Source organism: Spermophilus citellus, assembly GCF_964194105.1.
Source record: "Spermophilus citellus genome assembly, chromosome: 1".
Taxonomy (NCBI): domain Eukaryota; kingdom Metazoa; phylum Chordata; class Mammalia; order Rodentia; family Sciuridae; genus Spermophilus; species Spermophilus citellus.
In genome coordinates this window covers 274,065,093-274,209,271 of record NC_138182.1, presented here as the reverse complement: position 1 = coordinate 274,209,271, position 144,179 = coordinate 274,065,093, and positions in this window count along the sequence as shown.

The window sequence follows — 144,179 nt, the reverse complement described above, 5'->3', positions numbered from 1 at the left end:
GACATCAGCTCTAGGTCAGACATGTCCAGACAGTGACAGAATTCTGCCCTGGTGGGCTATGTCCACTGTAAGAGACTTCATAGATTTTCCTTCAAGATCCACCAAAACTGAAGGCTTCTGGGTGGGGTCACATGCCTAATGTCAGTTTGCTCAGGTGGCTTTAGCAAAGTATCATCAGCAGGGTGTCATGATGTACCAGGAGTCCAAGCTACACAGGAGGCTCAGACAGGAGCATTGCTTGAGCTCAGGACTTTGATGTCACCGTGGGCAACAGAACAAGATCCCATCTCAAAAAATAAAAAGGTAAATTACTATACACTGGGCTGAGCTTGAAGGCATGTAATGCCTTCATTAGCGTGGACATGGACTTTTAAACTTTCCTGTTCCTGAAACCCAGTAGGTTTTAGCTTGAAGGGATTTGTATTTAGAGGGCCTCAGGTGCTACGTCTTACTGAACAGTGGGATCAGACCTGTTTGCCTTGTTTTTCTCATCAGCTAAATTGAGTGTCAATGGTCCATGGCGTGGAATGGGAAAAGAGGTCAAGGAGGAGTTGGAGTGTTTTTGTGGTTCAGATATACAGACAGGATTCCAATGGGATCATTCTTTCTTCTAAAATCCTGAAGTCTAAATCAGCCTTTCTTCCTGTCCCTCCCTCATGGATTTTCTTGAACCTTAGGGACAACTAGAGGATTAGCCTCCACAATAAAGAAAGGAAGCTAGGTGCAGTGACTCAGGTCTGCAATCCCAGGGATTTGGAGTCTGAAGCAGGAGGAAAACAAGTTCAAGGCCCGAGACGGTAAATAAAAAGTCCTTCTCTCTCTCTCTCTCTCTCTCTCTCTCTCTCTCTCTCTCTCTCTCTCACACACACACACACACACACACACACACACACTGGAGATGTAGTTGAGTATAGAGATGTATGAAGCTCTTGGTTCAATCACCTGCACCACTAATGGGAAAAACACCCCCAAAGTGTCATGACCACATATGTCACTATGCAAAGATTCCAGACCTTGTGAAATGTTATATTTTACAAATGTACTAGTACAAAAGGACATCTTTTCATTTTTGAGAACCTTTCATTGCTTTTCACACACACACACACACACACCATGCCTACCAAAATAATAGGCATTATAATAATGTTATTTCCTTTGGTTACATTTACATAAAACAAAATCAGAACTCTCTGAAAATGTTTATACAACGTATGCTTTCAACTATTGAAAGTGATGGGATGAAATACATAGCATAGCACATGATAATTTTTTTTTAGTTACACATGACAGTACAATGATCTTGACATATCATACATTTGAATCAGATGGGATATAATTTCTCATTTTTCTGAGTGTACACATTGCAGAATTAAAATTTTAATATGGGAAAAAATAACTAATACAAAAAAACCCCTGACATTTAAATGTTTTTCCCCCCTCTTTGGAAATTGGGATTGAACCTGGGGCACTTTAACACTAAGCTACATCTCCTGCTGTTTTTATATTTAAAGAGAGAGAGAGTCTCACTAAGTTGCTTGGGTGCTTGTGATCCTCTTGCCTCAGCCTCCTGAGTAGCTGGAATTACAGAAAGCTTAGGGGATGATAATGGGCAATCGCATAGAGGTAGTACACATTGCTGTTCGACTTTCTCAATCACAAACTCTATTTCAAAGTATTACATTTAGATGAATGGTGATTTAAAAAAATATATAGGGCATGACACCCCTTAGAGATTATGTTTACATTTTTTTCTATATGGTATTATTTTTCTGAAATACAATCAAAGTCTCATGATCTTGAATTAAAACTGATCCATGAAGAAATCTCTGAGGGATATGTTTGAGAGAAAAAAGTCACAGTTTGTTTTTCACTGTCACAATGATCCAAGGAGAAGTCATTTTTATCATTATAATTCTAAGAACATACACAAAACTATAGACTCCTGCACAAACTTGCATCTTAACAATGCATTTGGGCCAAGTGAACTCTGCTTTGGAGGGGTTTATAATTTGGCCCCTCTAGAGACAGAGCCACAGCTGCTGCTAACACAAATCACTAGGATAGCAGGCAGGGCTCACCCATCCACTAGGCAAAGTGTCTAGGGCCTTGAAATACTCTAGGGTCCTACAAAATTATTTTAATTTCTTTTGAAACTGAAAGAAAAATAATTATCATGCATAATATAACATCTGATTTATGATATCAACATATTTTCATAAAACCATAGTGTTAGACAATAATTTTTAATTTAATGTATTGATGGAGGGTTCAGTTCAGGAATGAGTACCTTAAGCAAAAGTATGCCAAGGGTCAGGATGGGTCTCTGCAAGGGCCAGAGGGCCACAGTATGTGTTCCAATTCCCCAGGCTCAGGAAGGCTCAGCCTTGACAAGTAGCACAGAGGGAGGCCAAGTGCTTTGGTCTAAGCTGGTGAATGCACCAAGAAGAGAAGGAGGGATCTCCTGACTTGACCTCCACTTAACTTTACTATGACATGTTTACTTGTCTTAAATAATGTTTATTTTATTTAAAAGTTTGTGGTTAAATAATCTTTAGAAACTTTTTCATCCATTCATAATTTAATAAAGCTCTTATATAATTATTTTGATATCATTTGCATCCATTTTGCAAACTAAAATCTAACAATATTTTTGTAGTTCTTGTTACTCTTAGTAAATATATTGCTACAATATTCCTTACTTAAATTTCATTTCACTAGAATAATTTACAGGAGGACAAAAAAGAGAATGAAACTGGAAGATGTGAGATTAGAGAATTCATTTTATCAAATATTTTTTTTAATTAAAGGAGGGTGTGTGCCTAGGAGTGCTCTGTGGTTTGTACACAAAATGTATAAAATTGTGTAGCATTTTAATGTCAGATTCATGGGACCCCAATAGACCTCCAGGAGCCAAATCCGATGCAATCACACAAGAGTCTTTATTGCAAGCTTGAGCCTGACTCACAACCATTCCTAACACAGTGGTCCCAGGGAATGAGTCCCAGTCCTTTGTTCAGTGAGATTTTATAGGTTTGGGGGGGATACTCTATGCATCACAACATCACACAGCAAATCATTCCATACCTCGGGAAAATCAAACAACAACTCTTAACATTGATTAGCACATTCACAGGTGGGAACAAGTTGGATGAGGGTGATCTGTTAGTACAAGATGGGGTGTACGTGCTAAACTACATGGTTTCCCAACATATTATCGACCTCCATAAACTACTGGGGGCAGGGGTCTTTTGGTATCCCAGGTATTTTCCCTGTCTCATGATGATTGGTGGTTGCTAGGGGGTTGCTAAGGGTCTTCACCTAGCCTAACTGACTCAGGGACACCTGGCGCCCCAGATCTTACCTGTTATTTGTAGACAAACAACTCAGCAGGGTAGGTATATGTCTAGGAGTGCTCTGCAGGTTTTTCTAAGGACAAGGGTCAGGCTCCCTTCCTTAGAACAGCTCTTGAGGTAGAAGCTGCTATTATTTATTTATTTTCAAAAATGGAGTCACATCAGTTTCTCAGCATCATTATCTTTGTTTAGAGATTTAAAATCCATATGATTCCACGTCAACAGGAGGCATGTTTTAAATACTATAAAAATTTACATGTATATAAAATTCCTTAATGCTCTCTACCTCTTGGAATTACAAGGGCATTTAATATGTCCTAGAACCTCTATGCTATCTATTCCCTCCTGGATTCTAAGGGTTGCCTTATTTCTAACTAAGTGGATCATTTTTATCTTGAACTATGAAAGAACACTATTTTTTCCTAATAGACTTTCTTGTTTTTGCGAATGAATCTGTGGAATAAATTCCTAAAAATGGAATTCCTATATCAAAACAGTGTATTTAAAATTGTTAAAACACATGCCTAGGTTGCATGTTCAAGGAGCCTACCAAATTCATTCAAACAACAGTATTGAGGAATGTCTTTCTGCCAACATTATTTAAAAATATTTTCTTAGTTGTACATAGACACAATATCTTTATTTTGTTTATTTGTTTTATGTGCTGCTGAGGATCGAACCCTGTGCTTCACATGTGCAAGGCAAATGCTCTAACACTGAGCCACAACCCAGTCCTCTGCCAATATTTTAAAACATGGGTTATAAGGAAAATTCCTTCTTCTTTTTCATATATCAAGAATAAAATCCAAGGTCTCAGGCATGCTAGGTGAGTGCTCCACCACTGACCTACATCCCTGGACCCTGTATTGAAAGTCTTCAAGTCTTTCTATTATGCTATTGAAAAGTGTATTTGTTTTAATTTCCTGGTGTCTAATATCAGTGAGGCTAGGCTCATCTTTGCTACTGAAGAAGCTAGTCGTGTTATGTATTTGTGGAAATTTGAGAAGAGTTCCATAATTTTCATTACTATTCTAATTGATTTGGGGTGAATGACATTAATAGTATCTAATTATCAATAATTAGTACTTACAAAAGCTTAAAGCATTGCATCACATACTTTATGTCTTCTCTGCCTCATTCACATCCAATTTTTTTTGGTCCCTAATACTCATCTCAATTTGTTCTCTTGCTGAATCTTCAATTATGATTTCAAATAATTCACCTCAAAACATCTCTTTATGGCTCCACTTCGCACCATAACAGTCAAGAACTCGGAGTACCCAGTGTCATCTGAACTCTCCTCTCCAGATTCCAGGTCCACACTGCCCCCAATAGCATTACTTTTCTGCTCCAGGAGAAACATTCATGTAGTTTTAGGCAAGAAGATGTCAGCAGTCAGAACTGGGTGAAAGTTGGTGGAAGGACATCACTGAACATAGCTCTAGATTGCCAGAAGAAAAGGTAGCAGAAGAAGATTCAGGAAGAAGAAACTAACTGGATGTCCAGGAAGAAGCAAGTGCCTGGAGCTGCATTGGCAATAGAAGTCACAGCAGTCATCCTAGCCTTGCAGTGAGCTCAGTGAGCTTGGGATCTATCAAAGTTGTGTGCAGTATCTGAAAAACAGAGAGGGGGTTGGGAGAAAGAAGAAAGAAAGAGAGGGTGGAGGAAGGGGAAAGGAAAGAGAAGGAGGCAGAAAGGAAACCTTTTGGTCTGAAGCAAGAATGCTCAACTGAGATTGCATGCAAAAAACTCAGGGTGAAATTTCAACTGAGGAGGCCAATACCAAGAACAAAGACAAACAGAACTGTCAATCCAAAGGACTGGACCTTCTATACTTGGACTTAAAAACCAAGGGAACTGCCATCTCCCGTGTTCACTCAAAACCAAACTGCTTCATTCTCCTATACACTACAGGGTGTAAAGTTTCTGATGCAATTTGAAGTCATCCCTCACTTTCCTTCTTAGTCAAATAGATGCTATAAAGCACAGTTTTTTGAATCCACTTTCTCCCCCGAATTACATATTAGAAGACCTTAGCACATTCGAGCATAACAGAATTATTTGCTATATATTCATAAAAATTAATTTATCTACTGTTTTTTTCCTCAGCTATTTCACTGGAACAAAAATTTAGCTACATTTTGACATTTTGTATAATATCAATGAGAAACAGTTTTCTAGCTCCCTGAATAATAAATTGATTGTAAAGATAAATTCTGCCATGTGGGTCAGGAGAGTACAGGCTTGTAATCTCAGTGACCTAGAAGGCTGACACAAGAGGACTGCAAATTCAAAACCAGGTATGCAGGTTGGCACACACCTGTAATCCCAGGGGCTGTGGAGGCTGAGAAAGGATTGTGAGGTCTAAGCCAGCCACAGCAAAGATGAAGTGCTACACAACTCAGTGAGACCCTGTCTGTAAATAAAATACAAAATAGGGCTGGGTATGTAGCTCAGTGGTTGAGTACCCCTAAGTTCAATTCTGACATGAAAAAAAATTCAAGAGATTGTTCAGCAACTTTATTAGATCATATCTCAAAACAAGAACTAAAAATTACTGGAGATACACCTTGTAAGGTTGTCAAAAACCAAAGTCCCATGATTTCAAGTTCAGAATTTAATAACACTAGGAAAAGTAAGGTCCAAGAAGGCCATCCTTAGTAGAGTTCCTTGGAGGCCCCCTGGCAGCAGGACCCTCTGGGTGGAGTATTCTGGAGGATCTATGCTAATGGGTGAATACCAAGGTCCATAGTTTGGAGGTCTAGATGCTGAGGTCCATTGAAAGGCCAAGCAGTGAGCGTAGTCAAGGGTTTAGAGGCAGCTGTGATCCACATTGGGCTGATGGCCTGTCCTGCCCTGGCTGGACTTTATCTTCTGTTCTGGCTTCTTAACCTCTTTGAATCTTGAATGCCTGGGCAGATTCTGAGCCCCAAGAAGCAGAAGATTGTAGGTTAGTTTGAAAGGAAGATAGACAGAGGTGGCAGTGAGTCAACTGCCGGGAGTCAGGGCACCCCTGAAATACTCTTGGGGATACTAGATAGCATGGTAACACAGGAAGATCATTTCTCATCTGGGTTCTCCAGGCTGCTGTGTATCTGCTTGGAGATGCGGTGCATGTAGAACACACAATAGGCCAGTGGCCTGCTACCCACCTCTACCCAGAAGATGCTGCTGATAAGCAGAGAAAGAACAATGAGGGAGGGTCCCCTTAGATTCAGAATTGACCCTCTTAGATCTGGATATGGTCTCTCACCACCCAGTGGTCTAAGCCTCCTCTTTCCCCAACATCCACAAGAGGAGTACACTACAACCAAGAATTTTACATTGACACAATTTTATTGAGAAAACAGAAGAAAAATGCACAGGAGCTCTGAAGCCTCCATGGTGGACTAGCAAACACAGCTTTACTTCTAGGTGATCCCTTCTAAAACACTCCTCCAAACATGGTTGCAGGGGAAATCTCAGTGCTCCTGGGTCCCAAAGGTTGCAGACTCAAGCAGCCTCAGGGAGTCTTGCGCAGAAGGGTGCGGATCCACTCCCAGCAGCCTTGGCTGCTCTCCTGGCCACTGGTGGGGCCAGAGGGAAGAGGATTCTTACAAGGGTCACCACCACCAGAGGTCTTGGGTTCTACATCTCTGGCACCAGAGCACATGGAACACAAGGGAGCCCCAGCAGGTGGCGGATGATGGAGCACCTTGGAGACCCCTGACTTTCCTGGGGGTGCCTGGGGCTTCTTCTGTGTTGCTGAAGCTGAGTCCACAACAGGAGGTTCTCTGTCGCGGCGCAAGGTACTGTGTGCTCTGGGAAAGTCACCTTTCCATGACCAATGCCAAAAACCACTTCCTTGGGTTGAGGAATGCAGGTCAATGTGGAAGTCTTGGAGGTCATAGAAAATATCTGGCTGTTGCATAGAGAAGGGCACCTGCAAGGGCCCAGGATATATGGAGCTCAGGGTTGGAGGCCTCTGGAGCCCTGGTGCCTGGTCTGCAGAATGCCAACCCTGTGGCACAACGCAGGGAAAGTGCTGCTCCATGATGTTGTGGGCCTCACACCAGGTACCACCAAGCATGTGGGACTCAGCAGGCAGCAGGTTTGGTGTTCTCACACTCCTCTGGCCTCCAGTGAGTTTCCAACCACAGACTGGGAGCCTGGGTGGAGCTTGTTTCAATCCTGAAAGGAAATCCCATTGCAAAGCTCAGTTAATGAGATGAACAACAACAACAATTATCTGGTAATCTCTGTAATAGGAAGTCCTACTCCATACAAGACACTGAAAACTAGACTTTTTTCTTCTGGCTTTAGCAGGGTTGTAATTCTTTTGCTTCCTGAACTCTGCCTATGTGGTAGAATACTTGTGACTAGGAGTACTTCCAAAAAGCAATTTAAAAATGGGAAATGAGTCTTGGGTTTCAGATCTGATTGTAAAATCTGATTGATCTATCACCTCATCCCTCAGTTTATCAAATTCATAAGTTGAGAAATGAATCCCCAATATGATAATAGGAGGACTTGGGGCTCTTTGGAATGAATCAGGCCATAATCCCTCATGAAATGTATTTATGGCTCATACTGGAGATTTTTTTTAAAAATATTTTACATATAACTGTCAGTTTAGAAGAAACTTCACCAACAGGATGAAGCTAGAAATCCATAATTAAAAAGAGAAGTGAAAATTCACAAATTTGTGGAAAGCAAAAAAACATTTAAAATAATATTCTGATCAAGGAAAAGAGCACAAGGGATAGAAAAAAAATACATAGATAACTAATAAAAACGGGAACTCACTATACCAAAGTTTAGAGTATGAAGAAGAAACAGTGACCAGGAAGGTGTATTAGTCAGGGTTCTGGAGAGGAACAGAATCAACAGTAAATGATTATAAACAGGGGATTGGTTAGACTGACTTACTTGACCAGAAGCTGGGTAGTCCCCAGTGGCCGTCTGCAGGCTGTAGAGCTGGAGGAACCAGTAGCTGCACAAGTGGCTGAAGCCCCCGAAACAAGAGAGATCAGCAGAGCTCCCCTAGTCTGAACAGAAGGCTTCCAGAAACTCCCTGGACAATCCCTGGCAGAGTTCACTTTGGAGGAGTGAAGAACAAGAGTCAGATATCCTCAAGTGATGGCAGCAGCAATCAAGAACCTGTTCTAGGAGAATCAAGCTTGCATCTGCTGCTGCTTCCTTGTCCTCCCACCTTTTATTCCATCCAAGCCTCCATCCTATTGGATGGTGCTGACCCACTTTAGGGAGGGTCTCCACTTCAGTTGTTATCCCACATGCCAGTCACTCCTAGACACACCCTTATTGATACACCCAAAAGTCCTTATTCATTGGCATGCCTTCATCCTATCAAGTTGAATGAATGCTTACATTAACAAAGACTCCCAAGACTGAATCTACAGGAACACCAGAACAATTCTACAACTATGACAGGGGTTAAATCAGTCATCAAACACAAGGCGAGGCTGAGGATGTATCTCATTGGTACAGACAACTTGCAGGAGGTCCTCCCTGGGTTCAGTGTCCACCACTGCAGGGAAAAAAAATCCCAGTAAGTGAAAGCTGTGGACATAATAGTTTCATCAGTGAATTTCATGAAAGATTTAGAGAAGCAGTTAGAGAAACATTGCCAACTACTCTCAGTCTCATTCAAAAAATTGAAGAGCAAAGGGAAAAAAAAAATTTAGAACTCTACTCCTAATTCTACCTGTGATTTATCCAAGTGGGTTCATAGAAAACTGTCAGTGTGAATTCAAAGAATATTTCAATTGTACTAATATTTCATATTTCTGTCAATAATGTATTTTATAATTGATGATAAAAATGTTGAGCATGAAATAAAGTATTAAATTCGAGACTGCCCTTCATTTCTGATTCTTCCTGATTGCATGTTCACTATTCAACTCTAAAAAATACAAATAAAAAGGAAAGCAGAAAACTGAAGTACTTCCTGAAGGGTGCATCAACATCTCTAACACTTATCTGGATTAGCAGTTTCTCTGTGAAAATCCTTTGCTTACCATGTTTTGCCTTTCCTGGAAAACTCTTTTTGAATCTGACAAAGTAAAATATCTGCCTGTGGTCTATCAAAGGTTTAAAAGTAAGACCTCTGGAATTCACTCTAGGAAATGGAGGGAAGGGTCCAAAAGTTCAGAGAACTCTGGGATTAATCTGGGTGGATGTTTGTCCCAGAACAATTACAGAAGTGAAATAAGTTTAAGAATACTTGTAATTAGCTTTGACCATACATTTATACCTGGCAGGATTAGCAGGCAAGTGAGAAACTGTCCAAAGGGGGCCCAGGACCAGTTCAATATCCATCAAAGAAACCCAGGCAGGACCCATACTGGCATCCAGGAAACCCGGCCTTCCTTTCTATATCTCCAAAACAAACACACAGTGAAAAACATTTTTTTCGATAATTTGATTATACCAGGAACAGAAATTTTCATGAAAATCCAAGAAAGCATAAATTTCTCACATGAGTACTAAATTGAGAAACTTTTAAATATATAGTTTTTTTTGTTGTAGTTAGAATACCTTTATTGTATCTATTCATATGTGCTTCTGAGGATCTAACACAGGGCCCCTGAGTGTGCCAGAGGGGTGCTCTACTGCTGATCCCTAACTCAACCCTGAGAAACATTTTTTTTTAACACCATTTCTTCCCAGAGGATCTTCCATTACAGCATGTTGGCAGAGACCTCATGGCTCTCAACCCAAAGGCGGGCAGTGAGGAATCCAGAGCCCCCATTATTCTAAAGTCACTGAGCATGGTTGGGAACCTCAGGCAGCATCCTGCAGACCTGGGGTGGTATCTCTTGGCACTCACAGAGGGAGACTCTGGAAAGATCATGGGCAGTCTCAGGATTCCTTGGTCCATGGGCCCAACCTGGACGCAGGTCAGCCAGGTTGCTCAGAGACATCCTTCTCTCCTAGGGCTACTTGGGGCTACTGCTGGGTCTCATGTCTGTCATGGACAGGCAGGTGGCTGTGTGCCTCTTCTCAAGGAGCTGTGCAATCTGGGTCTAAGGAAGTATTAGGGCCAGCTGACAAATCCACAATGTCTAAAAAATATTACACAGTTGAAATCCTGAGGATCCCAAGAAAGGAAGCCCAGCCTGGGATAGAAAAGCAGAGGCCAGGGCCCAGAATCTGCTTCCTTTAGGGCTTGATAGTGCCTGGGCCCTGGAGCCTCATCTCCACAACCCAAGGCCTCCCAAACAGGAGGGAAATGTTTGTCCAGAGGAGGAAAAGTCTTCAGGGACCCCTTGCCTGATCATTTCTACTCTTCTGGGCTCCTCTTGATTGGGACCATAGGATGTAAATTTGAGTGGAGATAGGATCTGGGGGAGGGGGATACTCCTTCAGAAGGCAGGCTCTCCTAATCCTAAAGGCACATCCAATCATCTGGGATGACAGTGTTCATTTGAATAGATTTTGTTGATTGATAGGTTTAAAACAATTTTTGAAAATCCCAGGATCCCCACCTGCTGATGGTGATGGCCAAGCCTGACTACCCAGGTCTCCAAGGAGAGAAAGAGCGGGTAGAGGATGAGAGAGAGTGAATGAGTTAGCCTGGGAATGTTGTAGGGACAGAGAAGCAGGGCAAAAAAGATAGCAGGAAACAGTTCTATTTGGCTGTAGCCAGGTTCAGAGGGTACAGATTTCACTGTAATCACTTAAGTTCCTGAACCCTGAGTTCAGGTAGTTTCAGAACTTTATACCCAATTTGTGTAAGGGGAGGGGCTCAGAAGTTCACAGACTGCAGAAGTTTACATAAAAGCAGCTTTTTCTTTCACTGTTTTTGGCAACTTAATCCTTCAAAGATAAGGCATGAGGTAGGGGGTGATTCTGTGGTGACACAGCCTCAGTTGGAGGCAAAGCCTAAGGGTCAGAGGTCAGGGGTCAGAGGCTGCTCAACAACTTCACCCACAGCTTTAGCCCCAATCACATTTCCATCCCCAGGCTCCCCGCTGGGCCCCTCCCTGCCACCAGAGCTTGGCTTTTGGGGGTAGTAGTCCATAGCTGAGAAGAGCAGGTCCATGGCTAGTTCACTATTATCTAAAGACAAGAAATAGAGTGTTTTATTTTTTGAATATATTTTAATTATACATGGACAAAATAGTTTGGTTATTGATTTATATGTGGTGCTGAGGATTGAATGCAGTGCCTCGGATGTGAGGGACAAGCACTCTGTCACTAAAACACAACCCCAGTCCAAGAAATAGAGTGGTTTAAATAATGGAAAGGCAGAGAGATTATTTTTACATTTCACAAATCTAGTAGCAGCCTGAAGGAAGAACTCTATGTGTGGTGTTATTCCATTTTATCCTAGAAGTTAGCACAGTGCGGTTATATGACTTGTTAGTGCGTGTGAATCATTGGATATAGATGATCCTGATAAGAGAACTGAAAAGCTAACTTTTGACCCTCAGCTATTTGAAAAGTACATGGTAGCCTGGCCATGCTGACCATTTTGGTTTTTCTTGTTTGTGTCATAAGATTGCTGATACAAAAAAGAGTCAGAGATGTTCCTTAGAATGAAGGGAAAATATATAGATGTGATTTATGTAAAAGAAATTGATACAGATGGGTACAGTGGCACACCAGCTTGTTATTTTAGCTGTTGGAAAGAATGAGGCAGAATCATGGCAAGTTCTAGGTCAGCCTAGGAAACTTAGAACATGCCTCAAAATTAAAAGAGGCAGCAGCTAGATGTGTGGCTCAGTGGTAGAGCACAGCTGAGTCCAATTCCCAGGACCACAAATACATATAAAGGACAAGTGGTCCAGTGTTGGGGTTATGGCTCAGCAGTAGAGCGCTTGCCTAGCATGTGTGAGACCCTGGGTTCAATTCTCAGCACCACATAAAAATAAATAAATAAAATAAAGGTATTGTGTCCAAATACAAGTAAAAAATCAATATATTAAAAAAATAAACAGGACAATTGGTCGCATAGCAATTTTTCATAACAAAAAGGTGACTACTGTCACTTGAAAAAGAAGAAACAAGACAGATGGGTATAGAAGGAAGAGGGTCCCCTATGGAAACTCCAGTGGGCTGCAGAGCCTCAAAGTTGGAAGGAAGCCAGCCTTGAGTTCATAGTCAGCCAATTTGGGATAATGAATTAAGCCTTTGAAAGAGCAGAGATACATGACATAAAGAAGTCCTATGAACATGGGATATCACATATGTAAAGGAAGCAGAGAGACTGGCATTTCATGATAAGTAAGCTATTGTTGAATATTTTAACCATAATCTAATTAATAACTGATAACAATTGGCTTTATTATAATTGCACCCAGCCCAATCAAGGAAGGTGTGAATCTGCAGGGCTCCTGTGTGGGGCTGGCAGCACAGGGCAGTGGATCTAAAACAGGAATGGGTTTCAGAGACCAAGAAAGAAGGAACAGGCTGTGGGAACACCCCTGGGGGACACATGGGGCCTCCAGCAGGCTCTTCTTCCCTTCTGTACTTTTGCATGCAATGATCTCCTGGGACTAGGACCTCATCTGCAGTAGCTTGGGGCTGCCAAGACCTGATAGGCCTTATACAGAAGTCTCCAATCCTATCTATAAAGGAAGTCATTTCTGTGACCTTAAGGATGCTGCTCAACAAACCTCAGGTAAGTGGATTGGTTCCTGCCTGCTCCAGGCTTTCCCAAGTTGGGAAATTTCCCCCCATACCATGGTCTCTTTCCAGGTGAAACTGTAGGACTGCAGAATTCTGCACCTGCTCCCACAGGAGAGAAAAAAAAAATTAGTTGTATTTATCTTTGGGTTTTTTTGTAGTGCTTTTAAAATTCATTTATTGACACATATTTACAACAAACATTGAATGGGGTTCATGTTATATCCTCGTTCATACAGAGTGCATTGGTCACTTCCAACAACTCATCTTCCAACCTCTCCTCACCCCTTCCTAGACTCTAATAATCCCTAATCTACATTGATAAACTTTGTGGTTATAAAATTCCACATTTCAGAGAGAACATGCCATACTTGTAGCTCTTTTCATAACAACTGGCTGAGGTAAGCACTCTGGATATGCTTAAGTGAATAATAATGCAGAGTTGATGTCATTGAAGGTAAAAGGACCATTAAACAGAGAGGACTGTGTTCCTATAAGATATAAATATATGTATGCTTCTGACAATTTTTTTAATAACCAATTTTTGATAACCAGGTAACAGTGTCATCACACCCATTCAGGAGCCTGAGGTGGGAGGATTTCAAGTTTTAGAAAGCCTGGGAAATTTAGGAAGACCCTGTCTCAAAAACAAAATTCAAATAAGGTGGCTCTGGTAGAAGAATGTAAAAACTTCTTTTACATTAGGGATATTTTTAAAGGGCTATATTTATACATTTGTCCTTCATTGGGGTTATGCTTCTTGGGTAATTGTATGATCATGTAAGAATAAATATACCTTTACAAAGGTTATTTGATGTACTATGTCTCAGGAACTGTTCTTACTGTTGTTCATATTTTCTTTTTTCTTCTTCAGTACTGGGAATTGAAGCCAGGTCACTAGAACAAAGCTATATCCCCAGGCTTTTTTATCACTTTGAGACAGGGTCTCCTTCAGTTACTCAGCCTCAACTCAGACTTTCACACCTGCCTCAGCCTCCTCATTGCTGGGATTCCAGGTGTGTGTGACAATTGTGCCTGACTGACACATGCATACTTAAAATCCTGAAACCTACTTTTTAAAATTAGCAATTTTGTTCTCACTTCACAGATTGAACAATGACTACCAGCTGTGGCTTAGAAAATTTAAATGACACTTCAATCTATTAAAGGTTGACATAAGAATTTCAATCTGGGGCTGGGGATGTGGCTCAAGCGATAGTGGGCTCATCTGGCATACGTGCAGCCCCGGGTTCAATCCTCAGCACCACATAAAAATAAAGATGTTGTGTCCGCCGAAAACTAAAAAATAAATATTCAAATTCTCTCTCTCTCTCTTTCTTTAAAAAAAGAATTTAAATCTGAACCATATTTGTTTATTTCATATTTAAACTCTATATTTTCCCATCCCTCTTCCCCCACCCCAACCTCTCTCTTCCCCTTAGTCCTTATAATTTAGGAATTCATCAGTAGAGAAACAAAACAGTTAGCTGGGAATTCCAGTCAAGCCTGGAGAATTGATCTCCATCTTCTCTTTAAACAGTCCTCTCTATGGAGAACTCAGCTGCAGCTTTACCTATGGTTTGATTTGGGATAATGAATTAAGCCTTTGTAGAAGCAGAGGTACATGCCCTGAAGAAGAGCTGTGAACATGGGATATCACATATACAAAGGAAACAGAGAGTCTGGCATTTCATAATATGTAAGCCATTGTGAAATATTTTTACCTTAATCTAATTTATAAATGATAACAATTAGATTTATTATCATTGCATCCAAGATGATCGTTTTTCTTTTTTTCATTTGTACTTCCTAGATATATAGGACAGTAGAGTGAAGATGCTTGTGTTTCAACTGCAGTTCATCAGACCCAACCATCTGAAGCAATTTGCATCCAGGAATACCATCATCACCCAACAAATGAACTCTACTTTGAGATTGTGCAAGAGCACCATCAGTATACACCAAATGCTGAGCAGCCACTCAATCCTTTGCCCCCTCTCTCAGCCCTGTCACTGCTTCTTCTGACCTAGAGGTCAAAGTCATGGACGCTTCACTGCTGTGTGAAGTAGGCTCTGGAATCTACAGAGATGACACTAATATCCCAGTTGCCTTTGGCACTGATATTAGAAGATTATGGACCAAGGGTACTCCCTTTCTGTCCTCAGCTGGGAGAACCCTGGTGGGAAAGCCTACCTTTTCACTGGGAACTGCTCTCTAGGCCATGGGGACTGCTATATTGGGCCTGCCCTCCACACAGACACTTGCCTAGAGCCCACACACCATAGTTTTTCCTGCTTGCCTTCCAGGAACCCTATGCCCATGACAGAGAAGAAATCAAATTCAGCCTCAGGAGAGAAGCATGCTGCACAACAACCAGTCAATTGCCTGCCCTGGCAGCTTGTCTTGGTCAAATCCATGTAGTCCAGTTGACAGGCTCCCCAGAGACAGGCAGACTTTTAACCCTGAACCCTGACCACTGAGTCCTAGGAGTACTGAGTGTTCAGATTGGTAAATTTTATTTCTACTTCTGTACCAGAAAAATGTTAAGAATAAAGTCTCCTTGTTTACCTACTAATAGGCAATTGATGTTGTTTTATAGGCCCTCATAATATTTGGATCCCTTGCTCAACAGGATACAGAATGAAGAGAGAAGAGAAGATGGAGGAGTTCTGCAAGGGGTGGGAGACAGGGCTCTGATTCTGAGCTGTGCTGTGGACTGGACGTCAGAGCCTTAGAGAAGCTCTCCTTTGGTAGGCAAAGTGTGGAAGGTATCTAGGGAGAGCAATGCAAAGGTGCCCCAAATCTTGGCCTCAAACAAATGTATCCAAGTTTAGGAAAGAACATATGGGATGGGAGGAGTTCCTTACATGGGAAGTGTGTCTCCTTGGACAGTATTTTCATTCTGCATCTACCTAAGAATGGGCCTGGAGTCTCCAGGTTCTAAGACTCCAAACAGCTGTCCCTGTCCAGCACAGCCTCTCCCAGACACTGGCCTCTCTCAGACTAGTGCCACTCAGATCCAGTTTAATACCCACAGGGAGAGGAGGTCCTGGAAGGCAGATTGCCTGCCTCTGTCACAGGATCCCCATGGTAATGCAATTAACATATATAGAAAATGTACAAATGTCTCTATTTAAACAATTTGTTTCTTGGTGGAAAGGCTTATACAAAAGAAAAACTTTAAAATATCAAGATAAAATTTTGAAAGACATGTTTTCTTTTACCTGTATTTTTGCTCAAATAAAACTTACGTGAAACTAACCTGATAAAGACATCCTAAAAGCAAAAGGATTTTAAATAGTTTTTTATGGAGAATATGTATTTTTAAATATATATTTTTCAGTTGTAGTAGACACAACACCTTTATTTATTTCTCTGTATGTGGTGCTGAGGACCAAACCCAGAGCCCCACACATCCTAGGTAAGCATTGCACCAATGAGCCACAACCCCATCCCAAGAGGAAATTTATTATTTATGGATAAAACCTAAGTCCATTCTTTTGGGGGTTGTTAAAATAAATGACTATAATAAGCTCAAGGCAAGAAGTAAAATGTAAAGGCACTATTGTTTTCCTTCTGTCTTTAGGGACACTGAACACACACAGTTTAAACACAAGGAATAAAGATAACTAGCAATCTGATCAAAAAGCAAAAGCAGATTTCAGACTGAACATCAGAGAATGTCTCTCAAAAGCAGATAACAGCTGGCCCATAGAGAGAGACTTTCAGGAATTAGAAAAGACTGGAGCAGGCAGCCATCAGCACCAGAGCAAACCTCTACAGAGCCACAAAGCCCCTGGCAAATGTCAGAATACTGGGTCATTCCAAGTGTTTGTGGGGAATGTATGCAGCAGTTAGTACTACACACCACTATTATTGGAAAGTAAATGCTGTATTCACCCTAAAGAACAATCTGGCAATGCTCAGTAAAACTCAGGTTATACTCTTTTGAAGGAACAATTATATTTATGTGTACCTGCCCTAGAGAAATTCTCCCACAGGTTCATAAGGACAATTATGTATGGTGATCGGGAAGTAGCAACATGAATGTCCACTGCAGGACAATGGAGAGTTGGGGTGTGCTAAGGTACATCAGAGGCTACTATGTCAGAGTTTGAAGAAGCAGATGAAATGTACATAAAAAGATCTTAGTAACTTGCAAATGGAGTCTTTGAGTGCAGGTTAGTGTAGAGTGCTTGTCTGGCATGCATGAGGTCAATCCCCCAATGCTACCCAAATAAATAACAAATAAACAAACAAATAAATAAATAAATAAAATGAAACAATAATAACAAGAAAAAAACAGGAAATGTTAAAATTCCTTCTAAATAAAATTAGGTATGTCCCCTGAAACTTTTTACATCAATTGAAAATACAATCACCTGAAGAATCAATCACTCCTCTTCCTATACTTTGTCCAAGGTGATCTGTGAAAATGGTTTAGGATTGTCTGGATACACAAAACCCCACACAATCTCACAAATCAAAAGGTTCAAATATTTGTGTTCACTTTTAAAACACAGAGAAACTGTCAAGGCCATCAAGGGTATGCATATCCAAAGGGCCACCAAGTATCTGAAAGATGTCACATTAGAGAGCCAATGTGGCTGGGCTTGTAATTGGTTCTTGCTTGTAATCCCAGAAGCTCCAGAGACTGAGACAGGAGGATCCCCAAATCTAGTCATCATAAGTAATTTGTGAGGCCTTATTCAACATTGTGAGAGCCTGTCTCGAAATAGAAAATTAAAAAGGACCTGGGGATGGACTCAGTAGTAAGTACTCCTGGATACACAGTCATCAGTAATCAACCACTGTTAAAATGTGGGAATTGGTAGGTATGTCTTGGCCAAACCCATGTGAGTCCATAGACCAAAAAAGTGCTGAATTTTGGCAGACATGCTTAAATATGACGAAAATAATGCTGAACTTGAGGGTTTAGATGAGGATTTTCTGATCATTGAATGTTTCCAGATGAACAAGATACACTGCCACTGCCACACTTACAGAGCTCATGGCCAGGGTAACCCATACATGAAGACCCCCTGCCACATTGAGATATGAGCATTAATTAATAGGAACATTTTTTTTCTTCCCAAACCAAAAGAAGAAAATGCACTCATGCATGCTTTGTGCTTGCCCTCGCTGAGGCTGGTTTTGAACTCAAGATCATCCCACTTCAGTCTCCCAAGCCACTGGGATTATAAGGGTGCACTACCAAGCTTAGCTAACTTGTTTATGTTTATCTGAAATGGGGAAAGAACTTTTACAATGAATTGAAACTAACAAGAACTAGAGCCTCCCTTCTATACCCCCCCATCCACCCACCCTTTCCTTAATTCATTCAAAACCAAGGAATTTCAGTAATGTCTTCAGCATTGGTCCATTTGCATCTTAATCCTATCAGGGTCTTCAGTCAATTTATGATACAAATGAAGGTCCCTCCCACATACTTGGTGTGGCTTCTGAGGTCAGCTATAAGATGGCACACTATGAAATAGTGCAGTCCATACCAGACTGAGTCATTTGCTTCTTTTCCTAGACCAGGTACACACCTTCATCTGGTAGGGACGCTGAAGTTATGGCAGTCTGTCTGTCAGACAGACACCCAGGAGGGCATATCCAGAGGCCCCATGCCACCAGCCCTGAACCAGGCCTGGGCACTGGATAATTTTCCTGCACTGAGTCACCACTCCTGCCAGTGCCTCCAGAACTGCAGAGATGTGAATTTTCCAGTAAGACAACTGCTCACTGGGCTTACACAGAGCAGGGAGCTCTCTTGGGGGAACTGAGGTAGTATACTAACAGAATGTTTTTACACAGGAGCAAGGAGTTGATATGAACCAGCACTGAGTTCAAGACCATCCAGCAGCCAATGGCTGAAACCTCTCAGGAGCTCCAGTCACCTCAAGAAGATGCAAGCACTATGGTCATTGGCCCAAAGGCCCTGAACCTCCCAGGAGGTGCCAGGGCCTGGGTAATTGGACAGACATCACTCAGGCTGTCTCCTGGAGTCCAGGATGTCCTCAGAAGCTGCTGAAAACTGAGGCTTTCATCCCAGAGGAACCCAGAAAGGAAAGAAATCTCTTCTTGAGGTTGCCTTGCAGTACAATGCCCTTCAGCCAAAGCCCTAGAAGGAGCCTGAAATACACCACTGATGTCCCTGTGAACTCATGCACTGGGACTGTGCCCTGCATGCCTAGGCACCTTGAAGTCTTGGCTGTGCTAATCATCCTTGTTTTGTTCTTTCTCCCTGGAATGGTTTAAAGGTTCTTGAAAAAAAAAAACTCTTTGTGTAGTTAATTTGTTAAGGAACTCTTCTTTTAGATGGACTGAGAATTCTCATAGTTTTGAATCTGATTGAATTTTTCATGATGATTAAAGCCATTTCTTTATCCACTGTTTGTCTATTGATCATGAGGGATGAGTAGAGGGTCAGGATGGGAACTGTATAGGTAGGTCTGTGGCAGAAAGGAGACTATTACCCAGGTCAGAGCTATGGGCTGAACCCAATGCCATCTCTGGAGATATGAGGGTAGTGTGCTAACAGAATGTGTATTTGGTTGGCCACTTGTTTCTTCAAAACAGAATGTGACCTTCAGAGGAAGGGAGAGAATTAGCATCTAACAGTATCCTTTAAATGGTCTACAGTTACTTTCTTATTAACTAAGAAAGGACACCAAAATGAAATCTCTAGTCTTGGGCCTTCTGAGTTGACAACCATGGGATCCAGGATATCAGTAGAGGTCAGACATGTTCAGGTTGTTACAAAATCCTGCACAGGTGGGCTGTGTCCAGCGTAAGAGATTTCAGAGATTGTAGTTGAAGATCCCCCAAAAGTGAAGGCTTGTGGGTGTGGTCACATGGCAAATGTCAGTTTGTTCAGGTTGTTTTAGCAAACTATCATCAGCAGGGTGCCATGATGTACCAGTAGTCCAAGCTACACAGGAGGCTCAGACAGGAGCATTGCTTGAGCTCGGGACTTTGAAGTCACCCTGGGAAACAGAGCAAGATCTTGTCTCAAAAAATAAAAAGATAAATTACTATACACTCGGCTGAACTTGAAGGGATGTAATACCTTCATTAGCATAGACATGGGCGTTTAAACTTTTCTGTTCTTTGAAATCCAGTAGGTTTTAAATTGAAGGGATTTGGATTTAGAGGGGCTTAGGTGCTAGGTCTTATTGAACTGTGAGATCAGACCTGTTTGTCTTGTTTTTCTAGTCAGTTTAATTCCATGCCATGGAATGGGAGTAGAGGGTTAAAGGGGAATTGGAGTGTTTTTGTGGTTCAGATATACAGACAGGATTCCAATGGGATCATCCTTTCTTCTAAAAACCTAAAGTCTTTTCTTAGCAATAAATGAGAATAAAATCATGGCATTTGCAGGCATATGGTTGGAGTTAGAGAAGATAATGCTAAGTGAAGTTAGCCAATCCCAAAAAAACAAATGCCAAATGTTTTCTTTGATATAAGAAGGCTGATTCGTAGTGGGATAGGACGAATAGAAGAACTCTAGATAGGGCACAGAGGTTGGAGGGAAAGAAAGGGGGCATGGGGTTAGAAATTATGGTGGAACGTGATGATCATTATTATCCAAAGTACATATATGAAAATATGAATTGGTATGAATATACATTGTATACAAGCAGAGATATGAAAATTTGTGTTCTATGTAATTTGTTTAAAGTTTTTTAAAATCGAAAGAAAAAATTAATCCTTGTGTATAATATAACATCTGATATATAATATCAACATATTGTGCTAAAACCATAGTGAGAGACTATAATTTTTAAATTTAATGTATTGATTGAGTTTTCAGTTCAGGAAAATGTGCCAGGGGCCAAGGGGCAGGGTGGGTTTCTGCAAGGGGAAGAGAGTCACAGGTTGTGTTCCAGTTCCCAAGCCTCAGGAAAGCTCAGCCTTTGACAAGTAGCACAGGAAGAGGCCCTTTGGTCCACGCTGGTGAAAGCACCAGGAAGAGAATTACCTATCTCTTGACTTAACTTCCACTTAACTTTACTATGATATCTTTACTTGTCTTAACTAATCTTTGTATTATTATTATTATTATTATCTTTATTTTTATTTATTTATTTTTATGTGGTGCTGAGGCTTGAACCCAGGGCTTCATTCATGAGAGGTAAGCACTCTACCACTGAGCCACAACCCCAGCCTATCTTTGTATTATTTAAAAATTTGTCATTTAATAATCTTTAGTAACTTTTGTATCTATTCATAATTTAATAAAGTTCTTATATAATTATCTTTGATATCATTTGCACCCATTGTGCAAACTAAAATCTCGCTATATTTTTGTAGTTTTTGTGACTCTTATTAAATACCTAACTAAAAAATTCATTTCTTCAATTGCATTTCACGAGAATAATTTCTAGGAAGACAGAAAAGAGAGTGAAAGTGGAAGATATGAGATTAGAGAATTGATTGTATCAAATGTTTTTCTAATTAAATGTCCTACACAAAATCTACAAGTGTGTAACATCATTATCTTTGTTTAGACACATAAAATCTACATGATTCCAGTTCAACAGGGAGCCTTGTTTCATACATAGGAGTAAAATCCTTACTGCTCACTACCTCTTGGAAATACAAGGAATTTTAACATGTCTTAGAATCTCCATACAATTTAATGCTTTTGGGATTATAAGCATTGCCTTAGTTCTAACTAAGTGGATGATTTTTATCTTGTACTATGAAAGAACACTATATTTTGCTGAATAGAGTTTCTTGCTTCTGTGAATGAATCTGTGGAATAAATTCATAAAAGTGGAATTCCTATATCAAAATAGTATATTTAAAATTGTTAAAACATGTGGCTATGTTTCATGTTGCAGGAGCCTACCAAATTCATTCAAACAACAGTATTGAGAAAGGTCTTTCTACCAACAATTTTTAAAATTTTTTTCTTAGTTATACATGGACACAATATCTTTGTTTTGTTTGTTTTTATGTGGTGCTGAGGATCGAACCCCATGCTTCACATGTGCAAGGCAAGCGGTCTGACACTGAGACACAACCCAGTCCTTAGACAACACTTTAATAATATGGGTTATAATGAAAATTCCTTCTTCTTTTATTATAGCAGGAATCAAATCCAGGGACTCAGGCATGCTAGGCAAGTGCTCCACCACTGACGTACATCCCTGGACCTTGTAAGAAAGGTTTTTAACACTTTCTAATATGCCATTTAAATGTGCATTTCTTTTAATTTCTTGGTGTCTAACATTAGCGAGGCCATGCTTATCTTTCCTACTGAAGTAACTGGTAGTGTTATGAATTTGTGGGAATTTGAAAAGAGTTCCATAATTTTCATCACTTTTCTAATTGATTTTGGGTGAAGGACATTGATATTATCAATAATTAGTATAGAAGGATCCCGACTTATGAACTCTGTATCCTCTTTGCCTCATTCACATCTAATTGTTTTCTCCCTACTACCCATCCTATTCTGTTAAATTGCTGAATCTTCAATTATGATTTCAAATCTTTGACCTCAGAACATCTCTTTATGGCTCCACTTGCACCATAACAGTCAAGGACTCTGGGTACCCAGTGTCATCTGAACTCTCCTTTCCAGATTCCAGGTCCACACTGCCCCCAATAGCATTACTTTTCTGCTGCAGGAGGAACATTCATGTAGTTTTAGGCAAGAAGACTGCTGGCTCGGATTCCCCCTGGCCCCCGGGGCTTGGTACCGGCCCTGGTTTCTTGTGTGCACGCCAAAGAGGCCAGCTCCCAAGGCCTTGAAGGATTTGTGGTGTCTGTTTTCATATTATTCAGCCTATAACAGTCATGTGGGAACGTCCTGACCTGCTTGGGTCTGATAAGGTTCCTGGTTGAAGGCTTAGTATGAGTCGACAAGGACCACCTGCCCCCCTCCGTCCTTGCTTCCGCCTACCAGTAACTTTCCATTCTGTCTGAAAGAAATATATAAGTATGAGCTGAGATAATAAAGACAGAGATTCCCCCTGGATGAAGGACCTCGGACTCCTGTGTCTTTGTTAATCCCGACGTCTCCCGCCGGACTCGGTCCATTTTGCCGGACGCGGCAAAGACATAAGCAGTCAGAATTGGGTGAAAGTTGGTGGGAAGGACATCACTGAATAGAGCTATATATTGCCAAAAGAAAAGGTAGTAGAAGAAGATTCAGGAAGAAGAAACTACCTAGATGTCCAGGAAGAAGCAAGTGCCTGGAGTTGCATTGGCAATAGAAGTCACAGCAGTCATCCTGGAGCTTGGGATCTATCAAAGTTGTGTGCAGTATCTGAAAAACGAGAGAGAGAGAGAGAGAGAGAGAGAGAGAGAGAGAGAGAGAGAGAGGGAGAGGGAGGAAGGCGGGAGGGGAAAGGAAAGAGAAGGAGGCAGAAAGGAAGGTCTTTGATCTGAAACAAGAATGCCAAACTGAGACTGCATGCAAAAAACTCAGGGTGAAATTTCAACCCAGGAGACCAATACCAAGAACAAAGACAAACCTAACTGTCAATCCAAAGGATTGACCTTTTATACTTGGACTTAAAACCTAGGGAACTGCCATCTCACGTGTTCACTCAAAACCAAACTTCTTCATTCTCCTATACACTACGGGGTGTAAGTTTCTGATGCAATTTGAAGTCATCCCTCACTTTCCTTCTTAGTCAAATAGATGCTATTAATATAACACTTATTGAATCCACTTTCTTCCCAGAGTTATATACTAGAAGACCTTAGCACATTCTAGCATAATAGAATTATTTGGTGTATGTTCATTACAATTAATTTATGTACTATTTCTTTTTTTTCAGCTATTTCACTGAAGCAAAAATTTAGCTACATTTTGGTGTTTTGTATAATATCACTGAGAAACAGTTCTCTGGCTCCTTGAATACAAAGTTAATTGTAAAAATAAATCTTTCCATGTAGGTCAGGACAGTATAGGCTTGTAATCTCAGTGACCTAGAAGGCTGACACAAGGGGACTGCAAATTCAAGACAAGGCAGACAGGGTGGCACACACCTGTAATTCCAATGGCTGGGAAGGCTGAGAAAGGAGGACTATGAATCCTAAGTCAGCCTCAGCAAAGGTGAGGTGCTACACAACTCAGTGAGACCCTGTCTGTAAATAAAATACAAAATAGGGCTGGATATATGGCTCAGTGGTTGAGTACCCCTAACTTCAATCCTGATATGAAAAAAAAAACATTCAAGAGACCCTTAGCAACATCATCATATCATGAAAACAAGAACTAAAAAGTACTGGAGATATATCTTGTAAGGTTGTGAAAAACCAAAGTTCCATGATTTCAAGTTCAAATTTTAAAAATGCTAGGAAAATCAGGGTCCAAGAAGGCCATCTTTAGTAGAGTTCCTTGGAGGTTCCCTGGCAGCAGGACCCTCTGGGTGGAGTCTTCTGGGGGATCTCTGCCAATGGGTGAATATGAAGGAGCAGAGTTTGGAGGTGTAGCTGCTAGAGTCTTTTAAAAGGCCTCATAGTGCAGTCACATGTGTAGTGGCAGCTGTGACTCACACTGGGAGGCTTGCCTGCCTTCCCCTGGCTGGACTTTCACTTTGCCTTCTTGACTCCTTTGAATTCTAACTGCTTGAGCAGGTTTTGAGTTCCCAAAAGCAGAAGGTTGTAGGATGTTTGAAACGAAGACAGGTGGAGGTTTCAGTCAACCACAAGGTGTCAGGGCACCCATGAAATATCCTTGGGGGGAATATAGGGTTTCAAAATAATTTCTAATTGTCTTCTGTATTTCTGTAGCATCTGTTGTGATATTGCCTTTTTCATCCCGTATGTTAGTAATTTGAGATGCCCTTCAATAGATGAATGGATTAAAAAATGTGGCATTTATACACAATGGAGTATTACTCTGCACTAAAAAATGACAAAATCATGGAATTTGCAGGGAAATGGATGGCACTAGAGCAGATTATGCTAAGTGAAGCTAGCCAATCCCTAAAAAACAAATGCCAAATGTCATCTTTGATATAAGGAGAGCAACTAAGAACAGAATAGGGAGGAAGAGCATGAGAAGAAGATCACCATTAAACAGGGTCAAGAGAGGGGAGGGAAAGAGAGAAAGAAGGGAAACTGCATGGTAAATGAAGGAGACCCTCATTTTTATACAAAATTACATATAAGTGGAAGTGAGGGGAAAGGGGAAAAAAACAAGAGAGAGAAATGAATTACAGTAGATCGGAGAGGAGGGGAAGGGGGATGGTAGAGGATAGGAAGGGCAGCAGAATACAACAGACACTAGTATGGCAATATGTAAAAAAGTGGATGTGGAACCGATGTGAATCTGCAAAATGTATACGGGGTAAAAATGGGAGTTCATAATCTGCTTGAATCAAATGTATGAAATATGATGTCAAGAGCTTTGTAATATTTTGAACAACTAATAATAAAAAAAAGAATCCAAAAAAAAGAAATATCCTTGGGGGAACTAGAAGGCAGGGTAACACAGGAAAATCATTTCTCATCTGAGCTCTCCAGGCTGCTGTGTATCTGCTTGGAGATGCAGTGCTTCTAGAACACAGAATACACCAGTGGCCTGGCTACCCACCTCTACCCAGAAGATGCTGCTGATAAGCAGAAAAAGAACAATGAGAGAGGGTCCCCTTAGGTTCAGAATTGACCACCTTAGACCTGGACATGGTCTCTCACCACCCAGTGGTTTGAGCCTCCTCTTTCCCCAACATCCCCAAGAGGAGTACACTGCAACCAAGAATTTTGCATTGACACAATTTTATTGAGAAAACAGAAGAAAAATGCACAGAATCTCTGAAGCCTCCATGGTGGACTAGCAAACAGAGCTTTACTTCTAGAGGATCCCTTCCAAAACACTCCTCCAAACATGGTTGCAGGGGAAATCTCAGTGCTCCTGGGTCCCAAAGTTTGCAGACTTAAGCAGCCTCAGGGAGTCTTGCGCAGAAGGGCCCGGATCCACTCCCAGCAGCCTTGGCTGCTCTCATGGCCGCTGGTGTGGCCAGAGGGAAGAGGACCCTTACAAGGGTCACCACCACCAGAGGTCTTGGGCTCTACACTTCTGGCACCCGAGCACCTAGAACACAAGGGAGCCCCAGCTGGTGGCGTATGATGGAGCACCTTGGAGACCCCTGACTTTCCTGTGGGTGCCTGGGGCTTCTTCTGTGTTGCTGAAGCTGAGTCCAGGACAGGAGGCTCAGTGTCATGGTGCAAGGCGCTGTGTGCTCTGGGAAAGTCATCTTTCCATGACCAATGCCAGAGACCACTTCCTTGGGGTGTGGGATGCAGGTCAAAGTGGAAGTCTTGGCAGTCATAGGAAATATCTGGCAGTTGGATATAGAAGGACACTGGCAAGGGCCCAGGATATATTGAGCTCAGGGTTGGAGGCCTCTGGAGAACTGGTGCCTGGTCTGCAGAATGCCAACCCTGTGGCACACCGCAGGGAAAGTGCTGCTCCATGGTGTTGTGGGCCTCACACCAGGTACCACCAAGCATGTGGGACTCAGCAGGCACAGGTTTGGTGTTCTCACACTCCTCTGGCCTCCAGTGAGTTTCCACCCACAGACTGGGAGCCTGGGTGGTGCTTGCTTCAATCCTGAAAGGAAATCCCATTGCAAAGCACAGTTAATGAGATTAACAACTACAACAATTATCTGGTAGTCTCTGTAATAGGAAGTCTCGCTCCATAGAAGACACTGAAAAGTAGACATTTTTCTTCTGGCTTTAGCAGGGTTGTGCACACAATACCTAGACTATCACAACATGGTTTGCTTGTAACCTTTTTCCTTCCTGAACTCGGCCTATGGGGTAGAATGCTTGTGACTAGGAGTACTTCCAAAAAGCAATTTAAAAATGGGAAATGAGTCTTGGGTTTCAGATCTGGTGCTAAAATCTGATTGATCTATCACCTCATCCCTCACGCCATCCAATTCATAACTTGAGAAATGAATCCCCAGTATGATAATAGGAGGATTTGGGGCTCTTTGGAATGAATTAGGCCATAATCCCTCATGGAATATATTTATGGCTTATACTGGAGATTTTTAAAAAATATTTTGCATATATCTGTAAGTTTCTTCTAAATACCCAGTAGGATGAAGCTAGAAGTCCATAATTTAAAAGGGAAGTGAAAATCCACAAATTTGTGGAAAGCAAAACAACATTTAAAATAATATTCCAATCAAGGAAAAGAGCAGGAGGAATAGAAGAAAATACATAGATAACTAATAACAACGGGAATACACTAGACCAAAATTTATGGGATGAAGCAGAAACAGTGACCAGGAAGGTGTATTAGTCAGGGTTCTGGAGAGGAACAAATCAACAGGAAGTATGATTATAAACAGGGGATTGGTTAGACTGACTTACTTGACCAGAAGCTGGATACTCCCCTGTGGCCGTCTGCAGGCTGTAGAGCTGGAGGAACCAGTAGCTGCACAAGTGGCTGAAGCCTCGAAACAAGAGAGACCAGCAGAGCTCCCCTAGTCTGAACAGAAGGCTTCCAGAAACTCCCTGGACAATCCCTGGCAGAGTTCACTTTGGAGGAGTGAAGAACAAGAGTCAGATATCCCCAAGTGATGGCAGCAGCAATCAAGAACCTGTTCTAGGAGAATCAAGCTTGCATCTGCTGCTGCTTCCTTGTCCTCCCACCTTTTATTCCATCCAAGCCTCCATCCTATTGGATGGTGCTGACCCACTTTAGGGAGGGTCTCCACTTCAGTTGTTATCCCACATGACAATTATCACTAAACACACCGTCATTGACACACCCAAAAGTCTCTTAATCATTGGCAAGTCTTGATCCCATCAAGTTGAAGGAATACTAACATTCACAAAGACTACCAAGACTGAATCTACAGGAACACCAGAACAATTCTACAAATATGACTGGGATTATATCAGTCATCAAACACAAGGTGAGGCTGGGGATGTAGCTCATTCTACAAAGCACTTGCAGAAGGCCTTCCCTGGGTTCAGTGTCCACCACTGCAGGGAAAAAAATATCCCAGTAAGTGAAAAGTTCTGGATATAATGGCTTCATCAGTAAATTCTATGAAAGTTTTAGAGAAGCAGTTAGAGAAACATTGCTAATTACTCTCAGTCTCATTCAAAAAATTGAAGAACAAGGTGGAAAAGAATTGTAGAACTCTACTCCTAATTCTACCTGTGATTATTTGCAAGTGAGTTCATACAGAAGTGACAGTGTGTGCATTCAAGCAATATTGTAATTGTACCAATATTTCATATTTCTGTCATTAATGTATATTGCAATTGATGATGAAAATGTTGAGCATGAAATAACGTATTAAATTAAAGTCTGCCCTTCATTTCTGGTTCTTCCTGATTGCATTTTCCCTATCAACTCTAAAAAATAAAAATACAAATAAAAAGGATAGCAGAAAATTGAAGTACTTCCTGAAGGGTGCATCAACATCTCTAATACATATCTGGATTAGCTGTTTCTCTGGGAATACCCTTTGCTTACCATGTTTTCCCTTTCCTGGAAAACTCTTTTGGAATCTGACAAAGTAAAATATCTCCCTGTGGTCTATCAAAGGGTTAAAAGTATGACTTCTGGAATTCACTCTATGAAATTGAGGGAAGGGTCCAAAAGTTCAGAGAACTCTGGGATTAATCTGTGTGGCTGTTTGTCCCTAGAACAATTACAGAAGTGAAATGAGTTTAAGAATACTTGTAATTAACATTGACTATACATTTATACCTGGCAGGATTAACAGGCAAGCAAGGACCTTGTCTGCCCTCTGTGCAAAGGGGATCCAGGACCCGTCCCATATCCATCAAAGACACCCAGGCCGTACCCATACTGGCATCCAGGAAACCTGCCCTCCCTTTCTCCATCTCCAAAAGAAACACACAAGTGAAAAACTATTTTTTCTATAATTTTATTATATATTGGACAGAAAATTTCATGAAAATCCAAGAAAGCATAAATTTCTCACATGATTACTTGTCATGCTTGAATTCAATTCGGGACCCCCCAAAACCACCAGAGACCAAGTTTGATGTGAGCAGCAAAGAGGTGTTTATTGTGAGGTAGCTCAGTCCTCCATGTACACACACAGCAACTGGTTATGCTGAGAGGCCCTGAACCCAGGGTTTTCAGCAGTTTTATAAACTCTTTGGGGTAGGCAGGGACTTCACATACATCATAGCATCTCTTGGCAAATCATCACACACCACAGGAAAATCATAAAGCAACTCTAAAACATGATTAGTACATTCACTGGAAGGAACAAGTTGGGTACCCGTGATTGGTTAATACAAGAGGGGGATTCATTTGAACTGATTGGTTTAAACAACAAGGGGTGTACATGCTGAACTACATGGTCTCCCAACAAGTTATCAACCACCATAAACTACCGGGAGGTCATCTGGCATCCCAGGTATTTTCCCTGTCTCATGCTGCTTGGTGGTTGTTAGGGGGTTGCTATGGGTCCTCACCTAGCTTAACTGAGTCAGGGACACCTGGCTCAGCAGATCTCTCCTGTTATTTGTAGATAAACAACTCAGCAGTGTGGGTATGTGCCTAGGAGTGCTCTGTGAGTCTTTCCAAAGACAAGGATCATGCCCCGTTCCTTGGACAGGCTTTGCTCTGAGGTAGAGGTTGTTTTTTCATACTAAACTGAGAAAATTTTTTAAAAATATTTATTTCTTTATTTTTTTTTATTTATAGTTAGACAAAATACCTTTATTGTATCTATTCATATGTGCTTCTGAGGATTTAACCTAGGGCCCCAGAGTGTGCTAGAGGGGTGCTCTACTGCTGAGCCATGACCCCAGCCCTGAGGAATGATTTTTAAAACCATTTCTTCACAGAGGATCTTCCATTGCACCATGTTCACATAGTCCTCATGGCTCTCAACCCAAAGGCGGGCAGTGAGGAATCCAGAGCCCCCATTATTCTAAAGTCACTGAGCATGGTTGGGAACCTCAGGAAGCATCCTGCAGAGCTGGGGTGGTGTGTCTTGGCACTCACAGAGGGAGACTCTGGAAAGATCATGGGCAACCTTGGGATTCCTCCATCCATGGGGGCAGGCCGAACACTGGTCAGCCAGGTATCTCAGAGGCATCCTCCTCTCCTGGGTTACATGGGGCTACTGCTGGGTCTCACACCATCCTGGACAGGCAGGTGGCTATGTGCCCCTTCTCAAGGTGCTGTGTGATCTGGGTCCATGGAAGGGTCAGGGCCAGCTGAGAAACCCACAAGGTGTAAAATGTATTACTCAGTTGAAGTCCTGGGGATCCCAAGAAAGGAAGCCCAGCCTGGGATAGAAGAGCAGAGGCCAGGGCCCAGAATCTGCTTCCTTTAGGGCTTGGCAGTGCCTGGACCCTGGAGCCTCATCTCCACAACCTCAGGCCTCCCATACAGGAGGGAAAAAGTTTATCCAGAGGAGGAAAAGTCTTCAGGGACCCCTTGCCTGATCATTTCTACTCCTCTGGGCCCCTCTTGATTGGAACCACAGGGTGTAAAGTTGAGTGGAGATAGGATCTGTGGTGGGGGGGAATATTCCTTCAGAAGACAGGATCTCCTAATCCTAAAGGCAGATCCAATCATCTGGGATGACAGTGTTCATTTGAATAGATTTTGTTGATTGATAGGTTTAAAACAATTTTTGAAAATCCCAGTGAAGTGGCACCCCCTTTCCCCACAGATAAGCCCTCTTCACCATGGCTGATTTTAGGACTGTGAGCAAAAGTGTCTCTGCAAAAGAGTCCAATGTAAATAAACTTCCTTTTTTTGTCACCCTGTTTTACTTGGTCACTGGCCGGGACGATACCAGCACTCCAGGTGCTGGACACCCCCTTACTAGTTTTTCACAAACATATTCAGTATAGTACTTTGTAGAACAGTGCAAACAAGGCCTCTGGCCTTGAGCTGGGCTTCACAGAGATGTCTACTTTTTTAAGATAAGTTACAAATGGGCTCCATGGTAACAGTTGGCAGGGGGAGAAAAGAAAGGGGAGAAGAAGCTCTCCCCTTCTCAGGTGTTGTCCTTGAAGAGTTAACTTGCCCAGAACAGTGAAAGAAAAAGCTATTTTTATGTGAATTTCTGCAGACTGTGAACTTCTGAGCCCTCCCCTTACACGCTGGGTGTGAATCTCTGAAAACCCTGAACTCAAGGTTCAGGGGATTAATTGATTACAGCAGAACTGTACTCTCTGAACCTGGCTGCTGTCAAATAAAACTGTTTCCTGCTATCTTTGATGCTTTGCCTTGTTTGTCCCTACTACACCAGGATCCCCCCTGCTGATTGTGATGGCCCATGACCCTGGTCTCCAAGGAGAGAAAGAGAGGGTAGAGGATGAGAGAGAGGATGAGAGAGTGAATCAGTTATCCTGGGAGTGTTGTAGGACAGATAAACAGGGCACTAAAGATAGCAGGAAACAGTTTTATTTGGCTGTAGCCAGGATCAGAGGGTTCAAATTTCACTGTAATCAATTAATTCCCTGAACCCTGATTCAGGTAGTTTCAGAACTTTATACCCAGTGTGTAAGAGGAGGGGCTCAGAAGTTCCCAGTCTGCAGAAGCTCACATAAAAGCAGCTTTTTCTTTCACTGTTTTGGGCCAGTTAACCCTTCAAGGACAAGGCATGGGTTGGGGGCTGACTCTGTAATGACACTGCCTCAGTGGGAGGCAAAGCCTAAAGGTCAGAGGTCAGGGGTTAGAGGTTGCCCAACAACTTCACCCACAGCTCTAGAAATACTATTTGCAGCCCCAGGCTTCCTGCTGGGCCCCTCCTTGCCTCCAAGCCCTGGCTTTCCCAGGTAGTAGCCCACAGCTGAGAGGAGCAGGTCCCTGGCACAGCTAACTGTTAACTGAAGACTAGAAATAGAGTGGTTTAAAAAATGGAAAGGCAGAGAGATTATTTTTACATTTCAGAGATTGTCACCATAAGTTATGTGAAATCAGTATAGATGGTTTGTATAACAAAATAAGTTACTCCCTCCTTTAATTCACAAAAAGTAATTTCCAATCCATCTTTAGGGAAGAATGTGGTACAAAAACATGCACACTTGTTTAAAAAAAAAGTTTAAAAATTATTTGTTAACAAAATAACAAACTTATTTCATGAGCACGGAATAGGGCTTTCCCTGGTCAGGAACAAGGGCAGCTTTAGTGATGAGGCAAGTCTTCTCTGGGAACCTAACCTGAGATCATCCCAGTGTTGAGACTTTGCTTTCCAGTGTTTGTATAAGTAGGGCTTGCCTATTGTTTCCCAATATTTCTAAACAATCAATTTTTGTACCAGGATTGGACCCAGGGGAGATTAACCACTGAGACAAAAAATCGAGCTGCCGCGTCCAGCCTCAGGAACCGAGTCTGGCGAGGAAAGTCGAGGTTAAAAAATAAAAAAAAAAAAAAAAATACACGGACACCAAGGTTCTTCATCCAGGAGGATGCATGTGTGCACTTTATTATCAAAGTTTGTTCCCTTATATACTTTCTATAACTGCAGTGGAAATTTAGCCAAAACAGGGGAGGAATAACACCTGCTACTTTTGGTTTACCGTGACCGTCCCTTATCAGGAAGCTCTGAGAAGGCCAAGATGTTCCCAAAAAGGCACATATGTCTGAGGCAGATAAACATGAAACCGCAAGCCTGCGTCACGACCCTGTGAGCTGGCCACTTTGACATGCAGAACAAGGAATTCGGGGCTGGGCCCCAGGGGCCAGGGAAGGCCTGCTACCAGCAAGTCCCCATCTTTTGTTTTTTTGCATGCCAAAGGGAATCAAGTAGCCCCTGTCTTAGGTCGTCCACTGCCCTTACAGTGCTTACCCGTCTCTGGGGAGGCCCCATTCCCCTGGCTTAGGTTGCAGTGCAAGCGTGGAAGTTGCCCGTCATTGGGTACTACAAGATCAGCTCTTGTCCTACGAAAACGGACACTTTTCAGTTAGAATGTCATGGCCAGCAGGACACAACTGCGGATCCCAGTCACCATCTTTGCCAGTGGGATAGCTATGACCAGGGAGCTTTCTGAACGTAAGTGTCTGGGATGACGGCACCAAGTCAGCAGGGTAATTAGGGACCTGGGCAAAAGCAGGCACATAGGAGGGCTCCGGTATTGGCTCCTGTCCAGTTACATCTCATCTCTGGATGGGTCGTAAGTACACTTCGTGGGCGGAGTCATCCATCTTCAGGCATTGGTAGTAAACCTGTATTGGCTTGGAGGTTAAAATGTTAATCTGGTCCTTAATGAATTGAGTTATCCTATTTGCAACACAAGGTCCCAAGGTTGCAATCAAAAGAAGACTCCGTAAGGGCCCCAGGAGGGGAAGAAGGTAGGGCAGGAACCCATTCATCCCAGTCCAAAGAGGGTTCTCGAATAATTCTTTACTCCTTTTCTCTAGGTCTTCTTGAAGCTCCTTGATTTTAGTGCGAACTATGCCCGATTTATTGGCATAGAAGCAGCACCTTTCTCCTAAAGCTAAGCAAATCCCTTCCTGATTGGCAGTCAGCAGATCTAGGCCTCGCCTATTCTGAAGGACTACTTCTGCCAAAGAGTCAATTTGGTCTTGTAGGTCCCCAATAGTGCCAGATAGGGTCTGCACATCATCTATAAGCTGCTGAGATAGACGGCGATAAGAATGTATCGCTGTGCCCAGTCCAGCTGTGCCTGTGCCCACAGCAACCGTTATCCCCAGTGTGGCGAGTACTGGTAAAGCCTGTATAGCTCGCCTGTGCCTTTTTACTAGGGTGTCTAGGCTGGGAATAGGTAAGGGCTCATCCCCAGGGACAATGGTTATTTCAGGGATGAGCAGGGTGAGAACACAGACACCTGTCCAATTTGCAGGGAGTCAAGGGAAGGCAGAATTTTCCCCACACATAAAAACAGTGCCATTAGGGGGACAGAGGGCTGGAGTGGGTGAGGAATAGTTCTTGGTTATTGAGATTGACCAGTTTCTAAAGGAAGTCACTCCAACATCAACATCATAGGTGTTGTTTTGCATCATACCCAGGAGACATTCTGTAAAAGTGCCCATAGGTTGGACCTTGAAAGGCAGCCCAGGCTGGCAGGTCTCATCATCAGATATGGTAGCATTGATAGGTCATGCGCCACGGGCATGACCACCCCTGTTGTTATGCAGAGCCAGCAGTCACTAGCAAGCATGGGATCAGAGTTGTTAAGTAAGAAAAAGGTGGTTTTTAAGATATCCCACGTATTGGCATCCAGATCTGGGAGCTGAGACTTAGGCAGCACCAAGGGGTGGTATATGAGTTCAGGGACCTGTGGTTTCAAGAGCCTGATGAATTGAAGATGTTTAACAGAATCCGTGCCCCCCCCATCAGAGATCCCTGTGGGGGCTTCAGTGGGCCAACAGGAGGGCTTGCCGACTTGACCCTGGCACCCAGCCGACCGAAGTTTAGATTCAACTCCCCCTTGGCCGAAAAGAAATGGAGTGAAGTGAAAAGTCACTCCCACCCCCTCCCCCGACCGGGTCTCAGTCAATCTGGCCTCAAAATACTGTCGTCCCTTGTGTACACAAATCAAGGCCGTCTCATAGCAAGAGACATGAACTGCTGAAGTATAAGTGCAAGTTGTGGAGCAGTTACTGAGGGTTTTTTTCGGGACCAGGGTGGTTAATCTTTGGTTTGTTCACGCATACCCACTTAGGGTGGTGAAATCCCCCAATTTGTTGATGAACTTCAGCCCGGAGGTAGGCTACCTTGGTTACACAATCGGCAGTCTGAATCTAGCTACTGGGGGCCTGATTCCAAATCCCTCCCCTGCACTCGCAGGGGGTCCCAAAAAGATGCTGGTAGATATTACGTGGTGGGGGACCCATTCCTGCGTCCACAGGCCTGCATACCAGGACTGTTATAAGGAAGATCCAACCCGCAAAACTCATCCTGTCACTCCTTTGGAGAAGCAAAAATAGCCGAACCTGAAGTCCCAGGGTCGTTGCTCTTTCCTGAGTCTGCGTCCACCAGTCTCATGCAGCATTCTGGGACCCAAATGGGTTTTTCTGTCCCTGGAGGGAAGACACATACAGCTCCTCTCACTCTAGCCAAGAGTGGAGCAGGGGGTTGCCACTTTCCTGTAGATAAATCCTTCCACCTTATCTGCGCCTTTTGCATGGTGGGAGAGGGGAAGTGACGCTGCGTGGCCTTCAGCGTCTATGAGCAAAAAATTTAAAGTGAACAGAGTTATATTTAACAGTGCATGTGGTCCCTGACAACTCTGGTATATCTCCCCCTCTTTTGTTTTTTGCAAAATAGGTTTTAAGATGTTGATGGGCCCGTTCTACAATGGCCTGTCCTTGGGGGTTATACGGGATTCTTGTCTTGTGTATAATATCCCACTGTGAGCAAAATTTTTCGAAGGTTTGACTAGTATAAGCTGGGCCATTATCTGTTTTTATGCATCGAGGGGTTCCCATGAAGGAAAAGGTTTTTACATAGTGCTGTATCACATCCTTAGCCTTCTCTCCTGAATGTAAAGTAGCGGAGATAAAACCAGAGAACGTGTCTATACTGACATGCACAAAGGACAGTTTTCCAAAACTAGGAATATGAGTTACATCAGTTTGCCAGATGTCATTTGGCTGAAGGCCCCTTGGGTTGACTCCCAGAGAAGGGGAATGGATAAAAGGTGCACAAGTGCCGCAGTCTTGGCTGGGCACAGAATCACGAGCCACCACAGCTTTGTAGATTCAAACAGCAATTCTTTATTCCTGAACTCACACCGGCCTCCACACATGCTCTGGGGCAATCCCCGTTCTGCTGCCGCCCAATTCACCTACTCCATGAGGCTTTTTTCCAAATACTTTCTGAATCTCACGAGAACTCAACGGCAACTCAGGCAGCAGGAATGCCCTATTCCCAGCAGCAATAATCTTCAACCTCAAACTTCCCTAAAACCCCTATTGTCTTAAACCGGGAACGCCTTAAACTCAAGGAGCGGGATACTTCCTCAAACCTGATCAGCTCTAAACCCGGATCCGCCCTGGTCCTTGAGCAAGGTCACCTTTCTCAAACACACATGCAAGGTCACAGCAAATTTCCAAGGCAAGTCCATTTAACATGGGGTACGCTGGCAAGGAAATATCGATGTGTCATTCCTACTTGGCAATGGCCCTCAGCACACAAGTAGGGCATAGGGAGACAATTTTTAAAGCTTGATCCCGGGAACATCCTGGGCAGAAGCGCAAAGTTTGTGTGTTTAGGTGAAATTTATTATGAAGCTGGAGGGCCTTATCATACTCAGTTATTGTATATACAAGGTTAGTGGCATGTGTGGCAGCATCTGCCATGGTGTTGCCCGCCACCAGAGGACCTGGAAGTCCGGAATGACTTCTAATGTGACCTATGAAGAGGGGATCTACCCTAGCCCATATAAGAAGCTGTACTGTCTGTAGTTGGTCCATGATAGTGGATTGTTTTCCAATATAAGGTGCCTTCTCAATCTCGGAGGCGAGCCTGGTGATATAGAGACTGTCTGTGAAAACATTAAGGGGCACCGAGCTATAGGTCTGTAAGGCCAATGTTAAGGCTGCAACCTCCGCTTTTTGGGCCGAACAATTGGCCACTCTCTTGCGGATGACCTGGGTCCCATCTGAAACGACAGCAAACCCATTTTTGGCCCCATCAATGAAGATGGTTTGTGCCCCCGGGAGAAGATCCTTTTTTAGGATCTTTGGGAAAATTATTGGACATGTTTTTAGACTTTCAAGGAGCCTGCTTTTAGGGTAGTGATTGTCAACCTGTCCCATGAAACTACAGGAGACACCAGAGATCATGTTCCTGTCTTAATTTAGAAAGAATGTTGTGATTATATTGTAATATGAGAACATCAAAGGTTTTTCCAAACAAGGCATCTCCTAGATATTTTGCTTTCCAAACTAATTGTATTACCAGATCATGGAAAGGTATCAAGACCCGGGAGGGGGATGCAGGTAAGTGAACCCAATAAATAGGACCAGTCTGCCAAAAGACTCCAGTCGGGGTGAGTTTTAATGGCAGAACAATGAATAACAAGGACTGGGAGTAGTCCACCTGCATTACCTCATCTCTTGTAAGGCTGTTTCTATTAACCTGAGTGCCTTCAAGGCTTCTGGAGTAGGTTTTCGCAGGGAGGTGGGTGAGGGGCCTCCTCTCAAAAGGTCATACGGGGGTTTAAGTTAGTAGTTCAATATACTTAATGTTTAATCAACAATGTGAATTTATTTACCAAAATTAATCTTTATCTTAAACAGTAAGAATTATTAGGCAATAAGGATCTTTCTTTAAAGAAATAAACTTACATTTTAATAGGTGTTTATCATGTCAAAATATGGACAAAATTTTAGCTCACATTAGTATAGTTAAATTAGGAAAATAACCTGAAATACCCTTAAATTAATATTAGTCAGTTTAGTATATATAAATCTCTTTTTTAATTGTTCTAACTTTTTACATCATCTGTTTTAGATAACAATATAAAAATCTTTTTTACTTAGGAAAATGAATATAAAGACCTTGTTTTACCCAAAGATGATTTCTTTCTTCTTTTTAGGATCCATGTGTGCTTTTTCTTTGTTGAAGCATCTTTTTCTTTCTTTTTTTTTTTATACTTTGGAACAATTTCTGAAAACCTTAGAATCTATAAACAAATTATTATACTTTAATAAGAAATATCAATGAAAATATAGTTAAAACCCTTAGATATTTTGTAAAAATAATTATAATAATTTATCATTTTATGAGTTTAAACAGTAACCTTGAGAATTAGAAACTACTTGATTGTATTTTCACTTAAAAGCAAATTTATAGTAAACACATTTATAGTAAACACATTTATAGTAAACACATTTATCTCAAATATCTGTAACTGAAAAGGCGGAGTATCTGATAAATGTAAATATAAAATATGAATTATGGGTTTCCTGTTGAAGAAAAGCAATTAGGCAAATATATATTAACTAATCAATTAGGCATGTGCTAATTAATTTATAGATTAACAAATATAGGTTATCTAAATATCTAAAAAAATGTATATTAAGAATAAGAACTTAACTTATAATTGTATTAACTTTATGTAACCACGTGGTCTTAAAATATTTGGATCCATTTTAATTTATTTTTAACCAGGAGTGCACTCTTCTATGTGACGTCACTTGATGTAACTGAAATAAGATCCTTGAGTATACATTTTTATTTTTATAGTTAGCAATGAGAATAAGGATTTTTTGGTCATCACAGGAACTTTGCCGGCTTGTTCCTGTGGTGAGCAAATGCATCCTCATAACCTCCAAAATTAAAAGTAAAATATAAAGAAGCATATTTGATATCTCTCATCAATAGAACATTATTTAGTAACACAACTATAAAGAAAAAGTCAGGTTATTTAACTTAGAACTAGCCTAAATTAAGGACTGTAACATAGAAACCTGTGGAATTAAATTTTGTCTGAAAAAGATATCTTTCGTTTGCATTTACAGGTAGGCATTTTTTTTTTTTTTAAATACATGCTCTGAGCAGCTCTGGTAGAAATCTGAAACACAGCAGTACAGGTTAGTGGCTGGAAGGCGGGACTAGAAGTCCTGTCTGAGTAACTGTGGAAGAACCAATTGGTAGCCCGCAAAAGTGTGGGAGGTGGGACCAGGAAGCCGCTCTTCTGGCCAGGCACCCCATGGTTACCATGGTGATGCAAACAACATGGAGTCCGATGCCCATTTTGGGGGCAAAAGTTCTCCAAGTTTTCCTAGCCGATTGCATTTTGTTTGATTTTGTCTGCATTTTTCCCCGCCTGGCCAAGATCTTACTGCGGTAGCAGCTTGTTCTGTCTCTGGACCGCCCAGTACACTCTGGCTTCCGGGCCCCGGGGCAGGCCCCTGTTCCCATTTCCCCGCTACAGTGGGCGTCCCTGAGCATCAAACTTGGAACGACACTGGACACTCGCTGCTCCAATGATTTCCCTTGCCACATCAGGGACAGGGGCCAGGCGTGCCTTCCCGACCCCGTCTATCCCCCTCAGGACAATTTCGTTTAATATGTCCCTCTTTCCCACATCGGAAGCAGCCTTTGGGTCGGGCCCCTTTACCATTAAACCCTGACAATCCCGTTTTGAGGGCAGCGGCCAAAACCTATCCGGTAATATGAGCTCCATCAATATCCTTACAAGCTCGAATCATGTCATCAACACTCTTTGCTCTGGTAGATTTAATGGCATTTTGGCAATAGGAATTTGCATTTTCAAGAGCCAATTGCTTAATGACCGGCATGGCTTGTTGCAAGTTAGGGAATATTTTTCCTGCTATCTGCATCAATCGGGCTATGAAGTCAGAATAAGGCTCAGAGGGTCCTTGAGCAATTTTTGAAATTTTTGTTTCGGCATTTGAAATAGGTAGAGCCTTCCAAGCCTGAACGGCTGCTGTAGCTATCTGAGCATAGACCCCAGGATCATAATTAATTTGCTGATTTATGATAGCATATTGTCCCGAGCCTGTTAACATTTCAAGGTTACGCCCTAGGAAGCCCGCGTCCTGATTGACTCGGGCTAGCTCGCGACACCTCTCTTGATTTTCACTTTTCCACAACAAAAAATCCCCTCCGGACAACACAGCCCTGCAAAGCTGTTGCCAGTCACTAGGTGTCAGCTGATTGGCAGAGAAAGACTCGAAGAGAGTCAATGTAAAGAGGCATGGGGCCCGTAATTAGTAACTGCCTCCTTTAGTTGTTTAATATCCTTAAAGGCTAAAGGAACATACACTCTGGCCGGCTGTCCATCGGCATCCAGGTTTTCAATTACTGGAAAAGTTTGGGCTATCTTAGGCTGCCACTGAACACCCCCCCCCCGCCGCCTTCTGGGGTTGTCCTTGTCCCAATCGGGGTTATAAGGAGGGAGCACAACAGGGATCCGGGCCGTAGGTGCTTTAAATCTTGACTTCTTCATTTGACCCTCCAGTTCCTCTATCTCCCTTTCCAGTTCCTCCTCCTGCCAGCTTTACCATGGAGCCCAGTTAGTAACTCCCTTATCTTAGAAATGTAGTCAGCACCTTGAAGTCCAGCTCAAGGCCAGAGGCCTTGTTTACATATCTTGTGAAAAACTAGTAAGGGAGTGTCCAGCACCTGGAGTGCTGATTTTTTCAGACAGTGGCCAAGTAAAACAGGGCAACATGAAAATAGGAAGTTTATCTACATTGAACTTTTTTGTAGAGATTCTTTTGCTGAAAGTCCTAAAATCAGCCATGGTGAATATTCTGGAGAAGGTCAGTTAAGACTTTTCTGTGGGCCTGGTAGGGAGGGGGAAGATGAGAAGGCGGGGTTGAGAGCAGCTAGAGTGGATCTAAGAATGAAGAAGGAGATGTGAAAGAATAATGGGAAAGGGGTAAGAACTCTGCCATTTGCTCTTCCTGGACTTGATTAAGGGCCTGTTCGCATTCAGCAAGCTGCTCCTTAATCTTCACTTTATCAGTTAAAAGAGCATCCTTTACCAATCTCCATAGAGAGAAAGTAGCAATCGGGACTCTATCCGGACCCTGGTCCCTCAACAACTTTTGGGGATCCTGCTTTACCAAATCCCAATCACTGTTATTAAGAAAGCCTCCTGTCAGAAACCAAGGACAAGCCTGGGCTATAGCTTCAAAGAATTCGGTTGCTGTCTTGGTTTTTATTCCTGTTCCTTGTTTGCTTAACAGTTCTTTAACTTCGTTGGCCAGACGAAGTTTCACTGTTGAGTTACCCATGGTACGTACCCTGTTTCTTTAAATTATCTTTAAACCAATCCTCCCCCTTCTCCCTTAGAAGGTGAGCCTCATCAGCTTACTCCTGCTTTCTGGATCCCGGTGAGGACCTCCAGATGCCGCGTCCGGCCTCAGGAACCGAGTCCGGCGAGGGACGTCGAGGTTAAAAAAAAAAAAAAAATACACAGGACACCAAGGTTCTTCATCCAGGAGGATGCATGTGTGCACTTTATTATCAAAGTTTGTTCCCTTATATACTTTCTATAACTGCAGTGGAAATTTAGCCAAAACAGGGGAGGAATAACACCTGCTACTCTTGGGTTACCGTGACCGTCCCTTATCAGGAAGCTCTGAGAAGGCCAAGATGTTCCCAAAAAGGCACATATGTCTGAGGCAGATAAACATGAAACCGCAAGCCTGCGTCACGACCCTGTGAGCTGGCCACTTTGACATGCAGAACAAGGAATTCGGGGCTGGGCCCCAGAGGCCAGGGAAGGCCTGCTACCAGCATCGAGCCTATTTATTTATTCATTTATGTAAATTGGGAACTGAACCTGGGTGCTTAACCACTGAGACACATATCAGCCCTTTTCAGATTTTATTTTGAGAAAGAGTTTCATTAAGTTATTAAGGGTTTAGCTAAATTGCTGAGGCTGGCTTTGAACTCACCATCCTCCTGCCTTAGCTCCTAAGGCACTGGCATTAGAGCCATGTGCCACCTTGCCCAGCCCTTTTCTTTTTTATTCTCAGACAAGGTCTTAAGTTGTTTCGGAACTCCCTAAGTTATTGAGGCTGGTCTTAAACTTGCCATTTATCTTCCTCAGCATCCCAAATCCCTGGGATCACAGGTGTGGGCCACCTAGCCCAGCTGTTTTTTGTTTGTTTTTGTTGTGTGTTGTTTTTGTAGTTGGACACAATACCTTTATTTGTGTAGTGCTGAAGATTAAACCCAGCGCCTCACAAGTGCTAGGCAAGGGCTCCACCACTGAGCCACAACCCCAGCACCTATCCCAGATGTTATTGCTCTACTTTTTGCTTTAAGAACTAGGCCAGAAAGAAGTCAGGCACTCTGAGGGGTAAAATCATTGGTGTCCCAAGCTCTAGACACTAGAAGTGATAACTGTGAGTCTACCTCCCTTTAAAGCATAATTTTCCCCCAAAAGTGGAATTTCTATTTTAAAAGCACTCACACTTACATACATAAAGTATCCACAGTGAAATGATTAATCTGTGTTTCCTTATTGGGTTTCTCCTCTACTCTCTCCCCTCAGCTTTCAACATCTTCTGTTTTGTGGCTCTGGGGATCAGAGCCTGCAGCCCACCAGGAAAATGCTCAACCTCTGAGCTGGACCCTCAGCTCCCATATTTACTTTCAAATGATCTTATCATATGTATTTCTACCAACTGTTGGAGAGTCACTAAGATATAAACATACCTACCTACCTACTTTGGAGAGAAGGCAGATGTTTAGTATGCGACAGGATACTAATGAACAGTTTACCTCACTTTGGAAATTTGAATTTCTATGATGCTAATGATCTCACACTTCCCTGTGCTCTTCCTCAGCCTCAGGTCCAACCCTAGTATTTCCTCTCTTGACTTCAATACCACACAAAATTGGAATTCCAAAGGTGAAGGGAAAGGCTTTAATCATGTTGTAAATTTTAATAAGAGAATAATCACAATTTTGAGTATATCAAAAGGAACACAGAATAGGATAATTTTAAAAAAGAGGTTTATCTTACTGAAAGGTGTTCAGTCATTCATGAGAGGAAGAGAAAGGAAGGAGTGGTGGGCACTGAAGAGATCTCAGGCCCCAAATGTTCAGGTGCTGGGAAAGAGAACGAAATGTTGGGGCTTCATAATTTTACAAAGAAAGTGACAAAAAGTACCAATATCCACTTACCATTAGGGAAAAATAGAATCAGGAGAAAGTTGTGAGGTGAGACCATCCTAAGCTCTCCATTCTCACTCTCTCCCCTTCTAGTTTCTGTGTCTTCCTATATTTTAAGAGACCTGCACTTTGAGGTATGTGAGGCCTCTCTGTGGCACAGCATGCTAAGTAGAGAAGAGATACTGCACCCCCTGTTCACTAGACCAAAGAAGTACACAGCCTCATCTGGGGTCCTAGCAAGTTCTTCCCAAGAATTATTTTCTAGGGAGTAAATGGAGCCCATCTTTTGCCACAGAGTCCCCATCCTATATAATCAATGAGTTTATACATTTGTTCCTATAATAATGTCTTAGCACTCTGTTAATGTTCCACCCTGGAGACATGGAAGAATCTTACACAAAATAGACTTGTGTTGAAATGAGATCCCTGGCTTTTCCTGTTAGCCAAGTACAATGTTGTTTATTAGACACAGGATATGAAAGTGATATGAAAGCAATTTTCCACGAAGGGCTGAAACAGGTATCAGGATCTTTAAGGTACAATCAAGACCTCAGGACTGCCAAGCTGGATGTGGCTCTAGACTTGGAGGTGAGTCAGAGAAGGTCTCAGAGTTTAGGTCCTTCTAGTTCCTTCTTTCTCTTTCCCCTCTCCCAGCACCTGTTTGACACTCTTATCTTTTGAAATTCAAGGTACCCTTCTGATACTCACCAGTCCAGTGAGATGTATATCCAGATTTGTGGAGGGAAAAGCTCTTGTAATTGGAGGAGGGCTAGTGAAATCTCTTTAAGGAAGACTGAAAAACCTCAAGTATCCAAGTTACATGACTAGGAACCTTCACAGAATCTCGGAGGGTACATTAGCTTTATGAGATTAGTTTATTTTATAGTGAACTTTCTCCTACTACATTCTCTAAATGTTAAACTATCTGAATGTTCATTTCTCATTCATGGTCAGAGCCCTAGTCTTTTTTAAGACTAGGGGTGAGATCGTGGTGCCTTGTGGAGGGCTTGGACAACATCCCTGGTGTGAGGGTGGCAGAAAATGCCAAACAGATATAAGAAACACTCTTGCACTTGGGGAGGAAAGGAACTGATGGAGATGACAAAGGCAACTATTTTAAGACCCATCAGAAGTTTGTTTCAGTTGGAAACTGCCATCAGGCTACTCCATATGGACCCTACTTAGCAAAGCCTCATTCCCTGGGAGCTTCATCCACCTCACACTGCCTCTGGCCTCGCTGTGCTCAAATCTCGAGCCCACTAGGTGGTGCCAGAAGGTCGCAAACCCCTGGATTTCTTTTCGTAAAAAGCACTAAGGATGCCTAAAGGACTGCTTCCTCTTTTTTCCTTAGCTACTGAAGGGTGCTGCTGAAGCCTCCTTGGGCCCCTGTAGAAAGAAACCCCGGTTGCACCAGGCATCAGAGTGGTGGACGGGTAAACTGGGGCCAGAGAAACTGGAGAACACAGCTCCAAGAGCTGCGCTTACAAAGGCGGCAGGGTCAGGGATAAAGCCCTCTCTGCTGCCCAGGTTCACACCTGAAGACAGACCGCGGGCCACTGGGCTGTCAGCACAGGCGCCCACCCTGAATATAGTCCCTTCACCTCCTGGGGCCTCTGTCTAGGAAAGGCGGGATTCAGCTTCTCTGGGGTGATTCTCCTGTCAGTGTGGTCAGGCTCCCCACTCACCTGGAGGTCTTCTGCTCCTTTACTAGGACCTCCCACCTGTTTACCCAACACCTGAACTGCTAGCCACATGTCCAGGAGCAGCCTCTCCCTCCTGGTCAGGGCAGGCAGGAGTGAAGTACTCCTCTGGGTTCCCAGATGCCAATTGCAGTCTCTCAGCTGAACCTGCCTAGAACTCATGAAATCTGTGGAAGTCATTGGATTCACTATTCTGAAGCTGGGGAGAGAAAGCATCACCTGAAAACAAGGTGACAGCATTGTCATCACTGAGGGTAAGAAGTAGATGCCAGGGTTGCCCTCTATCTTCTCTTCAACTTATGCTGGAATGTGGCAGGAAGGAGCTGAGGGGAGGTAGCCACTGGTAAATGAGCCAGTGTTAAACCTGTTTAACAGCACAACCCTGTAGCAAGTGTTGGACCCAGGCTGTGTGCTAGCATAGGAAAAACAGAGTCATAACTGATTTTGAGAGCCTCCTTGCATGTGCTATCATTTAATTCTCATTGGGAATAAGGCTGTTATCCTTAGTGTATCAAGTCAGAAAATGTGCTCACAGAAGTTAATTAAAATTTACCAAAAATACTACAACATACAGCCCCAGAAATGTCTTAATCTTTCAACTTGGTTTCTGGGGCTTCTTTTGTGTGTGTGTGTAGGCAGGGAATGGGGAGAGATTTCTCCCCATATGATTCTGTTGCTGGGAAAGGCTGAGAACACCACTCCAGGAAAATAGAGTGAGTTCTGAGTCTCTTTACTCCCACCATGTTTCCCAACTTTTTGCTTTTCTACCATTGTTACCTATGTTCCTTTTCCTAGAAGTTCCCACAACTCTCCTACAAGGTTAGCTTCTCTTCCTATGTTCTCAAACCATCCAGGTTGGAGACAGGCCTGCAGCTAAGACAACACCAGTCCCTGACTGCCTCCCACTCCAGCCCTACCCATCCTCAGAAGGCTTAATTAGGACCCCCCCCCCCCCCCACACACACATACAGACACCTGTCAGGATGACCAAAGACTGGGAGCACAGGGCTGATCTCAGCTCCCAACTTGCTTTTGCATCCCAGCTTACTCCCCTATCTGTTCCTTGGTAAAGAATAAAAAGCTGCAGCAGCTGAGTTCTGATCACTAGAACCACAGCCCTAATGACCTCATTTAAATCCAGGGCCTCACCTCATTCCCAGGTTCTTTCCTTCCTTGGATTTGTGTTAGGAATAAGATAATGACTGGGGAGCCAGGTAGTGGAATATACAACAAGAATCCTTGGAATAACATCCAGTGCTTCCAATGGCGCCACTAGAGACAAAGACTCTGAAAGGGCATCCTGATCCCTTCCAGGAAATTAATGATATTTCAAGGGATGATGGTGGTGAGGGAGTAGCAGCCTGAAGGAAGAACTCTATGTGTGGTGTTACTCCATTTTATCCTAGAAGTTAGCACAGTGCGGTTATATGACTTGTTAATGTGTGTGAACCAATGGATATAGACAATCCTGATAAGAGAACTGAAGAGCTAACTTTTGACCCTCAGCTATTTGAAAAGCACATGGTAGACTGGCCATGCTGACCATTTTGGCTTTTCTTGTCGTGTCATAAGATTGCTGATACAAAAAAGAGTCAGAGATGTTCCTTAGAATGAAGGGAAAATATATAGATGTGATTTATGTAAAAGAAATTGATGTAGATGGGTTCAGTGGCACACCAGCTTGTTACTTTAGCTGTTGGAAAGAATGAGGAAGAATCATGGCAAGTTCCAGGTCAGCCTGGGAAACTTAGAACTTGCCTCAAAATTAAAAGAGGCAGCAGCTAGATGTGTGGCTCAGTGGTAGAGCACAGCTGAGTCCAATTCCCAGGACCACAAATACATATAAAGGACAAGTAGTCCAGGGTTGGGGTTATGGCTCAGCAGTAGAGCTCTTGCCTAGCATGTGTGAGGCCCTGGGTTCAATTCTCAGAACCACATAAAAATAAATAAAATAAAGGTATTGTGTCCAAATACAACTAAGAAATCAATATACTTAAAAAAAATAAACAGAACAATTGGACTGTCACTGGAAAAAGAAGAAACAAGACACATGGGTTTAGAAGGAAGAGGGTCCCCTATGGAAACTCCAGTGGGCTGCAGAGCCTCAAAGTTGGAAGGAAGCCAGACTTGAGTTCATAGTCAGCCAATTTGGGATAATGAATTAAGTCTTTGAAAGAGCAGAGATACATGACATAAAGAAGTGCTATGAACATGGGATATCACATATGTAAAGGAAGCAGAGAAACTGGCATTTCATGATAAGTAAGCTATTGTTGAATATTTTAACCATAATCTAATTAATAACTGATAGCAATTTAATTTATTATAATTGCACCCAGCCCCATCAAAGAAGGTGAAAATCTGCAGGGCTCCTGTGTGGGGCTGGCAGCACAGGGCAGTGGATCTAAAACAGGAATGGGTTTCAGAGACCAAGAAAGCAGGAGCAGGCAGGAGCAGCAGGTAGGGAAGCTGAAGCTATGGCAGTCTGTCTGTCAACCTCAGGATCACAGACTCCCAGGAGGGCATGTCCAGAGCCCCACATGCCACCAGGCCTGAACCCAGGCCTGGGCACTGGATAATTTTCCTGCACTGAGTCACCACTCCTGCCAGTGCCTCCAGAGCTGCAGAGATGTGAATTTCCCAGTAAGCCAACTGCTCACTGGGCTTACACAGAGCAGGGAGCTGTCTTTGGGGAACTGAGGTAGTATACTAACAGAATATGTTTTCACACAGGAACAAGGAGTTGATATGAACAAGCACTGAGTTCAAGACCATCCAGCAGCCAATGGCTGAAACCTCTCAGGAGCTCCAGTCACCTCAAGAAGATGCAAGCACTATGGTCAGTGGGCCCAAAGGCCCTGAAACTCCCAGGAGATGCCAGGGCCTGGGTAATTGGACAGACATCACTCAGGCTGTCTCCTGGAGCCCAGGATGTCCCTAGAAGCTGCTGAAAACTGAGGCTTTCATCCCAGAGGAACCCAGAAAGGAAAGGAACCCCATCTTGAGGATGCCTTGCAGTACAATGCCCTTCAGCCAAAGCCCTAGAAGGAGCCTGAAATACACCACTGGGGACCCTCGACTGTCCCTGTGGACTCATGCACTGAGACTGTGCCCTGCATGCCTAGGCACCTTGAAGTCTTGGCTGTGCTGATCATCCCTTGTTTTGTTCTTTCTCTCTGGAATGATTTAAAGGTTCTTGAATTAAAAAAAAAAAAAAACTCTTTGTGTAGTTGATTTGTTAAGGAACTCTTCTTTTAGATGGACTGAGAATTCTCATAGTTTCAAATCTGATTGATTTTTTTCATGATGATTAAAGCCATTCCTTTATCCACTGTTTGTCTATTGATTATGAGGGGTTGAGTAGAGAGTCAGGATGGGAAGCTGTATAGGTAGGTTTGGGGCAGGAAGGAGACAATTACCCAGGTCAGAGCTGTGGACTGATCCCAAGGGAATCTCTGAGATACGAGGGTAGTGTGCTAACAGAATGTGTATTTGGGTGGCCACTTGCTGGTGTTTCTTCAAAACTGAATGTGACCTTTATAGGAGGGGAGAGAATTAGCATCCAACAGTATCCTTTAAATAGTCTACAGTTACTTTCTTATTAACTAAGAAAGGACACCAAAATGAAATCTCTAGTCTTGGGCCTTCTGAGTTGACAACCATGGGATCCAGGATATCAGTAGAGGTCAGACATGTTCAGGTTGTTACAAAATCCTGCACAGGTGGGCTGTGTCCAGCGTAAGAGATTTCAGAGATTGTAGTTGAAGATCCCCCAAAAGTGAAGGCTTGTGGGTGTGGTCACATGGCAAATGTCAGTTTGTTCAGGTTGTTTTAGCAAACTATCATCAGCAGGGTGCCATGATGTACCAGTAGTCCAAGCTACACAGGAGGCTCAGACAGGAGCATTGCTTGAGCTCGGGACTTTGAAGTCACCCTGGGCAACAGAGCAAGATCTTGTCTCAAAAAATAAAAAGATAAATTACTATACACTCGGCTGAACTTGAAGGGATGTAATGCCTTCATTAGCATAGACATGGACTTTTAAACTTTTCTGTTCTTTGAAATCCAGTAGGTTTTAAATTGAAGGGATTTGGATTTAGAGGGGCTTAGATGCTAGGTCTTATTGAACTGTGAGATCAGACCTGTTTGCCTTGTTTTCTTCATCAGTTTAATTCCATGGCATGGAATGGGAGTAGAGGGTCAAAAGGGAGTTGGAGTGTTTTTATGGTTCAGGTATACAGATAGGATTCCAATGTGATCATCCTTTCTTCTAAAACCTAAAGTCTTTTCTTATGCAGCAATAAATGAAAATAAAATTATGGCATTTGCTGGCATTTGGATAGAGTTAGAGAAGATAATGCTAAGTGAAGTTAGCCAATCCCCAAAAACCAAATGCCAAATGTTTTCTTTGTTGTAAGAAGGCTGATTCATAGTAGGATAGGAGGAATAGAAGAACTCTAGATAGGGCACAGGGGTTGGAGGGAAAGGGAGGGGGCATGGGGTTAGAAATTATGGTGGAACGTGATGATCATTATTATCCAAAGTACATGTATGAAGACGTGAATTGGTTTGAATATACATTGTATACATGCAGAGATATGAAAATTTGTGCTCTATGTATGTAATTTGTTTAATTTATTTGAAAATTGAAAGAAAAATTAATTCTCATGCATAATATAACATCTGATATATAATATCAACATATTTCGTGGTAAAACCATAGTGAGAGATAATAATTTTTAAATTTAATGTATTGGTTGAGTTTTTAGTTCAGAAAAGTGTGCCAGGGGCCAAGGGTCAGGGTGGGTCTCTGCAAGGGGAAGAGGGCCACAGGTTGTGTTCCAATTCCCAAGCCTCAGGAAGGTCAGCCTTTGACAAGTGGCGCAGGAAGAGGCCAAGAGCTTTGGTCCTCGCTGGTGAAAGCACCAGGAAGAGAGTTATCTCCTGACTTAATTTCCACTTAACTTTAGTCTGACATCTTTACCTGTCTTAACTAATCTTTGTATTATTATTATTATTATTATTATTATTATTATTATTATTAATATCTTTATTTTTATTTATTTTTATGTGGTGCTGAGGCTTGAACCCAGGGCTTCATGCATGAGAGGTAAGCGCTCTATCACTGAGCCATAACCCCAGCCTATTTTTGTATTATTTAAAAGTTTGTCATTTAATAATCTTTAGTAACTTTTGCATCTATTCATAATTTAATAAAGTTCTTATGTAATTATCTTTGATATCATTTGCACCCATTATGCAAACTTAAATCTCACTATAGTTTTGTAGTTTTTGTGACCCTTATTAAATATCTAAAAAAATCATTACTTAAATTGCATTTCACTAAATAATTTCTAGGAAGACAGAAAAGAGTCGAAGTGGAATATGTGAGAATACAGAATTGATTTTACCAAATATTTTTCTGATTAAAAGTCCTACAAAAAATCTACAAAATTGCATAACATCCTTATCTTTGTTTAGACATTTAAAACCTACATGATTCCAGTTCAGCAGGGAGCCTTGTTTTCACTACTATGAAAACGTACATACATGTAAAATCCTTACTGCTCACTACCTCTTGGAATTATGAGGACATTTATTATGTCCTAGAAGCTCCATACAATTTATTGCTTTTGGGATTCTAAGGGTTGCCTTAGTTCTAACGAACTAGAGGATTTTTATCTTGAACTATGAAAGCACACTATATTTTCCTTAATTGAGTTTCTTGTTTCTGCGAATGAATCTGTGGAATATATGCCTAAAAGTGGAATTCTATATTAAAATAGTATATTTAAATCTGTTAAAACACGTGGCTACGATGCATGTTGCAGGAGCCTACCAAATTCATATAATAACAGTATTGAGAAAGTGAGAAAGGTCTTTCTACCAACAATTTTCAAAAATTTTTTCTTAGTTATACATGGACACAATATCTTTATTTTGTTTATTTGTTTTTATGTGGTGCTGAGGATGGAACCCCATGCTTCACATGTGCAAGGCAAGCGCTCTGACACTGAGCCACAACCCAGTCCTTAGACAACATTTTAATAATATGTGTTATAATGAAAATTCATTCTTCTTTTTATATAGCAGGAATCAAATCCAGGGACTCAGACATGCTAGGCAAGTGCTCCACCGACCTACACTCCTGGACCTTGTAAGAAAGTTGTTTTTTTTTTTTAATATTTATTTATTTATTTATTAGTTTTTGGCGGACACAACATCTTTGTATGTGGTGCTGAGGTTCGAACCCGGGCCACACTCATGCCAGGTAAGCGCAATACTACTTGAGCCACATCCCCAGCCCATAAGAAAGGTTTTTAACACTTTCTAATATTCCGTTTAAATGAGCATTTCTTTTAATTTCTTGGTGTCTACCATTAGTGAGGCCATGCTTATCTTTCCTACTGAAGTAACTGGTAGTGTTATGAATTTGTGGGAATTGGAAAAGAGTTCCATAATTTTCATCACTTTTCTAATTGATTTTGGTTGAAGGACATTGATATTATCAATAATTAGTATAGAAGGATCCCGACTTATGAACTCTGTATCCTCTTTGCCTCATTCACATCTAATTGTTTTCTCCCTACTACCCATCCTATTCTGTTAAATTGCTGAATCTTCAATTATGACTTCAAATCTTTGACCTCAGAACATCCCTTTATGGCTCCACTTCACACCGTAACAGTCAAGGACTCTATGTACCCAGTGTCATCTGAACTCTCCTTTCTAGATTCCAGGTCCACACTGCCCCCAATAGCATTACTTTTCCGCTGCAGGAGAAAAATTCATGTAGTTTTAGGCAAGAAGATGTCAGCAGTCAGAATTGGGTGAAAGTTGGTGGGAAGAACATCACTGAATATAGTTCTAGATTGTCAAAAGAAAAGGTAGCAGAAGGAGATTCAGGAAGAAGAAACTACCTGGATGTCCAGGAAGAAGCAAGTGCCTGGAGCTGCATTGTCAATAGAAGTCACAGCAGTCATCCTGGAGCTTGGGATCTATCAAAGTTGTGTGCAGTATCTGAAAAACAGAGAGAGAGAGAGAGAGAGAGAGAGAGAGAGAGAGAGAGAGAGAGAAGAAAAAAAGAGAGGAAGGGGAAAGGAAAGAGAAGGAGGCAGAAAGGAAGGTCTTTGTTCTGTAACAAGAATGCCCAACTAAGACTGCATGCAAAAAACTCAGGGTGAAATTTCAACCCAGGACACCAATACCCAGAACAAAGACAAACAGAACTATCAATCCAAAGGGTTGACCTTTTATACTTGGACTTAAAAATATAGGGAATGACCATCTCATGAGTTCACTCAAAACCAAACTGCTTCATTCTCCTATACACTATGGAGTGTAAAGTTTCTGATGCAATTTGAAGTCATCCCTCACTTTCAGACTATGAACTTCTGAGCCCCTCCCCTTACACACTGGGTATAAAGTTCTAAAACTACCTGAACTCAGGATTCAGGGAATTAAGTGATTACAGAGAAATTTTTACCCTCTGACCCTGGCTACAGCCAAATAGAAGTGTTTCCTGCTATCCATAGTGCCCTGTTTGTCTGTCCCTAGAACACTGCCAAGATGACTCATTCACTGTCTCTCTCATCCTCTACTCTCTCTTTCTCTCCTTGGAGACCAGGGTAGTCAGGCTTGGCCATCACCATCGACAGGGGCAGATCCTGGGATTTTCAAAAATTGTTTTAAACCTATCAATCAACAAAATCTATTCAAATGAACACTGTCATCCCAGATGATTGGATGTGCCTTTAGGATTAGGAGATCCTGCCTTCTGAAGGAATATTCCACCCCCCTGAGATCCTATCTCCACTAAACTTTACACCCTGTGGTTCCAATCAAGAGGAGGCCAGAAGAGTAGAAATGATCAGGCAAGGGGTCCCTGAAGACTTTTCCTCCTCTGAGAGGCTGCAGCTGTGGACAAACATTTTCCTTCCTGTATGGGAGGCCTGGAATTGTGAAGATGAGGCTCCAGGGCCCAGGCTCGGCCAAGCCCTAAAGGAAGCAGATTCTGGGCCCTGGCCTCTGTTTTTCTATCTCAGGCTGGGCTTCCTTTCTTGGGATCCCCAGGACTTCAACTGGGTAATATATTTTAGACATTGTGGATTTGTCTGCTGGCCCTGACCCTTCCTTGGACCCAGATTGCACATCACCTTGAGAAGAGGCACTGTCCAGGACAGATGTGTGAGACTCAGCACTAGATCCAAGTACCCAGAAAAGGAGTGTTAGTTGCAGGACAGGCTGAATAAGCTAACAAAGTTAGCTGCAGGATGACCTTGCCACTCAAACCCTCTGTTTGGTTCTTTATCAGCTATTTGCTTCAACCCCAAAGGCCCAAGCCCCCGCTCAAGGCTGAGCACTTTGCCCCCTGCTCAAGGCTGAACACTCAACCCCCTGCTCAAGGTGGAACACTTAATCCCCCTTGTGCCAACAAGGCAGCTTCAGACCCAGAGACCTCATTAGATTTGGGCTATAAAAACTCCCTCCTGCCGGCCCCCCTCTCTCTTGCTCTCTCTCTTGCTCTCTCTGTCTCTCTTGCTATCTCTCTTGTTTTCTCTCTCTCTCTCTCTCTATCTCTCTCTCTTTTCTCCTTTGTTGCACTGCTGCAATAAAAATCTCTTGGTTGCTCCAAGTTTTGTGGTCACTTTTCTTTCAAGGAGGATGTCTCTGAGAAACCCGGCTGACCAGTGTCCAGCCTGCACCCATGGACCAAGGAATTCTGAGATTGTCCATGGTCTTTCCAGAGTCTCCCTCTGTGAGTGCCAAGAGATACCACCCCAGGTCTGCAGGATGCTGCCTGAGGTTCCCAACCATGCTCAGTGACTTTAGAATAATGGGGGCTCTGGATTCCTCATTGCTCGCCTTTGGGAGCCATGCGGTCTCTACCAACACGCTGCAATGGAAGATCCTCTGGGAAAAAATGATATTAAAAAAACGTTCCTCAGGGCTTGGGTTGTGGCTCAGCAGTAGAGCACCCATCCAGCATGTGCCAGGCCCTGGGTTAGATTGTCAGCACCATATATGAATAGAACAAATAAAGGTATTCCGTCTAACTACAACTAAAAAAAATAAATATTTTGTAAGAAGTTTCTCAGTTTAGTAATCATGTGAGTAATTTATGCTCTTTTGGATTTTCATGAAATTTTCTGTCCCATGTATAATAAAATTATAGAAAAAAATTGTTTTTCACTTGGATGTTTGTTTTGGAGATTGAGAAAGCGAGGGCGGGTTTCCTGGATGCCAGTATGGGTCCTGCCTGGGTGTCTTTGCTGGATATGGGATGGGTCCTGGGTCCCCTTTGCACAGAGGGCAGACAAGGTCCTCACTTGCCAGTTAATCCTGCCAGGTATAAATGTATAGTCAATGTTAATTACAATTTTTTTTTAGAGAGAGAGAGAGAGAGAGAGAGAGCGAGAGAGAGAGAGAGAGAATTTATTTATTTTTCAGTTTTTGGTGGACACAGCATCTTTATTTTATCTTTTATGCGGTGCTGAGGATGGAACCAAGCACCCTGTGCAAGGTAGGCAAGAATGTTACAGCTTGAGCCACATTCCCAGCCCACAAGTATTCTTAAACTCATTTCACTTGTGTAATTGTGCTTGGGCCAAACAGCCACGCAGATTAATCCCAGAATTCTCTGAAAGTTTGGACCCTTCCCTCCATTTCCTAGAGTCAATTCCGGAAGTCTTACTTTTAAACCTTTGATAGACCACAGAGAGATATTTTACTTTGTCAGACTCAAAAAGAGTTTTCCAGGAAAGGCAAAACATGGTAAGCAAAGGGTATTCCCACAGAAACTGCTAATCCAGATATGTGTTAGAGATGTTGATGCACCCTTCAGGAAATACTTCAATTTTCTGCTTTTCTTTTTATTTGTATTTTTATTTTTTAGAGTTGACAGGGAAAATGCAATCAGGAAGAACCAGAAATGATGGGAAGCCCCAATTTAGTACTTTATTTCATGTTCAACATTTTCACCATCAATTGCAAAATAAATTATTGACAGAAATATGAAATATTGGTACAATTGCAATATTCCTTGAATTCACACAATGATAGTTCTCTATGAACCCACTTGCAAATAATCACATTTAGAATTAGGAGTAGAGTTCTACAATTCTGTTCCCCCTTGCTCTTCAATTTTTTGAATGAGACTGAGAGTAATTGGCAATGTTTCTCTAACTGCTTCTCTAAATCTTTCATAGAATTCACTGATGAAGCCATTTTGTCCACTGCATTCACTTACTGGGATTTTTTTTTCTTGGCAGTGATGGACACTGAACCCAGGGAGGTCCTCCAGCAAGTTCTCTGTAGCAATGAGTGACATCCTCAGCCTCACCTCATGTTTGATTAGAGATTTAATCCCAGTCATAGTTGTAGAATTGTTCTGGTGTTCCTGTAGATTCAGTCTTGATAGTCTTTCTGAATGGTAGCATTCCTTCAACTTGATGGGATTAAGGCTTGACAATGATTAAAAGAATTTTGTGTGTATCAATGAGGGTGTGTTTAGTGATAATTGTCATGTGGGATACAACTGAAATGGAGACCCTCCCTAAAGTGGGTCAGCAGCATCCAATAGGATGGAAGCTTGGTTGGAATAAAAGGTGGGAGGACAAGGAAGCAGCAGCAGATGCAAGCTTGATTCTCCTAGAACAGGTTCTTGATTGCTGCTGCCATCACTTGAGGATATCTGACTCTTGCTTCTTCACTCCTCCAAAGTAGACTCTGCCAGGGATTGTCCAGGAAGTTTCTGGAAGCCTTCTGTTCAGATTAGGGGAGCTCTGCTGACCTCTCTTATTTCGGGGGCTTCAGCCAGTTGTGCAGCTACTGGTTCCTCCAGCTCTACAGCCTGCAGACGGCTACTGGGGACTATTCAGCTTCTGGTCAAGTAAGTCAATCTAACCAATCCCCTGTTTATAACCATTTACTGTTGATTCTGTTCCTCTCCAAAACCCTGACTAATACACCATCTTGGTCACTGTTTCTGCTTCATCCCATAAATTTTGGTCTAGTGTGTTCCCGTTGTTATTAGTTATCTATGTATTTTCTTCTATCCCCTGTGCTCTTTTCCTCGATCAGAATATTATTTTAAAATTTTTTTGCTTTCCACACATTTATGAATTTTCACTTCCTTTTTAATTATGGATTTCTAGCTTCATCCTACTGCGTGTTCAGAAGAATCTGACAGAAATATGCAAAATATTTTTTTAAAAAATCTCCAGTATGAGCCATAAATGCACTTCATGCGGGATTATGGCCTAATTGATTGCAAAGAGCCCCAAGTCCTCCTATTATCATATTGAGGAGTCATTTCTCAAGTTATGAATTGGATGAAGTGAGGGATGAGGTGATAGATCAATCAGATTTTAGTACCAGATCATAAACCAAGACTCATTTGCCATTTTTAAATTGCTTGTTGGAAGTACTCCTAGTCACATGCATTCTACCACATAGGCAGAGTTCAGGAAGGAAAAGGGTTACAACCAAGCCATATTGTGATAGTATAGGGATTGTGCTGACAACCCTGCTAAAGCTAGAAGAAAAATGTCTACTTTTCAGTGTCTTGTATGGAACAAGACTTCCTATTACAGAGACTAACTTAAAATTGTTGTTGTTGTTAATCTCATTAACTGAGCTTTGCAATGGGATTTCCTTTCAGTATTGAAGCAAGCACCACCCAGGCTCCCACTCTGTGGTTAGAAACTCACAGGAGGCCAGAAGTGTTTCAGAACTGCAAACATGCTTGGTGGTACCTGGTTTGAGGCCCACAACACCATGGAGCAGCACTTTCCCATCTGTGTGCCACAGGGTTGGCATTCTACAGACCAGGCGCCACGGCTCCAGAGGCCTCCAACCCTGAGCTCAATATATCCTGGGCCTTTGCAGGTGCTCTTCTATATCCAACCACCAGATATTTCCTATGACTGCCAAGACTTCCACTTTGACCTGCACCCCACACCCCAAGGGCATCCTCTCTGGCATTGGTCATGGAGAGATGATTTTCACAGAGCACACAGCACCTTCCACCAGGACACAGAGCCTCCTGTCCTGGACTCAGCTTCTGCAACTCACTTGAAGCCCCAGGCACCCACAGGAAAGTCAGGGGTCTCCAAGGTGCCCCAGCATCAGCCACCGGCGGGGGCTCCCTTGTGTTCCAGGTGCTCAGGTGCCAGAGGTGTAGAGCCCCAGACCTCTGGTGGTGGTGGTGGTGACCCTTGTAAGAGTCCTCTTCCCTCTGGCCCCACCAGCGGCTAGGAGACCAGCCCAGGTTGTTGGGAGTGGATCCGGGCCCTTCTGCACAAGACTCCCTGAGGCAGCTTGAATCTGCAACCTTTGAAACCCAGGATTGCTGAGATTTCCCCTGCAACCATGTTTGGAGGAGAATTTTGGAAGGGATCATCTACAAGTAAAGCTTGTGTTTGCTAGTCCACCATGGTGGCTTCAGAGCTCCTGTTCATTTTTCTTCTGTTTTCTCAATAAAATTGTGCCAAAATGCGAAATTCTTGGTTGCAGTGTACTCATATTGGGGATGTTGGGGAAAGAGGAGGCTCAGACCACAGGGTGGTGAGAGACCATGTCCAGATCTAAGAGGGTCAATTCTGTACCTAAGGGGACCCTCCCTCATTGTTCTTTCTCTGCTTATCAGCAGTATCTTCTGGGTAGAGCTGGGTAGCCAGGCCACTGGCCTATTGTGTGTTCTACATGCACTGCATCTCCAAGCAGATACACAGCAGCCTGGAGAATCCAGATGAGAAATGATCTTCCTGTGTTACCCTGCCATCTAGTTCCCCCAAGGCTATTTCAGGGGTGCCCTGACACCTTGCAGTTGACTGTCACCTCTGTCTATCTTCCTTTCAAACCAACCCCAAATCTACTGCTTGTTGGGACTCAGAGTCTGCCCAGGCAGTCAGGATTCAAAGAAGTCGAAAAACCAGAGAAGAAGATCAAGTCCAGCCAGGGAAGGGCACGAAATCTGCCCAGTGTGGGTCATAGCTGCCACTTACCTTGACTGCGCTCACTGAGAGGCCTTTCAATGGACCTCAGCAGCTAGACCTCCAAACTCTGGGCCTTGGTATTCACCCATTTGCAAAGATCCTCCAGAAGACTTTACCCAAAGGGTCCTCCTGCCAGGGGGGCTCCTAGGAACTCTACTAAAGATGGCTTTCTTGGATCTTCCTTTTCCTAGTTTTTTTTTTTTTTTAATTTTGAACTTGAAATTATGGGACTTTGGTTTTTGACAACCTTACAAGGTGTATCTCCAGTAATTTTTCATTCTTTTTTTTGAGATATGATCTAATAAAATTGCTGAACAGTCTATTGAATTTTTTTCTATGCCAGAATTGAACTTAGGGGTACTCAACAACTGAGCCATATATACACAGCCCTATTTTGTATTTTATTTACAGATAGGATCTCACTGAGTTCTGTAGCACCTCATCTTTGCTGTAGCTGGGTTAAACCTCACAATCCTCCTTTCTCAGCCTCCCAGGTCACTGGGATTACAGGTGTGTGCCACCTTGCATGCCTGGTCTTGAATTTGCAGTCCTCCTGTGTCAGCCTTCTAGGTCACTGAGATTACAAGTCTGTACTCTCCTGACCCACATGGCAGAATTTATCTTTACAATCAATTTATTATTCAGGGAGTTAGAGAACTGTTTCTCAGTGATATTATACAAAACATCAATATGTAGCTAAATTTTAGCTCCAGTGAAATATCTGAGAAAATAAACAGTACACAAATTAATTTTTATGAATATATACCAAATTGCCGCAGTCTGGCTCGGCAAAATAACCTGGGGGTGACAAGCAATTTGTGAAGGTTGAAACAGCGGGAGCCCCTCTTTTACCAGACAGTAGAGGTACATATATCCAAATAATTACACACAGCTTAACTTAATTAACATTATCTACAGACAGCAGTCAGTCATTAAGGAATTATCATCATCTTAATGTCTCGCTGGCATTACTTCAAAAACCACTCCTCCTGGCAAAGTGCCAGGCGCCATCTTAACTTGGTTGTGGCCCTCAACAGCAAATAATTCTGTTATGATCGAATGTACTAAGGTCTTCTAATATATAGTTCTGGGGAGAAAGTGGATTCAATAAGTTGTGTTTTATAGAATCTATTTGACTAAGAGGAAAGAGAGGGATGACTTCAAATTGCACCAGAAACTTTACACCCCGTAGTGTATAGGAGAATGAAGCAGTTTGGTTTTGAGTGAATAGGTTAGATGGCAGTTCCCTAGGTTTTAAGTCCAAGTATAAAAGGTTAATCCTTTGGATTGACAGTTATGTTTGTATTTGTTCTTGGTATTGGTGTCCTGGGTTTAAATTTCACCCTGAGTTTTTTGCATGCAGTCTAGTTTGGCATTCTTGTTTTAGGCCCAAGGCCTTCCTTTCTCCCTCTTTCTCTTTCCTTTCCCCTCCCTCCTTCCTCTCTTTCTTTCTTTTCTCTCTCTCTCTCTCTCTCTCTCTCTCTCTCTCTCTCTCTCTCTCTCTCTTTCTCTCCCTGTTTTTCAGATACTGCACACAACTTTGATAGATCCCAAGCTCCAGGATGTCTCCTGTGACTTCTATTACCAATGCAGCTCCAGGCACTTGAACTCTGTAGTTTCTTCCTCCTGAATCTCCTTCTGCTACCTTTTCTTCTGGCAATCTAGAGCTATATTCAGTGATGTCCTCCCACCAACATACACCCAGTTCTGACTGCAGACATCTTCTTGCCTAAAACTACATAAGTGTTTCTCCTGCAGCAGAAAGTAATGCAGCTTGGGGGCAGTGTGGACCTGGAATCTGGAAAGGAGAGTTCAGATGACACTGGGTACCCAGAGTCCTTGACTGTTATGGTGTGAAGTGGAGCCATAAAGACATGTTCTGAGGTCAAAGATTTGAAATCATAATTGAAGATTCAGCAAGAGAATAAATTGGGATGAGTATTAGGAACAAAAATTTGGATGTGAATGAGGCAGAGAGTAAATAAAGTACATAAGATGGGATGCTTTAAGCTTTTCAATGTACTGTTTATTGATAATTAGATATTATTAATGTCATTCACTCCAAACCAATTAGAAAAGTGATGAGAATTATGAAACTCTTCTCAAATTTCCACAGACAAATACATAACACTACTAACTTCTTCAGTAGCAAAGATGAACCTAGCCTCTCTAATATTAGACACCTGGAAATTAAAACAAATACATTTTAAATAGCATATTAGAAAGAGTTGAAAACTTTCATTACAGGGTCCAGGGATGTAGGTCAGTGGTGGAGCACTCGCCTAGCATGCATGAGTCCCTGGATTGGATTCCTGCTATATAAAGAAAAGAAGGAATTTTCCTTATAACCCATATTGTTAAAATGTTGGCAAAGGACTGAGTTGTGGCTCAGAGTCAGACCGTTTGCCTTACACATGTGAAGCACAGGGTTCGATCCTCAGCACCACATAAAAACAAATTAAGAAAATAAAGATATTTTGCCCATGTACAACTAAGAAAAAATTTTTAAATAATGTTGGCAAAAAAGATATTCCTGAATACTGTTGTTTGAATGAATTTGGAAGACTTCTTGAACATGCAACCTAGGCATGTGTTTTAACAATTTTACATATACTGTTTTGATATAGAAAACCCACTTTTAGGAATTTATTACACAGATTCATTCACAGAAACAAGAAATTCTATTTAAAAAATTAATGTTCTTTCATAGTACAAGATAAAAATGATCCACTTATGCCGTGGTCCTTCTTGAAGTTTAGTAATTTGAGCTTTCAATGTTTGATGAGCTCTCTCAACTATAGCTTGTCCTTGAGGATTATAAGGAATTCCTGTAGAATGAGAAATTTTAAACATATCACAAAATTTTTTAAAAGCATTTGAAGTGTAAGCTGGTGCATTATCTGTTTTTAATGCTTTAGGCATTCCCAAATATGAGAAACAAATAAACAAGTGTTGCACTACGTCTTTATATGCTTCCCCAGTTCTTGCTGAGGCAATAATCTCATGAGAAAAAGTATCAACAACAACATGAACATAACTTAATTTTCCAAATGAAGGAATATGAGTAACATCCATTTGCCATAAATCATTAGGTCTTAAACCACGAGGATTAACTCCCATGGGTAAAATTGGCAATAATGATGGACAGGTTTGACAATTTCTGACAATAGTTCTAGCTGATTCCCTAGGGATATGAAATTGCTGTTGAAGGGCAGAAGCATTTTGATGATGTAAAGCATGACTAGCTGTAGCTTCCTGAACAGTAAGAATTTGGGGTCTGGTTAATGAATCTGCCAATGCATTGTCTTGTGACAATTCTCCTGGTAAGTTAGAATGTCCTCGAATATACCCTATAAAATAAGGATGTTGTCTATCTAAAATTAACTTCTGTAAAGAATTTAAATGATGAAAAATTGTAGTCTTATGCTGAGGAAGAGAAACTGTCTCTATATGAGGAAAAATTTTCACAATATACTGAGAATCAGTATATAAGTTAAACATTTGATCTTTTAATTGGGTAAAAGCCATAATTACAGCTATTATTTCTGCCCTCTGAGCAGAGGTTTCTTCTGTCTGTTGAACATAGGTTTTATCATTAATAACTAAAGATGCTCGTCCATTTGAGGAGCCATCAGTGAAAACTAAAGCTGCTGGTTGAGGTAAAGGTTCAGAAGAAAACAATTTTGGAAAAATAACAGGGTTATTCTTAACTAAATATAACAAAGGGTGAGATGGCAAATGAAATTTAATATGACCACAATATCCCTGTAAAGCTATTTGCCAATCTTCAGAATGTTCCATAAGTGTATTTAATTGATCTCTGGAATAAGGAATCACCAAATTATGCATTTCTTTCCCAAATAACTCTTTACTTCTATGTCTTCCTTTTATTATTAATAAAGCAATCACAGTAGGGTATGAGCAAATAATCTTTTTAGAAGTAACCGGCATATGAATCCATTCTAAAGGACCTGACTGCTCAGGTGACTGCTGCTTCTTCTAAATTATCTTTATTTTCTAAACAAGACTGATCCTTCTCCTCATCGTTTTTTAGGACATAAGTTTCACTTCTAGAGTCCTTCCTTAGGGGAGTTTCTTCAGTAGGGACAGTTAAGTTAACCCTATTTAAGATTTCAGCTTCTTGAGCTGGATATAACATATCTTTTAAAAGATTCCATAATGCTATAGCATCTGCAGGCATATTTTCTGGTCCATAATTAGAGTAAAATGCTCTTAAAGCTTCTCCTATTTTTACCCATGTTTTTAGATCTAAGGTTCCCTCTTCTGGGAACCAAGGACAACATTCCTGAATAAAATGAAAAAACCTCTGTAATTGTGAAGTGGAAACCTGAATTCCTTTTTTTCTGAGCATATGTTTAACAATATCAATGAATAATCCTCGTTCCTTAGATTCTGTATTTCCCATTTTTCCTTTACCTAATTACCCACTCTTACCTGTTCTGCCAACAGGGGGCTCGCGAAACCCACGGGTAACGGCCTATCCACTCCGAAAACAAGGGGGCAAATGCCGAGGGGGCTTACCTTCAGTTACCTGGTTCGGGCGCCAATTGCCGGGGTCCAGCCCCAGTAGGGTCCAGGGAGTCCTGAAGGATGAGTGGCGTCGGCGAAAAGATGAGACAGGAGTCATTCTGTTCGAGCAATCTCCAGAGAGAGAGCTAAAGCAGCTTTCTCTGGGTCCCCTTTTATTACAATTTTTTCTCATCATTATAGATTCACAATACGTCATTAATTATATAATTTAAAACTTTGCCAAGACATGACATCTCCTTAACCATGATTGAGGGCACACCAATCTACATCCTTCCAGGATATGACCCCCAGCCATACAATCATCAAAAGTACAGAATCATCAATAACACATGTCACCAATTTACACCCTTCAGATTTTCCCAAGATTTACTATTTTTCCCAAGATATGTTATTATTAACTAATGCCAAACTACGTAACCAGACTCTAAGTCTCCTAACCAATCATTAACCTAAAGTACACTTGTACTTTATTTTTAATCTAAAATTCCCATCTAAAAAAGTCCCTTTAAATCTTATATTTAAATATCCTAAAGTTTATGAATCATCCTTAAAACATATCAGAAACCTATACAACTAAAGACTTAAGAATTTCTAAACTTAAGAATCTAAATAAAATAATATTTCTAACATTATTCTAAAACTGTGTCTTATAAAGCTATTTTAATTAATTCCTAAATTTATTCTCATAAAACTGGTTGAGCTGCTTTCTCAAAGAGTTTCTTTGTTTTTCAGTCAAGGTGCACTAGTTCTCAAAGAGTTTGTTTCTCAGTCAAGGTACACTAGTTCTCAAAGAGTTTGTTTCTCAGTCAAGGTGCACTAGTTCTCATGTCCTTTCAGAGGATGATTGTTGTCCGTTATTAGGTTTATCCACAATGTACTAAGATAGAAGAATAGCCTTTTACTTTGTCCTAGATATGCTGAGGGGTAGTAGAACAGCCTCCAAGGCATGAACTACCTGTTATGTTCTAGCCATCTGAAATTTAATTTGTTTGGCATTTAACATACTCATGCCGCCTGTGAGAAACAAGCATGAAAATGCAAAGTCCCAATTACATAAAAAAGGGTCTCATGGTTTCGGTTACCCACCAACCAGAGTGGCTTTGCCAGCATTCATCCTCACTGTGACCCTGTCAAGACAGTGGGAGAGCGGCTTTGCCAACACTTTATCTCACTGTGACCCTGTCAAGACAGTGAGTGGGGGATCGCCTTCACCACACTTAGTTAAAAATAAGGCAGCCCTTAGAATCCCAGAGGGAATAGATACCATAGAGGCTCTAGAAGATATTAAATGCCCTTGTAATTCCAAGAGGTAGAGAGCATTAATGAATTTTATATATATTAAATTTTTATACTATTGAAAACATGGCTCCCTGTTGACATGGAATCATATAGATTTTAAATCTCTAAACAAAGATAATGATGCTGAGAAACTGAAGTGACTCTATTTTTGAAAAAATAAAAAAATAACAGCAGCTTCTACCTCAAAACTTGTTCTAAGGAAGGGGGCCTGACCCTTGTCCTTGGAAAAACCCACAGAGCACTCCTAGGCACATACCCACCCTGCTGAGTTGTTTGTTTACAAATAACAGGAGAGATCTGTGGCACCAGATGTCCCTGACTCAGTTAGGCTAGGAGAGGACCCTTAGCTGGGATCAGCCCTGTTCTCCCTGTCCTTGGTCATCCTGACAGGTGTGTGTTTTTTGGGGGGAGGAACCTAATTAAGCTTACTGAGGATGGGTAGGTCTGGGGTGGGGGAGGCAGAGACTGGTGTTGTCTTGGCTCCAGCCTGTCTCCAGTCTGGATGTGTTTGAGAAGATGAGATAACCTAGTAGGAGAGTTGTGGGAGCTTCTAGGAAAAGGAACATAGGTAACAATGGTAGAAATCTAGAAGTTTGGGAAACATCGTGGGAGTAAGGAGACTCAAAACTACTACATTTTCCTGCAGTTTGTGTTCAGTCCTTCCTAGCATAGGAATCATGTGGGGAGCTTAAAACAAACCAACCAACATGAAGCCCCAGAAAGTTCAGAACCTAAGACATTGGTTGGGGTGATTGTTGTAGCATTTAGGGTAAATTTTAATTAACTTTTCTGAGCACATTTTCTCACATGGTACACTAGGATAACAGATTTCTTCCCAGTGAGGATTAAATGATAGCACATGGAAGGATGTTCCACATTCAGTTATGAATCAGTTTTTCCTATGCTAACACACAGCCTGAGTGCAACACTTACTACAGGGGTGTGTTGTTATATAGGGTAGAACTGGCTCCTGTACCAGCGAGTACCTCCTGGGAGCTCACGCTCTGCCACATTCCTGCATAAGCCCCAGAGAAGCAGGACCTGGACCCTACCCTCAGTGGTGATGACGCTGTCACCTTGTTTTCCAGTGATGCCTTCTCCCCATGTCTTCCTCCAATTCCATGAGTTCTAGGCGGGTTCAATGGAGAGACTGTGATTGGCATCTGGGAACCTGGTGGAGTTCACTCCCTCTGGCCAGCTTACTGCCACCAGGTGGGAGAGGCTGCTCCTGGACATGCTGGCAGCGCAGGTGCTGGATAAGCAGGTGGGTAGCCCTAGTAAAGGGGACAGGGGTGAGTATTGAGCCATACAATACCCACAGGTGTGCCATGCCAGAGAAGCTGAAGCCCTCCTTTGGGATACAGCGGCCCCAGGAGGTGAAGGGACTATGCTCAGGGTGGGCGCCTGTGCATAGCCCAGGGGCCCTGGTCTTCGGGTGTAAGCCTGGGCAGCAGCGCAGGTTTGGCCCTGCGACCTGACTTCGTCCTAAGCACAGCTCTTTACACTGTGTTCTCCAGTTTCTCTTGCCTGCAGCAGCACCCTTCAGTAGCTAAAGGAAAAGGGAAAGGACTTCTCTAGGCGTGGTTAGCGCTTCTCCCAAAAGCCTTCTGGTGCCACCTAGTGGGCAGCGGGCGTCAGAACACCCGGGGCCAGAGGCTGTATGAAGTTGGTGAAGCCCTCAGGGAAAGAGGCTTTTCTCAGTGGGGTCCTTGTATCTCCTCCTGATGGCAGTTTCCAACTGAAACAAAGTTCTGAGGGGTCTTAAAACAGTTGCCTTCTTCGTCTCCATGATTTCCTTTATTTCCCCAGCGCAAGCGAGTTTCTCTGTCCCCACAGCTTGGTACTTTCTGCAAGCCTTACTCTAGGGATGTGGTCCAAGCCCTCCTCAAGGTCACCAGGAACTCACTTCTAGTCTTTAAAAAGACTAGGGCTCTGACCATGGATGCGAAATGAACATTCAGAGAATGCAGGAGGGAGGTTCACTATAAAATTAAGGAGTCTAATAAATGAACCAACCCTAAGAGCTTCTGAGAAAGCCCTAGCCATGTGCTCTTGTACCTTGCATACTAAAGGGATTTCAGTCTTCCTTAAATACATCTCCCTAACCCTCCCCCAATTACATGAGCTTCCCCCTCTTCAAAATTTGGATACACTCCTAGCTGGACTGGTGGGTATCACAAGTGTACCTGGGAATTTCAAAGGATATGGCTGTCAAGAGGTGCTAGGGGAGGGGAAGAGAAAGAAGGAACTAGAAGGATCTGATGGGGAAAGGAGGGGGGCTGGGTTGACTTGGGCTCAAACTCACAGCTTAGTAAGACCCGAGAACTTGCCCTGTCCCCAGTCTTTCCTTCCTCTCTCCTCCTGCTTCCATACTTGCCAACTAGATTTCTTTGTGCCCACCCCCATCCACAAAGATGGTTCCCTTACAGGAATGTTGAGTTCTAAAAGATTTGGCTGGTGGCCCAGAGTAGTAATCCTGATGAAAAGGTATTGTTTCATTTCTTATGTTTTGACTTAAAATATTTCTTATAAATATTTAGTAACCTTTAATAAATTAAACTCAACAAAGTTGAAATCTTTTTTCTTAAATTTAGAAACTTTAGAACTTTAACACTATATGTATCCTTTATTATGTTTCCTGTAGGTTTGACTTTTGTTACTATGCTTTCACCAAGCGTGATGCCAGTTTTAATGTATTTCTTTTATTTGATCAACAGATGTTGACAGTTTAATAAGGTTAAATATATCAATTTTTCATTGACATCTGCTTTATTATATCTGATTTCTATATTTTGTTTAAGACTTTTTTCTGATTGCAATGTCATAGATATTCTATATTTTCTTATAGTGAAGTTGAAATTTTCATACTTAGGTCCTTATTTATGGCTTATATTACCTTTGGGTATGAGGTAGAGATTTTCCCAATTTCCTCTCTATATAAAAATCAGAAATCCCAGTATCATCTTTTTTGTAATGATATGAAATATCTCCATGTTACACAAAACTCATATTTATACTTGTGTTTGTTTCATGAGCTTCCCCCTCCACAAAATCTGGATACACCCCTAACTGGACTAGAGAGTATCAGAAGTGTACCTGGGAATATTTCTGCTAATTAACTGTCTCTAAAAATTGAGTTGAAATACTGAGAAATGGAAATGGACTCCAGGTGCTCATATTTGCTACTCAGTCTTCTGGAGTGGGTGCATCATATATAAGGTGTCATTTCTGATGTCATAGTTTGTCTCCACACCGGCCTCCCTGGCCTGAAAAAGGGCAGGGATGTCCTTCATCTCCACGTTGACAGCAACTGGCAAAATGCCTAGAGCATCAGCACTGTGCACAGTTTGTTAAACAACATAGCAGTTGGCATGGTGACAGTGGAGATGACTCCTCAGGTGATGTCTAATGATCCCCAATGGAGCTGGACAGTGACTACCACTGTGTTCTTCTCCTCTGCCTCTCCAGCATCAGCTTTTGTGATTTTTAAGTCCAAACTCTAAGACCTTCCCGACTCAGGTCCAGGTCTAGACCCAAACCCAGCTTGGCAGTCCTGAGGTCTTGAGTTGGCTTAAAACCTTGCCATCTTCCTGCTTCAGCCTCCTGAACTGCTGGGATCACAGGCATGCACCACCATGCCTGATGGGACTCTGTTTTTAATGACATTCATTGTTTTAACAATTCTTTCCATATCAATAGTTGAAAAATAATTGTAGTTAAATGGACAGAAATGAAATTTCAGAGACAACATGAATAAAAAACATTGTATTTAATTTGGAAAGTTTGAAAAAATAACCTCAATTTATTCTAGACAAATCATTCCCAACCTCAGTCTAAGAATCCAGAATTCTGGACCCATGCAGCATCTTTAGGGAAGAGATCAGGAGAGAGAATTTTCTCCACAAGTGTCAGGGTTTAGTTCTCATCTTTATTAGTGAGTCTTGAGCTATAATACCTTGGTGGGCAGTAGAACAGCCCTCAAAGATGTCCATATCTTAATTCTCATATCTTACAATATGTGATATGTCCATATCTTAAAATATGTGATATAGCAAAAGGAAGTTATAGGTATTTTAAAATTAAAAATCTTGAGAATAAGAGACTATCTTGGGTTATCCAGCAGGCCCAATGTAATCACAAGAGTCCTAAAGAGACACTTACAGAGAGAGAGAGATTTGAAGCTGTGACACTCTTGTCTTTAAAGATGGAGGAGGGGTCATAAGCTGAGAGTGCAGACTGTCTCTAGAAGCTCAAAATACAAGAAAATGGGTTCTCCTCCAAAGTCTACAGGAGAAATTAGAAATGCAGCCCATCTGACATCTAAGGTTAAGACTTCTGAGCTCTAGAACTGTAAGATAGCAAAATTGTGTTGTTTTACCCAATGAGTTTGTGGCAATTTGTCACCAAAGGGAAAAAAAAAAAACACTAACATGTCCCAGTCACTTTCTTGAGCCTTTGCTCAGGACCATATATTCAGTCAAACCCTGGTCCATTTTTAAAGCTCTAATAATAACTTGAACCCTACATACTTTTACTTTCAAACACCCCACTCTCTGACCATTTCCTCTGACTCTTCTCCTCAAATGTCCAAACTCCTACAGTTTGTTTGTTTATTGTTTGTTTTGGGGGTATACCCAGGATTGAACTCAGGGCACTCAACCACTGAGCCACATCCCCAGCCCTACTTGTTATTTTATTTAGAGACAGGGTCTCACTGATTTGCTTAGCACCTCACTTTTGCCGAGACTGGCTTTGAACTTGGGATCCTCCTACCTCGACCTCCCCTGCCTCTGGGATTACAAGAATGGGCCACTCTGCCCAGCTGAACTCCTAAAGTTTTGATCCCACATAGACCTTTGATTCTTTGATCTTACACTTTTTTATTCTCCTTCACCTTCCTCACATCATGCCTTCTCTTTGTTCAACTTAAACTCCATGTTTATTATGTCCACACTCTTATATAGACCCCAGGATCCTTGCGCTTTCCTTTGTTGTTGTTGCACTTGGTAAAATCACAGTTCTCTTTATGTTCCTCTCTCGAAGCATTGCCTGCATCTGCACCCCTGAAAATCACCCTACATGGATTAAACCAACTGTAGACTAAAAATTTTAGGAAGAAAAGTGCACATATGTTCAACATGTACAGATTTGCAGGGCTGACTCTAGTTTGCTATTGCTGAATCTATATATTTATATATGTGTACATAAAAAGCTTATTACCTTGATCAGTTGATGTTTTACTCTTTTTACTGATATTGTAATGCCAGATTCGTGGGACCCCAAAAGATCTCCAGGAGCTGAATTCAGTGCAAGCACACAAGAATCTTATTGCAAGCTTAAGCCTGGACTCACATCCGTTCCCGAAGCAGTGGTTCCAGGGAGTGAGTCCCGGCCCTTTGGTCAGTGAGATTTTATAGGTTTTGGGGGGATACTCTATGCATCACAACATCACACAGCACATCATTACGTACTTTGGGAAAATCAAACAACAACTCCCAACATTGATTAGTACATTCACTGGCAGGAACAAGTTGGCTAGGAATGATTGGTTAGTATAAGAGGGGGATTCCTTTGATCTGATTGGTTTAGGCCACGAGGGGTGTACGTGCTAAACTACATGGTTTCCCAACATGTTATCAACCACCATAAATTACTTGGGGGTCATCTGGCATCTCCGGTATTTTCCCTGTCTCATGCAGATTGGTTGTTGCTAGGGGGGTTGCTATGGGTTCTCACCCAGCCTAACTGAGTCTGGGACATCTGGCACTGCACATCTCTCCTGTTATTTACAGACAACCAACTCAGCAGGTTGGGTATGCGCTTAGGAGTGCTCTGTGGGTTTTTCCAAGGACATGGGTCACGTCCCCTTTCTTAGGACAGGCCTTGAGGTAGAAGCTGCTGTTTTTTTATTTATTTCCAAAAATGGAGTCACATCAGTTTCTTTTTCCCCCCTTTGTCTGGAAACTTGGGGATCAATCAAGGTTCCCTCAGCTAGGGGTCTATTTGGGCAGGACCTACATCTTGGTGGGATTCTCCTTCTGGGTCTAGGGCTTGATAGTGAGTACGCAGAACCATCATCTGAACTGTGTCTACTCTGTCCTAGACAAAAGCCACTAGCTTGTTAAGAATACATGGGCCAAAAGTCAAGACTAGAATAATATCACAAATGGCCCTACTAAGGTGGACACTAGGGTTGTCAACCAGGGGGTCCTGTTGTACAGTGACTCAAAACATCCCTGAGATTCTTCTCTTTCTGGCTTCCTCTTAGCTAATCCTTCTCGAACTTTTGTTAGGGAATCTGTAACCACTCCTGAATGATCAACAGAAAAGCAAGATTCCTCTTTTAAGGCAGCACATAGTCCCCCTTGGTGCATAAACACCAGGTTCAACTCTTTCTGATTTTGGAGTACATCTTATGATAGGCAAGTTAGGGACTCTTGCAAATGGGCCACGGACTTTTCCAGTTCTTGGATGTCTAAGTCCACCACTTCACCTAAACTGTGGTAGGACTGAGAGATTATCATGGAAGCTACTCCTGTCCCTACTCTGGCTAGACCCAACAGTGTTCCAATTGTAGTTGGAACTATAGTTATTGGCTCCCTGAGTGTTCTGTGAAGTCCTTCCTCGTAGGCTAGCAGAACTTCATCATTAGAATGAAGAGTTATCTTAGGTACTACATACACTGTACGCAAAAAGACTTAGTTTGGCTCAGGACTTGGGTATGGATGCAAGGAGTGAGTCCCGTGGAGCAAGCTCACCACGTTTTCAGGTGGAACCAAGTATTGGGGCGATGAAACGTGGGCTCCCAAAAGGGTATAATTACACAGTGGGGAAGGGATTGGCTCTTCCTTCCCAGTAACACAAGTGCCTTGACCCGTTATCTGTTGAAGTGTTAGGCAGGAGGTGGAGGGAGTCCACCTATGCGCTGAAACCTTGTTACTCTTGGTATAGTTCCCAGTGGCTGCTATCCCCTCCTAAAAGGGAGGTCTAGCAGTATAACAAAACCAGCAGTCAGTGGTCATTTTAGGCTTGGTCTCATTAAGTGGGTGGACTGACCTTTCAAGGAGTTCAAAAAGGGTGTGTCCCTGCATTTCATGGGGAGCTGGGGAGCTGAGCCACTGATGGCCTGGAAGTAAGAGCCGAGTTGGTAATGTCTGAGGCTCTCGGTGTTACAGACTGAATGTCTGGGTTCAGTAGGTTTCAAGGGTGCTAGCACTGTGTCGGACTCATGGGGTTTCACATCTGTGGATGTGACAAGCAATTTTAAAGTAAACAGTAATCCTTGATCATATCCCAATTGGTAGAACCTTAATCCCCAAGTGCGCCCAGCCTCCCACTGACTGAAATCTTTTCCAGCCTCTGTAAACTGGACAGAAACCGGGTTGCATAAAAATGAGGCACAGACCCCAAACGAAGAGTGTGAACATTTTCGGTTGTGTACACCCAGTTTGACTGAGATAAGATCATCCGTTACAGGTGGGGGCCAGTCTATTGATCCCGTACTTTCACATCCCCATGCCTGGCACTAAAACTGGTCTATTCCCCCACATTTACGAACTTGTGAGCTACTCCTTCCACCTCCGGGGCACACATAAAAGGGCATGCCCTGTAAGTCTGCCCTATTCATTACATGCCCACATCCAGGGCCTCTTGACTTGACTGGGGGCAGGGTGCATCCTCCCCTCATGCGACTGCATTCTGGTTTGCCTTTAAAGCGTAAGCTCCAATCTCTAATGTCCCAGCCACCTATGGCCAATCAGCATAGATCAAACTGTAAAGCTGGCCAGTCTTGACCTCTAGGACTTACAAGGGAGGTGGAGTTGATAACATCCCCAGTTCCCATGTTAATTATTAGCCAAGTTAAGTTACAGGGCTGATGTGGGTTCTGATTCTGTGCTAAAGTCCCACCAAAATACATTTCTCCTATAAAAAAACATGACCATCATTTTTTAAAATTATTTATTTTTAGTTGTAGTTGGACACAATACCTTTGTTCTTATTTATTTATTTTCATGTGGGGCTGAGGATCGAACCCAGGGCCTTGGACATGCTAGGTGAGCGCTACACCTCTGAGCCATAACCCCAGCCCCGTGACCATCATTTTTAAAAAGAATAACATGGTGTCAAAAACCTACAGCTAACAGCAACTACTGGAAATAAAGCAGTTAAAATATTCCACTCTGGCTGATCTGGAATGGGGGTCCGCAGGCCTGGCGTGGGTGTAATGGATCCAAGTGGTGATCCCGTCGACCTTGAAGGCAGTGGGAGTAGTCATCACCACTGCGTAGGGTCTTGTCCAGAGTGGTTCCAGGTTTCCTTGATAATGCCTCTTGATGGACACCCAGCCTCCTGGCCTGAAGCGGTGAGGTTCCAGAGGTGGTCCTATCTCATAGAGGGCCTTCAGTTGTGGCCAAACATCTTGGTGGGCCCACTGTTTAGGGCCCTGAGGGATTGTAAGGCTGGTACTCATCAAATTCAGTTAGCAAGTCAGACTGTAAATTAGGAATCAAAGGAGATGCTATTCCAAACTTAATTTCAAAAGGGGTAAGTCCTATTCCATATGGAGAGTCCTTACTCTATACAGGGCATAGGGAAGGAGAGCCACCCAGTCACCGCCAGTCTCCATGGACAATTTAGTTAGGGTCTCTTTAAGGGTTTTATTCATCCTCTCTACCTGTCCTGAACTTTGGGGTCTATATGTGCAATGTAGTTTCCAATTGGTCCCCAAAACATTAGCCAAGCTGTGAATTACCTTGGAAACAAAAGCTGGTCCATTGTGTAACCATTACTGGGAGGCCATAGCTGGGCAGGATGTCTTCCAGCAGCTTCTTCACCACCATTAGTGCTGTCTCATGCTTGATGGGAGATGCTTCAAGCCATCCTGAAAAATTATCTATAAAAAACTAACAAATATTTATAACCATGTTTTCCTGGTTTTACCTCAGTGAAATCCACTTCCCAATAGGCTCCAGGCTTATTACCTCTCTGTCACGATCCTAGGTTTTCCTTACACCAGGTTGCATTTGTCAGCTGGCAAGCTTTGCAACTAGCTTCAATCTGATCAATCTTAGAATTTGCATCTTTCATCTTTATTTTGGTGTCTTACCAGATCTTGCATTTTTTTTAGTGCCCATGTGAGTGCTCCAGTGCATTCTTACTAACAGCTGTTCTCCCCTTCTTTCAGGCAGTATGATTGTCTTCTGCTGCCTGGTACCATCCCTGCCCCAAAGGGCAGTGGGACATGGGCAATTTATGAATCCAGTCCAGGTCTTCTTTAGTATATTGGGGATGGTCTGGTAGCTGTCTGGGTCCTGGGTCTGGAAGGTTGGTTACTAAGACAGGATCCTTGCGAAGGGCAACATCCTGGGCCATATTGTCAGCCAGGTTATTATCTCTGGCTACGGGCTCTTTGGACTTCTGATGCCCTGGACAGTGGACAATGGCTAGTTTCTTTGGCAGCCACAGGGCAGCAATTAGGGCTAATATTTCTTCTTTGTTTTTAATAGCCTTCTCTTCTGTGGTCAGGAGCCCCCTTTCCTTATAGATGGCTCCATGTATGTGGGCTGTGGCAAATGCAGAGCAGCTGTCAGTATACACGGGTCAGTTTCCTGTCTTTACCCAGTGTTAATGCTTGGGTAGGTGCCATTAACTCAGCTCTCTGGGCGGAAGTCCCAGCTGGCAGGGGCTCAGCCCACATCACCTGTCTCAGTTACTACCACCGCACCACATACTTGTGACCATTTCAGATAAAGCAGCTTCCATCCATGAACCACAAGAGGTCAGCATCAGGCAAAGTCTGATCCATAAGGTCCTCAAATGCCATAAGCCTGAGCTAAAATTCCTCCAGGTCGGGGTCTGCTTGCAGGGTCGAGGGGTTGTGTGCTAAGGGTGTCTGGAAATTGATTCTGAACAGGTTAAATAGCAAAGCCTGGTAGTAAGTCTGACATGGCTGAGCCAATGATCCTGTGATTGCCTCAAGCACCCCTTGAACTGCGTGGGGTGTGGTGATGTACAGTTCTTGTCCCATGATTAGCTTATCTGCCTCTTTCACTATCTGGGCAGTGACTGCAATCATCCTCAGACAAGGTGGCCATCCAGCTGCCACAGGATCTAGTCTCTTCAACAGATACTCCACTGGCCTCTTCCATGGGCCAAGATACTGAGTCAGGACTCCCTTGGCAACTCCCTTGTGTTCATCAGTGTACAGGTGAAAAGGTTTAGTAATATCAGGGAGTCCAAGGCAGGGGCTGACAGCAAGGCAGTCTTAATTTGGTTAAAAGACTGATTCGTTTTCACAGTCCACCAATACTGTTGTCCTTCCTTAGCGGCTTCATAGAGGGGCTTGGCAAGCTCAGTGAAGCTAGGGATCCACAATGTACAGAAACCTGCCGATCCCAGACATCCCCTCACCTGACGCGAGGTCTGGGGCTTTGGAATTCTTAGCACAGTCTCTTTTCTAGCTTATGTGAGCCACTGTTGTCCCTCCTTTAGCAAGTAGCCCAGGTAAGTTACCTCTGGCTTACAGATTTTAGCTGAAGTACAATACCCCATGCCTCCCAGGGCTCTGAGTAAGGCCTTAGTTCCCTGCATGCATTCTGTTCTAGTCCTGGTGGCAATCAGCAAGTCATCAACATACTGCAAAAGGGTTAAGTTAGGGTGCTCTGTTCTGAACTCACCAAGTCCTCATGTAGCGCCTCATTGAAGATGGTTGGAGAGTTCTTGAATCCTTGGGGGAGTCTGGTCCAGGTTAGTTGTCCACTGATGCCTCTCTAAACATCTGCCACTCAAAGGCAAACAAATTCTGGCTTTTGTGTGCTAGGGCAAGCTAAAGAAAGCATCCTTCAAGTCCAGGATGGTATACCACTGCCAGTCTGGTGGTAGTGCACTCAGGAGGGTGTGTGGGTTGGGGACAGTTGGGTGGATGGCCATCACCCTCTTGTTACTTCCCTCAGGTCTTGTACTGGCTGATAGTCATCTGACTGGGGCTTGCCGACTGGGAGCAAAGGAGTGTTCCAGGCCGACTGGCAGGGCCTCAGCACCCCCAATTCCAACAGACGTTAGATGTGGGGTGTTATCCCCACTCTGGCTTCCATGGATATGGGGTACTGTCGAACCCTGACTGGGTCTACCCCAGGTTTTAACTCAATAAAAATTGCAGGCCTGTGCTCTGCCAGTCCCATCCCTGGGGTCTCTGCCCAAGCCTCAGGGTAGGATTGCAGCCAGTAATCTATGTTCTCATCAATGGGTGCCGACTGCTGATGAAGCTGGTATTCATCCTCCAGGGCAAGAGTTAATACCTGGATGGCTCATCCTCTGGAGTCTGATACTGAGATGCCCTCAGGTCGGAAGTGAATCTGAGCCCCAATTTTGGTAAGCAAGTTTCTTCCCAATAAGGGGTAAGGGCATTCTGGAATCACCATGAATGAGTGGGATACCTGGCCCACCTAGGTCCACCGTCCTTCAAGTAGTCCATGAATATTAGCTCATTCCAGTAGCTCCCTGTACCCAGGATGACTTTCCTGGTAACTTTCCCTGAGGGTTCAGTAGGACTGAATGCTGAGCTCCAGTATCCACCAGAAAGTCTATGGGAGTCCCCTCCACCTTAAGAGTTACCCTGGGTTTAGGATGGGAGTCAAACCCCACCCCCCCCATCACTATCTGGGTTGTTCATAGTTAGGACTGGGCGAGGGTGTCTCCCTTCTTTTTGATCCCTAGACTTTTTGGGACAGTCCCTGAGCCAGTGCCCTATTTCCTTGCAATAGGCACACTGGTGCTTTTGCACTGGTTCTAGGAGGGCTCCTCTTACCCTCTGGGGGTCTTCTGGTGGTGGTGTGGGGGGTGTTGCTGCCACTTATTGCTGTTACCAGGACTCGGGTCATCTCCTTACTCGCCTTCACTTGTCTGTCTTCTAGTGAGTGCCGATTGTTCTACACTTTCTGGGCTATGGCTACCAAGTCCTGCAAGTTTTTCCCTTCCAAATCGTCCACCTTCTGTAACTTTCTTCTAATGTCTGGTGCTGACTGGTTTACAAAGGCCATTACTACTGTTGCTTGGTTTTCTTCCATTTCTGGATTGAGGAGGGTGTTCCTCCTCCATGCTGCTCTGCAGAATTGGGTAAAGGGGTTCTGGGGCAGAAGGACAGGACAGGGGCGCTGGCCGCCACAGCACGTTGTCTCCTTAAGCGCCAGCCCTTGAAGAATTTCTTTGTAAAGGAGCAAGCAGGGGGAGGGTTCCAAACAAAGTCCTGCCAGACCAGGATCTAGGGCACCTGGTCCAGGTGTCCAGAGCTACCTGGGAGAAAAACTTGGGTTTTAACAAGTATAGTTTCTGAGTCAAAAGTGCCACTAGGTGGCCATCCAACACCAAAAGTAGGCCATTCAGAAGTACAAAGAGTCTGACGTTTTCTTTTCTTTACCACAACACTCTAATTTCCCACTCTTTCCTTAACCTCATCAAAATGAGACACCAGCAAAGAAAGGGGGGTTAGTCTGAGTCTGTCCCATTTCATCTGGCATCAGTCCAATGTCCAAGGTAAAACAATGTCCTCACACTTAACAAAAACACAGACAAAATGCCAAAACACAGATTCCCTTTTCAGATTGCAGACAAAAATGGATGTAGGACACTGGCCACAGCCAAATGGCTAGAGCAACTGGCCTTCCCCTAAAATCAGACGAACAGATTGGGGGAGTATCCCCCTCTGATTGAGTCAGATGACTCTCTGATGGGGTCTGGGACATCTCCCAGGAGCCTCAGCTGGCGACCCTCCAGCACATGTCCGGAGGCCAATTGCCAGCCCAGAATACAGATTCTACAGGCCATAGTCAGAACAAAGATAGACAACAGAAATGACAAGACTCATGGTGTTAGACTCTCCAGTTCAGGGGTCTTGGGGCCTGGGGGATCCTGGACCAGTCCCCAGATATAATGCCAGATTCATGGGACCCCAATAGACCTCCAGGAGCTGAGTCCGATGCAATCACACAAGAGTCTTTATTGCAAGCTCGAGCCTGGACTCACAACCTGATGCAGTGGTTCCAAGGAGTGAGTCCCAGTCCTTTGTTCAGTGAGATTTTATAGGTTTTGGGGGGATACTCTATGCATCACAACATCACACAGCAAATCATTCCACACCACGGGAAGAACAAACAACAACTCTTAGCATTGATGAGCACATTCACTAGTGGGAACAAATTAGTTAGGGATGATTGGTTAGTACAAGAGGGGGATTCTCTGAACTGATTGGTTTAAACCATGAGGGGTGTACGTGCTAAACTACATGATTCCCAACATGTTATCAACCACCATAAACTAGTAGGGGGTCATCTGGACTCCCAAGCGTTTTGCCTGTCTCATGCTGATTAGCGGTTGCTAGGGGGTTGCTAAGGGTCCTCATCTAGCCTGAGTCGGGGACACCTGGCACCAAAGATCTCTCCTGTTATTTGCACACAAACAACTCAGCAGGATGGGTAGGTACCTAGGAGCTCTCTGTGGATTTTTCCAAGGACAAGGGTCATACCCCCTTCCTTTGGACAGGCGTTGAGATAGAAGCTGCTGTTATTTATTTTATTTTTTCAGAAAAAATAAAAATAAATAAAGTCACATCAGTTTCTCACCTCTAATGTGTAAAAAATTTTAAAAAATGTTTTTAGCCCAGTGCTGACAGTCTGAGCGCTGCTTCTCAGCCTGGCCCCTGGCAGCTGCACATCATTCTGCTGTGGGTCAAGGACGTCAGTCCTGGGGATGTTGTAGTTATCAGGGACGAGTTCTGCTGCCTCAAATGTTTGAACATTAGAGAAGCGCCAAGCGTAATAAGCAGTTTTTATTATAAAAATAGTAACATAGGTGCTGGGGTTGTGGCTCAGTGGAAGAGCGCTCACCTCACACATGCAAGACCCGGAGTTTGATCCTCAGCACCACATAAATATAAATAAATAAATAAATAAATAAAGTTATAAAAAAATAGTAACACAGGGCTGGGATTGTGACTAAGTGGCAGAGCACTTGCCTAGTGTGTATGGACGTACTGGATTCAATCCTCAGCACTAAACAGAAATAAACAATAAATAAATGAAGGTATTATGTCCATCTACAGCTAATAAATAGATAAACCTTGGGTAGGGGCAGCATGCAAGACAAGAGGGCAGGGGAGGGAAGGGAGAGGATCACTCAGGGCTGGGTTGGAGCAAGTCCCATGTTACCTGCCAGGCCTCAAGTTTCAGGCTGCTAAGGGGACTCAGGTGAGTGGCAGGGCAGTGTTCCCCATAGGGGGCATTTAGGGTGCAGAGGCCAGCCAATTGCGCTCCTGTGCCCCAGGTGAGTATGCTCAGAGAGGGACCTGGGGGCCCCTTTGTGGGGCCCACCAGCAGGCTCCCCTAGGAGCCCCTTGAACATCCCTTTGTCTCCTGGTCTTCACACAGAGGCTCCCTCCCCTTTCCCTCCCACTTTCCCCTGGCTCACGCAGGTCTCCTGCTCCTTGGGTCCCTCATCACCATCAGTCTGGTAGGTCCCTTGTATGGGCACCTGTCTTGAGTCCTGGCTGTTGCCCCTCCGTGGATCCACCCAATGCCCCGCTGTGCCCTCCCATCTCCCTCCTTCTGGGCCCCTTCCCTTGCCAGGCCTCCTTTGACAGGTCCCTGGCCCTGGATTCTCATCAGAGCCAGGGCACCTTATGGGAAACAGCCTGCCCCTCGCCTGGGCCCCTTGCTCTCCCTGGGTGCTTGGTCCTGCACCAGGAACCCTGAAACCTGGAGATGGACCTTGCCTGGAGCCTGACTGCCCCCTACTGAATCCCCTGACTTCCCTCCCAAGTCTTGTCCACTCTCCTGGGCTCCCTGCCCAAGCCCTGGCCCTTGGTTCTCTGTTCCCTGGTCTGTCCCCTCACTTGAGCCTCTGGTGTCACTTCTTGCTCCATGATTTTCTGGGCTTTGTCTGAGGAACCCTCCCTGGGGCTGCTTGCCTGCTCCCTTGGCTTCCCTGGACTGCAGTACCCTAGTGCAGCCCCGCCTTCCCAGCCCCGCCCTTCCCTGCTCTCCCCAGGACAGGGCCATCTTTTAGATCCCCTATATGGGCTCTTTGCTGGGGGCTTGGCCCCCACCCCACCCACACTCATGCTTCAGGCTGTGCCCTCCTTTAGCCCTCCTCTGGGCTCCCTTAGGAAAAGGTAGCCCTGCCCCTTGCCTGGGCCCTTTGGCCTCTCTCAGCCTGCACCCCAACCCTGACACCCTGCAGTGGACCTGGGCTTTCAGCCCTCCTCCCCTTGTGCCACCTGCTCCCCTTTCTCCCCTCCCACCCCTCCCCATCCATGTTTCTTTTCATTCGCCCAGGCCCAGAGGCTAGCACTTGGCTCTCCATAACTGGGCCCGATTCCTTGCTTGAGTCCCTGGTCACCCTTCTCAAGGACCCTATTCCTGTCCCTTGGTTTCAGGCCCCTTTTTCTGGCCCTGTCCTGTGTCTCCCCTCTGTTCACCTCATGCTCTGTTTCCCTGGACTACCACATGATTGGATTTGACTTCTGAGGTCAGCTACAGGACAGAACACAATGAAAAGCTGCAGTCCATACCAGACTGAATGAGTTGCTACTTTTCCTAAGCCAGGGACACACCTTGGCATGGTAGAGAAGCTGAAGCTATGGCAGTCTGTCTGTCAACCTGGGGATCATTGACTCTTCGGAGATCTTGTCCAGAGCCCCACATTCCCACAGGCCTGAACCCAGATAATTTTCCATCACTGAGCTGCCACTCCTGCCAGTGCCTCCAGAGCTGCAGAGATGTGAATTTTCCAGTAAGCCAACTGCTCACTGGGCTTACACAGAGCAGGGAGCTGTCTTTGGGGAACTGAAGTAGTGCACTAACAGAATGTGTTGTTACACAGGAGCAGGGAGTTAAGATGGACCAGCACTGAGTTCAAGATGCTAGCATCCTGCAGCCAATGGCTAAAACCTCTCATGAGCTCTAGTCACCTCAAGAAGATGCAAGCACTATCATAAGTGGGGCACAATGAGCCCTGAACCTCCCAGGAGGTGCCAGAGCCTGGGCAATTGGACAGACATCATTCAGCTGTTTCCTGAGCCCAGGATCCCCAGAAGCTGCTAAAAACGGAGGCTTTCATAAAGAGAAACCCAGGAAGGAAAGGAACCCCATCTTGAGGATGCCTTGCAGTACAATGCCCTTCAGCCAAAGCCCTAGAAGGAACCTGAAACACACCACTGGGGACCCTCATACTGTCCCTGTGGACTCATGCACTGGGACTGTGCCCTGCATGCCTAGGCACCTTGAAGTCTTGGCTGTGCTGATCATCCCTTGTTTTGTTCTTTCTCTCTGGAATGATTTAAAGGTTCTTGAATTTAAAAAAAAAAAGTGTAATTAATTTGTTAAGGAACTCCTCTTTTAAATAGACTGAAAATTCTCATAGTTTTGAATCTGGTTGAATTTTTCATGATGATTAAAGCCATTTCTTTATCCACTATTTGTTTATTGATTTTGAGGGGGTGAGTAGAGGGTCAGGATGGGAAGCTGTATAGGTAGGTCTGGGGCAGGAAGGAGACAATTACCCAGGTCAGAGCTGTGGGCTGAACCCAATGCCATCTTTGGAGACATGAGAGTAGTGTGCTAACAGAATGTGTATTTAGGTGGCCACTTGCTGGTGTTTCCTCAAAACTGTATGTGACCCTCCAGAAGAGGAGAGAGAATCAGCATCAATAAACATCCTTTAAATGGTCTACAGTTAATTTCTTATTAACTAAGAAGGACATCAAAATGTCTTGGGCCTTCTGAGTTGATAATCATAGGATCCAAAACATCAGGTCTAGGTCAGACATGTTCAAGCAGTGACAGAATCCTGCCCTGGTGGGCTGTGTCCACTGTAAGAGACTTCATAGATTTTCCTTCAAGATCCACCAAGACTGAAGGCTTCTGGGTGGGGTCACATGCCTAATGTCAGTTTGCTTAGGTAGCTTTTGCAAACTATCATCAGCATGGTGCCATGATGTACCAGTAGTCCAAGCTACACAGGAGGCTCAGACAGGAGCATTGCTTGAGCTCAGGACTTTGAAGTCACCCTGGGCAACAGAGGAAGATCCTGTCTCAAAAAAATAAATAAATAAATAAATTACTATACACTGGGCTAAGCTTGAAGGCATGTAATGCCTTCATTAGCGTGGACATGGACTTTTAAACTTTCCTGTTCTCTGAAACCCAGTAGGTTTTAGATTAAGGGGATTTGTATTAAGAGGGGTTTAGGTGCTAGGTCCTATTGAACAGTGGGATCAGACCTGTTTGCCTTGTTTTTCTCATCAGCTAAATTGAGTGTCAATGGTCCATGGCATGGAATGGGAGTAGAGGTCAAGGAGGAGTTGGTGTGTTTTTGTGGTTCAGACATACAGACAGGATTCCAATTAGATCATTCTTTCTTCTAAAATCCTGAAGTCTAAATCAGCCTTTCTTCCTCTCCCTCTCCTCATGGATTTTCTTGAACCTTGGGGACAACTAGAGGATTAGCCTCCACAATAAAGGAAGGAAGCCAGGTGCAGTGGCCCAGGCCTGCAATCCCAGGGATTTGGAGTCTGAAGCAGGAGGAAAACAAGTTCAATGCCAGAGACAGTCAAATAAAATTCCTTCTCTCTCTCTCTTTCTCTCTCTCTCTCTCTCTCTCACACACACACACACACACACACACACACACACACACACACAATGGAGGTATAGTTGAGTATAGAGATGTATGAAGCTCTTGGTTCAATCACCTGTACCACCAAAGGGAAAAAAAACACCCCCAAAGTGTCATGACCACATATGTCACTGTGCAAAGATTCCAGACCTCGTGAAATGTTATATTTTACAAATGTAGTAGCACAAAAGACACCTTTTCATTTTTGAGAAACATTAATTTCTATTACACACACACACACACACACACACACACACACACACTCCATGCCTACCAAAATATTGAGCATTGTAATAATGTATTTTCCTTTTGTTAAATTTATACAAAACAAAATTAGAACTCTCTAAAAATGTTAATACAACTTATGCTTTCAGTATTGAAAATGATGGGAAGAAATACATAGCACATGATAATTTTTTTAGTTACAAATGACAGTACAATGACCTTGACATATCATAATTTTGAATCAGATGGGATATAATTTCTCTATTTCTGAGTGTACAGATTACAGAATCAAAATTTTAGTATGGGTAAAATAATAGAAAAATAAGAAAATAAAGAAAAACCGGACATTTAAAAGTTTGGGTTTTTTTTTTCCCCTCTTTGGAACTTGGGATTAAACCTGGGGCACTTTAACACTAAGCTACATCTCCTGGTGTTTTTATATTTAAAGAGAGAGAGAGTCTCACTAAGTTGCTTGTGTACTTGTGATCCTCTTGCCTCAGCCTCCTGAGTAGCTGGAATTACAGACATTTTAGGGGCTGATAATGGGCAATCGCATAGAGGTAGTACACAAAGCTGGCCGACTTTCTTAATCATGAACTCTATTTCAAAGTATTACATTTAGATGAATGGTGATATTTCTTTTAATTTAGGACAAGACACTCCTCAGAGATTATGTTTTATATTTATTTTCTATATGATATTATTTTTCTGAAATACAACCAAAGTCTCATGATCTTGAATTAAAACTGATCCATGAAGAAATCTCTGAGGGATATGTTTGAGAGAGAAAAGTCACATTGTGGTTTTTACTGTCACAATTTTTGTCACAATGATCCAAGGAAAAGTCATTTTTATCATTAGGAGTCTAAGAACATACACAAAACTGTAGGCTCCTTCACAAAATTGCATCTTATCAATGCATTTGGGCCAAGCGAACTCTGCTTTGGAGGGGTTTATAATTTGGCCCCACTAGAGACAGAGCCACAGCTGCTGCTAACACAAATCAGTAGGATTCCAGGCAGGGCTCACCCATCCACTAGGCAAAGTGTCTAGTGCCTTAAAATACTTTAGGGTCCTACAAAATTATTTTAATTTCTTTTGATACTGAAAGAAAAAATAATTATCTTGCACAATATAACATCTGATATAGATATCAATATATTGTCATAAAACCATAGTGTTAGACAATAATTTTTAATTTAATATATTGATGGAGTTGTCAGTTCAGGAATGAGTACCTTAAGGCAAAAGTATGCCAAGGGTCAGGGTGGGTCTCTGCAAGGGGCAGAGGGCCACAGTATGTGTTCCAATTCCCCAGGCTCAGGAAGGCTCAGCCTTTGACAAGTAGCACAGAGGAAGGCCAATGTTTTGGTCTAAGCTGGTGAATGCACCAAGAAGGGAAGGAGGGATCTCCTGACTTGACCCCCAGTTAACTGTACTATGACACCTTTACTTGTCTTAAATAATGTTTGTATTATTTAAAAGTTTGTCGTTTAACAATCTTTAGTAACTTTTGCATCCATTCATAATTTAATAAAGTTCATATATAATTATCCTTAATATCATTTGCATCCATTTTGCAAACTAAAATCTAACTATATTTTTGTAGTTTTGTGAATCTTAATAAATATATTACTAAAATATTCCTTACTTAAATTTCATTTCATAGAAAAATTTCAAGGAGGACAGAAAAGAGAATGAAATTGGAAGATATGAGATTAGAGAATTGATTTTATCAAACCTTTTTTATTAAAATTCCTACACAAAAATGTAAATAATGTGTAGCACCATTATCTTTGTTTTGAGATTTAAAATCTATATGATTCCATGTCAATAGGGAGCCATATTTTCAATACTACAAACATTTACATATATATAAAATTCCTTAATGCTCTCTACCTCTTGGAACTATAAGGGGCATTTAATATGTTCTAGAACCTCTATGCTATCTATTCCCTCTGGGATTCTAAGGGTTGCCTCATTTCTAACTAAGCGGATCATTTTTATCTTGTACTATGAAAGAACACTATTTTTTCCTTAATAGAGTTTCTTGTTTCTGTGAATAAATCTGTGCAATAAATTCGTAAAAGTGGAATTCCTATATCAAAACAGTATATTTAAAATCGTTAAAACACATGGCTATGTTGCATGTTCAAGGATCCTACCAACTTCATTCAAACAACAGTATTGAGAAACATCTTTCTGCCAACATTATTTGAAAATAGTTTATTAGTTGTACATGGAAACAATATCTTTATTTTGTTTATTTATTTTTATGTGCTGCTGAGGATCGAACCCTGTGCTTCACATGTGCAAGGCAAGCACTCTAAAACTAAACCACAACCCAGTCCTTTGCCAACATTTTTACAACATGGGTTATAATGAAAATCTTCTTTTTTATATTGTAGAAATCAAATCCAGGGACTCATGCGTGCTAGGTGAGTGCTCCACCACTGACCTACATCCCTGGACCCTGTAATGAAAGTTTCAACTCTTTCTATTATGCTATTGAAAAGTGAATTTGTTTTAATTTCCTGGTGTCTAATATCAGTGAGCCTAGGCTCATCTTTGGTACTGAAGAAGCTAGTAGTGTTATGTATTTGTGGAAATTTGAGATGAGTTCCATAATTTTCATCCCTATTCTAATTGATTTGGGGTGAATGACATTAATAATCTAATTATAAATAATTAGTACTTTCAAAAGCTAAAGCAATCCATCTTATGTACTTTATTTCCTCTCTGCCTCATTCACATCCAATTTTTTTCTCCCTAATACTCATCCCAATTTGTTCTCTTGCTGAATCTTCAATTATGATTTCAAATCTTTGACCTCAGAACATCTCTTTATGGCTCCACTTCGCACAATAACTGTCAAGGACTCTGGGTACACAGTGTCATCTGAACTCTGCTTTCCAGATTCCAGGTCCACACTGCCCCCAATAGCATTACTTTTCTGCTCCAGGAGAAACACTCATGTAGTTTTAGGCAAGAAGATGTCAGCAGTCAGAACTGGGTGAATGTTGGCGGGAGGACATCACTGAATATAGCTCTAGATTGCGCAAAGAAAGGGTAACAGAAGAAGATTCAGGAAGAAGAAACTACAGAGTTCAAGTGCTTGGAGCTTCATTGGTAATAGACTCACAGTAGTCATCCTGGAACTTGGGATAAATCAAAGTTGTGTGCAGTATCTGAAAAAGAGAGAGAGAGAGAGAGAGAGAGAGAGAGAGAGAGAGAGAGAGAGAGAGAGAGAGAAGAAGAAGAAGAAGAAGAAGAAGAAGAAGAAGAAGAAGAAGAAGAAGAAGAAGAAGAAGAAGAAGAAAAAAGAGAGAGAGGAGGGAGGGGAAAGAAATAGAAAGAGGGAGAAAGGAAGCCCTTGGGTCTGAAACAAGAATGACAAAGGGAGACTGCATGCAAAAAACTCAGGGTGAAATTTCAACCCAGGACACCAATACCAAGAACAAAGACAAACAGAACTGTCATTCCAAAGGACTGACCTTTTATACTTGGACTTAAAAACCTACGGAACTGCCATCTCATGAGTTCACTCAAAACCAAACTGCTTCATTCTCCTATACACTATGGTGTGTAAAGATTCTGATGCAAATTGAAGTCATCCTTTACTTTCCTTCTTAGTCAAATAGATGCTATAAAACACACCTTTTTGAATCCACTTTCTCCCCAGAATTATACATTAGAAGACGTTAGCACATTTGAGCATAACAGAATTATTTGCTATATATTCATTAAAATTAATTTATGTAATTTTTTTTCCTCAGCTATTTTACTGGAGCAAAAATTTAGCAATATTTTGATATTTTGCATAATATCACTGAGAAACAGTTCTCTATCTCCCTGAATAATCAATTGATTGTAAATATAAATTCTGCCATGTGGGTCAGGACAGTACAGACTTGTAATCTCAGTGACCTAGAAGGCTTACACAAAAGGACTGGAAATTCAAGAGGAGGCAAGCAGGGTGGCACACACCTCTAATCCCAGTGGCTGTGGAGGCTGAGAAAGGAGGATTGTGAGGTTTAACCCAGCCACAGCAAAGATGAGGTACTACACAACTCAGTGAGATCCTGTCTGTAAATAAAATACAAAATAGGGCTGGGTATGTGGTTCAGTGGTTGATACCCCTAAGTTCAATTCTGACATAAAAAAAAAGAAATGCAAGAGACTTTTCAGCAACTTTATTAGATCATATCTCAAAATGAGAACTAAAAATTACTGGAGATACACCTTGTAAGGTTGTGAAAAACTAAAGTCACATGATGTCAAATTCAAAGTTTAAAAATGCTAGGAAAAGTAGGGTTCAAGAAGGCCATCTTTAGTAGAGTTCCTTGGAGGCCCCCTGGCATTAGGACCCTCTGGGTAAAGTCTTCTGGAGGATCTATGTCAACAGGTGAATACCAAGGTCCAGAGTTTGGAGGTCTAGCTGCTGAGGTCCATTGAAAGGCCTCTCAGTGAGCGCAGTCAAGGGTTTAGTGGCTGCTGGGACCCACACTGGGCAGATTGCGGGCCCATCGCTGGCTGGACTTGATCTTCTTCTCTGGCTTTTCAACTCCTTTGAATCTTGACTGCCTAGGCAGACTCTGAGTCCCAACAAGCAGTAGATTTTGGGTTGGTTTGAAAGGAAGACAGGCATAGGTGACAGACAACTGCAAGGTGTTAGGGCACCCCTGAAATAGCCTTGGGGAAAATAGATGGCAGGGTAACACAGGAAGATCATTTCTCATCTGGATTCTCCAGGCTGCTGTATATCTGCTTGGAGATGCGGTGCGTGTAGAACACACAATAGACCAGTGGCTGGATACCTGGAGACACCACTAATTCATGCTGCCAATAAGCAGAGAAAGAACAATGAGGGAGGGCCCCGTTAAGTTCTGAATTGACCCCTTAGATATTGACATGATCTCTCACCACCCAGTGGTCTGAGCCTCCTCTTTCCCCAATATCCCCAAGAGGAGTACACCTCAACCAAGAATTTCCATTTTGGCACAATTTTATTGAGAAAACAGAAGAAAAATGCACAGGAGCTATGAAGCCGCCATGGTGGACTAGGAAACACAAGCTTTAATTCTAGGTGATCCCTTCCAAAATGCTCCTCTAAACATGGGTGCAGGGGAAATCTCAGTTCTCCTGGGTCCCAAAGGTTGCAGATTCAAGCCGCCTCAGGGAGTCTTGTGCAGAAGGGCCCGGATCCACTCCCAACAACCTTGGCGGTTCTCCTGGGTGCTGGTGGGGCCAGAGGGAGGAGGACTCTTACAAGGGTCACCACCACCACCACCAGAGGTCTGGGGCTCTACACCTCTGGCACCCGAGCACCTGGAACACAAGGGAGCCCCCGCCGGTGGCTGATGCTGGGGCACCTTGGAGACCCCTGACTTTCCTGTGGGTGCCTGGGGCTTCTTCTGGGTTGCAGAAGCTGAGTCCAGGACAGGAGGCTCTGTGTCCTGGTGCAAGGCGCTGTGTGCTCGGTGAAAATCATCTCTCCATGACCAATGCCAGAGAGGATGCCCTTGGGGTGTGGGGTGCAGGTCAAAGTGGAAGTCTTGGCAGTCATAGGAAATATCTGGTGGTTGGATATAGAATGGCACCTGAAAGGGCCCAGGATATATTAAGCTCAGGGTTGGAGGCCTCTGGAGAACTGGCACCTGGTCTGCAGAATGCCAACCCTGTGGCACACCGCAGGGAAAGTGCTGCTCCATGGTGTTGTGGGCCTCACACCAGGTACCACCAAGCATGTGGGACTCAGCAGGCAGCAGGATTGGTGTTCTCAAACTCCTCTGGCCTCCAGTGAGTTTCCACCCACAGACTGGGAGCCTGGGTGGTGCTTGCTTCAATCCTGAAAGGAAATCCCATTGCAAAGCTCAGTTAATGAGATGAACAACAACAGCAATTATCTGGTAGTCTCTATAATAGGAAGTCTTGCTCCATACAAGACACTGAAAACTAGACATTTTTCTTCTGGCTTTAACAGGGTTGTCCGCACAATACCTAGACTATCATAACATGGTTTGATTGTAACCCTTTTCCTGACTGAACTGTGCCTATGTGGTAGAATGCTTGTGACTAGGAGCACTTCCAAAAAGCAATTTAAAAATGGGAAATGAATCTGGATTTCAGATCTGGTGCTAAAATCTGATTGATCTATCAACCCATCCCTCACTTCATCCAATTCATAACTTGAGAAATGACTCCCCAATATGATAATGGGAGGACTGGGGGCTCTTTGTAATGAATTAGGCCATAATCCCTCACGAAATGTATTTATGGCTCATACTGGAGATTTTTAAAAAAATATTTTACATATATCTGTCAGTTTCTTTTAAACACACATTAGGATGAAGCTAGAAGTCCATAATTAAAAAGGGAAGTAAAAAATTCACAAATTTGTGGAAAGCAAAAGAAAAACATGTAAAATAATATTCCGATCAAGGAAAAGAGCACAAAGAATACAAGCAAATACATAGATAACTAATAACAATGGGAACACACTAGACCAAAATTTATGGGATGAAGCAGAAACAGAGACCAGGAAGGTGTATTAGTCAGGGTTCTGGAGAGGAACAGAATCAACAGTAAATGATTATAAACAGGGGATTGGTTAGACTGACTTACTTGACCAGAAGCTGGGTAGTCCCCAGTGGCTGTCTGCAGGCTGTAGAGCTGGAGAAACCAGTGGCTGCACAAGTGGCTGAAGCCCCCGAAACAAGAGAGATCAGCAGAGCTCCCCTAGTCTGAACAGAAGGCTTCTGAAACTCCCTGGACAATCCCTGGCACAATCCACTTTGGAAAAGTGAAGAAGCAAGAGTCAGATATCCTCAAGTGATGGCAGCAGCAATCAAGAACCTGTTCTAGGAGAATCAAGCTTGCATCTGCTGTTGCTTCCTTGTCCTCCCACCTTTTATTCCATCCAAGCTTCCATCCTATTGGATGCTGCTGACCCAATTTAGGGAGGGTCTCCACTTCAGTTGTTATCCCACATGACAATTATCACTAAACACACCCTCATTGACACACCCAAAATTCTTTTAATCATTGGCATGCCTTAATCCCATCAAGTTGAAGGAATGCTAACATTAACCAAGACTACCAAGACTGAATCTACAGGAACACCAGAACAATTCTACAACTGTGACAGGGGTTAAATCAGTCATCAAACACAAGGTGAAGCTGGGGGGATGTAGTTCATTTGTACATAGCACTTGCAGGAGGCCCTCCCTGGGTTCAGTGTCTACCACTGTAGGGAAAAAAATATCACAATGAGGGAAAAGTTCTGGACATAATTGCTTCATCTGTTAATTCCATGAAAGATTAAGAGAAGTAGTTAGAGAAACATTGCCAATTACTCCCAGTCTCACTCAAAAAAATTGAAGATCAAGGGGAGGGGGAAAAAATTATAGAACTCTACTCCTAGTTCTACCTGTGATTATTTGCAAGTGGGTTCATAGAGTACTGTCAGTGTGTAAATTCAAGGAATATTTCAATTGTACCAATATTTCATATTTTTGTCAATAATGTATTTTGCAATTGATGGTGAAAATGTGGACCATGGAACAAAGTGTTAAATTAGGGGCTGCCCTTCATCTCTGGTTCTTCCTGATTGCATTTTCACTATTCAACTCTAAAAGATAAAAATACAAATAAAAAGGAAGCAGAAAATTGAAGTACTTCCTGAAGGATGCATCAATATATCTAACACATATCTGGATTATTAGTTTCTTTGGGAATACCCATTGCTTACCATGTTTTGCCTTTCCTGGAAAACTCTTTTTGAATCTGACAAAGTAAAATATCTCCCTGTGGTCTATCAAAGGTTTAAAAGTAAGACTTCTGGAATTCACTCTAGGAAATGGAGGGAAGGGTCCAAACTTTCAGAGAGTTCTGGAATTAATCTGCATGGGTATTTGTCCCCAGAACAATTACAGAAGTGAAATGAGTTTAAGAATACTTGTAATTAACATTGACCAGAATTTATACCTGGCAGGATTAACTGGCAAGTGAGGACCTTGTCTGCCCTCTGTGCAAAGGGGACCCAGGACCCATCCCATATCCAGCAAAGACACCCAGGCAGGACCCATACTGGCATCCAGGAAACCTGTCCTCCCTTTCTCAATCTCCAAAACAAACACACAAGTGAAAAACAATTTTTTCTATAATTTTATTATACATGGGACAGAAAATTTCATGAAAATCCAAAAGAACATAAATTTCTCACAGGATTACTAAACTGAGAAATTTTTAAAAATATATTTATTTTTTTTAGTTGTATTTAGACAGAATACCTTTATTATATCTATTCATATATGGTACTGAGGATCTAACCCAGGGCCCCTGAGTGTGCTAGAGTGGCAGTCTACTGCTGAGCCACAACCCCAGGCCTGAGGAATGTTTTTTTTAATACTGTTTCTTCCCAGAGGGTCTTCCATTGCACCATGTTCACAGAGTCCTCATGGCTCTCAACCCAAAGGCAGGCAGTGAGCAGTACAGAGCCCCCATTATTCTAAAGTCACTGAGCATGGTTGGGAACATCAGGCAGCATCCTGCAGACCTGGAGTGGTATCTCTTGGCACTCACAGAGGGAGACTCTGGAAAGACCATGGGCAATCTCGGGATTCCTCGGTCCATGGGGGCAGGCTGGACACTGGTCAGCTGGGTTTCTCAGAGACATCCCCCTCTCCTAGGGGGACTTGGGACTACTGCTGGGTCTCACACATCTGTCCTGGAGAGGCAGGCTGCTGTGTAACTCTTCTCAAGGAGCTGGGCAATCTGGGTCCATGGAAGGGTCAGGGCCAGCTGACAAATCCACAATGTCTAAAATATATTACACAGTTGAAGTCCTGGGGATCCCAAGAAAGGAAGCCCAGCCTGAGATAGAAAAGCAGAGGCCAGGGCCCAGAATCTGCTTCCTTTAGGGCTTGGCAGAACCTGTTCCCTGGAGCCTCATCTTCACAATCCCAGGCCTCCCACAGAAAGTCCATTGTTTGTCCATAGCTGCAGCCTCTCAGAGGAGGAAAAGTCTTCAGGGACCCCTTGCCTGATCATTTCTACTCTTCTGGGCTCCTCTTGATTGGAACCACAGGGTGTAAAGTTGAGTGGAGATAGGATCTCAGGGGGGTGGAATATTCCTTCAGAAGGCAGGATCTCCTAATCCTAAAGGCAGATCCAATCATCTGGGATGACAGTGTTCATTTGAATAGATTTTGTTGAGTGATAAATTTAAAACAAATTTGAAAATCCCAGGATCCCCCCCTGCTGATGGTGATGGCCAAGCCTGAGGACCTGGTCTCCAAGGAGAGAAAGAGAGGGTAGAGGATGAGAGAGAGTGAATGAGTTATCCTGGGAGTGTTGTAAGACAGACAAACAGGGCACTAAAGATAGCAGGAAACAGTTATATTTGGCTGTAGCCAGGTTCAGAAGGTAGAATTTTCACTGTAATCAATTCCCTGAACCCTGAGTTCAGGTATTTCAGAACTTTATTCCTAGTGTGTAAGGGGAGGGGCTCAGAAGTTCACAGTCTGCAGAAGTTCACATAAAAGCAGCTTCTTCTTTCATGGTTTTGGGCAACTTAATCCTTCAAGGACAAGGCATGAGTTGGGGGTTGATTTTCTGGTGACATAGCCTCAGTGGGAAGCAAAGCATAAGGATCAAAGGTCAGAGGTCAGAGGCTGCTGAATAACTTCACTGAGAGCTCTAGCCCTGAACACATTTCCAGCCGCAGACTCCCTGCTAGGCCCCACTTTCATACCTTCTTCAGAGAATTAGTTTAATATCACTTTCATATCCTGTGTCTAATATACAGCATTGTACTTGGCTGACAGGAAAAGCCAGGGATCTCATTTCAACACAAGTCTATTTTGTGTAAGATTCTTCCATGTCTTCAGGGTGGACACATTAACACAGTACTAAGACATTATTATAGGAAAACTTGTATAAACCCATTGATTTTATAGGATGGGGACTCAGTGGCAAAAAATGGTCTCCATTTACGCTCTAGAAAATAATTCTTGGGAAGAACTTGCTAGGACCCCAGATGAGGCTGTGTACTTCTTTGGTCTAGTGAACAGGGGGTGCAGGATCTCTTCTCTACTTATCATGCTGCAGAGCAGAGAGGCCTCACACACCTCAAAGTGCAGATCTCTTAAAATATGGGAAGACACAGGAACTAGAAGGGGAGAGAGTGAGAGTGGAGAGCTTAGGGTGGTCTCACCTCACAACTTTCTCCTGGTTCTGTTTTCCCTAATGGAAAGTGGATATTGGTACTTTTTGTCACTGTCTTTGTAAAATTATGATGCCCCAACATTTCATTCTCTTTCCCAACACCTGGACATTTGGGGCCTGAGGTCTCTTCAGTGCCCACCACTCTTTCCTTTCTCTTCCTTCCATAAATGACTGAACACCTTCAGTGAGATAAACCTCTTTCTTAAATTTATCCTATTCTGTGTTCCTTTTGATATACTCAGAATTGTGGTTTTTCTCTTATTAAAATTTACAACATGATTAAAGCCTTTCCCTTCACCTTTGGAATTCCAATTTTGTGTGGTATTGAAGTCGAGAGAGGAAATACTAGGGTTGGACCTGAGGCTGAGGAAGAGCACAGGGAAGTGTGAGATCATTAGCATCATAGAAATTCAAATTTCCAAAGTGAGGTAAACTGTTCATCAGTGTCCTGTCACATGCTAAACATCTGCCTTCCCTGCAATGTAGGTATGTAGGGTAGGTAGTTATATCTCAGTGACTCTCCAACAGTTGGTAGAAATACATAAGATAGGGCTGGGGATGTGGCTGAAGCGGTAGCTCGCTGGCTTGGCATGCGTGAGGCCCGGGTTCTATCCTCAGCACCACATACAAACAAAGATGTTGTGTCCGCTGAGAACTACAAAATAAGTATTAAAAAAATTCTCTCTCTCTCTCTCTCTCTCTCTCTCTCTCTCATCTCATCAAAAAAAATAAATAAATAAATACATAAGATAAGATAATTTGAAAGCAAATATGGGAGCTGAGGGTCCAGCTCAGAAGTTGAGTAGAAATGATCAGGGAAGGGGTCCCTGAAGCCTTTTCCTCCTCTGAGAGGCTGCAGCTATGGACAAACAATGGACTTTCTGTGGGAGGCCTGGGATTGTGAAGATGAGGCTCCAGGGAACAGGTTCTGCCAAGCCCTAAAGGAAGCAGATTCTGGGCCCTGGCCTCTGCTTTTCTATCTCAGGCTGGGCTTCCTTTCTTGGGATCCCCAGGACTTCAACTGGGTAATATATTTTAGACATTGTGGATTTGTCAGCTGGCCCTGACCCTTCCATGGACCCAGATTGCCCAGCTCCTTGGGAAGAGGCACACAGCAGCCTGCCTGTCCAGGATGGATGTGTGAGACCCAGCAGTAGACCCAAGTACCCAGAAGAGGAGTGTTAGGTGCAGGACAGGCTGAATAAGCCATCTGTAGGGCATGCCAAACAAAGTTAGCTGCAGGATGACCTGGCCACTCAAACCCTCTGTCTGGTTCTTTATCAACTATTTGCTTCAATCCCAAAGGCCTAAGCCCCCCGCTCATGGCTGAGCACTTCGCCCCCTGCTCAAGGCTGAACACTCAACCCCCTGCTCAAGGCCGAACACGTAACCCCCCTTGTGTCAACAAGGCAGCTTCAGACCCAGAGACCTCATTAGATTTGGGCTATAAAAACTCCCTCCTGCCGGCCCCCCTCTCTCTTGCTCTCTCTCTTGCTCTCTCTGTCTCTCTATCTCTCTTGTTTTCTCTCTCTCTCTCTCTCTCTCTCTCTCTCTCTCTCTCTCTTCTCTTTCTCTCTTTTCTCCTTTGTTCCACTGCTGCAATAAAGATCTCTTGGTTGCTCCAAGTTTTGTGGTCACTTTTCTTTCAGGGAGGATGTCTCTGAGAAACCGGCTGACCAGTGTCCAGCCTGCCCCCATGGACCAAGGAATTCTGAGATTGTCCATGGTCTTTCCAGAGTCTCCCTCTGTGAGTGCCAAGAGATACCACCCCAGGTCTGCAGGATGCTGCCTGAGGTTCCCAACCATGCTCAGTGACTTTAGAATAATGGGAGCTCTGGATTCCTCATTGCTCGCCTTTGGGAGCCATGAGGTCTCTACCAACACGCTGCAATGGAAGATCCTCTGGGAAAAAATGGTATTAAAAAAACGTTCCTCAGGGCTTGGGTTGTGGCTCAGCAGTAGAGCACCCATCCAGCATGTGCCAGGCCCTGGGTTAGATTGTCAGCACCATATATGAATAGAACAAATAAAGGTATTCCGTCTAACTACAACTAAAAAAAATAAATATTTCGTAAGAAGTTTCTCAGTTTAGTAATCATGTGAGTAATTCATGCTCTTTTCGATTTTCATGAAATTTTCTGTCCCATGTCTAATAAAATTATCAAAACAATTGTTTTTCACTTGGATGTTTGTTTTGGAGATTGAGAAAGGGAGGTCGGGTTTCCTGGATGCCAGTATGAGTCCTGCCTCGGTGTCTTTGCTGGATATGGGATGGGTCCTGGGTCCCCATTTCACAGACAGCAGACAAGGTCCTCACTTGCCTGTTAATCCTGCCAGATATAAATATATGGTCAATCTTAATTACAAGTATTCTTAAACTCATTTCACTTCTGTAATTGTTCTGGGGCCAAACAGCCACGCAGATTAATCCCAAAGTTCTCTGAACTTTTGGACCCTTCCCTCAATTTCCTAGAGTGAATTCTAGAAGTTTTACTTTTAAACATTTGATAGACCACAGGGAGATATTTTACTTTGTCAGATTCAAAAAGACTTTTCCAGGAAAGGCAAAACATGGTAAGCAAAGTGTATTCCCACAGAAACTGCTAATCCAGATATGTGTTAGAGATGTTGATGCACCCTTCAGGAAGTGCTGGCACGGACTCCCCCCGGCCCTCAGGGCTTGGATCCAGCCCTGATTTTTGTGCACGTCAAAGAGGCCAGCTCACAAGGCCTTGAAGGAGCTCACAAGGCCTTGCAGGATTTGTGGTGTCTGTTTTCATATTATTTCAGCCTGTAATGGTCATGTGGGGACGCCCTGACCTGCTTGGGTCTGATAAGGTTCCTGGTTGAAGGCTCATTATGAGTCGACATGAACCACCTGTTTTTCCTTCCCCTTTGCCCCCGCCTACTAGTAACCTTCCATGCCTTTTGCAAAAAAAATATATAAGTATGTGCTGAGCTAATAAAGATAGATTCCCCCTGGATGAAGGACCTCGGACTCCTGTGTCTTTGTTAATCCCGACGTCTCCCGCCGGACTCGGTCCATTTTGCCGGACGCGGCAGTTTGGAAGTCCCACCGACCGGAAAGCGGAGGTAAGCGTACGGGACTCACCTTCCATAAGAAAAGGGGGAGAATTGGAGACCTTCCATAAGAGAAGGGGAAAAGAGACCTTCCATAAGAGAAGGGGAAAAGAGACCTTCCATAAGAGAAGGGGAAAAGAGACCTTCCATAAGAGAAGGGGAAAAAGGGTGCGCACCATGGGTAACTCAGCAGCTAAAGTTCGTCTGGCCAACGAACTCAGAGAGCTGTTGAACACACAAGGAACAGGAATAAAAACAAAAACTGTAACAGAATTCGTTGAAGTTATTGCCCAGGCATGTCCTTGGTTTCTGACAGGGGGATTTCTTAATAACAGTGATTGGGATCAGGTCAGATGTGATTTACAAAGATTGTTGAGGGATCAAGGTCCGGAAAGTATCCCAATCGCCACTTTCTCTTTATGGAGACTGGTTAAGGATGCTTTGTTAACAGATAAAATAAAGATTAAGGAACAGCTTGCAGAATGTGAACAAGTCCTTGGCCAGGTCCAGGAAGAGCAAATGGCAGAGTCCTTATCCCTTTCCCATTATTCTTTCACATCTCCTTCTTCATTCTTAGATCCACCCTAGCTGCTCTCAACCCTGCCTTCTCATCTTCCCCCTCCCTAATAGGCCCACAGAAAAGTCTTAACTGACCTTCTCCAAAATATTCACCATGGCTTATTTTAGGATTTTCAGCAAAAGAATCTCTACAAAAAGGTTCACTGTAGATAAATTTCCTATTTTCATATTACCCTGTTTTATTTGGCTACTGTCTGAAAAATTAGCACTCCAGGCGCTGGACACTCCCTTACTAGTTTTTCACAAAAATATGTAAACAAGGCCTCTGGCCTTGAGCTGGGCTTCACAGTGCTCAGTACATTTCTAAGATAAGGGAGTTACTAACTGGGCTCCATGGTAACAGCTGGCAGGAGGAGAAACTAGAAAGGGAGATAGAGGAACTGGAGGGTCGAATGAAGAAGCCAAGATTTAAAGCACCTATGGCCCCAATCCCTGTTGCGCTCCCTCCTTACAACCCCAATTGGGACGAGGACAACCCCAGAAGGCGGGGGGGGGGCAAGGGTATTCAGTGGCAGCCTAAGACTGCCCAAACTTTTCCAGTAATTGAAAACCTGGATGCCTATGGACAGCCGGCCAGAGTGTATGTTTCTTTAGCCTTTAAGGATATTAAACAACTAAAGGAGGCAGTTACTAATTACAGACCCCATGCCCCCTTCACATTGACTCTCTTCAAGTCTTTCTCTGCCAATCAGCTGACACCTAGTGACTGACAACAGCTTTGTAGGGCTGTATTGTTCGGAGGGGATTTTTTTTGTTGTGGGAAAGTGAAAATCAAGAGAGGTGTCGCGAGCTAGCCCGAGTCAATCAGGACGCCGGCTTCCCATGGCGTAACCTTGAAATGTTAACAGGCTCGGGACAATATGCTATCATAAATCAACAAATTAATTACGATCCTGGGGTCTATGCTCAGATAGCTACAGCAGCCGTTCAGGCTTGGAAGGCTCTACCTATTTCAAATGCTGAAACAAAAATTTCAAAAATTGCCCAAGGACCCTCTGAGCCTTATTCTGACTTCATAGCCCGATTGATGCAGATAGAAAGAAATGAAATTGTCCCGAGGGGGATAGGCGGGGTCGGGAAGGCATGCCTGGCCCCTGTCCCCAATGTGGCAAGGGGAATCATTGGAGCAGCGAGTGTCCTTCCAAGTTTGTTGCTCAGGGACGCCCATTGCAGCCGGGAAATGGGAACAGGGGCCCACCCCGGGCCCCGAAAGCCAGAGTGTACGGGGCGATACAGAGACAAAACAAGCTGCTACCGCAGTAAGATCTTGGCCAGGCAGGGAAAAATGCAGACAAAATCAAACAAAATACAATCGGTTAGGAAAACTTGGGGAACTTTTGCCCTGAAAATGGGCAGCGAACTCCATGCTGTTTGCATCACCATGGTAACCATGGGGTGCCTGGCCGGAAGAGCGGCTTCCTGGTCCCACCTCCCACACTTTTGGGGCTACCGATTGGTTCTTCCACAGTCACTCAGACAGGACTTCTAGTCCCACCTTCCAGCCACTAACCTGTACTGCTGTGTTTCAGATTTCTACCGGAGCTGCTCAGAGCCTGTATTTTTAAAAGATGCCTACCTGTAAATGCTAACGAAAGATATCTTTTTCAGACAAAATTTAATTCTACAAATTTCTATGTTACAGTCCTAAATTTAAGCTAATTCTAAGCTAAATAACCTGACTTTTTCTTTATAGTTGTGTTACTAAATAATGTTCTATTGATGAGAGATATCAAATATGCTTCTTTATATTTTACCTTTAATTTTAGAGGTCATGAGGATGCATTTACTCGCCACAGGAACAAACCGACAAAGTTCCTGTGATGACCAAAAAATCCTTATTCTCATTGCTAACTATAAAAATAAAAATGTATACTCAAGGATCTTATTTCAGTTACATCAAGTGACGTCACATAAAAGAGTGCACTCCTAGTTAAAAATAAATTAAAATGGATCCAAATATTTTAAGACCACGTGGTTACATAAAGTTAATACAATTATAAGTTAAGTTCTTATTCTTAATATATATTTTTTAGATATTTAAATAACCTATATTTGTTAATCTATAAATTAATTAGCACATGCCTAATTGATTAGTTAATATATATTTGCCTAATTGTTTTTCTTCAACAGGAAGCCCATAATTTATGTTTTATATCTACATTTATCAAGATACTCTGCCTTTTCAGTTACAGATATTTGAGATAAATGTGTTTACTGTAAATTTGCTTTTAAGTGAAAATACAACCAAGTAATTTCTAATTCTCAAAGTTACTGTTTAAACTCATAAGATGATAAATTATTATAATTATTTCTACAAAATATCTAAGGGTTTTAACCATACTTTCATTGATATTCCTTATCAAAGTATAATAATTTGTTTATAGATTCTAAGGTTTTCAGAAATTGTTCCAAAGTATATTTTTTTTTAAGAAAAAGGTGCTTCAACAAAGAAAAAGCACACATGGATCCTAAAAAGAAGAAAGAAATCATCTTTGGGTAAAACAAGGTCTTTATATTCATTTTCCTAAAAAAAAAAAAAAAAAAAGGGGGGTTTTATATTGGTATCTAAACAGATGATATAAAAAGTTAGAACAATTAAAAAAGAGATTTATATATACTAAACTGACTATAATTAATTTAAGGGTATTTCAAGTTATTTTCCTAATTTAACTATACTAATGTGAACAAAAATTTTGTCCATATTTTGATATGATAAACACCTATTAAAATGTAAGTTTATTTCTTTAAAGAAAGATCCTTATTGCCTAATAATTCTTACTGTTTAAGATAAAAATTAATTTTGGTAAATAAATTCACATTGTTGATTAAACATTAAGTATATTAAACTACTAACTTAAACCCCTGTATGACCTTTTGAGAGGAGACCCCTCACCCACCTCCCTGTAAAAACCTACTCCAAAAGCCTTGAAGGCACTCAGGTTAATAAAAACAGCCCCACAAAAGATACAAATTACCCAGATAGATTATTCTATACCCCTATCATTTATAATCCTGCCATCAAAATTAACTCCTACTGGAGTGTTTTGGCAAACAGGTCCCATCTATTGGGTCCATCTACCTGCTTCTAACTCTCGGGTGATAACTCCCTTTTATGAACTAGTGATAAATCTGATCTGGAAAGCCAAATATTTGGGTGATGCACTGTTTGGAAAAACTTTTGACATTCTCATTCAGCCTTATACCCAGGATATGATTTTAAAATTACAACAAGAACATAATCTTTGGTGTCTTTTTCTCTGTAATTTAAAAGGTCAAATTGATAATCACTTTCCCCGACATAAACTTCTAGAAGGCCTTAAAAAATGTCCTATTATTTTTCCTAAAATTATTAAAAGGGAACCTATCTCAGGAGCTCAGACTGTTTATACAGACGGAGCTAAAGGGGGGTTTGCTGTTGTGTTTGATGGATCTCAAGTAATTCGACACTCTGTTCCTAAACTGTCTGCCCAAAGATCAGAAGTTGAGGCTTTAATTATGGCCCTTAAACTATTCAATTCTATTCCACTTAATGTGTACACTGATAGTCTCTATGTTGCCAATTTAGCCTTAGTTATTGAAACAGCCCCTTATATTGGCAGACAATCTACCATCATGGAACAATTACAAACGGTTCAGCTCCTTGTTTGGGCTAGACGAGATCCTTTGTTTATTGGACATATCCGAGGACATTCGGAGCTTCCTGGGCCTCTGGTGGAGGGTAATGCTAAAGCAGATGCTGCCACTCACAATATGGGCCTGGTATTTGCCATAACCAGGCATGATGAGGCCTCACAGCTCCATGCTAAATTTCATCTAAATGCACAATCCTTATGCTTCCGCACAGGATGCTCGCGTGATCAGGCTTTACAAATTGTTTCCCTATGCCCAGTATGTGCTCCATTTCTTCATTCTCCCAGTTTAGGTGTTAACCCTAGAGGCTTACACCCCAATGATGTCTGGCAAACTGATGTTACCCATTTCCCAAGTTTTGGAAAGCTGTCTTTTGTGCATGTTTCTATTGACACATATTCTGGCTATATCTTTGCTACCTTACATACTGGGGAAAAGGCTAAGGATGTAATTGGACATCTCTTAAAAGCTTTCTCTTGCATGGGCACTCCACGCTGCCTCAAAACAGACAATGGACCCGCATATACAAGCCAAGCAGTTCAATGATTCTGTGCCCAGTGGGAGATTAAACTTAAAACTGGAATCCCATATAACCCCCAGGGACAAACAATTGTAGAACGGGCCCATCAACATTTAAAAACCTATTTACAAAAAACAAAAGAGGGGGAGATATATAGATGCTGCCAGGGACCACAAGCGCTATTATCCATAACCTTGTTCACTTTGAATTTTTTGCTCACTGATGCGAGGGGACGTACGGCCGCACAGCGCCATTTCTCCCCTCCCACTGTACAAAATGCTCAGGTACGGTGGAAAGATTTATCCACCGGAAGGTGGCAGCCTTTGGCTCCACTCTTAGCGAGAGTGAGAGGAGCCGTATGTGTTTTCCCTCCAGGAGCAGAGAAGCCCATTTGGGTCCCGGAACGCTGCATAAGACCAGTGAATGACAAACATGAGGCTACAGATGAAGACCCCCAGACACTTGAGCCTGTTGTTGCCACCAAGCTTCCGAACCGTGCGATGGACTCTGCTGGTGATGTTCCCTCTGGGTGAGTTAGTTCATGGGGGCCTTGGTCCCCCGGCCGGCACAAATCTTCTAACATACCTCTATGGAACCCCCTGTGAATGCAAAGGGGGAACAATGACGCAGGCCCCAGGCTTTTACACCGCCACTTCTGATTGTACCAATAGGGTAGCTTACCTCAGTACAAGTTTCCAGACTACGGGTGCTACCCACCCCAATTGGGTTTGTATCAATAAGCCAAAAATTAAAGCTCCAAACCCGGAGGGCACTCCACAATGCTCTTCAACTTGCAATTTTACGTCAACAATTCATTCCTCATGCTATACGGAGGCCTCCCCTTGTATTAAAATGGGAAAACATATTTTGAGGCTACGCTGACTGCCGTCAAAGGGGAGGGTCCACCAAATAGTGCCTATTTTTCTCAACCTATGTTTGGAGGGGGAGACATATCTGGCTACATGAAGCTGGCTGGTTGTTATGGTATTGTTGGCAAGCCCTCCTGCTGGTCTAGCACGGCCCCTGTAGGGATCTCTGATGGAGGGGGGCCCACAGATGCCATTAAACACATTGAGGTAATTAGGCGACTGGAACCAGAGATCCCCAAACTTATGTATCACCCCCTGGCACTACCTAAATCCCAACTCCCTGATCTAGATGCTAACACCCTAGGTATTTTAGAGACCACCTTTTCCCTGCTTAATGACTCCAATCCCACTCTTGCCAGAGATTGCTGGCTTTGTATGACCACAGGTGTAATGATGCCACTGGCCATTCCTGTTAACAATACCATTCAAGAGGGCACAGTGTGTGGTCCTGGGTTACCCTTTAGGGTGCAAGTTGTGGAGGGCTTTATGATGTGCCTTATAGGATCTTTTCAAAACACTTCTAATGATGTTGATGTAGGGTTCCTGAATGTAAGGAACTGCTCGGTGGTCACAAAGTATTCCTCACCAACCCCACCTCTTTGTCCTCCCAATGGTACTGTCTTTGTCTGTGGCGGAAACCTTGCCTTTTCCAGGCTCCCGGCCAACTGGATGGGCGGATGTGTCCTGGCATTTCTCCTCCCTGATGTTACAATCGTCTCAGGTGATGAGCCCCTGCCTATTCCCAGCCTGGACACTTTGATCAGGAGACATAAAAGGGCTGTTCAGTTTTTGCCGCTTCTTGTGGGCCTTGGAGTGACCGCTGCTGTGGGCACCGGTACAGCCGGATTAGGCACGGCTATACATTCATACCGCCGCTTATCCCAACAACTCATAGACGATGTACAAACCCTATCAGGGACCATTAAGGACTTACAAGATCAAATAGACTCCTTAGCAGAGGTGGTCCTTCAAAACAGACACGGCTTAGACTTGCTAACCGCTAATCAGGGTGGGATCTGTTTGGCCTTGGGGGAGAGATGTTGTTTCTATGCTAATAAGTCAGGCATAGTCCGTACAAAAATTAAGGAGCTTCAAGATGACTTGGAGAAAAGAAAAAGGGAGTTACTTGAAAATCCCCTTTGGACGGGACTAAATGGATTTCTGCCTTATCTCCTTCCTTTGCTTGGACCCCTGTCGGGCCTTCTCCTTATAGTTGCTATAGGCCCCTGCCTTGTCAATAGAATAACACAATTTATTAAAGATCAAATTAACATTTTGACTTCTAAGCCAATACAGGTTCATTATCAACGCCTACAAACCAAGGACGATTTTGCTGAAGTTTGTCTCCGACCGATTCGAAGATGATTTTTCTACAATGATCCCTGCTTCATGCCTTCCTCCCTTCACCCCCTTTTTTTCTTCCTTATTTTATTATTCCTCTCCTCTGACTCTATGCCTTGTAGAACCGGAACCAATTAAAGACCCAATAATGAATGGCTAAATAGATACCACTAAACGCCTTGGCAACAACGAGCTGATCTTGTAGTACCCAGAGACGGGCAACTTTCACGCTTGCACTGCAACCTAAGACAGGGGAATGGGGCCTCCCCAAAGACGGGTAAGCAGTGTAAGGGCAGTGAATGACCTAAGACAGGGGCTACTTGATTCCCTTTGACGTGCAACAAACAAAAGAGGGGGAACTGCTGGCACGGACTCCCCCCGGCCCTCAGGGCTTGGATCCAGCCCTGATTTTTGTGCACGTCAAAGAGGCCAGCTCACAAGGCCTTGAAGGAGCTCACAAGGCCTTGCAGGATTTGTGGTGTCTGTTTTCATATTATTTCAGCCTGTAATGGTCATGTGGGGACGCCCTGACCTGCTTGGGTCTGATAAGGTTCCTGGTTGAAGGCTCATTATGAGTCGACATGAACCACCTGTTTTTCCTTCCCCTTTGCCCCCGCCTACTAGTAACCTTCCATGCCTTTTGCAAAAAAAATATATAAGTATGTGCTGAGCTAATAAAGATAGATTCCCCCTGGATGAAGGACCTCGGACTCCTGTGTCTTTGTTAATCCCGACGTCTCCCGCCGGACTCGGTCCATTTTGCCGGACGCGGCAAGGAAGTACTTCAATTTCCTGCTTTTCTTTTTGTTTGTATTTTTAATTTTTAGAGTTGAATAGTGAAAATGCAATCAGGAAGAACCAGAAATGAAGGGAAGCCCCAATTTAGTACTTTATTACATGTTCAACATTTTCACCATATTGCAAAATACATTATTGACAGAAATATGAATTATTGGTATAATTGCAATATTCCTTGAATTCACACACTGTCACTTCTCTATGAACCCACTTGCACATAATCACAGTTAGAATTAGGAGTAGAGTTATACAATTCTGTTCCCCCTTGCTCTTCAATTTTTTGAATGAGACTGAGAGTAGTTGGCAATGTTTCTCTAACTACTTCTCTAAATCTTTCATGGAATTCACTGATGAAGCCATTATGTCCACAGCATTCACTTACTGAGATTTTTTTTTTTCCTGGCAGTGGTGGACACTGAACACAGGGAGGGCCTACTGCAAGTGCTCTGTAGCATCCAGTGACATCCTCAGCCTCACCTCATGTCTGATTAGAGATTTGATCCCAGTCATAGTTTTAGAATTGTTCTGATGTTGCTGTAGATTCAGTCTTGGTAGTCTTTGTGAATGTTAGCATTCATTCAACTTGATGGGTTTAAGGCATGCCAATGATTAAGGACTTTTGGGTGTATCAATGAGGGTGTGTCTAGGTGTGACTGGCATGTGGGATACAACTGAATTGGAGACCCTCCCTAAAGTGGGTCAGCACCATCCAATAGGATGGTGGCTTGGATGGAATAAAAGGTGGGAGGACAAGGAAGCAGCAGCAGATGCAAGCAAGATTCCCCTAGAACAGGTTCTTGATTGCTGCTGCCATCACTTGAGGATATCTGACTCTTGTTCTTCACTCTTCCAAAGTGCACTCTTCCAGAGATTGCCCAGGGAATTTCTGGAAGCCTTCTGTTCAGACTAGGGGAGCACTGTTGATATCTCTTGTTTAGGGGGCTTCAGCCACTTGTGCAGCTACTGGTTCCTCCAGCTCTACAGCCTGCAGATGGCCACTGGGGACTATCCAGCTTCTGGTCAAGTAAGCCAATCTAACCAATCCCCTGTTTATAACCATTTACTGTTGATTCTGTTCCTCTCCAGAACCCTGACTAATACACCTTCCTGGTCACTGTCTCTGCTTCATCCCATAAATTTTAGTCTAGTGTGTTCCCATGTTATTAGTTATCTATGTATTTTCTTCTATCCCCTGTGCTCTTTTCCTAGATCAGAATATTATTTTAATTTTTTTTATTTCCACAAATTTGTGAATTTTCACTTCTTTTTTAATTATGGATTTCTAGCTTCATCCTACTGGGTGTTTAGAAGAATCGGACAGAAATATGTAAAATATTTTTTTTAAAAAATCTCCAGTATGAGCCATAACTGCACATCATGAGGGATTATGGCCTAATTCATTCCAAAGAGCCCCAAGTCCTCCTATTATCATGTTGGGGAGTTATTTGTTAAGTTATGAATTAGATGGCGTGAGGGATGAGGTGATAGATCAATCAGACTTTAGCACCAGATCATAAACCAAGACTCATTTCCCATTTTTAAATTGCTTTTTGGAAGTAGTCCTCGTCACAAGCATGCTACCACATAGGCAGAGTTCAGGAAGGAAAAGGGTTACAAAGCCATATTGTGATAGTATAGGGACACATACCCACCCTGCTGAGTTGTTTGTCTATAAATAACAGGAGAGATCTGTGGCACCAGATGTCCCTGACTCAGGCTAGGTGAGGACCCTTAGCAACCCCCTAGCAACCACCAATCAGCATGAGACAGGGAAAATACCTGGGATGCCAAATGACCCACCTCCCCAGTAGTTTATGGTCATTGAAAATATATTGGGAAACTGTATATTTTAGCACGTACACCCCTCTTGGCTTAAACCAATCAGTTCAAGGGAATCCCCCTCTGTACTAACCAATCACACTTATCCAATTTGTTCCTGCCAGTAAATGTGCTAATCAATGTTAAGAGTTGTTGTTTGACTTTCTCCAGGTATGGAATGATTTTCTGTGTGATGTTGTGACACATATAGTATCCCCCCAAAATCTATAAAATCTCACTGGACAAAGGACTGGGACTCACTACCTGGGACCCTTGTGTCCGGAATTGTTGTGAGTCAGGCTGAAGCTTGCAATAAAGACTCTTGTGTGATTGCATCGGATTTGGTTCCTGGAGCTCTATTGGGGTCACAGGAATGTAGCATTACGATGCTACACAATTTTATACATTTTGTGTATAAACCACAGCACACTGCTCGGCACATACCCACCATTAATAAAAAATACTTGATAAAATCAATTCTCTAATCTCATATCTTCTACTTTCATTCCCTTTTCTGTCCTCCTATAAATTATTCTAGTGAAATGAAATTTAAGTAAGGAATATTTTAGCAATATATTTACTAAGAGTAACAAAAACTACAAAAATATAGTTAGATTTCAGTTTGCAAAATGGATGCAAATGATATCAAAGATAATTATATGAGAGCTTTATTAAATTATGAACGGATGCAAAAGTTTCTAAAGATTATTAAATGACAAACTTCTAAATAATACAAACATTATTTAAGACAAGTAAAGGTGTCATAGTACAGTTAACTGGGGGTCAAGTCAGGAGATACCTCCTTCTCTTCTTTGTGCATTCACCAGCTTATACCAAAGCACTGGCCTCCCTCTGTGCTACCTGTCAAAGGCTGAGCCTTCATGAGACTGGGGAATTGGAACACATACTGTGTCCCTCTGCCCCTTGCAGAAACCACACTGACCCTAGGCATACTGTTGCCTTAAGGTACTCATTCCTGAACTGACAACTCCATCAATATATTAAATAAAAAATTATTGTCTAACACTATGGTTTTATGACAATATATCGATATCTATATCAGATGTTATATTATGCATGATAATTATTTTTTCTTTCAGTATCAAAAGAAATTAAAATAATTTTGTAGGACCCTAAAGTATTTTAAGGCACTAGACACTTTGCCTAGTGGATGGGTGAGCCCTGCCTGATATCCTAGTGATTTGTGTTAGCAGAAGCTGTGGCTCTGAGTGTCTCTAGAGGGGCCAAATTATAAACCCCTCCAAAGCAGAGTTCCCTTGGCCCAAATGCATTGTTAAGATACAAGTTTGTGAAAGAGTCTATAGTTCTGTGTTCACCCTTGTGGGAACTAGATGGCAGGGTAACACAGGAAGAACATCTCATCTGGGTTCTCATGGCTGCTGTGTATCTGCTTAGAGATGCAGTGCTTCTAGAACACACAATACACCAGTGGCCTGGCTACCCACTCTATCCAGGAGATGCTGCTGATAAGCAGAACAAGAACAATGAGGGAGGGCCCCCTTAGATTCAGAATTGATCTCCATAGATCTGGACATGGTCACTCACCACCCAGTGGTCTGAGCCTCCTCTTTCCCCAGCATCCCCAACAGGAGTACACTACAACCAAGAATTTTGCATTTTGGCACAATTTTATTGAGAAAACAGAAGAAAAATGCACAGGAGCTCTGAAGCTCCATGGTGGACTAGCAAACACAAGCTTTACTTCTAGATGATCCCTTCCAGACCCCTCCTCCAAACATGGTTGCAGGGGAAATCTCAGTACTCCTGTGTCCCAAAGGTTACAGATTCAAGCAGCCTCAGTGAGTCTTGCGCAGAAGGGCCTGGATCCGCTCCCAGCAGTCTCCTGGCTGCTGGTGTGGCCAGAGGGAAGAGGACCCTTACAAGGGTCACCACCACCAGAGGTCTTGGCTCTACACCTCTCTCACCCCAGCACCCAGAACACAAGAAAACCCCAGTGGGTGGTCGAAGGCGGGGCACCTTGGAGATCCCTGACTTTCCTGGGGGTGCCTGGGGCTTCTTATGAGTTGCAGATGCAGAGTCCACAACCGGAGGTTCTCTGTCATGGCTCAAGGTACTGTGTGCTCTGGGAAAGTCACCTTTCCATGACCAATGCCAGAAACCACTTTCTTGGGGTGTAGGATGCAGGTCAATGTGGAAGTCTTGGCAGTCATAGAAAATATCTGGCTCCGGCTGGGGATGTGGCTCAAGGGGTAGTGCGCTCGCCTGGCATGTGTGCCGCCAGGGTTCGATCCTCAGCACCACATACCAACAAAGATGTTGTGTCCGCCGAGAACTATAAAATAAATATTAAAAATTCTCTCTCTCTCTCTCTCTCTCTCTCTCTCTCCTCTCTCACTCTCTCTTTAAAAAAAAAAAAGATTAAAAAAAAAAGAAAGAAAATATCTGGCTGTTGCATAGAGAAGGGCACCTGCAAGAACCCAGGATATATTAAGCTCAGGGTTGGAGGCCTCTGGAGAACTGGCACCTGGTCTGCAGCATGCCAACCCTGTGGCACACCACAGGGAAAGTGCTGCTCCATGGTGTTGTGGGCCTCACACCAGGTACCACCAAACATGTGGGACTCAGCAGGCAGCAGGTTTGGTGTTCTCAAACTCCTCTGGCCTCCAGTGAGTTTCTAACCACAGACTGGGAACCTGGGTGGAGCTTTCTTCAATCCTGAAAGGAAATCCCATTACAAAGCTCAGTTAATGAGATGAACAACAACAGCAATTATCTGGTAGTCTCTGTAATAGGAAGTCCTACTCCATACAAGACACTGAAAACTAGACATTTTTCTTCTGGCTTTAGCAGGGTTGTCCACTCAATACCTAGACTATCACAACATGGTTTGCTTGTAACCTTTTTCCTTCCTGAACTCTGCCTATGTGGTAGAATGCTTGTGACTAGGAGTACTTCCAAAAAGCAATTTAAAAATGGGAAATGAGTCTTGGGTTTCAGATCTGGTGCTAAAATCTGATTGATCTATCAACCCATCCCTCACGCCATCCAATTCATAAGTTGAGAAATGAATCACCAATATGATAAGGGAGGACTTGGGGCTCTTTGGAATGAATCAGGCCATAATCCTTCATGAAATGTATTTATGGCTCATACTGGAGATTTTTTAAAAAATATTTTATATACATCTGTCACTTTCTTCTAAATACCCAATAGGATGAAGCTAGAATTCCATAATTAAAAAGGGAAGTGAAAATTCACAAATCTGTGGAAAGCAAAAAAAAAAAAGACATTTAAAATAATATTCTGATCAAGGAGAAGAGCACAAGGGATAGAAGAAAATACATAGATAACTAATAACAATGGGAATACACTAGACCAAAATTTATAGGATGAAGCAGAAACAGTGACCAGGAAGGTGTATTAGTCAGGGTTCTGAAGAGGAACAGAATCAACAGGTCATGATTATAAACAGGGGATTGGTTAGAGTGACTTACTTGACCAGAAGCTGGGTAGTCCCCAGTGGCTGTCTGCAGGCTGTAGAGCTGGAGGAACCAGTGGCTGCACAAGTGGCTGAAGCCCCCGAAACAAGAGAGATCAGCAGAGCTCCCCTAGTCTGAACAGAAGGCTTCTGAAACTCCCTGGATAATCCCTGGCAGAGTCCGCTTTTGAGGAGTGAAGAAACAAGAGTCCAATATCCTCAAATGATGGCAGCAGCAATCAAGAACCTGCCCATCATTTCTGATTGTTCCTGATTGCATGTTCACTATTCAACTCTAAAAAATACAAATAAAAAGGAAAGCAGAAAATTGAAGTACTTCTGAAGAGTGCATCAACATCTCTAACACATATCTGGATTAGCAGTTTTTCTGGGAATACCCTTTGCTTACCATGTTTTGCCTTTCCCAGAAAACTCTTTTTGAATCTCACAAAGTAAAATATCTGCCTGTGGTCTATCAAAGGTTTAAAAGTAAGACTTCTGGAATTCACTCTAGGAAATGGAGGGAAGGGTCCAAAAGTTCAGAGAACTCTGGGATTAACCTCTGTGGATGTTTGTCCCCAGAACAATTACAGAAGTGAAATGAGTTTAAGAATACTAGTAATTAACATTGACCATACATTTATACCTGGTAGGATTAGCAGGCAAGTGAGAAACTGTCCAAAGGGGGCCCAGGACCAGTTCAATATCCATCAAAGACACCCAGGCAGGACCCATACTGGCATCCAGGAAACCCGCCCTTCCTTTCTATATCTCCAAAACAAACACACAATTGGAAAACATTTTTTTCAATAATTTTATTATACAAGGAACAGAAATTTTCATGAAAATCCAAAGAGCATAAATTTCTCACATGTGTATTAAATTGAGAATCTTTTAAAAATATATATATTGTTTTTTTGTTGTAGTTAGATAGAATACCTTTATTGTATCTATTCATATGTGGTGCTGAGGATCTAACCCACGGCCCCTGAGTGTGCCAGAGGGGTGCTCTACTGCTGATCCCTAACTCAACCCTGAGAAACATTTTTTAATACCATTTCTTCCCAGAGGATCTTCCATTACAGCGTGTTGGCAGAGACCTCTTGGCTCTCAACCCAAAGCAAGCAGTGAGGAATCCAGAGCCCACATTATTCTAAAGTCACTGAGCATGGTTGGGAACCTCAGGCAGCATCCTGCAGACCTGGGGTGGTATCTCTTGGCACTCACAGAGGGAGACTCTGGAAAGATCATGGGCAGTCTCAGGATTCCTTGGTCCATGGGGCCAACCTGGACGCAGGTCAGCCAGGTTGCTCAGAGACATCCTTCTCTCCTAGGGGTACTTGGGGCTACTGCTGGGTCTCACACATCTGTCCTGGACAGGCAGGCAGCTATGTGCCCCTTCTCAAGGTGATGTGCAATCTGGGTCCAAGGAAGGGTCAGGGCCAGCTGACAAATCCACAATGTCTAAAATATATTACACAGTTGAAGTCCTGAGGATCCCCAGAAAGGAAGCCCAGCCTGGGATAGAAAAGCAGAGGCCAGGGCCCAGAATCTGCTTCCTTTAGGGCTTGGCAGTGCCTGGGCCCTGGAGCCTCATCTCCACAACCCATGGCCTCCCAAACAGGAGGAAAAATGTTTGTCCAGAGGAGGAAAAGTCTTCAGGGACCCCTTGTCTGATCATTTCTACTCTTCTGGGCTCCTCTTGAAAAGAAACCCAGGGTGTAAACTTGAGTGGAGATAGGATCTGGGGGGGGGGGGTATATTCCTTCTGAAGGCAGGATTTCCTAATCCTAAAGGCAGATCCAATCATCTGGGATGACAGTGTTCATTTGAATAGATTTTGTTGATTGATAGGTTTAAAACAATTTTTGAAAATACCAGGATCCAAACTGATGATGGTGATGGCCAAGCTTGACTACCCAGGTCTCCAAGGTGAGAAAGAGAGGGTAGAGGATGAGAGAGAGTGAATGAGTTAGCCTGGGAATGTTGTAGGGACAGAGAAGCAGGGCAAAAAAGATAGCAGGAAACAGTTCTATTTGGCTGTAGCCAGGTTCAGAGGGTACAAATTTCTCTGTAATCACTTAAGTTCCTGAACCCTGAGTTCAGGTAGTTCAGAATTTTATACCCAATTTGTGTAAGGGGGTGGGCTCAGAAGTTCACAGTCTACAGGAGTTTACATAAAAGCAGCTTTTTCTTTCACTGTTTTTGGCAACTTAATCCTTCAAAGATAAGGCATGAGGTGGGGGGTGATTCTGTGGTGACACAGCCTCAGTGGGAGGCAAAGCCTAAGGGTCTGAGATCAGGGGTCAGAGGCTGCTCAACAACTTCACCCACAGCTCTAGCCCCAATCACATTTCCATCCCCAGGCTCCCCGCTGGGCCCCTCCCTGCCACCAGAGCTTGGCTCTTGGGGGTAGCAGCCCACAGCTAAGAGGAGCAGGTCCATGGCCCAGTTCACTATTATCTGAAGACTAGAAATAGAGTGTTTAATTTTTTTGAATATATTGTAGTTATACATGGACACAATATCTTTATTTTGGTTATTCATTTATATGTCGTGCTGTGGATGGAATCCAGTGCCTCACATGTGAGGGACAAGCACTCTGTCACTAAAACACAACCCCAGCCCAAGAAATAGAGTGGTTTAAATAATGGAAAGGCAGAGAGATTATTTTTACATTTCACAAATCTAGTAGCAGCCTGAAGGAAGAACTCTATGTGTGGTGTTATTCCATTTTATCTTGGAAGTTAGCACAGTGCGGTTATATGACTTGTTAGTGTGTGTGAATCAATGGATATAGACGATCCTGATAAGAGAACTGAAAAGCTAACTTTTGACCTTCAGCTATTTGAAAAGTACATGGTAGCCTGGCCATGCTGACCATTTTGGTTTTTCTTGTTTGTGTCATAAGATTGCTGATACAAAAAAGAGTCAGAGATGTTCCTTAGAATGAAGGGAAAATATATAGATGTGATTTATGTAAAAGAAATTGATATAGATGGGTACAGTGGCACACCAGCTTGTTATTTTAGCTGTTGGAAAGAATGAGGCAGAATCATGGCAAGTTCTAGGTCAGCCTGGGAAACTTAGAACTTGCCTCAAAATTAAAAGAGGCAGCAGCTAGATGTGTGGCTCAGTGGTAGAGCACAGCTGAGTCCAATTCCCAGGACCACAAATACATATAAAGGACAAGTGGTCCAGGGTTGGGGTTATGGCTCAGCAGTAGAGCGCTTGCCTAGCATGTGTGAGGCCCTGGGTTCAATTCTCAGTACCACATAAAAATAAATAAATAAAATAAAGGTATTGTGTCCAAATACAACTAAGAAATCAATATATTAAAAAAATAAATAAACAGGACAATTGGTCCCATAGTAATTTTTAGTAACAAAACGGTGACTACTGTCACTTGAAAAAGAAGAAACAAGACAGATGGGTATAGAAGGAAGAGGGTCCCCTATGGAAACTCCAGTGGGCTGCAGAGCCTCAAAGTTGGAAGGAAGCCAGCCTTGAGTTCATAGTCAGCCAATTTGGGATAATGAATTAAGCCTTTGAAAGAGCAGAGATACATGCCCTAAAGAAGTGCTATGAACATGGGATATCACATATGTAAATGAAGCAGAGAGACTGGCATTTCATGATAAGTAAGCTATTGTTGAATATTTTTACCATAATCTAATTAATAATTGATAACAATTGGATTTATTATAATTGCATCCTGCCCAACCAAGGAAGTTGTGAATCTGCAGGGCTCCTGTTTGGGGCTGGCAGCACAGGGCAGTGGATCTGAAACAGGAATGGGTTTCAGAGACCAAGAAAGCAGGAGCAGGCTGTGGGGACACCCCTGGGGGACACATGTGGCCTCCAGCAGGCTCTTCTTCCCTTCTGTACTTTTACATGCACTGATCTCCTGGGACTAGGACCTCATCTGCAGTAGCTTGGGGCTGCCAAGACCAGATAGGTGCTGATACAGAAGTCTCCAATCCTATCCATAAAGGAAGTCATTTCTATGACTTGAAGGATCCAGCTCAGCAACCCTCAGGTAAGTGGATTGGTTCCTGCCTGCTCAAGGTTTTCCCAAGGTGGGGAATTTGCCTCCACATTGTGGTCTCTTTCCAGGTGGAACTCTAGGACTGCAGAATTCTGTACCTGCTCCCATAAGAGAGGAAAAAATTAGTTTTATTAATCTTTGTATTTTTGTAGTGCTTTTAAAATTCATTTATTGACACATATTTACAACAAACATTGAATGGGGTTCATGTTATATCCTCGTTCATACAGAGTGCATTGGTCACTTCCAGTAACTCATCTTCCAACTTCTCCTCACCCCTTCCTAGACTCTAATAATCCCTAATCTACATTCAAGTAAACTTTGTGGTTATAAAATTCCACATTTCAGAGAGAACATGCCATACTTGTAGCTCTTTTCATAACAACTGGCTGAGGTAAGCACTCTGGATATGCTTAAGTGAATAATAATGCAGAGTTGATGTCATTGAAGGTAAAAGGACCATTAAACAGAGAGGACTGTGTTCCTATAAGATGTAAATATATGTATGCTTCTGACAATTTTTTAATAACTAATTTTTGATACCAGGTAACAGTGTGCCATACCTGTAATCACACCCATTCAGGAGCCTGAGGTGGGAGGATTTCAAGTTGGAGAAAGCCTGGGAGATTTAGGAAATCCCTGTCTCAAAACGAAAATACAAATAAAGTGGCTCTGGTAGAAGAATGTGAAAATCCTTTTATGTTAGGGACATTTTGAAAGGGCTACATTTATACATTTGTCCTTCATTGGGGTTATGCTTCTTGGGTAATTGTATGATCATGTAAGAATAATTATACCTTTACAGAGGTTATTTGTTGTATTATGTCTCAGGAACTGTTGTTTCTGTTGTTCATATTTTCTTTTTTCTTCTTCAGTACTGGGAATTGAAGCCAGGTCACTAGAACAAAGCTACATCCCCAGCCTTTTTTTATCACTTTGAGACAGGGTCTCCTTCAGTTACCCAGCCTGACCTCAGACTTTCACTCCTGCCTCAGCCTCCTCATTGCTGGGATTCCAGGTGTGTGCGACAACTGTGCCTGACTGACACATGCATACTTAAAATCCTGAAACCTACTTTTTAAAATTAACAATTTTGTTTTCACTTCACAGATTGAACAATGACTACCAGCTGTGGCTTAGAAAATTTAAATGACACTTCAATCTATTAAAGGTTGACATAAGAATTTCAATCTGAACCATATTTGTTTATTTCATATTTAAAGTCTACATGTTGCAATCCCTCTTCCCCCACCCCAACCTCTCTCTTCCCTTTAGTCCTTATATTAGGAATTCATCAGTAGATAAGCAAAACAGTTAGCTGTTAATTCCAGTCAAGAGTGGAGAATAGATCTCCATCTTCTCTCCAAAGAGTTCTGTCTGTGGAGAACTCAGCTGCAGCTTTACCTATGGTTTGATTTGGGATAATGAATTAAGCCTTTGTAGAAGCAGAGATACATGCCCTGAAGAAGTGCTGTGAACATGGGATATCACATATACAAAGGAAACAGAGAGTCTGGCATTTCATAATAATTAAGACATTGTGAAATATTTTTACCTTAATCTAATTTATAAATGATAACAATTAGATTTATTATAATTGCATCCAAGATGATGGCTTTTCTTTTTTCATTTGTTCTTCCTAGATATATAGGACATTAGAGTAAAAATGCTTATGTTTCAACTGAAGTTCATCAGACCCAACTATCTGAAGCAATTTGCCTCATCAGTATACACCAAATGCTGAGCAGCCACTCAATCCTTTGTCTCCTCTCTCAGTCCTGCCACTGCTTCTTCTGACCTAGAGGCCAAAGTCATTCACTGCTGTGTGAAGTAGGCTCTGGAATCTGCAGAGATGACACTAAGATCCCAGTTCCCTTTGTCACTGATATTAAAAGATTATGGACCAAGGGTATTCCCTTTCTGTCCTCTGCTGGGAGAACCCTGGTGGGAAAGCCTGCCTTTTCACTGGGAACTGCTCTCCAGGTCATGGGGACTGCTATATTGGACCTGCCCTCCACACAGACACTTGCCTAGAGCCCACACACCATAGTTTTTCCTGCTTGCCTGTCTGGAACCCTATGCCCATGACACAGAAGAAATCAAATTCAGCCTCAGGAGAGAAGCATGCTGCAAACCAACCAGTCAATTGCCTGCCCTGGTAGCTATTCTTGGTCAAATCCATGTAGTCCTATTTACAGGCTCCCTAGAGACAGGCAGACCTTTAACCCTGACCCATGACCACTTAGTCCTAGGAGTACTGAGTGTTCAGATTGGTAAATTTTATTTCTACTTGTGTTCCAAAAAAAATGTAAGACTCATCACTTACAAAAGCCTCCTTGTTTACTTACTAATAGGCAATTGATGTTGTTTTAGAGGCCTTCATAAATATTTGGATCCCTTGCTCAACAGGATACAGAATGAAGAGAGAAGAGAAGATGGAGGAGTTCTGCAAGGGGTGGGAGACAGGGCTCTGATTCTGAGCTGTGCTGTGGACTGGACATCAGAGCCTTAGAGAAGGTCTTCTTTGGTAGGCAAAGTGTGGAAGGCTATCCAGGGTGAGCAATGCACAGGTGCCCCAAATCTTGGCCTCAAACAAATGTATCCAAGTTTAGGAAAGAACATATGGGATGGGAGGAGTTCCTTACATGGGAAGTGTGTCTCCTTGGACAGTATTTTCATTCTGCATCTACCTAAGAATGGGCCTGGAGTCTCCATTTTTTAAGATTCCACACAGCTGTCCCTGTCCAGCACAGCCTCTCCCAGACACTGGCCTCTCTCAGACTAGTGCCACTCAGATCCAGTTTAATACCCACAGGGAGAGGAGGTCCTGGAAGGCAGATTGCCTGCCTCTGTCACAGGATCCCCATGGTAATACAATTAACATATATAGAAAATGTACAAATGTCTCTATTTAAACAATTTGTTTCTTGGTGGAAAGGCTTATACAAAGAAAAACTTTAAAATATCAAGATAAAATTTTGAAAGACATGTTTTCTTTTATGTGTATTTTTGCTCAAATAAAACTTACGTGAAACTAACCTGATAAAGACATCCTAAAAGCAAAAGGATTTTAAATAGTTTTGTATTGAGAATATGTATTTTTAAATATATATTTCTCAGTTGTAGTAGACACAACACCTTTATTTATTTCTCTGTATGTGGTGCTGAGGATCAAATCGAGAGCCCCACACATCCTAGCTGACCATTGTACCTCTGAGCCACAACCCCAGCTCAAGAGGAAATGTATTATATATGGATAAAACCTAAATCCATTCTTTTGGGGGTTGTTAAAATAAAAGACTATAATAAGCTCAAGGCAAGAAGTAAAATGTAAAGGCACTATTGTTTTCCTTCTGTCTTTAGGAACAGACACTGAACACACACAGTTTAAACACAAGGCATAAAGATAACTAGCAATCTGATCAAAAAAGCAAAAGCAGATTTCAGACTGAACATCAGAGAATGTCTCTCAAAAGCAGATAACAGCTGGCCCACAGAGAGAGACTTTCAGAAATTAGAAAAGCCTGGAGCAGGCAGCCATGAGCACCAGAGCAAACCTCTACAGAGCCACAAAGCCCCTGGAAATGTCAGAGCACTGGGTCATTCCAAGTGTTTCTGGGGAATGTATGCAGGTAGTACTACACACCACTATTGTTGGAAAGTAAATGCTGTGTTCACCCTAAAGAACAATCTGGCAATGCTCAGTAAAACTCAGGTTATACTCTTTTGAAGGAACAAATATATTTATGTGCATCTGCCCTAGAGAAATTCTCCCACAGGTTCATAAGGACAATTATGTATGGTGATCGGGAAGTAGCAACATGAATGTCCACTGCAGGACAATGGAGAGTTGGGGTGTGCTAAGGTACATCAGAGGCTACTATGTCAGAGTTTGAAGAAGCAGATGAAATGTACATAAAAAGATCTTAGTAACTTGCAAATGGAGTCTTTGAGTGCAGGTTAGTGTAGAGTGCTAGTCTGGCATGCATGAGGCCCTGGGGTCAATCCCCCAATGCTACCAAAATAAACAAACAAACAAACAAATAAATAAAATGAAACAATAATAACAAGAAAAAAAACAGGAAATATTAAAATTCCTTCTAAATAAAATTAGGTATGTCCCCTGAAACTTTTTACATCAATTGAAAATGCAATCACCTGAAGAATGAATCACTCCTCTTCCTATACTTTGTCCAAGGTGATCTGTGAAAATGGTTTAGGATTGTCTTGATACACAAAACCCCACAAAATCTCATAAATCAAAAGGTTCAAATATTTGTGTTCACTTTTAAAACACAGAGAAACTGTCAAGGCCATCAAGGGTATGCATATCCAAAGGGCCACCAAGTATCTGAAAGATGTCACATTAGAGAGCCAATGTGGCTGGGCTTGTAATTGGTTCCTGCTTGTAATCCCAGAAACTCCAGAGACTGAGACAGGAGAATCCCTAAATCTAGTCATCATCAGTAATTTGTGAGGCCTTATTCAACATTGTGAGAGCCTGTCTCGAAACAGAAAATTAAAAAGGACCTGGGGATGGACTCAGTAGTAAGTATTCCTGGATTCAGTCATCAGTAATCAACCACTGTTAAAACGTGGGAGTTGGTAGGTTTGTCTAGGCCAAACAGGGACCAACACGGGTTCATAAACCAAAAAAAGTGCTGAATTTTGGCAGACATGCTTAAATATGACAAAAATAATGCTGAACTTGAGGGTTTAGATGAGGATTTTCTGGTCATTGAATGTTTCCAGATGAACAAAGCACTCAAGATACACTGCCACACTTACAGAGCTCATGGCCAGAGTAACCCATACATTAAGTACCCCTGCCTCATTGAGATATGAGCATTAATTAATAGGAACATTTTTTTTTCCTAAATCAAAAGAAGAAATTGCACTCATGCATGCTTTGTGCTTTCACTTGCTGAGGCCAGTTTTGAACTCAAGATCATCCCACTTCAGTCTCCCAAGCCACTGGGATTACAAGGCTGCACTACCAAGCCTGGCTTACTTGTTTATGTTTATCTGAAATGGGGAAAGAACTTTTACAGTGAATTGAAACTAACAAGAACTAGAGCCTCCCTTCTATACCACCCTATCCACCCACCCTTTCCTTAATTCATTCAAAACCAAGGAATTTCAGTAATGCCTTCAGCATTGGTCCATTTGCATCTTAATACTATCAGGGTCTTCAGTCAATTTATGATACAAATGAAGGTCCCTCCCACATACTTGGTTGCTAGGAGCCACAAGCAAATATACGATGTATGGCACCTTTGGTTGTAAAGTGACGCCAGCTAGCCACTGAGATGATTATGCTAAGATTTACATTCATATGGAAATTGGACTCCCGCTGTTCACCTTGGCCTGCTACCGACTCATGTTAGGGACTCATGTTACCAGACTCTTGGAGAGTTCCCATTGGTTGGGGAAGGATAGTAGGAGGAAATTCCGGGGGAGGTCCGGAGGACCCCGGGTTCCGGGAGACGCGCGGTTCCGGTGGACGCCCGCGTGGGAGGACTGGGTTTGGCTTGCCGGCGGCGGTTTTTTTTTTTTTTTTTTATAATATTTTATTGTTGGTTGTTCAAAACATTACATAGTTCTTAATATACCATATTTCACAGATTGATTCAAGTGGGTTATGAACTCCCATTTTTTACCCCGTATACAGATTGCTGTGTCACATCAGTTACATTTCCATTGATTTATAAATTGCCTTTCTAGTGACTGATGTATTCTGCTGTCTATCCCATTCTCCACTATCCCCCCTCCCCTCCCCTCCCCTCCCCTCCCCTTCTCTCTCTCCACCCCCTCTACTACAAATCGTTTCTTCCACTTATATAATTTTTATCCTACTCCTCCTTTCCTCTTATATGTAATTGTGTATAACCCTGAGGCTCACCTTCCAATTCCATGCAATTTCCCTTAACTCTCCCTTTCCCTCCCGCCTATCATCCCTGTTTAATGTTAATCTTCTTCTCCAGCTCTTCCTCTCTACCCTGTCCTTGGTTACTCCCCTTATATCAAAGAAGACATTTGGCATTTGTTTTTTAAGGATTGGCTAGCTTCACTTAGCATAATCTGCTCTAATGCCATCCATTTCCCTCCAAATTCTATGATTTTGTCATTTCTTAATGCAGAGTAATACTCCATTGTGTATAGATGCCACATTTTTTTAATCCATTCATCTATTGAAGGGCTTCTAGGTTGGTTCCACAATCTTGCTATCGTGAATTGTGCTGCTATGAACATCGATGTAGCAGTATCCCTGTAGCATGCTCTTGTTAGGTCTTTAGGGAATAGACCGAGAAGGGGAATAGCTGGGTCAAATGGTGGTTCCATTCCCAGCTTTCCAAGAAATCTCCACACTGCTTTCCAAATTGGCTGCACCATTTTGCAGTCCCACCAACAATGAACAAGTGTACCCATTTCCCCGCATCCTCGCCAGCACTTGTTGTTGTTGGACTTCTTAATGGCTCCGGCGGCGGTTTTTTCGAAATAAAGTTTTGTTCCTGCTTGAGTGGCTCGTGATTCTGTGCCCAGCCAAGACTGCGGCATTTGGCGGCCCGCACGGGGAACGCCTGGAACTTAGAGGTGAGTAAAATTGCTCGCCCCTGAGGGAAGGCGACAGGATGGGTGACTATCTCAAAAAACAATGTGTTCTTGTTTTGATTTATTTTGTTTTTATTTCAAGCTCCCTAGCCCTAGAATTTTCTCAGGCGAACTGGGAAAAATGGTTGGCTCAAGGTTTGAAGTTATTCGGCCCTGAGAAAGAGAAAATTGATACAACCATTGTCTGTTCCGTTTTTGTTTCATTCTGTTTCGGCTTTGTTTTATCCTATCTTATTGGGTTACATTACCTTTATAGTAGATTAGAATCCAGTAAAAAACAAACCGAAAAACTGCTAAGTAAATTGTTAGAGGTCCAGACTATGGTAGAAAAAACACTAGGTCAAGCAAAAGAGAAGGTCTCTCAAGCTAGTCAGACAGAGGAGAATTTAAAAAAAGCAAGCTTAGAGGAAAAGCAGCCATCAGGTGGAGAATTACAACAGGAGGTTGCTACCAACTCCGTTCTATCACCAGAGGGCGTAATTCAACCAACAGCTCCATCTACCGCTGAGCGGCCCTCAACTCCCATAGTTGATGGACGGAATTCTGAGGCAGGACCCCAAAGATTAGCATGCCCTGTACTTGAGCAGGCAGGAGGGCAATGAATTCACCGTGCTTTAGATTTCAAAACAATAAAGCAATTAAAGGAGGCTGTAACGACCTATGGGCCGCAAGCTCCCTTCACAATAAGCATGGTCGAATCTGTTACCAACTTGGACATGACACCAGCAGATTGGGCTAACATGTGTCGATCTGTGCTAAACGGAGGACAATATTTGTTATGGAAGGTTGCCAATGAGGAATTTTGCATGGAGACAGCTAGGCGAAATGCAGAAGCTGGTTACCCTCAAAGAAATATAGAAATGCTTTTGGGAAAGGGACCTTATGAGGGTCAAAGACAACAAATTGAATATGACCCTGGCGTATACGCACAAATTGCTGTAGATGCAGTTAGGGCATGGAAAACTTTACAGGGGCATGGAGACTTACAAGGTCAATTATCTAAGGTAATACAAGGAACTAATGAACCTTACGCTGAATTTGTAGATAGACTTATTCAGTCAGCCTCTAGGATATTTGGTAATACAGAACAGGTAATGCCATTTATAAAACAACTGGCTTATGACCAAGCAAATCGTTGCTGCAGAGAGGTCATTAGACCATGGAGACATGAAGATTTAAACACATATATTAAATTATGTAGAGACATTAATGAACAAGGGCAAGTCTTAGCAGCAGTACAACAGGCTTTAGATGCCAGGCCAAAAACATGCTATAATTGTAATCAAACAGGACATTTTAAAAGGAGTTGCCCCGTAAGAGGAGGGTTTAACAAAGCTGGATATCAAAGGAATAGAATACCAGGTATTTGCCCACGATGCCATAGAGGGAAACATTGGGCTAATGAATGCCGTTCTCAAACCACCATAGAGGGTATTCCGTTATCAAAAAACGGACAAGGACCAAGTGTTTACCCACGATATCGTGGAGAAAGGTATCAAGCTCCATTGCCAAAAAACGGACTAGAGGGCCCAATGCCCCGGGGCCCCAAACCACAAATATATGGGGCAATGGAGGAACCCAACAGCACCATCAAGGTAGTGCCCAGGACGCATTATCCATTAAATCCCTCATCAGACAAACTAGAGGGAGCGCAGGGCTGGACATCTGCGCCTCTGCCAGAGCAGTACTAACCCCAGAGATGGGAATTCAAATCATTCCCACAGGAGTAAAAGGACCTCTTCCCCAGGGAACAGTAGGCTTATTATTGGGATGCAGTTCTTCTACACTAAAAGGACTTATGATAAGTCCTGGGGTAATTGATCCCGATTATGAAGGTGAAATAAAAATTATAGCTAGTTCTCCAAGAGGTATATCAGTAATTTCACCAGGAGATAGAATAGCACAGTTATTAATAATACCCAGCCTGCATGATAAATTTTCCAGTTGTAATGTAGAAAGAGGTTCCAAGGGATTAGGCTCCACAGGTGTAGATTGGGCTATGCTGTCTTTGAATTTAGATTCTCGCCCAATGCTAAAATTAAATATTCAAGGACATGACTTTAATGGGCTGCTGGACACAGGAGCTGACCTTAGTGTCATCTCTCGTCAAGAATGGCCAAAACATTGGCCATTACAACAAGCCACTCAAACGCTTCGAGGCCTAGGAGTGGCAACAAATCCCCATAGAAGTGCTATGGTATTAGATTGGAGGGATCCTGAAGGATGTGAAGGAACTATACAGCCCTATGTATTAGATCATCTTCCCGTAAATTTATGGGGACGAGATGTCCTAGATCAATTAGGATTGACATTAACAAATAACATCAATCCTAACGCGCCCACTACTAGGGCTAAACAAGGCTTTAGGAAAGAAAAAAGATTAAGAGAACAAGAACAAGGTATGACAGCACCTATTCAAATAGATCAAGAAATAAATAGACATGAATTGGGTTTTCAGAAAGGGCCACTGAGACAATCAAAATTACTTGGAAATCAGAAAGACCAGTGTGGGTTCCTCAGTGGCCCCTGACTAAAGAAAAGATACAAGTAGCCCATGACTTGGTCAGACAACAATTAGCGGAAGGACATATACAACCTTCCGTATCCCCCCATAATACTCCCATTTTTGTCATTAAAAAGAAATCTGGTAAATGGAGATTATTACAAGATTTAAGAGCCATTAATAATGAGATGGTTATTACGGGACCTGCTCAATCAGGGATTCCTCAATTGTCTGCTTTACCAAAAACCTGGCATGTTTTAGCTATAGATATTAAAGATTGTTTCTTTTCAATTCCAATTCATCCCGAGGATAGTCCACATTTTGCATTTACTATCCCTGCACTGAATCATGAAGGTCCTGATCAGAGATATGAATGGAAAGTACTCCCTCAAGGGATGGCTAACAGCCCAACTATGTGTCAAATTTATGTTAATAAAGCAATCCAGCCACTTAGAAACCAAAATCCTGAACTACAAATATTTCACTATATGGATGATGTGTTATTGGCACATAAAGATAAAAACACATTACTAGAATGTTATGCCACACTTACAAACTTATTGAAAAATTATAATCTAGAGATAGCAATAGATAAAGTACAATTAAATCTTCCAATTAATTATTTAGGAGTTCTATTATCCTCAACCATGGTCCATCCACCAAAAATTCAAATACGAGTAGATCAACTCAAATCACTTAATGACTTTCAAAAGTTATTGGGAGACATAAATTGGATAAGGCCTTATCTAGGCATACCAACAGGAGAGTTAGGACCTTTATTTGATATTCTAAAAGGTCCATCAGATCCAAATTCACCCCGCATGTTAACACCTGAAGCAAGAAAAGCATTAAAAATCATTGAAACATATATGGAAAATATGCATTTGGATAGAATTGATATAAGTTTGCCTTTATTATTTATTGTACTACCAATAAAAAATATTCCTACAGGAGTATTTTGGCAGGAAGGTCCATTATTGTGGATACATTTATCTTATTCTCCTAATACTATTCTTACTAGATATCCTGAGGCTGTAGGACAATTAATACTCAAAGGAATAAAAGCAGCTAAGGGAGTATTTGGGATTTCTCCCAATAAAATTATTACTCCATATACTATGGATCAAATTGATGAGTTAGCTAATGAGTTAAATACTTGGGCAATAATCATGTGTAAAACTAGTGTTTCTTTTGATAATCACTTACCATCTAATCCTTTGTTGTCTTTTTGGTCTAAGCATCCTGTAGTTTTTCCAAAAATGACAAGAAAAACCCCTATCATAAATGCTCCAAATATATTCACTGATGGGTCAAACAATGGCACAGCAGCAGTAGTTACTCCTGATCAAACTTTTACATTTTTAGTACCCAAACAATCAGCTCAAAAGGTAGAGCTTAATGCAGTATTACAAGCTTTTATGATGTTTAAAGATTCTGTATTTAATTTATTTTCTGATAGTCAGTATGTAGTTAATGCTATAGTATCCCTCGAAGATGCTGGTAGGATTTCACCTTCTTCTACTGTTTTCTCTTTGTTTTCCGCTATACAAAGTCTAATCTGGGACAGAAAAGATCCATTCTTCATAGGTCATATCAGGACACATACAGGATTGCCTGGAGCCCTTAGTATGGGCAATGAACTAGCAGATAAATCTACACATGACATACATATTTTCTCCACAATAGAAGAAGCTATAAATTTTCATAAAAGGTTCCATGTCAATGCTAATACTTTACAAAAGCGTTTTAAAATAACTAAAGAACAGGCCAGACATATAATAAAACAATGTCAAAATTGTGTGACATTTTTACCACAAGTTAATCTTGGAGTCAATCCTAGAGGACTGATACCTAACCATATTTGGCAGATGGACGTCACACACTTGCCAGAATTTGGAAAATTAAAATATTTACATGTTACAGTTGATACCTCTTCCGGATTTTTGATGGGCTCCCTTCATGCCGGAGAAAAAACTAAAGATGTTATAGCTCATTGCTTACAAAATTTTGCCACTGTGGGCGTTCCAAAACAGTTAAAAACGGACAACGGTCCTGGTTATACTTCCTCCTCTTTTAAACAATTTTGCTCATCATTTGGTATTACTCACATAACAGGAATTCCATACAATCCACAAGGACAAGGCATAGTTGAAAGAGCTCATCAAACTATTAAAATGTACTTATTAAAACAAAAGATGGGAATTGGAAAGGGGTATATATCCCCCAAAGATAAACTTAAAATAACCCTTTTTACTCTAAACTTTTTAAATTTAGATTCATCGGGACTTAGTGCTGCGGAAAGACACTTGTACCCCAAAAATGTACATAAGCCTAAGGTACTTTGGAAAGATATTCTAACAGGACAATGGAAAGGCCCGGATCCAGTGATAGTCTGGAATCGGGGCGCTGTCTGTGTTTTCCCACAGGATGAACAGCAACCGATTTGGATTCCAGAGAGATTAACTAAAACAATTTCTACAGAAAAAGAAGATGATTTGACTCAAATCCATAACAGCTGACATCCAGAGCTCCAGCTTGGCTATTCTTACATCTGCGACAGTGATTAACCAAGGTGTTTTTTTTTTTTTCAATATCTATTTTATTATTGCATTTTTCCCACATCATAAAGTTCTATTTTATTTTATTTTATTTATTTATTTATTTTTTGAGCTCATACAAACCTAGGTTAATGTTTTTCTGATCAGTTTTATTTTTTGACTGTGTTTTATTTTTTGACTGTGGAGTTTTTAAACATTGCAATGGAGATTTCACCTAAGTATAGTTACAAGGCCTTTATTTACTATTGTCTTATGTGTTGTATGTTGTGTGCACACTTCTGTTTTGTGTTGTATGTCTGTATGTGTGTATGTCCATATTTCTTATATGAGGAGCGCTCATGAAAAAATGGATCCGAATTTTTTCTTTATTCACGTGATTTATATGGTTTAATTTAAATTAGGTAAACAGCTGTTAAGGATTGTTTTTAAAGGAGTTTAACAGATCTGTTTGTTTACTTTCACCTTTCCTTTTCATTATATTTAATAATTCTGTTCAGGATAATGTCTCTTTAGCATCATTGCCAGAATTTCCATCTCCATCCCAATTCCGGTGAAGACTGAGATAAAACCAAACTACAGCTTCTATGATAGCTATCACAGTAAACTGTATAAACTGATGCATCAATGAATATAACTCAACAATAATGCTCAATCAAGGACTTAATTTACTTTGGGAGGAAATGGACATATTGATAGACTCCTCCAATTTGAACTGCTTATAGAACTTGCCTGGACTATATATCAGTTGCATATCTGGTGAACCGAATTGTGGTACTGCTGGCATATCTTTGCTGATGGTGTCACCAGTGATGCAATTTCCTTGCCATCTCACCCCATGTTTATTGTGGTAATACTGGCATATCTTTGCTGATGGTGTCACCAGTGACGCAATTTTTCCATAGGAGCCATCAATTGGCTTGGTGTCGTGGCATTTCTGTATCCTCCTCCCTTCTACTAGTGATGGTCTAAAATTTGGGGGCCAACAGAGGTGAGGCAAAGAACCTCACCCCCCCACTGGCACCAAGGCAAAATTTGGGGGCCAACAGAGGTGAGGCAAGAACCTCACCCCCCCACTGGTGCATAGGCCTATCCACAAGCATGGCTGAATGCTGGACCGGTAGTCAGTGACGGGTTGCTCTGATTACAGTGGATTCAACCTAAGACAGGAAGCTGACGCCTAAAGGTCAGTTCTCCCATGACGGGTAAGAACCATATGTTAAATTGGACAACCTACCAGGCACGGTCCCTAGCCACATTGCTTGTTGCTTAATTAAACAGAAGGGGGCAGATGCTAGGAGCCACAAGCAAATATACGATGTATGGCACCTTTGGTTGTAAAGTGACGCCACCTAGCCACTGAGATGATTATGTTAAGATTTACATTCATATGGAAATTGGACTCCCGCTGTTCACCTTGGCCTGCTACCAGACTCATGTTACGGACTCATGTTACCAGACTCTTGGAGAGTTCCCATTGGTTGGGGAAGGATAGTAGGAGGAAATTCCGGGGGAGGTCCGGGGGACCCCGGGTTCCGGGAGACGCGCGGTTCCGGTGGACGCCTGCGTGGGAGGACCGGGTTTGGCTTGCCGGCGGCGGTTTTTTCGAAATAAAGTTTTGTTCCTGCTTGAGTGGCTCGTGATTCTGTGCCCAGCCAAGACTGCGGCACTTGGTGTGGCTTCTGAGGTCAGCTGCAAGATGGCACACTATGAAATGGTGCAGTTCATATCAGACTGAGTCATTTGCTTCTTTTCCTAGACCAGGTACACATCTTCATCTGGTAGGGATGCTGAAGCTATGGCAGTCTGTCTGTCAACCTCAGGATCAGAGACTCACAGGAGGGCATATCCAGAGCTCCCCCAGGCCTGGGCACTGGATATTTTCCAGCACTGAGTCACCACTCCTGCCAGTGCCTCCAGAGCAGCTGCAGAGATGTGATTTTTCTAGTAAGCCAACTGCTCACTGGGCTTACACAGAGCAGGGAGCTGTCTTTGGGGAACTGAGGTGGTGCACTAACAGAATATGTTTTTACCCAGGAGCAAGGAGTTGATATGAACCAGCACTGAGTTCAAAACCATCCAGCAGCCAATGGCTGAAACCTCTCAGGAGCTCCAGTCACCTCAAGAAGATGCAAGCACTATGGTCAGTGGCCCAAAGGGCCCTGAACCTCCCAGGAGGTGCCAGGGCCTGGGCAATTGGACAGACATCACTCAGGCTGTCTCCTGAGCCCATGATGTCCCCAGAAGCTGCTGAAAACTGAGGCCTTCATCCTAGAGGAACCCAGAAAGGAAAGGAACCCCATCTTGAGGTTGCCTTGCAGTACAATGCCCTTCAGCCAAAGCCCTAGAAAGAGCCTGAAATACACCCCTGGGGACCCTCGACTGTCCCTGTGGACTCATGCACTGGGACTGTGCCCTGCATGCCTAGGCACCTTGAAGTCTTGGCTGTGCTGATCTTCCCTTGTTTTGTTCTTTCTCTCTGGAATGATTTAAAGGTTCTTGAATAAAAAAAAAAAAACTCTTGTGTAGTTAATTTGTTAAGGAACTCTTCTTTTATTTTATTTTATTTTTTTAAAAGAGAGAGTGAGAGAGGAGAGAGAGAATTTTTTTTTATTGGTTCTTCACAACGTTACAAAGCTCTTGACATATCATACTTCATACATTAGACTGAAGTGGGTTATGAACTCCCAATTTTACCCCAAATGCAGATTGCAGAGTCACATCGGTTACACATCCACAATTTTACATAATGCCCTATTGGTTATTGTTGTACTCTGCTCCCTTTCCTATCCCCCACTATCCCCCCTCCCCTCCCCTCCCTTTTACTCTCTCTACCCCATCTACTGTAATCCATCTCCCTCCTTATTTATTTTCCCTTTCCCCACCCAGCCTCTTATATGTAATTTTGTATAGCAATGAGGGTCTCCCTTCATTCCCATGCAATTTTCCTCATCTCTCCCTTTCCCTCCCATCTCATGTCACTGATTAATGTTACTCTTTTCTTCCTACTCTTCCTCCCTGCTCTGTTCATATTTGCTCTCATTATATCAAAGAAGACATTTGGCACTTGTTTTCTAGGGATTGGCTAGCTTCACTAAGCATAATCTGCTCTAGTGCTGTCCATTTCCCTGCAAATTCTATGATTTTGTCATTTTTTATTGCTGCATAGTACTCCATTGTGTATAGATGCCACATTTTTTTTATCCATTCATCTACTGAGGGGCATCTGGGTTGGTTCCACAGTCTAGCAATTGTGAATTGTGCTGCTATGAACATCGATGTGGCAGTATCCCTGTAGCATGCTCTTTTAAGGTCTTCAGGGAATAGTCCAAGAAGGGCAATAGCAGGGTCAAATGGTGGTTCCATTCCCATTTTCCCAGGAATCTCCAAACGGCTTTCCAAATTGGCCGCACCAATTTGCAGTCCCACCAGCAATGTACAAGTGTACCCCTTTCTCCACAACCTCTCCAGCACTTGTTGTTGTTTGACTTCATAGTGGCTGCCAATCTTACTGGAGTGAAATGGTATCTTAGGGTGGTTTTGATTTGCATTTCTCTGACTGCTAGAGATGGTGAGCATTTTTTCATGAACTTATTGATTGATTGTATATCCTCCTCTGAGAGGTGTCTGTTCAGGTCCTTTGCCCATTTGTTGATTGGGTTATTTGTTATTGTCTAATTTTTTGAGTTCTTTGTATACTCTGGATATTAGGGCTCTATCTGAAGTGTGAGGAGTAAAGATTTGTTCCCAGGATGTAGGCTCCCTGTTTACCTCTCTTATTGTTTCTCTTGCTGAGAAAAAACTTTTAAGTTTAATTAAGTCCCATTTGTTGATTCTTGTTGTTAACTCTTGTGCTATGGGTGTCCTATTAAGGAATTTGGAGCCCGACCCCACAATCTGTAGATCGGATCCAACTTTTTCTTCTATCAGACGCAGAGTCTCTGGTTTGATATCAAGTTCCCTGATCCATTTTGAGTTAACTTTTGTGCATGGCGAGAGAAAGGGATTCAGTTTCAATTTGTTGCATATGGATTTCCAGTTTTCCCAACACCATTTGTTGAAGATGCTATCCTTCCTCCATTGCATGCTTTTAGCCCCTTTATCGAATATAAGATAGTTGTAACTTTGTGGATTAGTCTCTGTGTCTTCTATTCTATACCATTGGTCCACCCGCCTGTTTTGGTACCAGTACCATGCTGTTTTTGTCACTATTGCTTTGTAATATAGTTTGAAATCTGGTATCGCTATACCACCTGATTCACACTTCCTGTTTAGAATTGCTTTTGCTATTCTGGGTCTTTTATTTTTCCATATGAATTTCATGATTGCTTTGTCAATTTCTACAAGATATGCCGTTGGGATTTTGATTGGGATTGCATTAAACCTATAGAGAACTTTTGGTAATATCGCCATTTTGATGATGTTAGTTCTGCCTATCCATGAACAGGGTATGTTTTTCCATCTTCTAAGATCTTCATCAACTTCTCTCTTTAGGGTTCTGTAATTTTCATTATATAAATCTTTCACCTCTTTTGTTAGGTTAATTCCCAAGTATTTTATTTTTTTTGAGGATATCGTGAATGGAGTGTTTTTCCTCATTTCCGTTTCAGAAGTTTTGTCGCTGATATACAGAAATGCCTTTGATTTATGCGTGTTAATTTTATATCCTGCCACTTTGCTGAATTCATTTATTAGTTCTAGTAGTTTCTTTGTAGACCCTTTTGGGTCTTCTAGGTATAGAATCATGTCATCTGCAAATAGTGATAATTTAAGTTCTTCTTTTCCAATTTTTATGCCTTTAATTTCTTTCGTCTGTCTAATTGCTCTGGCCAGTGTTTCAAGAACTATATTGAATAGAAGTGGAGATAGAGGGCATCCCTGTCTTGTTCCGGATTTTAGAGGGAATGCCTTCAACTTTTGTCCATTCAGAATGATGCTAGCCTGCAGCTTAGCATAGATAGCTTTTACAATGTCAAGGTAAGTTCCTGTTATCCCTAATTTTTCTAATGTTTTGAACATAAAGGGATGCTGTACTTTGTCAAATGCTTTCTCTGCATCTATCAAGATGATCATATGGTTCTTATCTTTAAGTCTATTGATGTGGTGAATAACATTTATTGATTTCCGTATGTTGAACCATCCTTGCATCCCAGGGATGAATCCTACTTGGTCATGGTGCACAATTTTTTTGATGTGTTTTTGTATTCGATTCGCCAGAATTTTATTGAGGATTTTTGCATCTAGGTTCATTAGAGATATTGGTCTGTAGTTTTCTTTCTTTGAGGTGTCTTTGTCTGGTTTCGGAATCAGGGTGATGTTGGCCTCATAGAATGAATTTGGAAGAGCTCCCTCTTTTTCTATTTCCTGAAATAACTTGAAAAGTATTGGTTTTAACTCTTCTTTAAAGGTTTTGTAAAACTCCGCTGTATACCCATCCGGTCCTGGGCTTTTCTTGGTTGGTAGTCTTTTGATGGCTTCCTTAATTTCATCCATTGATATTGGTCTGTTCAAATTGTGTGTATCCTCCTGACTCAGTCTGGGAAAATCATATGACTTAAGAAATTTATCGATGTCTTCACTATCTTCTATTTTGTTGGAATATAGGTTTTCAAAATAATTTCTAATTGTCTTCTGTATTTCTGTAGCATCTGTTGTGATATTGCCTTTTTCATCCTGTATGTTAGTAATTTGAGTTCTCTCTCTTCTTCTCTTCATTAGCATGGCTAAAGGTCTGTCGATCTTATTTATTTTTTCGAAAAACCAACTTTTAGTTTTGTTAATTTTTTCAATAGTTTCTTTTGTTTCAATTTCATTGATTTCCGCTCTAATTTTAATTATTTCTAGCCTTCTGCTACATTTGCTGTTGTTTTGCTCTTCCTTTTCTAGGGCTTTGAGATGAAGTGTGAGCTCATTTATTTGTTGGTTTTTTCTTTTTTTGAGGAATGACAACCAGGCGATGAATTTTCCTCTTAAAACTGCTTTCATTGTGTCCCATAGATTCCGATATGTTGTGTCTGTATTTTCATTTATATCTAAGAATTTTTTAATTTCCTCCTTTATGTCTTCTGTAACCCATTGAACATTCAGTAACATATTGTTCATTTTCCATGTGATGTAGGATTTTTCCTTCCTTCTTTTATCATTGATTTCCAATTTCATTCCATTATGATCAGATAAAATGCATGGTATTATCTCCACCCCTTTATATTTACTGAGGGTTGCCCTATGGCATAATATATGGTCTATTTTTGAGAAGGATCCATGTGCTGCTGAGAAAAAAGTATATCCATTTGATGATGGTTGATATATTCTATATATGTCAGTTAAGTCTAGGTTGTTGATTATGATATTGAGTTCTATAGTTTCTTTATTCAATTTTTGTTTGGAGGATTTGTCCAATGGTGAGAGAGGTGTGTTGAAGTCACCCATAATTATTGTGTTGTGGTCTATTTGATTCTTGAACTTGAGGAGAATTTGTTTTATGAATGTCGCAGCACCATTGTTTGGTGCATAAATATTGATAATTGTTATGTCTTGTTGGTGAATGGTTCCTTTTAACAGTATATAATGCCCTTGTTTATCCCTTTTGATTAACTTAATCTTGAAGTCGATTTTATTCGATATGAGTATGGCCACTCCTGCTTGCTTACGAGAACTGTGTGCGTGGTATATTTTTTCCCATCCTTTCACCTTCAGCCTGTGTATGTCTTTTCCAATCAGATGTGTCTCCTGGAGGCAGCATATTGTTGGATTTTTTTTTAATCCATGATACCAGCCTATGTCGCTTTATTGGAGAGTTTAGGCCATTAACATTCAGAGTTACTATTGATATATGGTTTGAACTTCCATCCATGTTTGATTGTTTATCCTTTTTTTTTTAATTTAAAAAAAATATTTAGTTTGTTTCTCCATGATTATCTTTCCCCTCACCCTCTGTCTTTACTGAGGCACTTCCCACTGATGGTTTTGGTTATTGTTTTTCATTTCTTCCTCGTGTAGTGTTTTGCTCAAAATGCTTTGCAATGCAGGTTTTCTGGCTGAAAATTCTTTTAACTTTTGTTTATCATGAAAGATCTTTATTTCGTTGTCATACCTGAAGCTTAATTTTGCTGGATAAAGAATTCTTGGTTGGCATCCATTGTCTTTCAGTGTTTGAAATACATTGTTCCATGACCTTCTTGCTTTCAGTGTCTGTGATGAAAAGTCCGTTGTTAACCGTATTGGTTTACCCCTAAATGTAATCTGTCTCCTTCTCTTGTAGCTTTTAATATTTTCTCTTTGTTCTGTATATTGGATATCTTCATAACAATGTGTCTTGGCGTTGGTCTACTGTGATTTTGTGTGCTCGGTGTCCTGTATGCATCTTCAATTTGTATATCTGTTTCCTTTTTTATTTCTGCAAAGTTTTCTGTAATTATTTCATTCAGCAGGTTTCTCATTCCCTTGGTGTGAATCTCTGTACCTTCTTCTATCCCGATGACTCGTAAGTTTGGTTTCTTCATGTTATCCCAAATCTCTTGGATGTTTTTCTCGTGATTTTTTACCAGCCTTTCTGAGTTGGCTAGACTCTTTTCAAGATGGTATATTTTGTCTTCATTATCTGACGTTCTGGTTTCTACTTGTTCCACTCTGTTAGTGATACTCTCAATTGAGTTTTTAATCTGGTGTATCGTTTCCTTCATTTCTAGAATTATTGTTTGATTTTTTTATAATCTCTATCTCCTGATAAAGATGCTTAACTTCTTCTTTTAGGTGTTTATGTATCTCATTCTCAATGTGTTCTTTCGCTGCTTGAATTTGCTGTCTTGTATCCTCTTTGATGTTCCATTTCATCTGTCTAAGGTGTTCCTTGAGGTCTTTATATGACCATTTTTCTGATGACTCTAGGTCCTCCTGAATATTTAGGCTATCCTGCATTGTTTGTACTCCTTTTCTTCCTTGTTTCTTGAAGCTGCTCATGTTGCTTCTTGTTCTGATTGACTGCTGAGTTACTGTTTATTCCTATAAATTTATTTGATGCTAGCGAGGAAAGGTATTAGAAGGGAAGGGAAGAAGTCACTAAGGAGAATGAGAGTAGGCAGGTAGAATTCAAGGAAGGGGGATGAGAAAAATGAACAGACAAAAGAAGAAAGATATAGAAACTAAAAAAGAACAAAAATTTTAAAAAAATATTAATAATAATTAAAAAAAATTAAAATTAAGATTAGAAGAGAAAGAAGAAAAAAAAGAGAAAGGAAAAAAAAAACAAGATAGAAAAATGAAGATGAAAGAAAAGCCCCAATCAAGAAAAAAAAAAAAAAACTAATAAATGCCGTCTTAGATTTTGATTAACTTCTCTTCCACTAGGTGGCGCTGTGCCCACCAGGTCAAGTCTTTCCCGTCAGTACGCGGGAACCAATCACTGTGCAGCAGCTCCTCCCAGACTGGGCGAGTCTCCAAGCCTGAGTGCCTAGGGCCTCCTCTTGTGTTCAATCCCTTCCACTTTTCCTCTAGCCAGGCCCCTCTCACCACAGTACTGGCTACAGGCCAGGTCTGCTGTTCCCGGGAGCCCTGTTTTCATGAACGACTGGGCTCACTCCTCCAGATTGCCATTCCCTCAGACCCTAATTTTGTAGAGCTTGGTGCTGAGAATCCTCAGCAAATTTTACTTGCCCTCCGGTAGCCACACCCCCGAAGCTGGTGCAAGAGACCTCAGCAGTCAGCCCTGGCGGGAGCGGCAGTCCTGCACCACCTCTGACTCCCTCGGGCTGGCTGTAGCACTCACGGGAGAGCTGGGAGGGGCTCTTAAGTTTTCCCCAATGCGTGGAGAGGGAAAGCCAGGTGTCCACACACCTGTAGCAGCAGGCTTCAATGAAGTTATCTCCTGCGCTGCAGCCCTGCGACTCCAGCCCTCTGCCACAGTGGTGTCCTCCGCAAACGGCAACAGTTCGCCTCCCCCTGCCGGGCGACCAACGCCACGTGCGGGTCCCCACTGTCTCCCAAGCCCCGCCTGGACCCTGCGGCCACTACCCACGAAGGCCCGGCAGGCATCCACCTCCGCAGGATGAGAAGGGCTGACCAGCCGCCTCGGCTGGATGGCTTAATGCTGAGTCGCAGCTGTCAGTCTCAGCTTTTCAGACGCGGCGGTGCGGGGCGCGGAACACGGAGAGGCTTACTCACTTCCCGCCGCCATCTTCCTCTTCTCGCTATTTCGGGATGATGGCGGGGTGCTGGCTCGCTCTCTCCGGTGTGTCTCTGCCTCGAGCTCCCAAGCCTCTCTCCTCCACGGCCTCCATAGCCAGCGCTGCCCTGGTCGCTCTCTCCGCCCCTGGCGTTCCCGGCTTCTAGCCAGCCGCGCCGCGTCCCGGTCCGTGTTTTTCTGGCTCGCACTCCAGCGGCGCCCTAGAGAGAGAGAATTTTTAATATTTTATTTTTTAGTTCTCGGCGGATACAACATCTTTGTTTGTATGTGGTGCTGAGCATTGAACCCGGGCCGCACGCATGCCAGGCGAGCGCGCTACCGCCTGAACCACATTCCCAGCCCGGAACTCTTCTTTTAGATGGACTGAGAATTCTCATAGTTTCTAATCTGATTGAATTTTTCATGATGATTAAAGCCATTTCTTTATCCACTGTTTGTCTATTGATTATGAGGGATGAGTAGAGGGTCAGGGTGGGAACTATATAGGTAGGTCTGTGGCAAGAAGGAGACAGTTACCCAGGTCAGAGCTGTGGGCTGAACCCAATGCCATCTCTGGAGATATGAGAGTAGTGTGCTAACAGAATGTGTATTTGGGTGGCCACTTGCTGGTGTTTCTTCAAAACTGAATGTGACCCTCAGACGAGGGGAGAGAATTAGCATCAAACAGTATCCTTTAAATGGTCTACAGTTATTTTCTTATTAACTAAAAAGGACACCAAAATGAAATTTCTAGTTTGGGCTTTGAGTTGACAACCATGGGATCCAGGACATCAGTAGAGGTCAGACATGTTTAGGTAGTTACAAAATCATGCACAGGTGGGCTGTGTCCAGCATAAGAGATTTCATAGATTGTAGTTGAAGATCCCCCAAAAGTGAAGGTTTGTGGGTGTGGTCACATGGCAAATGTCAGTTTGCTAAGGTTGTTTTAGCAAACTATCATCAGCAGGGTGCCATGATGTACCAGTAGTCCAAGCTACACAGGAGGCTCAGACAGGAGCATTGCTTGAGCTCAGGACTTTGAAGTCACCCTGGGCAACTGAGCAAGATCCTGTCTCAAAAAATAAAAAGATACATTACTGTATACTGGGCTGAGCTTGAAGGGATGTAATGCCTTCATTAGCATGGGCATGGACTTTTAAACTTTTCTGTTCTTTCAAATCCAGTAGCTTTTAGATTCGAGGGATTTGGATTCAGAGGGGCTTAGGTGTTAGGTTCTACTGAACAGTGGGATCAGACCTGTTTGCCTTGTTTTTCTCATCAGTTTAATTGCGAGTCAATGGTCCATGGCATGGAATGGGAGTAGAAGGTCAAAGAGGAGTTGGAGTGTTTTTGTGGTTCAAATATACAGATAGGATTCCAATGTGATCATCCTTTCTTTTAAAACCTAAAGTCTTTTCTTACTCAGCAATAAGTGAAAATAAAATCATGGCATTTGCAGGCATATGGATGGAGTTAGAGAAGATAATGCTAAGTGAATTTAGCCAATCCTCAAAAACCAAATGCCAAATGTTTTCTTTGATGTAAGAAGGCTGATTCATAGAGGGATAGGAGGAATAGAAGAACTCTAGAGAGGGCACAGGGGTTGGAGGGAAAGGGAGGGGGCATGGGGTTAGAAATTATAGTGGAACATGATGATAATTATTATCCAAAGTACATATATGAAGACATGAATTGGTGTGAATATACATTGTATACAAGCAGAGATATGAAAATTTGTGCTCTATATATGTAAATTGTTTAATTTATTTTAAAATTGAAAGAAAAAATTAATTCTCATGCATAATATAATATCAACATAGTTTGTGGTAAAAACATAGTGAGAGGCTATAATTTTAAATTTAATGTATTGATTGAGTTTTCAGTTCAGGAAAGTGTTCCAGGGGCCAAGGGTCAGGGTAGGTCTCTGCAAGGGGAAGAAGGCCACAGGTTGTGTTCCAATTCCCAAGCCTTAGGAAGGCTCAGCCTTTGACAAGTGGTGCAGGGAGAGGCTAAGAGCTTTGGTCCACGCTGGTGAAAGCACCAGGAAGAGAGTTACCTCCTGATTTAACTTCCATTTAACTTTACTATGACATCTTTACTTGTTTTAACTAATGTTTATATTATTATTATTATTATTATTATTATTATTATTATTATTAATAATAATAATATCTTTATTTTTATTTATTTTTATGTGGTTCTGGGGCTTGAACCCAGGGCTTCATGCATGAGAGGTAAGCGCTCTATCACTGAGCCATAACCCCAGCCTATTCTTTGTATTATTTAAAAGTTTGTCATTTAATAATCTTTAGTAACTTTTGCATCTATTCATAATTTAATAAAGTTCTTATGTAACTATCTTTGATATTATTTGCACCCATTATGCAAACTTAAATTTCACTATAGTGTTGTAGTTTTTGTGACTCTTATTAAATATTTAAAAGTTCATTATTAAATTGCATTTCACTAGAATAATTTCTAGGAAGACAGAAAAGAGAGTGAAAGTGGAAGATGTGAGATTACAGAATTGATTTTACCAAATATTTTTCTGATTAACGGTCCTACACAGAATCTACAAAATTGCGTAACATCCTTATCTTTGTTTAGACATTTAAAACCTACATGATTCCAGTTCAGCAGGGAGCCTTGTTTTCACTACTATGAAAACGTACATACATGTAAAATCCTTACTGCTCACTACCTCTTGGAATTATGAGGACATTTATTATGTCCTAGAAGCTCCATACAATTTATTGCCTTTGGGATTCTAAGGATTGCCTTAGTTCTAACTAAGTAGAGGATTTTTATCTTGTACTATGAAAGGACACTATATTTTCCTTAATTGAGTTTCTTGTTTCTGTGAATGAATCTGTGGAATAAATTCATAAAAGTGGAATTCCTATATTAAAATAGTATATTTAATATTGTTAAAACACATGGCTACATTGCACGTTGCAGAAGCCTACCAAATTCATTCAAAAAACAGTATTGAGAAAGGTCTTTCTACTAACAATTTTTAAAATTTTTTTCTTAGTTATACATGGACACAATATATTTATTTTGCTTATTTGTTTTTATGTGGTGCTGAGGATCGAACCCCATGCTTCACATGTGCAAGGCAAGCACTCTGACACTGAGCCACAACCCAGTCCTTAGACAACATTTTAATAATATGGGTTATAATGAAAATTCCTTTTTCTTTTTATATAGCAGGAATTAAGTCCAGGGACTCAGGCATTCTAGGAAAGTGCTCCACCGACCTACATTCCTGTACCTTGAAAGAAAGGTTTTTAACACTTTCTAATATGCCATTTAAATGTGCATTTCTTTTAATTTCTTGGTGTCTAACATTAGCGAGGCCATGCTTATCTTTCCTACTGAAGTAACTGGTAGTGTTATGAATTTGTGGGAATTGGAAAAGAGTTCCATAATTTTCATCACTTTTCTAATTGATTTTGGGTTAAGGACATTGATATTATCAATAATTAGTACAGAAGGATCCCGACTTATGAACTCTGTATCCTATTTCCCTCATTCACATCTAATTGTTTTGTCTCTACTACCCATCCTATCCTGTTCAATTGCTGAATCTTCAATTATGATTTCAATTCTTTGACCTCAGAACATCTCTTTATGGCTCCACTTCACACCAAAACAGTGAACGACTCTGGGTACGAAGTGTCATCTAAACTCTCCTTTCCAGATTCCAGGTCCACACTGCCTCCAATACCATTACTTTTCTGCTTCAGGAGAAACATTCATGTAGTTTTAGGCAAAAAGATGTCAGCGGTCACAATTGGGTGAACGTTGGTGGAAGAACATCACTGAATATAGCTCTAGATTGCCAGAAGAAAAGGTAGCAGAATAAGATTCAGGAAGAAGAAACTACCTGGATGTCCAGGAAGAAGCAAGTGCCTGGAACTGCATTGGCAATAGAAGTCACAGCAGTCATCCTGGAACTTGGGATCTATCAAAGTTTTGTGTAGTATCTGAAAAACAGAGAGAGAGAGAGAGAGAGAAAAGAAAAAAAGAGGGGAAGGAGGGAGAGGAAAGGAAAGAGAAGGAGGCAGAAAGGAAGCCCCCTGGTCTGAAACAAGAATGCCAAACTAAGACTGCATGCAAAAAACTCAGGGTGAAATTTCAACCCAGGACACCAATACCAAGAACAAATACAAACATGACTGTCAGTCCAAAGGATTGACATTTTATACTTGAACTTAAAACCTAGGGAACTGCCATCTCACGTGTTCACTCAAAACCAAACTCCTTCATTCTCCTATACACTATGGGGTGTAAAGTTTCTGATGCAATTTGAAGTCATCCTTCACTTTCCTTCTTAGTCAACTAGATGCTAAAAAATACCACTTATTGAATCCACTTTCTTCCCAGAGTTATATACTAGAAGACCTTAGCACATTCTAGCATAATAGAATTATTTGGTGTATGTTCATTACAATTAATTTATGTACTATTTCTTTTTTGGTTCAGCTGTTTCATGAAGCAAAAATTTAGCTACATTTTGGTGTTTTGTATAATATCACTGAGAAAGAGTTCTCTGGCTCCCTGAATACAAAATTAATTGTAAAGATAAACCTTTCCATGTGGGTCAGGACAGTACAGGCTTGTAATCTCAGTGACCTAGAAGGCTGACACAAGGGGACTGCAAATTCAAGACAAGGCAGGCAGGGTGGCACACATCTGTAATTCCAATGGCAGGGGAGGCTGAGAAAGGAGGATTATGAATCCTAAGTCAGCCTCAGCAAAGGTGAGGTGCTACACAACTCAGTGAGACCCTGTCTGTAAATAAAATACAAAATAGGGCTGGGTATGTGGCTCAGTGGTTGAGTACCCCTAAGTTCAATCCTGATATGAAAAAAAAAAAAAACATTCAAGAGACCCTTAGCAATATCATCAGTCTTGTCTCAAAACAAGAAATAAAAAGTACTGGAGATATATCTTGTAAGGTTATGAAAAACTAAAGTCCCATGATTTCAAATTCAAAGTTTAAAAATGCTAGGAAAAGCAGGGTCCAAGAAGGCCATCTTTAGTGGAGTTCCTGGAAGGCCCCGTGGCAGCAGGACCCTCTGGGTGGAGTCTTCTCGGGGATGTATGCCAATGGGTGAATACGAAGAAGCAGAGTTTGGAGGTCTAGCTGCTGGAGTCTTTTAAAAGGCCTCATAGTGAGTGCAGTCAAGTGTGTAGTGGCAGCTGTGACTCACACTGCGGGGCTTGCCTGCCCTCCCTGGGCAGGACTTTTACTTTGCCTTCTTGACTCCTTTGAATCCTAACTGCCTGAGCAGGTTTTGAGTTCCCAAAAGCAGAAGGTTGTAGGTTGTTTGAAATGAAGACAGGTGGAGGTGTCAGTCAACCTCAAGGTGTCAGGGCACCCTTGAAATATCCTTGGGGGAAATAGAAGGCAGGGTAACACAGGAAGATCATTTCTCATCTGGGTTCTGCAGGGTTCTGTATATCTGCTTGGAGATGCAGTGCTTCTAGAAAACACAATACACTAGTGGCCTGGCTACCCACCTCTACACAGAAGATGCTGCTGATAAGCAGAGAAAGAACAATGAGAGAGGGCCCCCTTAGGTTCAGAATTGACCACCTTAGATCTGGACATGGTCTCTCACCACCCAGTGGTTTGAGCCTCCTCTTTCCCCAACATCCCCAAGAGGAGTACACTGCAACCAAGAATTTTGCATTGACACAATTTTATTGAGAAAACAGAAGAAAAATGCACAGGAGCTCTGAAGCCTCCATGGTGGACTAGCAAACAGAGCTTTACTTCTAGATGATCCCTTCCAAACCCCTCCTCCAAACATGGTTGCAGGGGAAATCTCAGTGCTCCTGGGTCCCAAAGTTTGCAGACTCAAGCAGCCTCAGGGAGTCTTGCGCAGAAGGGCCAGGATCCACTCCCAGCAGCCTTGGCTGGTCTCCTGGCCACTGGTGGGGCCGGAGGGAAGAGGACCCTTACAAGGGTCACCACCACCAGAGGTCTTGAGTTCTAGACCTCTGGCACCCAAGCATCTGGAACACAAGGGAGCCCCAGCTGGTGGCCAATGGCGGGGCACCTTGGAGACCCCTGACTTTCCTGGGGGTGCCTGGGGCTTCTTCTGGGTTGTAGAGCCTTAGTATAGGTCAGGAGGCTCTGTGTCCTGGTGCAAGGTGCTGTGTGCTCTGGGAAAGTCATCTTTCCATGACCAATGCCAGAGACCACTTCTTTGGGGTGTGGGATGCAGGTCAAAGTGGAAGTCTTGGCAGTCATAGGAAATATCTGGCACTTGGATATAGAAGGGCACCTGCAAGGGCCCAGGATATATTGAGCTCAGGTTGGAGAGCTCTGGAGACCTGGCGCCTGGTTTGCAGAATGCCAACCCTGTGGCACACCGCAGGGAAAGTGCTGCTCCATGGTGTTGTGGATCTCACACCAGGTACCACCAAGCATGTGGGACTCAGCAGGCACAGGTTTGCTGATCTGAAACTCCTCTGGCCTCCAGTGAGTTTCCAACCACAGACTGGGAGCCTGGGTGGTGCTTGCTTCAATCCTGAAAGGAAATCCCATTGCAAAGCTCAGTTAATGAGATGAACAACAACAGCAATTATCTGGTAGTCTCTGTAATAGAAAGTCCTACTCCATACAAGACACTGAAAGAAAGACATTTTTCTTCTGGCTTTAGCAGGGTTGTTCGCACAATACCTAGACTATCACAACATGGTTTGGTTGTAACCCTTGTCCTTCCTGAACTCTGCCTATGTGGTAGAATACTTGTGACTAGGAGTACTTCCAAAAAGCAATTTTAAAATGAAAAATTAGTCTTGAGTTTCAGATCTGATGCTAAAACCTGATTGATCTATCACTGGCTCCCCGTTCATTATCTCATTTCTAACACAAAATCCAGGTATATAAGGAAGCTGGGAATGAATTGAGGCCCCGGAGTTAAATGAGGTCATTTGGGCTGTGGTTCTGGTGATTGGAACACAGCTGCAGCAGCTTTACATTCTTTACCAAGGAGCAGAGAAGGGAGTGAGCTGGGATGCAAGAGCAAGTTGGGAGCTGGGATCAGCCCTATTCTCCCTGTCCTTGGTCATACTGACAGGTGTGTGTGTGTGTTTTGGGGGGGGACCTAATTATGCTTACTGAGGATGGGTAGGACTGGGGTGGGAGAGGCAGAGACTGGTGTTTTCTTGGCTCCAGCCTGTCTCCAGCCTGGATGTTTTGAGAACATAAGAAGACAAGCTAACCTTGTAGGAGAGTTGTGGGAGCTTCTAGGAAAAGGAACATAGGTAACAATGGTAGAAAACTAGAAGGTTGGAAAACATCGTGGGAGTAAGGAGACTCAAAAACTACTACATTTTCTTGCAGTTTGTGTTCAGTGCTTCCTACCATAAGAATCATGTGTGGAGCTTAAAACCAACCAACCAACCCTGAAGCCCCAGAAAGTTCAGGATCTAAGACATTGGTTGGGGTGCTTGTTGTAGCATTTAGGGTAAATTTTAATTAACTTTTCTGAGCACATTTTCTCACATGGTACACTAGGATAACAGATTTCTTCCCAGTGAGGATTAAATGATAGCACATGGAAGGATGTTCCACATTCAGTTATGAATCAGTTTTTCCTATGCTAACACACAGCCTGAGTGCAACACTTACTACAGGGGTGTGTTGTTATATAGGGTAGAACTGGCTCCTGTACCAGCGAGTACCTCCTGGGAGCTCACGCTCTGCCACATGCCTGCATAAGCCCCAGAGAAGCAGGACCTGGACCCTACCCTCAGTGGTGATGACGCTGTCACCTTCTTTTCCAGTGATGCCTTCTCTCAGATGGCTTCCTCCAATTCCATGAGTTCTAGGCGGGTTCAGCTGAGAGACTGTGATTGGCATCTGGGAACCTGGTGGAGTTCCCTCCCTCTGGCCAGCTTACTGTGACCAGGTGGGAGATACTGCTCCTGGACATGCTGGCAGTGCAGGTGTTGGGTAAGCAGATGGGCGGCCCTTGTAAAGGGGTTGGGGGTGAGTATTGAGCCATACCATAAAAACAGGTGTGCCATCCCAGAGAAGTTGAAGCCCTCCTTTGGGATACAGAGGCCCCAGGAGGTGAAGGGACTATGCTCAGGGTGGGCACCTGTGCATAGCCCAGGGGCCCTGGTCTTCCGGTGTAGCCTGGGCAGCAGCGCAGGCTTTGCCCCTGCGACCTGATTTCTTCCTAAGCACAGCTCTTTACACTGTGTTCTCCAGTTTCTCTTGCCTTTAGCAGCACCCTTCAGTAGCTAAAGGAAAAGGCAAAGGACTTCTCTAGGTGTGGTTAGCGCTTCTCCCAAAAGCCTTCTTGTGCCACCTAGTGGGCAGCGGGCGTCAGAACACCCGGGGCCAGAGGCTGTATGAAGTTGGTGAAGCCCTCAGGGAAAGAGGCTTTTCTCAGTGGGGTCCTTGTATCTCCTCCTGATGGCAGTTTCCAACTGAAACAAAGTTCTGAGGGGTCTTAAAACAGTTGCCTTCTTCATCTCCATGATTTCCTTTATTTCCCCAGCACAAGCGTGTTTCTGGGTCCCCACAGCTTGGCACTTTCTGCAAGCCTTACTCTAGGGATGTGGTCCAAGCCCTCCTCAAGGTCACTGTGAATCCACCTCTAGTCTTTAAAAAGACTAGGGCTCTGACCATGGATGCGAAATGAACATTCAGATACTTAAACATTAAGAGAATTCAGTAGGAGGGAAGTTCACTATAAAATTAAGGAGTCTAATAAATGAACCAACCCTAAGAGCTTCTGAGAAAGCCCTAGCCATGTGCTCTTGTACCTTGCATACTAAAGGGATTTCAGTCTTCCTTAAATACATCTCCCTAACCCTCCCCCAATTACATGAGCTTCCCCCTCTGCAAAATCTGGATACACCCCTAGCTGGACTGGTGGGTATCACAAGTGTACCTGGGAATTTCAAAGGATATGGCTGTCAAGAGGTGCTGGGAGAGGGGAAGAGAAAGAAGGAACTAGAAGGATCTGATGGGGAAAGGAGGGGGGCTGGGTTGACTTGGGCTCAAACTCACAGCTTAGTAAGACCTGGGAACTTGCCCTGTCCCCAGTCTTTCCTTCCTCTCTCCTCCTGCTTCCATACTTGCCAACTAGATTTCTTTGTGCCCACCCCCATCCACCAAGATGGTTCCCTCACAGGAATGTTGAGTTCTAAAAGATTTGGCTGGTGGCCCAGAGTAGTAATCCTGGTGAAAATGAATTGTTTCATTTCTTATGTTTTGACTTAAAATATTTCTTATAAATATTTAGTAACCTTTAATAAATTAAACTCAACAAAGTTGAAATCTTTTTTCTTAAATTTAGAAACTTTAGAACTTTAACACTATATGTATCATTTATTACGTATCCTGTATGTTTGACTTTTGTTACTATGCTTTCACCAAGAGTGATGCCAGTTTTAATGTATTTCTTTTATTTGATCAACAGATGTTGACAGTTTAATAAGGTTAAATGTGTCAATTTTTTTCATTGACATCTGCTTTATTATGTCTGATTTCTAGATTTTGTTTAAGAAAATTTGTCTGCAATGTCATAGATATGCTGTATTTTCTAATAGTGAAGTTGAAATTTCATACTTAGGTCCTTATTTATGGCTTATATTACTTTGGGGTATGAGGTAGAGATGTTCCCAATTTCATCTCTATATGAAAATCAGAAATCCTAGTATCATTTTTTGTATTGATATGAAATATCTCCATTTTACACAAAACTAATATTTATACTTGTGTTTATTTCATGAGCTTCCCCCTCCACAAAACCTGGATAAACCCCTAACTGGACTGGTGAGTATCAGAAGTATACCTGAGAATACTTCTGCTAATTAACTGTCTCTAAATAATGAGTTGAAGTACTGAGAAAAGGAAATGGATTCCAGGTGCTCATATTTGCTACTCACTCTCCTGGAGGGTGCATCATATGTCAGGTGTCATTTCTGATGTCACAGTTTGTCTCCACACCTGCCTCCCTGTTCTGAAAAAGGGCAGGGATGTCCTTCACCTCCATATTGCCACCAACTGGCAAAATGCCTGGAGCTTCAGCACTGTGCACAGTTTGTTGAAGAACAGAGCAGTTGGCACGGTGACAGTGGAGATGACTCCTCAGCTGATGTCTATTGATACCCAATGGATCTGGACACTGACTACCACTGTGTTCTTCTCCTCTGCCTCTCCAGCCCCAGCCTTTGTGATGTTTAAGTCCAAACTCTAAAACCTACCCGACTCAGCTCCAGGTCTAGACCCAAACCCAGCTTGGCAGTCCTGAGGTCTTGAGTGTAGCTTAAGATCTTGCCATCTTCCTGCTTCAGCCTCCTGAACTGCTGAGATCACAGGCTTGCACCACCATGCCTGATGGGACTCTGTTTTTAATGACATTCTTTGGTTTAACAATTCTTTCCATATCAATAGTTGAAAAATAATTGTAGTTAAATGGACAGAAATGAAATTTAAGAGACAACATGAATAAAAAACATTGTATTTAATTTGGAAAGTTTGAAAAAATAACCTCAATTTATTCTAGACAAATAATTCCCAGCCTCAGTCTAAGAATCCAGAATTCTGGACCCATGCAGCATCTTTTGGGAAGAAACCAGGAGAGAGAATTTTCTCCACAAGTGTCAGGGTTTAGTTCTCATCTGTATTAGTGAGTCTTGAGCTGTAACACCTTTGGTGGGCAGTACAACAGCCCTCAAAGATGTCCATATCTTAATTCTCAGGACCTGTAAGTATGTGATAGAGCAAAAGGAACTTTATAGGTATTTTAAAATTAAAAATCTTGAGAATAAGAGACTATCTTGGATTATCCATCAGGCCCCATGTAATCAGAGAGTCCTTACAAGAGGAAGGGAGGAGAATCAGAGAGAGAGATTTGAAGCTGTGACACTCTTGACTTTAAAGATGGAGGAGGGGTCATGAGCTGAGAGTAGAGGGTGTCTCTAGAAGCTCAAAATACAAGAAAATGGGTTCTCCTCCAAAGTCTACAGGAGAAATTAGAAATACAGCCCATCTGACATCTTAGGTTAAGACTTCTGAGCTCTAGAACTGTAAGATAGCAAAATTGTGTTGTTTTACCCAATGAGTTTGTTGTAATTTGTCACCGAAGGGGGGGAAGAAAACTAACATTCCCCAGTCACTTTCTTGAGCCTTCTCTCAGGACCATATATGCAATCGAACCCTGGTCCATTTTTAAAGCTCTAAGAATAACTTGAACCCTACATACTTTTACTTTCAAACACCCCACCCTCTGGCCATTTCCTCTGGCTCTTCTCCTCAAATGTCCAAACTCCTACAGTTTGTTTGTTTATTGAACTCAGGGCACTCCACCAATGAGCCATGCTAGGAGCCACAAGCAAATATAGGATGTATGGCACCTTTGGTTGTAAAGTGACGCCAGCTAGCCACTGAGATGATTATGTTAAGATTTACATTCATATGGAAATTGGACTCCTGCTGTTCACCTTGGCCTGCTACTGGACTCATGTTACAGGACTCATGGAGAGTTCCCATTGGTTGGGGAAGGATAGTAGGAGGGAATTCCGGGGGAGGTCCGGGGGACCCCCGGTTCCAGGGAACGCGCGGTTCCAGTGGAGGCCCGCGTGGGAGGACCGGGTTTGGCTTGCCGGCGCCTACAGAGTCTTGGCGGCTTTTTCAAAATAAAGTTTTGTTCCTGCTTGAGTGGCTCGTGATTCTGTGCCCAGCCAAGACTGCGGCAGAGCCACATCCCCAGCCCTACTTGGTATTTTATTTAGAGACAGGGTCTCACTGAGTTGCTTAGCACCTTGCTTTTGCTGAGACTGGCTTTGAACTTGTGATCCTTCTACCTCAGCCTCCCCTGCCTCTGGGATTACAGGCATGGACCCCTCTGCCCAGCTGAACTCCTACAGTTTTGATCCCACATAGACCTTTGATTCTTTGATCTTACACTTTTTTTACTCTCCTTCACCTCCCTCACATCATGTCTTCTCTTT